A 118,116-nucleotide genomic window follows, 5' to 3' on the forward strand; every position below is an offset into this window, starting at 1 on the left:
GAGAAAAAAGAAAGATTGAGAGATCAAAATTTGTTATGTACTTTTTTCCTTCTACTTAATCTTCAACAGATTTTTATTGATACCTTATTTTTTACATATTTATGGGGTACATGTGATATTTTGTTGCATGTATAAAATGTAATGATCAATTCAGGTTATTTGGGTTATCCATCACCTTGAGTACTTATCATTTCTATATGTTGGGAACATTCAAGTTCTCTCTTCTATCTTCTTTGAAATATACACTACATTGTTGTTAACTATAGTCACCATACTCTGCTATTGAAATCAGAACTTATACTTTCAATCTAACTGTATGTTTGTACCCATTGACAAAACTCTTTTTAAAATCCCCACCTCTGTCTCACACACCCTTCGCAGCCTCTCTATCATTCTACTCTCTAGCTCCATGAGGTCAACATTTTTAGCTCTCACATAAGAGTGAGAACATAAGAGTATTTGTATTTCTGTGCCTGGCTTATTTCACTTAACCTCATGACCTCCAGTTCCATCCCTGTTGCTGCAAATGACAGGATTTAATTCTTTCTTATGGTCAAATAGTATTCCATGGTGTATATATACATTTTCTTTATCCATTCTTCCACTGATGGATACTTACATTGATTCCATTATCTTTGCTGTTATGAATTGTGCTGCAATAAACATGAGAATGCAGTTATCCCTTCAATGTATTGATTTCTTCTTCTTTGGATAAATACTCAGTAGTGAGATTGCTGGATCATATGGCCGTTCTATTTTTAGTTTTTTTGAGAAATCTTCATACTGTTTTCCATAATGGCTGTACTAATGTACTATACATTCCCACCAGCACTGTATGAGTTCCTTTTCTTCACATCCTCACCAGCATCTGCTATTTTTTGTCTTTTTATTAGTAGCCATTCAAACTGGGGTAAATGATCAGTGATGTTGAGTATTTTTTCATACAACCGTTGGCCATTTGCATATCTTCTTTTGAGAAGTGTTTGTTCATGTTTTTTGCCCATATTTTAATGAGATTATTTGTTTACTGTTGAGTTGTTTGAAATCCTTATATATTCTGGATATTAGTCCCTTGTCAACCAAATAGTTTGTAAATATTTTCTCCCATTCAACAGAGTGCAATAGCATTATGTGTGGGGGGAAAATTACATACCTTAATTAAAATATTTTAAAAAGACTTTATTGCTAAAAAATGCTAATGACCATCTGAGTCTTCAGTGAGTCATAATCTTTTTGCTGGTGGAGGGTCTTGCCTTGACGTGGATGGCTGCTGGCTGATCAGGGTGGTAGTTGCTAAAGGTTGGGGTGGCTGAGGTAATTTCTTCAAATAAGAGAGCAATGAAGTTTGCCATATCGATTGACTCTTCCTTGCATGAAAGACGTTTCTGTAGCATGCAATGTAGCTTGATAGGATTTTACCCACACAACTTCTTTCAAAATTGAAATCAATCCTCTCAAACCCTGCCACTGTGTTCTCAACTAAATTGATATAATATTCTAAATCCTTTGTTGTCATTTCAACAATGTCCACAGCATCTTCACCAGAAGTAGATTCTATCTCAAGAAACCACTTTCTTTGCTCATCCATAAGAAGCAAATCCTCATCTGTTCAAGTTTTGTCATGAGATTGCAGCAATTCAGTCACATCTTCGTGCTTCTCTTCTAATTCTAGTTCTCTTGATATTTTTACCACATCTTCACCTACTTCCTCCACTGAAGTCTTAAACCCCTCAAAGTCATCCATGAGGATTGGAATCAACTTCTTCCAAACTCCTATTAATGTTGATATTTTGACCACCTCCTATGAATCACAAATGTTCTTAATGGCATCTAGAATGGCAAATCCTTTCCAGAAAGTTTTGAATTCACTTTGCCCAGATCCATCAGAGAAATCACTCTGTATGGCAGCTACACCCTTATGAAATATATTTCTTAAATAATAAGGCTTGAAAGTCAAAATTACTCCTTGATCCATGGGCTGCAGAATGGATGTCGCATTAGTTGGCAAATCTCATTGTACTTCTCCATCAGAACTCTCGAGTAAACAGATGCATCATCAATGAGTAATATTTTGAAAGAAATATTTATATTTTTTGAGCAATAGTTCTCAACAGTGGGCTTAAAGTATTCAGTAAAGCAAGCATGCTATAAACAGATGGGATGTCATCCAGGCTTTTTTTGTTCCATTGATAGAGCACAGGCAGAGTAGATTTAGCATAATTCTTAAGGGCCCTAGGATTTTCAGAATGGTAAAGAACCATTGGCTTCAACTTAAAGTCACTAGTTGCATTAGCCCCTAACAAGAGAGTCAGCCTGTTGTTTGAAACTTTGAAATAAAGCATTGACTTCTCCCTAGCTGTGAGAGTCCTAGATGGCATCTTCTTCCAATATAAGGCTGTTTGCCTACATTAGAAATCTACTGTTTAGTGTCATCACCTTCATTTTAGCTAGACCTTCTGGATCTTCAGTGATCTTAGCTAGATCTTCTGGATAACTTGCTATAGCTTCTACAACAGCACTTGCTGCTTCACTTTGTATATTAATGTTATAAAGATGTCTTCTTTCCTTGAACCTCATGACCTAACCTCTGCTAGCTTCCAGCTTTATTTCTGCAGCTTTCTTACCCTTCTCAGCCTTCATAGAATGAAAGAGAGTTAGGACCTTCCTCTGGATTAGGCTTTGGCCTAAGGGAATGTTATAGCTGTTTGATCTTCTATCCAGACCACTAAAACTTTCCCTATGTCAGCTATGAGTCTGTTTTGCTTTCTAATCATTATCGTGGTCACTGGAGTAGCACTTTTATTTTCCCTTGAGAGCTTCTCCTTTGCATTCACTATTTGGCTAACTGGTGCAAGAGTCCTAGCTTTCAGTCTATCTCAGCTTTTGACGTGCCATTCTCACTTAGCTTAATCATTTCTAGGTTTTGGTTTAAAGTGAGAGGTATGCAACCCTTTCACTTGAACACTTAGAGGCCATTGTAGGGTTATTAACTGGCCTAATTTCAATATTAATTTGTCTCATGGAATAGGGAGGCCTAAGGAAAGGAAGAAAGATGGGGAAATGGTCAGTTAGTGAAGCAGTCAGAACACACACAATTTTTATTAAGTTCACGCCTTATATGTGCGTGGTTTGTAGCACCCCCAAACAATTGCAATAGTAAAATCAAATATCACAGGTTCCCATAAAAGAAGAAGAATAATGAACGAGTTTGAAATATTGCAAGAATTACCAAAATGTGATGCAGAGACGCAAAGTGAGCACATCGTGTTAGGAAAATTGTATTGTTAGACTTGCTTGATGCAGGGTTGCCACAAACGTTTAATTTGTTAAAAAAAAAAAAATCAATGAAGTGCAATAAAATGATGCCTATAAATGATACTTTGGCTGGTTTAAGATTCTTAGGTCACAATCCTCTCGTAGTTGTCTGGCAGTGCTATTACACTGCCCTTTAGCTTCCAGTGTTACAGCTGAGAAGTCGGATGCAAATCTCATTTTTTTTCCCTTCAAGAATAACTTGATTTTTCTCTTTGGGAGTTTATAAGTTTTATTTCCATCCCTTAAAGTCAAGAATTTTACTAGAATATGCCAAAATTGTATTTTTTTAAATCAATCCTGACTTGCACTTAGCAATTTAAGTTTACAGACTCAACATTTGTTTCAACCCAAGATATTTTTATCCTATTATTAGTTAGTGATATGTTGCCTCCATCTGTTCCTGTTTGTCTTTCTGGAACTCATGTTTTTTGCAGTTGGGTTTCCTGGAGCTATCCTTGATTTATTTATTTTCTTTCTCTCATAATGCCATCTTTTAATATTTTTCCTCTGAGTTTTGGAATATTTCTTCCACTTGATCTTCTACTATCCTATAGGCTCATCCTATCCCAAAATTCATTTATTACAAATTTTTAGTTCAAAAAAACCATGTTTTTAGTTTCAGGAAATATTTTGGGCATATTCTATTTTTGTGTTCAAGTTGTTATCTGTAAAGGGCTCATCCTGAGTGCTCATTCTCCCCTCTTTCTGAGGCCTCTCTATTCCTGCCTTCCTTAAGCTTTCCCAGTCCTAGGTGTGAAGATTCAGCTCTCCATCCAATTCAGCAACATCTCAGCTTATTCTGCTTTTCTGGTTGAACCCAATCATGTCTGCCAGATTCGTTCACTATAAAGTTCCCATTTCCACCTTGGTAATTAACAAGTATTTGTGCTAACATACTTGGTGACTAGTACATATCCTACACCTTTTCAAACTTCCAATCATTAGGTTTAGCATCCATTGATGATTTTTGCTTGATTTATTTCTATGATTTTTGCAAAATGGTGACTTTCTATTCTTTTTGCATTTTTACTGAAAGTTTTTCTTTCTATTTATTATCACTGGTATAAACTTAATATTTTTGTTTCATTTAATGAATTATAATTTACTAATACCATTATTTATTTTGATGTTCAAATTGTCCCAGATTTGGCCAGTGGGAGCCCTTTCAAGTTGGCTCCTGCATCTTAGATTCATCTTAGATCAAAAGCAACTTATGATATTTTCAACCCATATTGCAGACTGTTTGCATATGATTTAAAATAAAATTAATACATATCATATATTTAAAATTTTTGAGTTCATACTAATGCCTCTAATTCTATTCCAATGCTACAGGCTTCTTTCTTGCCTTCCCCAATCCATACTTGTGTCTTTCTTCTCCTAATGGGAGCCCTGGTTTCTAACAATATCAAATATTTCTCCTTTGCTCCTACAATACACACAAAAATGTATTGGACTTGCTGCATTCCTACCACTATGATAATTAAACCCACCAAGTAGGATTCAAGAGTCACTTATTCAATTTTTTTTTTTTTTTTTTTTTAAGAGACAGAGGGTCTCACTCTGTCACCCAGGCTGGAGTGCAGTGCCACCGTCATAACTTACTGCAGCCTCCAACTCCTGGGTTCAAGTGATTCTCTCACCTCAGCCTCCCAAGCAACTGGAACTACAGGCACATACCACCGTGGCGGACTAAATTTTTAATACTTTGTAGAGACGGGGTCTCACTATGTTGCCTGGGCTGGTCTCAAACTCTTGGCCCCAAGTGATCCTCCCACCTCGGACTCCCAAAATGCTGGGATTGCAGGTGTGAGCCACCACACCTGGCCCATTTGCTTATTTTTATTTCAGACTAAGAACTGTATTCAGAAGTTACTCAGATTAATCATTTTCTCCCTTCAGAATGGTTGTTATTTATTTTAAATATGGTTAAGTTCATTTGTGTCTGTTTGTATTAAATTTTAGGATTTTTCCCCCTAATTCTTAATTTTTTGAATATGTAAAACATTAACTTGGTAAAGTAAAATCTATATTAAAAGATGTAATTGGAGAAGTATCATTTCCTCCTATCTTTCATCTTGCTCTCACTCATTTTATGTACGTAAACAGTTTCATTAGTTTCCAGTTTATTCTTCCTGCGTCTCTTTATATAAAATAAGGAGATATATATTTTAATTATTTTCCCTTCTTTCTCATCTAAAAGGTAGCATACTATTTTATATATATATATATATATATATGCATACATATATATATATATATATATATATGCACACACACACTCTTTTGCAGCGGTCCCCAACCTTTTTGGCACCAGGGACTGGTTTTGTATAATTTTTCCCATGGACAGGGGCAGGTGGGATGGGGGATGGTTTCAGGTTGATTCAAATACATTACATTTATTGTGCAGTCAAACCTCTCTGCTAATGGTAATCGGTATTGCAGCTGCTCCCCAGCACTAGCATCACTGCCTCAGCTCCACTTCATATCATCAGGCATTAGATTCTCACAAGGAGCATGCAACTTACATCCCTCATGTGCATAATTTATAGTAGGGTTTGTACTCCTATGGGACTCTAATGCTGCCACTGACCTGACAGGAGGAAGAGCTTATGCGGTGATGTGAGCAATGGAGAGCAGCTGTAAATACAGATGAAGCTTCGCTCACTTGCTTTGCCACTCACCTCCTGCTGTGTTGCCCGGTTCCTAACAGGCCTCAGACCAGTACGGAGGGTCCACAGCCTGGGGATTGGGGACTGCAGCTCTTTCACACTTTGCTGTTTTTACTTAAAAATATATGCTGGAAATCACTCCATATCACTCATAGTGATTTTTCTCATTCTTTTTTTGTAAACAGCTGCATAATACTTCACTGTATGGATGTGCCATGGTTTAGTTTTTCAACTAATATTCTATCTGTGAGGACTTCAATGCTTTGTACTTACAAATAATGCTAAAATAAATAATCCTGCATGATTATATTTTATTAGAGGTGTTTTCTTCAGGATAAGTGCCTAGAAGTGGGATTGATGGGTCAAAGAGTAAATGAATACGCTGTTTTATTAAATAGTCCCCAGCAAGGGAGTTTGTATTCCCATCAACAATATAATGAGAATGACTGCTCACATCTCACTAAAAAATTTGTCAAACTGTTGAATATTTGCCAATCTGATATGTGAGAAATGGCTTGTAAGAGTAGTTTGGAGTTTCACTAATCATGAGTGAAGTTGGATATCTTTTTGGGTCATTTAAATAAAATTTTGGTGAATTGTTTGCTCATGTCTTTTATTCATTTTTTTCTATCTGATTTTTTTTTTATCATTTCTACCCCAATTTTTAAGAGTTTTTTGTAAATTAGTGATATCAGCCCTCTAAGACACATTGTAAATATTTTTCTTCCACTTTGATTTTGCTTATGGTGTTTTTTTTTCCATGAGGATTTTTTAAAGTATTTGAGTTTATCAATATTTGATTTTATTGTGTTTGGATATTTAGTTATAGTTAGAAACCCTTTCTCCAGACCCAGCTTACAGAGGAATTCTCCTGCATTTTTATTTATTTTCATTTTTTACATGTAGATCTCTCATCCATTTGTCATTCTTGTGTGTGGTGTAATGTTTGGTTCCAATTTTATCTTTTCCCAAACGGTTAATCCAGTTGTTCCAACATCATTTATTATAAAGCATGTCACTTCCAGTAAGTTGAGATTCCACTATAATTATATTGTAATTATATTTTGGGGCCTCTATTTGAACTTTCAATTACATTCCAAGTGTCTGTCAATTAATGTAACAGTATGACACTATTTTACTTAAGACTTTATCATGCATTTTTAAATCTACTAGAGCTTGTCCTCCCTATGGCTTTTTTATTTAGGATTTTCCTAACTATTCTTGCATGCTTGTTTTTTCTATATGAAATTTAGCATGTAACTCTAGAAAAAAACTTTTTGGTATTTTAATTCGAATTGCATTAAATTTATAAATTAATTTAGGGAGAACTAACATCAGTATAATATTGACTCTTCCTATTCAAATACAAGAAATGTGTTTCCACTGGTTCAAATATACTTTTGTATCTGTGAGAAGTATATTAAAATTTCCTCATAGGTTTTGCTCATTTCATGTTAATTCTTGATATTTTTTGTTTTGTTATTTTAAATGCGTTCTTCCTTGATGTCTTCTAATCAGTTATAGTTTGTATATATGAAGACTATTGATCTTTGTTAAATTTCATATCCTGCAACTCTACCAAGTTTTTTTTATTGTTTGAGGGTTTTTTTTTTATCATTGATTGTTTAGGGTTTTTCAGGTATATAATCATTTCATCTACAGATAGTTTTGTGTCTTTTCCAATTTTTATGTGTCTAATTGTTTTTCTATTTACATTGGCTAAAACCTTCAGAACAATATTAAATAGTAGAGGAGATAGTAGGTATCTTTACTTTGTTCTTGACCATAGTGGAAATGGCTATAGTGTTTTTCCATTTAGTAAAGCATTGACTACAGGAGTGAGATATATATATATATATATAATCATGTTTAGGCTGTGCCTATCAATTTCTATTTTGAGTATTTTTAAAAATCAGGAAAGATTATTGAAGTTTTTAAAAATCTTTTGTAGCATCTACAGTGATATGATTTTTCCTCTTAGATATATTAATAGAGAGAAAATTAACTCAATTTATAATGTATATATATTTAAAGCTATAGTTGGTTCAAAAAATTTAGAGTTATATTTGTCTTATACCTTTTACCAGGATGAGGTAACTTCCTTTGATGCCTTTGTCTTGAATTTTATTTTGTCTAAAGTTAGCATTTACCAATCCTGAAATATTGCTGTTAGCATGGGTATATATTTTCCATACAGTGTTCTTTTGTCATAATAAGACCAGTGGTTTGCCATGTAATACAGTGTTGTTTGGCACCTATGCAATTCTTCCTTGGTGGCAACACAAATGTGCTAGTTGGCTTTCTTCCAAGTATATGTGAACCATATTATGCTTCTGGGATCAAATCTATGGGAGAGCCAGATATTCGATTTTCATTCTACCTAGTATCTGCAAGTGTTAAAGTAAGATGGCTGTTTTCTCATTGTCTGTATTTGTGAGCTTTTGCTTCATATCAAACAACCAGAAACTCTTAAGTGCATATAACAGTATGCATTTATTTCCCTCACAGGTGTGCAAGGAGTCTAGAGTGGCTCTGTTTCAGGCTTTACTAACTGGTGTGGAGGTTTTTGAATGTTAGCAACTGGTACTGTTGCACAGTGAGTACCAGCTGAGAACAGGCACCTCTGCTCCCACCCCTTATATACCAGATATTTTAGTAAACTGATAAAATGTGTAGAAAAAGTTGGTGTCTTAGGAAAGATTTACTCCAGATGAGATGCAAAAAAAAAACTGCTGTCAAATTACATAGGGACAAGACACTTGTAAAAAGTTGGGGGGAAATCATTTTTAAAAATCTAGGAAAATGTTACTTGGTAAATTATGAGAATAGATTTACTAATATTAATCTGTTAAATGCAAAGTTAATTTAACCCAAATTGGTCGACACATTGTTGAATTTGATTTATTATGTTGTTTAGGATTTTTGCACTTATGTTTATGAATAAGAATGGCCTATCATTTTCCTGGCTTATATTGGTTTTGTTTTATTAAGGTTGTATTAGCCTTATAAAATGAATCAGGGGCACTACCTCTTTATCCTCTGGAAGAAAAAAGAAATGTGTGTGTGTGTGTGTGTGTGTGTGTGTGGTACATGTATATAAATATGTTTACACACACAATCACACCTAAAGGGAATTATTTGTTTCTTGGTTATTTGGTAGAAATTTCTGGTAAATTACATTGAGCCTGGTGTTTCAGTATTCATTTGCCTGAAAATGCCTCTTTTGTAACCAAGCATACAATTCTATGTTGTTTTATCACAGCAATATGAAGATATTCTATTATTTTCAGCTTTCCATTTGCTGTTGAGAAATCAGCTCTCAGTATAAATATGATTCCTTATGGATCATCTGGTTTTGGGTTTTGTTTATTTTTTTCTGTATGTCTAAAAAATTTTCTCTTCGTCTTTGGTGCCCTGAAGTTTTACTATGATATGTTTAGGTGAAGGCTTCTTTTTATTTCACCCGTTTGGGAATCATTGCTTCCTAATGTCAGGGTTGATTTTTTTTAGAGGTCTTATTCCAGTTCTTTGGCTCCTGGCTTGGAGGAGTCACAAGCCAGGCCGACAGAGTGATGATAGACACTTAACACTTCCACACAAGCAGCTTTTAGTGCAAGTTATTTTTGCACAGAAATAGAAAGCGAGAGGAAGTTTCCTGAGAGGAAATGGGTCTATCTCCATAAGTGGAGAAGACCCTGGGGTTTTACCACACTTTTGCTTTTATGTCTATGTCTTATGATATGCTGAATGGGGGGTGGAATATTCATTACTTTCTGGAAAAAGGGTGGAGAATTCTTAGAAATAAGGGCCCTCTGCAATTTTATCCTTATAAAGTAACTTCCAAGGATTTCCATGGTATTTGTAAACTGCCCTGGTGCTAGTAAGGGTGATTTTTATCATGTTAATGTATGTTAATGAGGAAAAGGTCACCTTTGGACATGAGCTCCTAGGTTCTGCACATGCTCCTGGCCAGGAAAAGTCCCTAACCTCAAGTTCCTGCCGTTGTGGGTTAGGTTCTAATGCTCATTTGCCTCCTCATTTTTGCCCTCCTCCTCTTTTCCTGTGGTTAAGGCTGCCCGCCTACACCTGTCCCTAACACTAAAACTTAACTTTTCATATCTTATCATAAATTTTAGAAAATTTTCAGCCATTGGATTTTCAGTGCATTAAATATTACATCTTACCCATTCTCCCTATTCTTTTCTTTCCTATTTTCCATCTTTTTGTCCTTTGCTACATTCTTTAGACCTATATTCCATTCCACTAATTATCTTTTCATTGTGTCTAATCTGATTAACCCACTGTGTTAATTTCTTATTGCTGCTATAACAAATTACCACAAATTTAATGGCTTAAAACACATGTTTACCATCTTACAGTTCTGTAATTCAGAATTTCTAAATTGGTCTCACTTGGCTAAAATCAAAATCAATAGTTGCATTCTTTTCTGAAGGCCCTACAGAAGAATCTGTTTCCATACCCTTTCCAGGTTTTAGGAACTATTTGCATTCCTTGGGTCATAGCCCACTTCCTCCATCTTCAAAGCCACCAATAGCAGGTGGAGTCCTTCTCACATTCATCACTCTGACACTGACTGTTTTGAGCTCCCTGTCCCGTCTTCAAGTACCCTTGTGATTGCGCTGGGCCCACCCAGATAATCTCCCTCTATTAATGTCAGCTGATTAGCAAACCTGATTCCATCTTCACTCTTAATTCTTCTTGTCATATAATATAACACATTCACAGATTCTGGGAGTTAGGACATAGACATCTTGGGGGACCATTGTTCTATCTACCCATCCACTGAGTTTTTAGTTTCAATGATTTGATATCTCACATCTAAAAGTTTATTTGGCTCTTAAGTTTTCATGGTCATTTATTATAATCTCTCATTCCTTGTTCATGTTTTCAATGCCCTCTTATTTCTACAGAGTTGTAAATATACTTCTTCCAATCTGCAGTCTTTAGGGTCTAATTCTGCTATTTGTTACTCCTGATCTTTCAAGGTAAGGATAATAATGGGGGAATGTACAACGTGCTTTGGGAAACATAAAAGAAAGGGCATTTGGCATATTCTTAAAGATCAAGAGACAATTTCTAGAAGTAATGATAATTAAAATAAGTTTTATAAGATGAGTTAATACTCTTAAGCAGGGTTTAGGTGTGTCAAGAGAAAACAGTGTAAACAAAGGCACAGAGCCCTGAAACAGTGGCTAGGAGCTGTTTGGTGTTATCAGAACAAATGAAAAAAGGGAGGTGAAAGGAAATGAGGCTGGAGAGATTGGTAGACTCTGAATTAGAGTAAAATGTATGTGATACTGTGAACCCTATTGATGAAGAGAGTTACTGAAACATTTCAGGGAAGAAATGATACAGTCAGATTTGGAGCCTTAAGTACATAACTCTACAAATTTTTGCTTTTTAAAATTTGCTTGTTTTGTTTTGCTTTATGCAATCTAACAAAGCCTTTGAGCTGTCAATTTAGTTCATTTACATTTATTGACTAATTACATACTGACTTTTTTCTACTATTTTACTTTATGTCACTTTTTTCTCCTTTCTTAATTTTCTGTTGTTGTTAAATTGGTATTTATATCTCCCCTCTGAAAAAAATGAAGAACCACTTCTTAGTCCCATCCCCAACCATATCCTCTAACTCTCAACATGAATAGTTTATGCAAGAAGACAATAGGGTACTATTTTTAAAGACTGAAGAAAAAGAACTTTGAAACAAATTTTATTTTTAGGCAAAAATCTACATAGTTAATCAAGAATAAGTTAGAGTATACTTTAAAATAACTGAAAGAGTGGAATTGGAATCCTCCTAATACAAAGAAATGATAAATGCCTGAGGTGATGGATACCACAGTTACCCTGATTTGATTAATTCACACTGTATGCCTGTATCAAAACATTTAACTATTATGTACCCATAATAACTTTAAAATAAAAAAGTTTTAAAAAGTCATCAAATGTGTATAAACAGTAATGATTCTCAGACATACTAAGTTCTTGAAGTGGGGTGAGGCACAGACATGTTCGCAAGGTAGTAAAGTTGTACAGGAGAGCATCTGCTGGTTTTATTACTATCATGTGAATAGTTCCACCAAATGTGTTTTAAAAATGAGTCTTTTTTTTTTTTTTTTTTTTTTTTGAGACAGAGTCTCACTCTGTTGTCTGGGCTAGAGTGCCGTGGCGTCAGCCTAGCTCACAGCAACCTCAAACTCCTGGGCTCAAGCAATCCTCCTGCTTCAGCCTCCCGAGTAGCTGGGACTACAGGCATGTGCCACCATGCCCGGCTAATTTTTTCTATATATTTTTAGTTGTCCAGCTAATTTCTTTCTATTTCTAGTAGAGATGGGATCTTGCTCTTGCTCAGGCTGGTCTCAAACTCCTGAGCTCAAACAATCCACCTGCCTCGGCCTCCCAGAGTGCTAGGATTACAGGCGTGAGCCACTGCACCCAGCCTAAAAGTGATCCTTTTTGTGGCAAAAATTCTGAGACTTTTAGAGATTTCACTATGATATGTTTAGGTGTGGGTTCTTACCTTTTCTATTTAGTACTCCCTGAATCTTATCACTCTCAAGTAGTTCCTTTTTCTTCAATTATGAGAAATTTGCATCCAATATTTCTTCAAATAATTTTTCATCTCCATTTTAATATTTTTATTCTAATGATAATGCCATTATCCAGATGTCATCAGATCTCCTATTCCCCATATATGTATTTTTCATTTTATTTCTTTTTTAAAAATTTATTTAAATTGACATATAGCACCCCATGTACTTACCATGTACAACATGATGTATATATACATTGTGAAATGGTTAAATCTAGCTAGTTAACACATGCATTACATCACATAGTTGTTATTTTTTTTTGTGGTGAGAACACTTAAAACCCACTCTTTTAGCATTTTTCAAGAATTCAATATGTCATTGTTAATGATAGTCACTTTGCTGTACATTAGATCTTTTGAACTTATTTCTTATATCGTAAACTGTAAATATCTATCCTTTGACCAACATCTCCCCAAATCCTCCATCCCTCTAACCCCACCCCCCCCGACAACTACCATTCTACTCTCTACTTCTACCTAAGTGAGTGATATCATGTGGTCTTTGTCTTTCTGTGCCTGGCTTATTTTATTTAACATAAAGTACCCTGGTTTCATGTATATTGTCACAAATGACAAGATTTCCTTCTTTTTGTGGCCAAATAGTATTCCATTATGTATAGATACCATGATTTCTTTATCCATTCATCCACAGATGGACACTTAGGTTGATACCCTATCTTCACTATCGTGAATAATGTCGCAATAGAGTACAGATGCCTTTTTGACATACTGATTACATTTTCTTTGGCTATAGATTCAGTAGTGGGATTGCTGGATCATATGGTAGTTCTGTTTTTAACTTTTTGAGGAACCTCCATACCGTTTTCCATAATGGCTGTGCTAGTTTACATTCTCAGCAACAGTGTGCGAGGGTTCCCTCTACTCCACATCCTCACCAACACTTGTTATTTTTTGTCTTTTGATGGTAGCCATTATAACTAAAGTGAGAGGACATCTTAGTGTGTTTTTTTTCTTGTATTTCTTTTTTTTTTTTTATTTCAAAACATTAAGGGGGTACAAATGTTTTTGTTACATGGATAGCTTTCATAATGCTTAAGTCAGGACTATTGGTGTTCTGATCACCCAAATAGCATTCATTGTACCAGTTAGGTAGGTTTTCAACCCTTCCTACCTCTCCCCTTCCCCTTGTTGATTTCCAGTGACTTTTACTTCTCTCTGTGCATAAGGGTGCCCATTGATTAGTTCCAAATTATTAGAGAGTATATGTGGTGTTTATTATTCTTGAGATACTTCACTTAAGATAATGGTTCCAGTTCCATCCAAATTGCTGCAAAGACATTAATTAATTTCTTTTTATGGCTGAGTATTACTCCATGGTATGTGTGTGTGTATGTACACATACACACACACATACATATACAACATTTCTGTTAATCCACTCATGAACTGATGGGCATTTAGGTTGATTCCAGATCTTTGCAATTGTGCATTGTGCTGCAATAAAAATTCAAGTGCAGGTGTCTTTTTAATAAAATGACTTTTTTTCCTTTGAGTAGATATCTAGTAGTGGGATTGCTGGATCTAATGGTAGGTCTATGTTAGTTTCTTGAGGAATCGCCATACTTTTTTCCACAGAGTTTGTACTAATTTGCAGTCCCGCCAACAGTGTATAAGCATTCCTTTCTCTCTGCATACACACCACAATCTATTGTTTTTTACTTTTTAATAATAGCCATTCTGAAAGGCGTAAGGTGGTATCTCACTGTATTTTAATTTGCATTTCCCTGATGATTAGTGATACTGAGCATTTTTACACGTTTTTTTTTCTTTTTTATTTCAGCATATTATGGGGATACAAATGTTTAGGTTATGTATGTAGCCTTTGCCCCACTCAAGTCAGAGCTTCAAGCACATCCATCCCCCAGACGGTGTGCATCACATCCATTACGCGTGTATGTGCTTATCTCCTCCTCCCTCCTCCCATCTGCCTGACACCTGATGAATGTTATTACTATATGTGCACTTAAGTGTTGATCAGTTAAAACCAATTTGATGATGAGTACATGTGGAGCTTGTTTTTCCATTCTTGGGATACTTCACTTAGTAGAATGGGTTCCAGCTCTATCTAGGATAATACAAGAAGTGCTAGATCACCATTGTTTTTTGTGGCTGAGTAGAACTCCATGGTATACATATACCACATTTTATTTATCCACTCATGTATTGATGGGCACTTGGGTTGTTTCCACATCTTTGCAATTGTGAATTGTGCTGCTATAAATGTTCAAGTGCAGATGTCTTTTTTTTTTATAGAATGCCTTTTGTTCTTTTGGGTAGATGCCCAGTAATGGGATTGCTGGATCAAATGGTAGTTCTACTTGTATCCCTTTGAGTTATCTCCATATTGCTTTCTACAGAGGTTGTACTAGTTTGAAGTCCCACCAGCAGTGTATTCCAATCTGTCCACAACCACGGCAGTATTTCTTGTTTTGGGACTTTGTGATAAAGGCCATTTTCACTGGAGATAAGTGATATCTCATTGTGGTTTTGATTTGCATTTCCCTGATGATTAAAGATGTTGAGCATTTTTTCATGTTTGTTAGCCATTAGTCTATCTTCTTTTGAAAAATTTCTGTTCATGTCCTTTGCCTACTTTTTGATAGTTTGATTTTTTCTTGCTGATTTTCCTGAGTTCTGTATAGATTCTAGTTATCAGCCCTTTATCGGATGTGCAACATGCGAACATTTTCTCCCATTCTATAGGTTGTCTGTTTGCTCTCGTGATAGTTTCCTTATCTGTGCAGAAGCTTTTTAATTTGATCAGGTCCCATTTATTTATTTTTTTGTTGATGTGATTGCCTTTGGGGTCTTCTTCATAAATTCTTTGCCTAGGCCAATGTCTAGAAGAGTTTTTCCAACATTTTCTTCTAGAATTCTGATAGTTTCACGCCTTAGATTTAAGTCTGTTATCCACCATGAGTTGATTTTTGTGAGAGGTGAAAGGTGCCAATCCTGTTTCAGTCTTCTCCATGTGGTTATCCAATTTTCCCAGCACCATTTATTAAATAAGGATTCTTTTCCCTGGTGTATGTGTTTGTCTGCTTTGTCAAAGATTAGATGGCTATATGAGGATGGTTTTCTATCTGAGTTCTCAGTTCTGTGCCATTGGTCTATGTCTCTGTTCTTGTGGCAGTACCATGCTGTTTTAGTTACTATAGCGTTGTGGTATAGCTTGAAGTCTGATAAACGGACACCTTCCCATTTGTTCTTTTGGCTTAAGGTTGTTTTTGCTATATGGGGTCTTCTCTGGTTCCATACGAAGCATACAATTATTTTTTCTAGATCTGTGAAAAATGATGTTGGTATTTTAATAGGGATTGCCTTGAATCTGTAGATCACTTTGGGTGGTATAGACATTTTAACAATGGTGCTTCTGCTGACCCATGAGCATGGTATGCTTTTCCACCTGTTTACAACCTCTGCTGTTTCCTTCCTCAGTGTTTCATAGTTCTCCCTGTAGAGGTCTTTTATCTCCTTAGTGAAATATATTCCCGGATAGTCTATTTTCTTTGCTGCTATTGTGAAAGCTACTGAGTCTTTGATTTGGTTCTCAGTTTGACTGTTGTTGGTGTATAGGAATGCCACTGATTTCTGTATGTTGATTTTGTAACCTGAGACTTTGCTGAACTTGTTTATCAATTCCAGTAGTGTCATGGCAGAATCTTGGGGGTTTTCTAGATGTAAGATCATATCATCAGTAAAGAGTGATAGTTTGACCTCTTCTGTCCCCATTTGGATGCCCTTGATTTCCTTCTTTTGTCAGATTGCCCTGGCTAGGACTTCCAGCACTATGTTGAAGAGAAGCAGTGATCGAGGGCAACCTTGTCTGGTTCCAGTTGTAAGCAGGAACGCTTTCAATTTTTCCCCATTCGGTATGATGTTGGCTGTGGGTTTCTCACATATGCCTTGTATCATTTTTAGGTAAGTCCCATCTCTGCCTGTTTTCTTAACAATTCTCATCATTAAAGGGTGCTGACTTTTGTCAAATGCTTTTTCTGCATCTACTGAGAGGATCATATGGTCTCTGTTTTTGCTTCTATTTATGTGGTGAATTACATTTATGGATTTGCGTATGTTGAACCATCCCTGCATCTCTGGGAGGAAGCCCACTTGATCGTGATGGATTATTTTTTTGGTAAGCACCTGAATTCAGTTTGCTAGTAGTTTTTTGAGAATTTTTGCATCTATATTCACAAGGGATATTGGTCTGTAGTTTTCTTTTTCTATTACGTCCTTTCTTGGTTTTGGCATCAGGGTGATGTTGGCCTCATAAAACATGTTTGGGAGGATTCCTTCTTCCTCGATGTTGGGAAACAATTTCTGCAGGATAGGCACCAGTTCTTCTTTGTACATCTGGTAAAATTCGGATGTGAAACCATCTGGTCTAGGACTTTTCTTTTGAGGAAGGTTTTTTTTTTTTTTTTTTTTTTTATTGCTGCTTCATTTTCAGTACTTAATATTGGTCTGTTCAGGAATTCTATTTTTTCGTGATTGAGCCTAGGGAGGCTGTGTGTTTCTAAGAGTTGGTCCATTTCTTCCACGCTTTCAAGTATATACGCAGAGAGATTTTTATGGTATTCATAGATGATATTTTGCACTCCTGTGGCATCAGTTGTAATTTCTCCTTCTTCATTCCTGATGGAGCTTATGAGTCCTTTCTGTTCTGCTTCTTGTCAATCTAGCAAGAGGCATGTCACTTTGGTTTATTTTTTCCAAGAACCAACTTTTTGTTTTATTAATCTTCCATATAGGTTTTTTTTTTTTTTTTTTTTAATTATCAACTTCATTTAGTTCTGCTCTGATCTTTACTATTTCTTTTCTTCTGTTGGTTTTGGGGTTGGTTTGCTCATCCTTTTCCAGTTCCTTGAGATGATTCATTCGATTGTTTATTTGTTATCTTTCTGTCTTTTGGATGTAGGCATTTACAGATATAAATTTTCCTCTCAGGACTGCTTTAGTGGTTTCCCACAGATTTTGACAACTTGTGTCTCCTTTATCATTTCGTTCAAAGAGTCCTTTGATTTCCATCTTGATTTCCTCCTTAATGCAATGATCATTCAGCAGAAGGTTGTTTAGTTTCCATGACTTTGTGTCGAGATGAGAGTTTCTGTTGGAGTTGATTTCTAATTTTCTTCCTCTGTGGTCTGAGAAGATGCATGGTATAACTTTTTTTTTTTTTTTTTTTTTTTGAGACATGCTTTGTGGCCTGAGATATGGTCAATCTTAGAGAATGTCCCATGAGCTGATGAGAAAAACGTATATTCAGTGGTTTGGGGGTAGAATGCTTTGTAAATGTCAGCCAGGCCCATTTGTTGTGGAGTTCTGTTTAAGTCTGTTGTTTCTTTGTTTATTTTCTGTTTGGAGGATCTGTCTTGTTCTGTCAGTGGGTTGTTGAAGTCTCTGGCTATTACTGTGTTGCCATTTATCATTTTGTCTAGAACAAGTGGGACTTGCTTTATGAATCCGGGTGCACCTGAGTTAGGTGCATAAATATTTAGAATTGTTATGTCTTCATGTTGAATTGTACCCTTCACCATTATACAGTGACCATCTTTGTCTTTCATTACTTTTGTTGATTTGAAGACTAAGTTATCTGAAATCAGAACTGCCACCCCAGCTTTCTTTTGGTATCTGTTTGCTTGAAATATTGTTTTCCATCCCCTCACCTTGAGTCTAAATGCATCCTTGTGGGTTACATGTGTTTCCTGAAGACAGAAAATACTTGGCTTATGTATATTTGTCCATTCGGTCAGCCAATTTCTCTTTTGTGGGCAGTTCAAGCCATTCACATTTATTGAGACAATTGATAAGCAGGGGCAGATTTCTGTTCATCCCATTGAGTTCAACTTTGTTGCCTTGCTTTCTCCCTTGAGCCATTTGTGGTGTCTGGCCTTTGACATTTAGCTTTTGGGTGATTTTTACATTGGTGAGTGTTTATTGTGCTGATCCATGTGTAACACTGTTTTGAGTACTTCCTGGAGGGCAGGTCTTGTCTAGATGAATTCCCTCAGTCTTTGCTTGTTTGAGAAGGTCTTTATTTCTCCTTTGTATATGAAACTTAGTTTTGCTGGGTATAAGATTGTAGGCTGGGCATTATTCTGTTTGAGAAGAGTGAGAATGGGGCCCCAGTCTCTTCTTGCTTGTAACATTTGACAGAGACATCTCTAAACACCTGGAGCCAAGAAAAAAAAGAACAAAGAAAAATGGAACTATTCTCCTAGTTGTTGCATATTGGCTCTGTGTTGAGTCACTCCTTTAACACTTAGCCAGGCCATTTGCAATTCTGCCTTAGCCTTCACTTCTTGCTTGCAGAGAACCTAAGGTCTGCCCGAAGTGAAAGCTTAGGGTCTTCTCAAGTCTTCTCTGAGCATGTGTCCAGCCTTGGGCACATCATGTCCTTCTAATTCCCTGCTGTGCACAGGAGTTTTCCCAGCCTTGACTGCCCCATGTATCTCCTTCCTCAGCCTCCTCCTTCCCAGGATTTCCCATCTCTGCTTTCCCTGACTTTTATCCCTCGCCACAAGTGGCTGCAGCTAGTATATTTGCTTTGAGATGCTTCTGACAAACAAAGGCTGGGGAAGCCACTTTTGTCAGGAGAAACAAAGGCCAGCCTATCTGTAATTCTGTGCTTTCACCTGTCCGAGTCACTGGACAGGTGAAAACACAAAATCACAATTAAACACACAATCACAATGAATTCAGTAATTATTAATTAATTCACAATTTTTTTTAATTTTTTGTTTATTTCAGCATATTACAGGCCTACAAATGTTTAGCTTACGTATATTGCCTTTGCCTCACCCGAGTCAGAGCTTCAAGTGTGTCCAACCCCCAGATGGTGTGCACTGCATCCATTAGCTGTGTATGTACCCATCCCCTCCTCCTTCCTCCCATCTGCCTGACACCCAATGAATGTTATTGCTATATGTGCTCTTAAGTGTTGATCGGTTAATATCAACTTAATGGTGAGTACATGTGGAGCTTGTTTTTCCATTCTTGGGATACTTCACTTAGTAGAATAGGTGCCAGCTCTATCCAGGATAACATAAGAGGTACTAGATCACTGTTGTTTTTCGTGGCTGAGTAGAACTCCATGGTATACACACACACACACACACACACACACTCACATGCACATACACCCCACATTTTATTAATCCACTCATGTACTGATGGGCACTTGGGTTGTTTCCACATCTTTGCAACTGTGAATTGTGCTGCTGTAAACTTTCTAGTGCAGGTGTCTTTTTTATAGACTGTCTTTTGTTCTTTTGGGTAGATGCCCAGTAATGGGATTGTTGGATCAAATGGTAGTTCTACTTGTAGTTCTTTGAGGTATCTCCATATTACTTTCCACAGAGGTTGTACTAGTTTGCAGTCCCACCAGCAGTATATGAGTGTTCCTATCTCTCTGCATTCATGCCAACATTTCTTGTTTTGGGACTTTGTGATAAAGGCCATTCTCACTGGAGATAGGTGATATCTCATTGTGGTTTTGATTTGCATTTCCCTGATGATTAGAGATGTTGAGCATTTTTCCATATGTTTGTTGGCCATTTGTCTGTCTTCATTTGAAAAGTTTCTGTTCATGTCCTTTGGCCACTTTTTGATAGGATTGTTTGATTTTTTTCTTGCTGATTTTCCTGAGTTCTATATAGATTCTAGTTATTGGCCCTTTATCGGATGTGTAACATGCTAATATTTTCTCCCACTCTATAGGTTACCCATTTGCTCTCATGATAGTTTCCTTGTCTGTGCAGAAGCTTGTCAATTTGATCAGGTCCCATTTATTTATTTTTGTTTTGTTGCTGTGATTGCCTCATTGTATTTTTCAGCTCTAAGATTTATGTTTAATTTTTAAATTTTAATCACTGTTAAATTTTTCTGATAATTTCTAAATTGATTCTCTGTATTGAAATTTTCTGAACTTCCTTAAAATAGCTATTTTGAATTCTTTGTAAGACACTTCATGCATCTTCATCTCTTTAGGCTGAGTCACTGGCAGTGTATTTTGTCCATTTAATGAGGTCATATTTTCCTGATTGTTCTTGGTCCTTGTCATGTGTTGATGTCTGCGTATTGAAGAAATAGGTACTTCCTCCAGTCCTTGCAGTCTAGCTTTGTTGAGGAACATCATTCAGTAGTAAGCTTGTCCAATATTCTGGGCAGATTTTCTGGTGTGATCCCTAAGACCATGATTGCTACAGTTATTGTAGTGCTGAGCTTCATCTTTGACCTTTCAAATGGAAAATCAGGCACCCTAAGTCTAGGTGCAGGACTACTGCGGTTGGCACAGTCCAGGCTGGAATTGCTGTTGGCAAGTTTCTCTCATGTGGCACCTCTGTTGGCTGGAATGCACAGCGGCTACCATGCTCTGAGCACTGGTCACTATGATCCCCACCACTGTCCTTTCTAATTGACCCAGGTGACCTGAGAGTACTCCACTACTTCCCATGGGAAAAGAGAGGAGTGACCCTTCTGCAAGTGGTCCCAGAATGGTGGGGATGCTGAATATCCACCTCCAATTCATTTTTCCCACTGTAGAAACTGGGTCCAGTATTCTGTGTGTGGTGCTGTGATAGCTTGGGAGACAGATGGCACAGTGAAAGAGAACCATTCCTCTTACCATTCAATCACAGATTTTTTTCAGTTCTCTAGTCCCAGGCGGTGTCTCACCCTCATTCCCAAGTTCTGGGGTAATTGGAGAACTACTATTTCACCATATTGTTGATGTTACTCTCCTCCATTTATCATTTCTATTTCTTTACTCTTCCACTTCTTTGAGAGAGTGCCTTATTCTGATTTCTTCAACTCTCTAATGCATCTTTCTGCTATATTTCACTATTTAATCCCTTCAGGTTTTTTTTTTTATCTGTTTTTCATATCGATTATTTCCATTTTGCTTTTTAAAAAATAATTGGTTTCATATTGCTAATATCTTCCCTTAGGCTTTTTAGTATATTTATTATACTTACTGTAAAGTTCTGGATTTTTCTTTTTTTATGTTGACTTTTTCTATTAAGGAAGTTTTAATTCTCAGGTGTCTTTTTAAAAACTATATCCCCCTGGGGCCATTTGACTACTCTGCCTGGTGATGTGCATTGGGAAGGAGTAGAGGTCCAGATCTTCACTCATGGTAAGCTTAAGAACAGAGACAGATTCACAGTCATTCTCCCTTTTAAAAATTTCCCTACCTGGAATTCCTTAGAGCTGAGCTTCACCTTTGACCTTTCAAGTGGAAAAAACAGTATTGGATGTGAGCACCCCCTAGATGGTCATCTACCAGTCCTAGGGATTTAAAGGGAAAGGGGTAGAGGAGCAGATGCCTAAGCCACCTTCTCATTCCCCGTCTGTTGGCCCCAAGAGGTGTTATCCTGCCCTGATTTTATCCCTACAAGCTCTTGCCTCCAATTTCTACAGGGAGATGGCAGGCAATAATGGATCCAGGGGAAAGTAGGGGGACGCATGATTAAAGCAACTCTTCTTGAATAGCCTCCCACAGCTTACTAGCTGCCAGCTACCCCAACACACCAGATCAAAATACTTTCAATCTCCCCAGGAATTTTTCATGTTTGTGTTGTTACTTCTTAGATTCCATACTTCTATTTTTAGTACCTCCAGGGTTGATTTTGGAAAAAGGCACCATATTCATTTGACATCTTGGCAGAACTAGAATGTCTTATTTTTCATCCAAATTGTTTGAAACATGCGGTCCATGGATGCAGAAAATAAGTCATGGGAAGGAATTGGTCTTTACCCTAAGAACAATGAGAAGCCATTGATGGTTTCAAGATGAGTGATGACATGATCAGTCTTTATTTTCAGAAGACTACTCTGGCCACTGTTTGGCAATCAGATTGAAAGAAAGCTAGAGTCAATACAAGGAAATATTTAGAAGGCTCTTATGGTTGTTTAGGTGAAATATAATGGTGGCCTAAACTAAGGTAATGGTATAGATGGAGAAAAGCAAACAAATTCAAGAGGTACTTGGGAAGTTATTTTGCTGGATTGTGATGATGGATTGAATTTATGGGGGATGAGAAAATATCAAAGATAACTCTTATATTGTGGGCTCATATAACTGAGTAGATATATTTATTTTCTTTGGGAGAATGGGAAGGGATCTATCAATTTGAGGCATATAAATTTGAGGTGCCTTTGAAATATCCAGAAGAGATTTCAAGTAGGCATTTGTGTATATAGACTTAGAGTTCAGAGGAGACATCTGAGCTACAAATACAAGATGAAGATTCACATATTTATAAATTAAATGGCCTTGAGAGTTCAGCATGTGAGAAGAGGGGACCTGGGAACGAGCTTTAAGGAACTCCAACATTGAATGGCTGGGTGTAGTGGACTGAATTATATCCCTCATGAACTGAAGCCCCAAACACTGTACCTCAGAATGTGACTGTATTTGGAGACAGGGGCTTTAAAGTGGTGATCAAGGTAAATGAAGTCCTTAGGGTAGGCCCTAATTCAATACTGGTGTTGTTATAAGAGGAAATTTGGACACACAGAGGGACATCAGGGGCATGCATGCAGAGGAAAGACCATAGGAAGAGGCAACCAGAGGGTGGCCAAGGAGAGAGGCCTCAGAGGAAACCAAACCTGCAGATACCTTGATCTTGGACTTTTAGCTTGCAGAACTGTGAGGAAATAAATTTCTGTTGTTTAAGCTATTCTTTTTTTTTGTTTGTTTTGTATGGCTGCCCCAACAAACTAATATACTGGGTAAAAAGAAGATTGTGGGGAAAAAACTATGTAAAGATGACAGAAGATAAGCTCCTGGAGATTATTTTGTCATAGAAGAATATCTTGTCACAGAAGCCAAGGTAAGAGTGTTTCAACAAGTGGGAAGTAGTCAATAGTACTGAACTCTGCTGAGAGGTAAAGATGAGAACTGAAAAATGTCCGGATTTAGTGAACTGGTCATTGATACCCTTAACATGGACTGTCTTGGTGGGGTGATAATATAGAAAGTTAAAATGGTGTGGCTTAAGGAGTGGGGGGTGAAGAAATGAAAACAGTTAATATGAACAACTCTTTTGAGGTTTCAGTGGGACAAGAGAAATCAGGTTTTTGTGTGCTTTTAATGGGAGAGAGTTGATCCAGGTATGGGACACTCTTCAAAGTAGAACTTCAGAGGATAAAGGAATGGCTGCTTAATTTCTGACTGGTGAAGGTCCTTAGTTTTTAAGCAATCTTTGCTTCCTAAAATGAAATCTCAATTCAACTTTGCCTTATAACTAGTTCATTTCCTGTCATGTGCTGGCATTTGGTTGGTTGGCTGTCTATTTTCAGTGTGGTTGTGAGTCTTCACCTTAGTGCCATTGGCATTTTAGTGAGAAGGTGAAGCTTCAAAGGGCAGTTGCTAGTCAGATACCATAAAAATAACAAGTTTGTTTCTGTATTCTTGTTTCATATTTAAATACTTAAGCCATCTAGAGTTTCTAAGATGGAAGTCTAATAGTTTTCCCAAATTGATAGCCAGTTATTCCCACACCATCTCAATAAATATGAGTGTCTATTAATTGCTTTCTATGATATGATTCTCAAAGACCTAATGTCTAGGCAAGGGTTAAACATACCAATGAGCATAATAGGAGGTGCAACAAATTAAATACCATAAACTCAATTGTCATTGGCAGCACTGAGAGATTACATTTTTGTGGGGACGTAGAAAGAGCCTTTTTCTGGATTCTTAAAGATTGGATTTAAAGGGGATGATGGGGGCTAGGGAAGGGGTTCATAGGAGTGAGGTAGTTCAGGGAGAGGCAACAGTATGAGTAAAGACCCAAGTGAGAGACTCCAGCAGCCTCTGGGAAATAAGACAGTAGATAATGGTGGAAGTAATGCTAGAGTGAATTTATATAGTCAGCCCTCCATATCTGTGGGTTCCACATCTGTAGCTTTAACCAACTGTGGATCAAACTATGTGGAAAAAGCTGCATCTGTATTCAACATGCATTGAATTTTTTATTCTTGTCATTATTTTCTAAACAATACAGTATAACAACTATTTACATAGCACTTATGTGGTATGAGGTACTGTAAGTAATTTAGAGATGATAAAGTATACAGGAGGATGTGTGTAGGCTGTACTCTGCCATTTTATATCAGGGACTTGAGCATCCCTGGACTTTGGTATCCATGAGAGGTCCTAGAAGCCATCCTCCATGGATACCAGGGGACAATTGTACTTCAGTGAGTTGATGGCAAAATGCAGAAAATGTATAGCCTAGAGAAATCCCAAGAGAACAAACTCTTGGGATAAATAGAGTAGGTTCTTTCATTCTTCCTTCCCAGAGCATGCTACCTCTTTGATGGGAAAAAATGAAGGGATTACAAAAGACAGGACAGATTTCTGGAGATATAGTAGGGTAATGTTCTTTTTTTTTTTTTTTTTTTTTTTTTTTTTTGAGTCTCACTCTGTTGCCCAGGGCTAGAGTGCCGTGGCGTCAGCCTAGCTCACAGCAACCTCAAATTCTTGGGCTCAAGTGATCCTCCTGCCTTAGCTTCCCGAGTAGCTGGGACTACAGGCATGCGCCACGATGCCCGGCTAATTTTTTCTATATATATTTTTAGTTGTCCAGTTAATTTCTTTCTATTTTTCAGTAGAGACTGAGTCTTGCTCTTGCTCAGGCTGGTCTCGAACTCCTGACCTTGAGCGATCCTCCCGTCTTGGCCTCCCAGAGTGCTAGGATTACACGCGTGAGCCACCGCGCCCGGCCAGGGTAATGTTCTTAACTCTAAGGAGTGAAGAGGTAGCAGGCAAAACAGAGGGTGCCACTGAGTGGTGACCCCATGGTTAAGGGAGAATCTGTTACATGGGCTTTCTGTTCTCCATGTGTGTTGTTTTTGCCCAGCTTACCAGGAGACAGAGGTTCTGGCCAGGGGCTCCATCCAGAGAAAAAGCCCATAAGGCTGAAGCATGATGGACAGTGGAAGAGTAGGGGGAAGCAGCCCCTCTGTCCCCCAAAAACAACTGTGCCCCTGAAAGGTCAGCTATGCTCCCTTTGGGAGTGAGTTCCCTGCCGTGATACTGCCCTTGGATGTTCAGAAACATCCCTAGTTAGGCCAATGCATTCTGCTCTCAGAAATGAGTACAGCTTTCCGGAAAGGTCTACAGCTTTTGCACAGTGCCCAATCAAGTTTTCTTTGCCTTTGAATTTTGGCTGCTTCTGAAAGGCATGTCAGCCTACCTGTGTGTTAGGTTAGGTTATTACATTCTCCTTTTCTGGAGTTCCAATTCTGCCTCTAGTTGTAGGGGAGACTTAAGATGCAAGTCCAAAGGTTAAAGTTATTATAATAACCTACACGTAAAGAGCTGGTGGGAAAAGTAGTTAAAAATCAATGCAAGAAGTTTTAGGAGAGAAAAAATAAGGAATCATAAATTTAGGGGTCTTAATAGATTTTCAGCATAGATGCTAAATTGTTGAACGGTGAGGGTTTCGGGGAGAAGTCAAATAGAACAGTAAAACACAGGTGCTAAGGCTACCACCTTCCTTGGGAGGTCATGGTTCTGGCTCTGAACCCAATAGCAGGGATCCCTGCATCAAGGGCCCAGAACCAAGGCTTCTCAAGAGGCCTCTGCAGCACTCTGGGTATTCAGGGCCTCAGAGCAGCACAAATGAGGCTGGTTGGGGATAGTCCCCCAAGACTAGGACTTCAATGCAAAAGTGTGAAAACCACAACTTACAAGTCGTCTCCCCACGACTCCATGTCTGGTGGTTCTCAGTCCCCTGCCCTCCCCAGTACCACTAATCATTTTGTGCCGGCGTTGGGCCAACTTCACAATTCCATCATTTCTTGCAGCTGAACTGGATTTGGTGAGTAGAGGAAAGGACATCCTCTGGTTTTTCTAAAGTCACATTTGACAGGTTGTCTAGGCCAATGTGTTTTCTTCCGGATCTCGATGCTGAGCTGTACAAAAAGGGCAAGAAGCACTTCACTTGCCTGGCTCAAGAATCTCACTTGCCAGTCTCTACCCCAAGGCCTGTCATTGGCTGAAGGTGCTTCCTTCTCCCAGAGCCACCCTGTTCTATTATCTTTCATATCTCCTTAATCCACACAGCCTTTGCCTCTGTAGAGAAATCAGTCTAGAGGGGAAGAAAACTAGATATAGGGGAAAGAAAGCAATGAAACTATTAAAGATAGAAAATTTATTATCATGCCAAAGCCAATAGACAAAGGGCTTTCCCAAATAAGTTGTGCTTCCCTGTATTACGGTACCAGACCACAATCTCAGGGGCACACCAAGTCCCGATTCCTTTTTGAAATACTCTATGACAGTAGCTCTGGGAAAATATCTTCTTAGCTGGTTGCTGAAGACTGGATCTGACCCTAGGCCAGTCATCAGGGCACCAGCCGTCTTGAGAAGGAAGACGAGGATGGCGAGGGAAGGACAGCAGCCTTGCTTCTAGGAAAGTAGTATCTGACAAGGACAGTCAAGGAAGACACAGTGCATCACTTTAAAACCAACTTTACCAAAACTACTGGTTCTCTAGTTATTATTGAAATAACTGTTCCAGAAGTAGTGTGCTTTAATTCCCTTTTACCATATCATAAATATTTCCAGTATTGTTAGTACTTAGCACTGCTATCATTGAGTACTAAAACTCTTTGGATACCGCTTGAACTGTGTCAGTATATAGAAGATGACTTCTCTATTAAGTTTGTACAATGATTTAAATATCTTGAAGACTATCGCTGAGTGAATTAATTCCAGTAAGTACCTAAGTAAAAAACAGAGTTTCTGTTATGATTATTATTGCACTTGAGGGTCAATTCAGCTGCTGCTTGTAATTTTGGGCTCAGTATAGAGTTCAAACAATGCTAACTTATACAGTAAGGAAGTCATTAGAATACTAGTCTAGTGAAAGGAAATCATGACTTAATGGTTGAAATGGATTTCACATTGACTTTTAAGCGTATATCAAAAGGTTCAGAGAGCCACGCTCCGGAGCTAGGGCAAGTGGAGGAGGCGCAGCAGCCGGTGGCCGAGCACTGCGTACGGAGCCAGTGCCGAGCAACTGCAAGTGGCCACAGAAGTCCCCCCGGGAGCCGGCAGCCGGTCGGGTGGGTGGCATCATGAAGGAGAAGGTGTTCACCAAGGAGCTGGACCAGTGGCTCGAGGAGCTGAATGAGTGCAAGCAGCTGTCCGAGTCCCAGGTCAAGAGCCTCTGCAAGAAGGCTAAAGAAGAATCCAACATGCAGGAGGGTCCATGTCCAGTCACTTTCTGTGGAGACGTGCACAGGCAATTTCATGATCTCATGGAACTGTTTAGAATTGGTGGCAAATCACCAGATACAAATTACTTGTTTATGGGAGATTATGTTGACAGAGGATATTATTCAGTTGAAACAGTTACACTGCTTATAGCTCTAAAGGTTCGGTACCCTGAACGCATCACCGTTCTTTGAGGGAATCATGAGAGCAGACAGATCACACAAGTTCATGGTTTCTATGAGTGTTTATGAAAATATGGAAATGCAAATGTTTGGAAATATTTTACAGATCTTTTTGACTATCTTCCTCTCACTGCCTTGGTGGATGGGCAGATCTTCTGTCTACATGGTGGCCTCTCTCTGTCCATAGATACACTGGATCACATCAGAGCACTCGATCGCCTACAAGAAGTTCCCCGTGAGGGTCCAATGTGTGACTTGCTGTGGTCAGATCCAGATGACCGTGGTGGTTGGGGTATCTCTCCTCGAGGAGCTGGTTACACCTTTGGGCAAGATATTTCTGAGACATTTAATCATACCAATGGCCTCACTTTGGTGTCTAGAGCTTACCAGTTGGTGATGGACGGATTTAACTGGTGCCATGACCGGAATGTAGTAACGATTTTCAGTGCTCCAAACTACTGTTATCGTTGCGGTAACCAAGGTGCGATCATGGAACTTGATACTCTAAAATACTCTTTCTTGCAGTTTGACCCAGCACCCCATAGAGGTGAGCCACACGTGACTCGTCATACTCCAGACTACTTCCTGTAAGAAAATTTAAACTTGTACAGTATTGCCATGAACCATATATTGACCTAAGGGAAATGGGAAGAGCAACAGTAACTCCAAAGTGTCAGAAAATAGTAAACATTCAAAAAACTTGTTTTCACACGGACCAAAAGCTGTGCCACATAAAAATACAAAGCCTCTTGTCATCAACAGCTGTGACCACTTTAGAATGAACCAGTTCATTGCCTGCTGAAGCAACACTGTTGGTCAAGAAACCAGTTTCTGGCATAGCGCTATTTGTAGTTACTTTTGCTTTCTCTGAGAGACTGCAGATAATAAGATGTAAACATTAACACCTTGTGAATACAATTTAACTTTCATTTAGCTATAGCTTTACTCAGCATAACTGTAGATAAGGATAGCAGCAATCATTGGAGCTTAATCAACCTTTTTTAAATAAGTACCAAGGCCTCCCCCTCTCCTTGTAAGTTTTGAAATTGTTTTATTTTCAGGGATACCGTTTAATTTAATTATATGATTTGTCTGCACTCAGTTTATTCCCTTCTCAAATCTCAGCCCCATGTTGTTCGTATTGTCAGAACCTGGTGAGTTGTTTTGAACAGAACTGTTTTTCCCCCTCCCATAAGATGATGTTACTGCACAAGAGCACTGCAGTGTTTTCCATAATAAACCTGTGAACTAAGAACTGAAAAAAAGGTTCAGAAATAAAATAGTTCACTTGTTTAATTATTTATTTTAGTTAACAGAGTGAAGTTCTCAGATTAGGCCTTGGTCCACAGATCTGAAGGATCTCTAGTGTAGTGATGTGGAAAAGATTCAATGTTACCAAATGGCAAATGTTCAATTAATTCTCCCCTTCATATCTTTTAATCTATCAGTTGGCATCCAGAAACACTTGGGTGTATTCATCTCCTCGGCTGTATATGTTGGACACATATGAGTTGTAAACACTTGTCTCATTGAAGGAAGGGCAGAGTGAAGAATGTGGCAGGGGAAGACTTGGCCTTGTATTAAACAGCGGTACCAGAAAATGCAACACATTTTCCCTCTGGAGTTGGGAGAACACATTATTAAGACCACAAAAGGATACACGTAAGTTGGGATGCCTCTTGCAGCCAAATGTTTCCGAATAAGTCGCTCCGTACCATACCAGTTAAAACCTTTCGTGGAGTGTCCAATGCGTGGAAGATGAACACTTGCTGTTAAAAAGAATAGATCATGATGTCTTTACTCATCAAAAACTGAGTATAAAATATACACAGGAGAAAATAACCGTCCCACTCAAAGCATACAATTACAATGTCAGAAATATTCTGGGGAGGGACTGTAATAACGAAAAATTAAATTATTCTCTTGAGCACAAGGACCCACAGGCTCTGGAAATAAGTATGTACAATGGAAATAGAATATGATTGGTGGAGTCAAAATAAGCAGAGATTCTCTACAAGCCATTCAATTCCGTAAACTCTGAGGCACACCAGGTTTGGAAACAAAACTTGACTTTTTTTGGCAGAGAACTGGCTGTTATTGTGGAGCTTCCTCACCTGTAAAACCATGATAAAAACACCAAGTGGATGGAGGAGGTCCATGGAGATAATGGATAAGGAGTGTTTGAAAGGAAAAAAGGCTATATGAATACACGATGATGTGGTTATCACTCCCGTGGTTTGCCTGTACCATGCACATTGAATGGGGCCTTGCCATTTCTCACCTCCCTGCAAAAGTCATACCAGGTACCTAGAAACAAAAATTTTTCTACTCCTGAGCACAGATGGAAGAGCTTACCTTTCCTTTTCTTTGCTGCTAAAAATATCTTCTTCAGGCCCTCTTCTAGAGCTGCCATCTTAATGCCAGACAGGACATTGGAGCGATCACGGTGCTGAGCCACAATCAAGGCCAACTAGGAAGAACAGCCATTAAATGACTCACGTGACAGGAGACACCACACTGTCAACTGACTGACCTGCCTGTGGAGGGGACTCAGCCCTTTACGAGTCACTCGGGCTTTGGCTCTATCCTTCTGGATGCGCTGCCTGAACAGCGATGCCCTACTAAATGTAGATGTCACGCCCCATCAAATTTCTCTTATTTTGTGGTAAATTTATACAGGCTTTTCTTCCTTTTTTTTTTTTTGGCTATGTTAAAATCAGAGTCTAAAACATTTGCTTTCTAAATGCTCTCAAGGGTAAAGAAGGAATTTTTCAGAATCATAGGCGGAGAAAGAATTTGAGGTTCTTGTATTCCAGGCCTCTAACTGATGCTCGAGTCAGCTCCACAATGCCCAGGGGGAGTCATTCCACCTCTGTGCAAACAATTCTCCCAGGAGGACAAAATGCCTGGCTTCCCCTGCCTCACCCTAACCTAAGTGGAACAGAGCCAGAGAGCGTCCAGGGAGCTTCCGGGACTACAGACATGGTGCTCTACTCACTGTAAACAATTTTCTAGAGTCACTGGACTCTAAGTTTCTTATGCACAAATACTGTCATTCTCCTTTTTTAGCATTCCAGAAACTACTGAAGGAATGACCAAACACACAGAAACCACTTTGTTATCAGCCGCATAGACCACCAACCTCAAGAGAAGGAACCTCTCTTTCAGCCTAGTTTCTTAATGTCTTCTTTTCTGAGTCAGTCAGATTTGGCTCAAAATCTGAATATAAATCCAGGCCTCGGAGAAAGCTGGGTAAGTGTGGCAAAGAAAACTCAACACAGGCATTTCAAATGACAGGCAAGTGGAGATACCTCAGAAGCAAAAGGATTTTGAGGTGGGCATAAGAAATATGGAGTGGTTCCTCTCCTTTGCTTATAGCTGACTAGAAAATACAATCTTTCATAGAAATTTTCATGTAATAAGTGACAAAGCCCTCACAGTTTTCAGTCCCATTTTCTCACTGATTCAGTAAACGTTTATGAAGGATATATGGGGTACTGAGGATGAAAAGATGAACAGGAGTCCCCGTACTTAAGAGGGGCTGCTGTTTAGGCCAGTGGAGGAAGAAGGCCAAGGACAGTGCTGCAGGGACTGGTGGATGGGAAGCCGTAGGCCAGGGGAGGGTGTGCCCAACCTGTTTGTCAGCAGCTGAACTGTGTCTCCCAAAATTCATGTGCTGAAGCCCCAACCCCAGTATCTCAAAATGTGACTGTATTTGGAGACAGGGTCTTTAAAGAGATGATGAAGTTAAACTGAGACTTTTAGGGTGGGGCCTAATCCAATGTGACTGATGTCCTTATAAGAAGAGGAAGTTTGGAGGCACAGACACCAGGCAGGCACGTGCACAGCGAGAAGACAGCCATCTGCAAGCCAAGGAGAGAGGCCTCAGGAGAGACCAAACCTGCTGACACCTTGATCTTGGACTTCCAGCGTCCAGAACTGTGAGGAAGTAAGTTCCTGCTTAAGCCGCCCAGTCTGTGGTAGCATGTTGGGGCAGCCCTAGCTAATGTGTACACTACTAGAAGGCCAGCGCGGGTAGGAGAGGCTTAAGAGAGATTGACGTGAACTGAATTTTAGTTCCGGTAAGAGATGTGGGTTTTTTTTTTTTTTTTTTACTTACCAAATCTTGTCCTTGTTTTCTTGACTCTTTATCATCAATAGGAAATAAAAGGACACCTCCTAAACTCAAGTCTGAGGTAAAATTTTAAAAAGCAACAGAAAGAACATTAAGTTCACTAAGGACTGAGACTACTGAAAGACTATTCTGAGTTCTCCTCATACCTCCCCTTTTCCAAATCCAATTAGGTTTCAAACCCCACCTTCCTTCAGAATCCTTCATATCTTTTCTCACTCTCCCGGCCTCAGTCGACACCTCAGCCAGATTCACTCCCAAACTTTCATCATCATCTAATTCAGTGCCCTCAAATGTTACGCAGGTATCCGGGGGAAGGAGCACTGAGCTTGAAACTACTCGGGGAGTCTGCTTGTCTTAAATCATTCAAATAAACATTGCATTCTACTCTACATCTCTTTGTGGATCTTCCTACCCCATCCAGATCAAATAACACTGATAGTTCAGGCAAATGTGCTAAATCTAGGGCTTTACATAACTCAGCATGAAAGTTGTCAGAATCATAATGGAATCACTTGTGTTGAAAACCCTGGCAAGCAGAGCTGGGGAAGGCCCTGAAGAGAGGGTTCTCACGCACAGTGCCTGATAACGGGGACATGTACCAGCAATCGCCTGTCTCACTTCAGACGGGCACCACCCTTGTTACTGATCCTTGTAGCCAAGAATTATTATCTTGAAAATTATGTAATCCTCCTCACTTTTCTTTTAAAAATCTTTGTCTTCCTGTACCTCCCTGAATACACACATAGTTTACTGTGGCACAAGCATTGCCATTTCAATGTCTGTTCCTGAAAAAATCATTTTCTTTGAAAGCCTCTCCATCTGTTATTTAGGTTGACATCAGTTTGAACTTTTTGTTCAAAGAAAAATGATGGATGTCCTGCACCCTCCAATCTTTTACGTCATCCTAAAATACTGGTTGTGCTGTGACATTCTTTTGATCAAATCTGCCAAATAACTAGCCATTACCCACTGGGTAAGGTCATGCTTAGAATGGCATCCCCTGGACAAGCCACATATAGTCAGTCTTCTACGATGTTGCCTAAGGCTCCTTTTGAAATCTAACTCTCCTTTATTCCTCGGCCTTAACCCTCTACGCTGCCTGCCTGGCCTACGTACCGCCCTCCAAACACATGAACTGGGTGCCTGCCTGGGTCCCTCAGTACCCACAGACTGGCAACAGTCGGTGCTGTGGTGATACCAAAAAGAGTGAGACCATCAGGGACCCTCTTGCCATTACCTCCACCAGTTCTTCTGACTCCTTATCTAGTGCTTTGTCAGCCCCACGACACTGTCTGAAGTGTCCTCTCCTGCCCCGTTCCATGCCTAACCCTTCCCTCCACGTTGCTGCTTACCTTTCATTTTCCCAGCCAGCTCATATATTTTTCTTGGCTCAGCTGATCGTGTTTCCAGAGCTGTGAATAAACCACCTCTGCCCCAGCGGCCAGAATCATCTGATGGAAGAAAGAGAAAATTTTCAAACATAGGAGGTAAAGTCCAATCCACAATTTAGAAAAACAAAGGGAAGGAAGAAAACATCTGATCTCCTGGGAATACCACAGGTTGGACTTCCCAAAAATGTTTAGGTTTTCTGGAAGATAAACCCGGCCATCATAACAGGAAAGCACCTCAAAAATTAGTGTTTTGAATGAGCAGAATCTCCGTGGTACATCTGTGATTCCTGGGAGATGAGAAGAAGGATGGCGAGGAGAGGGACTGTGACGCGGGCTGGGCGGAAGCACTGGCAACGCACCAGCACAGAATCCCCGTTTTACAGGTGAGGAAGAGGAAAGGTAACAGGACTCATTCGAGCTGGAACTGACGCTGCCCGTTAGTGCCTCATCTTTACAGTCATTCACTCATTCACACTAAACATCTGTCAGTTGCATTATGTGTCAGGCCTGTTTCAGGCACCAGGGTCATCACAGTGGACCAAAAAAACCCCTGCTTCCACGAAGCTTATTTCCTAATGCAATGAGCAGTCGAATAAACGAGTACGTATGGGCCAGGCGCGGTGGCTCATGCCTGTAATCCTAGCACTCTGGGAGGCCGAGGCGGGTGGATCGCTTGAGGTCAGGAGTTCGAGACCAGCCTGAGCAAGAGCAAGACCCCATCTCCACTAAAAATAGAAAGAAATTATCTGGCCAACTAAAAATACATATAGAAAAAATTAGCTGGGCATGGTGGTGCATGCCTGTAGTCCCAGCTACTCAGGAGGCTGAGGGAGTAGGATGGCTTGGGCCCAGGAGTTTGAGGTTGCCGTGAGCTAGGCTGACGCCACGGCACTCTAGCCCGGGCAACAGAGCAAGACTCTGTCTCAAAAAAAAAAAAAAAAAAAAAAAAGACTAAGGCAGGTATTATCCCATTTATTCGGATAAGGAGCTTGAAGCTCAGGGAGTCTGGGTAACTTGACCAGGCAAAATGGATTTGACTCTGGCGCCAAGAGTCAAATTCATGTCTCCTGATTCTAAACTTCATGCTTTTTGGCCCACCACGCAATACCGTGCTGGGACTGTCACGCCCTCGGTCAGGGTTCTGCCTCATCCTCCCCCATTCTTGGCACCATGAGAACTGGGGCACCCACCCCCACTGTACCACTTCTCGTACCTACGCAGTGCACAATGACAGCGTCCTCGACCCCCGTCTGAGGGTGGGTGACATCACCACTGACGTACTTGACCGAGGTTGAGTCTGGGTCTCCGTAAGCCAGCTCGGCAGAGCTCTCATCTTCCCCCTCCTCAAGGTCCTCTGGCTCGCTGTCCTCGGAGGGCAGGCAGAAGGACTGGTAATTGCTGGCCTCCCACCAGGCCATCCTGCAGCAGGCCAGAGAGAAAAGGAAACGAACCCGGCCTATCACAATTTCTCTTGGAACACATTTTGTACTGCCGTTAACAAACAATAACTGCCAAGTGGAAATGCGATTAGAAACTCACCCTGATTGAAGTGTTCTGCTTATTTATAAATGAACAAGTCTCACTGATTAGCCTAACTGCCTCCTGACTATAATACAATAATGAGCATCCACCGAAGGTTCCTGTTTTTAAGAACATGACTGAAAGGGATCGTTCGAGGAAACTACTCTTTGTCAGACAGCTACAAAAGAGCCTTAAACTTTTCTGGTTTCACAGAATGCATCTTCTCTGCCTTAAGGTACTCGGGGCTTTCCACTTACATAGAGTAAATATTAACGTTAAAGTTTAATCTTTAAAAAGTATTCTGTTAGCAAAAGGAACGATCACCCTTATAGAAATTTTCTGTATTTGTAAAGTGACGGTCAACTGTGGTCTCACTATATAACAGAGACTCCTTTACCAACTGTGACCCTTGGCTTGGTTAATGACATAGACGTACTTTTTCTTATGTTCGGCTTCTTCCTTCTCCCTCTTCTTCTCCTCTATTAGTCTCTTTCTCTTGGCAGCTGCTGCTTGTCTTTTCTTGCGTCTGTCCTCCAGCTCTTCTGGGCTCAGAATCCGCTTCCTTTTAGTAGACCCCTCCCCTAGGCCTGGGATAAGGACCTGCAGGAAGAACAAGATCCATCACCGGGAAGGGCAGGAGCTCCTGTTTCTCCTTAAGTTTCAGCATCCCTAAAGCGCACTCTGTACAGAAGCAACATGCTGCATATTCCATGCCCTGCGTGCTGGGAACTGGTGGCAATACACTACTGTTCATATCACACATCTCACGGGCATGGTGACCAGGAGAGCATGCTCAAAACTCAACCAAAGCACGGTTGACATGGTTGATACAATCATTTTGATTCATTTCATTGGGAATAAGGTACTTCAGAAAAGCACCTTTTTCTCCTTGACTAAAAGCATACCCTGCAGGATGCCATTTTAACTTTAACCATTTTTAATGGAAACCTTTCTGCAATGTATTGTATAAATCTTTTTAAAACAGAGTATTTCAACATCATGACTATCTTAATAACTAGCACATAGTAAGTGCCAAACACTGAACATTACAAACATTGTTTATGACTGCCGTCCCCTCTTAATGACACAGAGTCACAATTATCAACAGCAGGACATGGTACTATGGTATTTGGTATAACACAATGATCCCTTTAGGGGTGGCTTAGACAGGGCTGCTTTCACCTGCCTTAAATCATACAATACACTCTCCTTGTTAATGTTTTTTATGCCAACTTTTTACATAGTTTTTATATTATGATACAGTTAACTATACTAACATTTCTACAAACACTTACTTACTTATTTCTTAACAAATCATCCTAAGAGAGCCAAATGGTTCCAGCATCACTTTTTGTTTTCTTAGGATGACCGTTTGTAAGAATTTATTCTTTTACGTAAATTAATAGTTCTTACACTGCCTTTCTTTCGGAGTGACCGGCCCTCTTGACTAGTTTTCTCCAAAAGGGTTTTCTGAAGATTCACCAGTTCTTCAAATGATTTTCTGTCTTCCTTACTAGGCTCTTTAGAATAATCTTTACCTTCAAATAAGTACATATGGTTTTCTAGAAACATAAAACACAAAGAAATTCAGATACTAAAAATGTGGATTAATGCTATTCAAAGCACTAACTAGGGTGAACGAGAGAACAACTGCCTGTACTCTAAATGGGCTAAAAGCAGCTTGTGATGAATGCATTTCACTTCCCATCCCACTGACACTGAAGTGTTTAGGTTCTACGTGGGGGTTCCATATATTTACTTTGCAAAGTAGAAAGCATGGCTTGAAACCCTTCTGGTCTATCCCTAGATGGTCTGTGAGTCTCAGCTGGGACCTTCCACCCCACTATCTTGGATTGTTCATTGTTCATTCAGTACCAACTTTTCCTTAGCACAAATCTCAAGGACATTAAGATCACCTAATAAAATCTATAATTTTTTATTCCAAACACACTTTGAAGACTCAACTCTTATATTAAAAGGAACAAGGTGCAAATCTATGAGAAAATGAAGAACCACAAAAATAATCCCTGGGATTTACAACATCCTTTACAGTTCTCATGAAGCATATTCATGATCCTCACAACAATCCTGGTATAACTAGCCCCACTTATGGAAGAGGAAACCGAGGCTCAGACAAGGATTAAGGGACATCCCAATTCTCACTGGTAATACATAAAGGCAGGATTTTCTGACTCTAAGGTGAGGGTGCTCTTTCAAGTATATTAGTGTATCTATAGAAGGGTGGAGAGATATCAGGCTAGCAAATAATTATAATAATAACGATAAGGACAATAGTGTAATCCTGAATACCTTTTTATACTATCAGAGCACTTTCACATCTATTATCACATTTCATTTTTGCAACTGTGTAAAAGAGTCAAGTAGAAAGTAGCATGATTTTATAGATGAGGACACAAAGGCTCAATGAGGTTGGGTGATCTGCCATGATTATGAATCAAGTGATAAACAGAAGTCGTGACCAGATAAGACTAGCCACCACAGATAGGTAAGATAATGAAGTGAAGCATATTTAAGAGCACATGTTACCAAATAATGTATTTTCACATCATTATGAAATCAGCTATAAGTATGTTTTCCCTAGAGACTATGAAAGCAAAACATTTTCATTCTCAAGAGATCAATTGCTTCACACTTGTACCCAAATCTAACCAGCTGTAATTCTAATTGGCATTTGCTAATTAAATCAGCAGGGGGCTTTCAATGAGGCACTCTATCAACAAGTGGAAAAAAAATAAAGCGCTGAGAAGTGTCAAATATGATCAACACATGTAGCTTCATACTGCATGCAATTTTCAACTTCCAAACATGCTTTTTAAAAAAACCTGGCATTCAAGATAAAGCAACACTGTTTTTTTGTTTAATTTTCATGAGGCTGCTTTAATTACTAGCCTTTCATATTATTTTTAATCATGCTCCCCATCTTCATTCTACAGCCAAGAGGAGGTTAGAGACCATAGGCCTAGACTCTCAACTCTGTTCTATCAAGGGGAACCATCTACCAGAGAGCAAACCTACAGCCATTAACTAAAGAGAAAATTCCAAATTTTAATACAACTGGGGGCTTTTTTCCCGGCACTTGGACTGTCTGAAAAAGTATGATTTTTTTTTTTTTTAGTAGTTGGATTGACTGAGAAATTTATTAAATACCTTTCTGGAAAACTGTAATTTTTTTTGTTCTAGTAAACGTTAGGAAAATAAGTAAATGTTACGAAAATTAATCTAGGTATGTGCAGAAGTGGATGTAAGCTTTGCTATTTAATATAATCAATACATAACTTAAAAATGACCATAAGCATCTATTTCTTCTCTCACCTGAAACCACCAAATGACAGTAAAGGAATTTAAGAAAACATATATGAGAAACTGGTGGATGAAAAGTTCAGTAACCCTTTGGAAAATGGAAAGTGGCTGCAGGGATAGTAACAGACTAAGAGGAGCCATAGAAGCAAAACACAGGTGTCCGGCCAGGGGGTGATTATAAGACCAGAGACTCTCTCAATACTCCAGGAGCCTTGGATTTACAAGTACAGGGCACGGCAAGGTGGGGAACTGAGAGAAGACCTGCACACCAAGTAACTGGCAGGCCATGAGCCCTTCACTCACACTGTATTTTCAATTTGAGCAACTAGGTAATCCATCCACACCTCCCCAAAGGAAAACATTAGAGGAGCTGTCTCTGGAGAAAGTGAGTTGCCCAGCGAAAAAACTTCAACTTCAGCTACAGACATCAGGGAAGGCTCCCTCGATGTGAAAGCTGGCTCCCCAGCCAGTAACGCTGGGGTCAGGCCTGAGAGCCCATGCACCTGCGCCTGCCAGAGTTGCCGTCAGCTTGGTGGCGCTTCCCTAGCACCTGTGCTCAGACAGCCAGGGGACACCAGATGGTTCAGGAAAACTACCAACAAGAACAAGAGATCCCAAAAGGAATTTAAGAAGAAGAGGAACCATGGGTGACCATAGTTAATGACATAGTGTATTCTTGAGAGATGCTAGGAGAATGGATGTTAAGTGTTCTCACCACAAATAACCATGTGAGGCAATGTATATTTCATTAGCGAGATTTAACCATTCCACAATATGTATGTGCTTCAAGGCATCATGTTGTACACAACAAATACAATTTTATCTGTCAATTAAAAAAAATTAAGGGCTAGGCGTGGTTGGCTCAAGCCTGTAATCCTAGCACTTCAGGAGGCTGAGGCAGGAGAATTGCTTGAGGTCAGGAGTTTGAGACCAGCCTGAACAAGAGTAAGAACCCGTCTCTACAAAAAATAGAAAAATTAGCCAGGCATGGTGGCACACATCTATAGTCCCAGCTACTTAGGAGGCTGAGGCAGGAGGATCGCTTGAGCCCAAGAGTTTGAGGTTGCAGTGAACTATGATTATGCCACTGCGCCCTAGCCTGGGTAACAGAGACTCTGTCACCAAAAACCTAAATAATTTTTTTTTTTTTTTTAAAGAGGGAGGAGGAGGAGCAACTAAAGAAAAGAGGGATAATGTAGTGGGCAGAGGAACACATTTAAAAAAGATACAGTAAATATCCTGCCTGGAATACATTTTAAAAAGCTATAATAAACGTCCCCAGAGAGGATATTTTGTCCTTGAAATGAGAACAGGATACAATTAAAATAACAAGCAGGGAACAAGAAACAGTTCTTGAAGAATGTAAACAAATACTATTATAAAGAATTAAAAATAAAATAAGAGAAAAGTCAAACAGCAGTATCCTGTAAAATAATGCCAGCTGCCTAAATCCCAATTTCTCCACATATCCTATAAAAACCGTAAGACTCACAAGGACGACAAAAATCACCCCGAATCCATGCCTACTACAAAATTAGGAGTCAGAAAATACTATAAACTTCAATTTGCACATGAGTAGAGAGATGAATATCCCAAACCAGCTAAGGCAGCTCCAAAACTCACACTAGAGAGTCAGGCAGAACCTGTGCAGAAAGCAGCGAGGGCAGCAGGGTTCTAGCAGTGCCAGACAGATCAAAATTTTTACGCCCCAAAAGAGACTCACACCCCAAATGGGAAAACAATGAGGACAGGTCTTAGACTTGGCGATCAGAGCAGTGGCTACTCAGGAAGTGAAAGGAAGGGACTGGGAAACACATGCAGCCAGGAACTGGGAGGGTACTGCTCTTGGGGAGAGACAATTGAGAAGGGGGACACATCCCTTGACAGTTCTGTGGCAAAGGGAAAGACGGAAGCAAGTGATGGAAATTCCTATAGAAACAAAAGAGAATCACAAAACCAGAAATCATGCCAACCCCATTCCCCACCAAAAAAAGAAGGCACCATTTAGCAAAGAAACTGCCTTTTCTGTATCAGTGAAAGAAGGTACTCTTGGAATTAAGAAGCCTATTAAGATTCCTAAACCTCTCACCCCAGTCCATATGGAATCCCTGCTACAGCTGGTTCCGGAAAATAAAGTCATTTCAATATAAATTGAAATATTCAGAATAGAAAGGAACAAAAAGACAAATGTTGATCACAGTCAGAAAAAAAAATAAGTAGGCACACGACACAGTCCACACTGCTGATGAGCACACAGTAAATGCTCAATCAATGTTAGCTGTAATTTAAAAAACAAATCATTCTCTGCTGAGAGAAGAAGAATCACTGTGTGCAGAGCACCATACTTAGGCCAGTAGGCTTTCCTAATAAACAAAGGAGAAGATACTTACAACCAAGGGAAGAAAGGTACAAGTTCAAATCCTTGAGATTGATGCTACCACAATCATTACTATGATTTTGGGGCCGGGAGTGGTGGCTCACGCCTGTAATCCTAGCACTCTGGGAGGCCGAGGTGGGCGGATTGTTTGAGCTCAGGAGTTTGAGACCAGCCTGAGCAAGAGTGAGATCCCATCTCTACTAAAAATAGAAAGAAATTATATGGACAGCTAAAAATATATACAGAAAAATTAGCCGGGCATGGTGGCGCATGCCTGTAGTCCCAGCTACTCAGGAGACTGAGGCAGCAGGATTGCTTGAGCCCACGAGTTTGAGGTTGCTATGAGCTAGGCTGACGCCACGGCACTCTATCCCAGGCAACAGAGTGGGACTCTGTCTCAAAAAAAAAAAAAAATATGATTTTGGTTCAAAGTTCAGCTACAAGTAAATAGCCAGACAAATTTCCAGTTAGGCTGGGAAGAGTTCTTGGACCCAGCAATTCTTAATTAGTGGGCCCAAGATGACAGTAGGGCTGGGTAGGAAAAAGATATCCCAGGGAGCAGCATCCAGGCCTTTCCATGGGCTCAGCTCACCCGTGTTCCAGCTTCGGGTGGCTGTGCCATTTGCTCTGCTCTAACTCCCAACTCACTTCCTTCCTCTTGCTCTCTGCTCCCTCCTTCTGCTGCAGGCAAGGCATCCGAGATCCACTGGCCATCTTTCGTTTCCCCCAGGATGGACTCCAGGTCTATTTCATCCATGGTGCTCCCCTCAGAGGACAGTAGTTTATCCAAACCAAATTTGAGTATCTCACTCAACTTGAATGCAGAAAACAAAAAAAAGTCCAGTTAGTTCTCATGAAAACAAACATTAGGATACTGGAGATTTGCTAAGTGGCTTAACAGCACCAGGCATATTCCTTCCCTGATGGACAGATAGGCTTTCTTCTCTCCCCATCACAGATGACACCAACCAGGGCTGTTAAACAGTCGGATGATGGGTAAACAGAGAGGTGATGGTCAGAGCTGTTGACTTTGATAACTCTCCATAACAACAACGATAACAAATTCTATACGCCTCCATTTTTTTTTTGAAGAATAACCTTAATTTCCTGCATTTTCTATAGCACCTCTCACTGACTCTTTTTCACAGGCATTCCCAGCAACATGACAAGTCAGAGGCCCTGTTAGCTACTTTCCTGCCTCTCCACTGCCAACATCCTAGGAAGAGAAGGCCACACTGAGTACTTTACATCTACCATAAACTGACTCCTTTCCTTTGGCAATTTATTTTCCTGTCACAGTGCTCTATGGAAACCACCTTGGCAAAGACCAGCAACCACTCCTGATCACGAGGCCCAAATGAAGGCCATTTCTCCATCTGAATCTTCCTGGATGTGCCTCTAGTACTGCATTATCCTGCCTCTCTTCCTTTATCCCTCTCCAGGGTACCCTCAAGCCTATGCCCTATAGCTGCAGGAACCACCCAGAAAGTTTAGATGATTTTTCCTGGATTTCACTTGCTACTTCCAACTTTGTACCTACCTAAGCCCTAACTCCAAGATCCTGAACTAACTTGGAGTCACGCCTTGGGCCCTTGTTCACATCTTCCCCTTTCAGAATGGGTGAATTACCTCTAGATCATCTATTTTGTGAGTATCTTGGAAATCTTCAGGTATTCTGTAATAGCTTGGGAAAAAGTCAGCCCACCTATGCATGAACACACCTGGATACATTTATATCTAACCTTGGCATACATAACCAAGATGACTGGCTTTGGCAGCTGGTGCCAAAAATAGAAGAAAGCCAACTATTTATGATAAGAATTAGTCCATACTGGGACCCTCCCCTCAACCCTTGTGTATTTACACTTGCCTCCTGGCTTTCCCTAGTTACTGCTCACTTATTATGTGTCTTAGTCATTAGGGAAATACATGTGTTTTTATGAGGAGCAATATTTTGTAGTAATTAACAGCATGTGCTTGGAAGTTAGAGAATGCTTGGATTGGAGTCCTAAATCTGAATGACGTTGAACAAATTACTTAAGATGGGAATAAAGATAGTACCTATCTCATTCTGTTGTTATTCTTATTCACTGAAAACCGGAAAAGAGCACTAAGACAATACTTAGCACACAGTAAGCATTTAATAAATGTTCCCTATATCCATATCTGCCTTTCTCTGTTTCTACTGTGTTCTCGCTGCAGGAAAATAAACCTGCTTCCCTCTTGCAGGACTTTGGAACTCCATACTGCTTAGACTTACCAAACCAGAACTGTATCTTTTACTATTGATTTTTTGGCATTTAAAAAAAATCCCCTGTTTGAGACAAAGGCACTGGGTTATTACCTTTGCTTTTGGCAACCATAGTAACTCAGTCTGGACAGGGAAAAGATAAATCAGACATTAGAGCCAGAACGTAACTTTCCAACAACCGTGAGCTGGGCAACAAGCCCGACAGAGCCCCTCAAACAGCCAGCAGTCCACGTTCCCACTAGTATTTGGCCCCCTGGGACAGAGGTATGTCTACATGATTCCCAGCGGTGTGCCCAGCATCCCACAGCACAGGGATAACCCTGACTGAGCTCTCTCCACTAGAAGAGACTTACTGACATCTTACTGACAACTCTTCCTCCTCTGACGCCCAGAATGTGGGCTTTCTGAGGCTCTGTCATGTACCCTTTCACCATACCCAATGGTGAATTTGTCTCTCTCAAGGCTCTATGGGAACTATTCTATGAGAACTGTATTTAGGAGTATTACAGTATACTCCTACCTCTCTTCTCAAGCTTTTATCTTACCGTTTGTAATTGCCTCAAAACGTACAGCCTGCCCTGCCACTTAACCGTTATGGTTAAGTGCGTGCATCAGAGTCGCAACAAAAGAAAAAAACAGAAAAAGGAAAGAAACCACACTTACCAACCTAAGACCCTAAGATAAACAGAAACCAAACAAATAAAACCCAGCATTACTCTTTTTAGTTCTAGTCCCAAATAAATGAAATCTTGAGCCTTTCCTATAAGTCACTGACTTCCTAACAAAAATGCTGATACGTAAAGATAAGTATTGGCCTTTGTGGATATGATAACCATAGGAGAAAATTGCTCTTTATAACCCATGCTCAGCCTAATTATAAACTTGGTAACTCTGCTTGTATTAATAATACTGTGTAATTTTTTCCCTTTTAAATACTTGTTGTATTTTTCATTTGATAAACTAGCCCCCTTAAAGCCTAGTCTCTCTTACAAACTTCTGCAAATGAAATTTTTTCTGAGTCTTCCTCTAACAGTAATTTATGGTATATTGTACTTTTATTGCAAACCCTGTTGACTAAAGTCTAAATTATCTTTATCTTTCTAAAACTCTGCCCTGTCTCCTAACTTCCTAATTTCTATTCTCATATCCAGGCTTAAAACCACACAGGCATCTTTGGATTTTCTCTAACGCGCTACCTCTCAACAGCAGCCAACCCATCACGTCGCCTTTTGCACAAATGTTTCTACCACCAGACCCTCCTACTGCCACTGCCCTTGGCAGACATCTATCATTCTCTTCACGTGTGGATCTTCCTAGTATCTGAGGAGTTGGTCTCTCTGCATCCAGCCCCTCATTCCTGGGGCAGGACCAAAGGACCTGGGATATATTATTAATATAATATGGGTTCTAATTTTAACCCAAGGGCCACTATAGAATAACTTTAAGTCCTCTTCCAAAAGAGAGCTCTCTCTAAACCCTTCCAAGCCAGCATTTGACTCCCATCCAATAGTCCCTTCTTCAAGCAAATTAACTCTAGTCCTTTCATCCGTTTTTTCTATGGCATAATTTGGAATTCCTGATCTCATTTGCTCTCCCTTTGAGTATGAAGTAAATAATAGAAGCCACTGATCAAAGGGTCTGGAATTAAGAAGGAGGTACAGAATTACTGATTATGCTAAGTTCTTTATTTTAACTGATTCTCTTAACAGCCCTTAGAAGTAACTAGTGCTATTCTCATTTTTAGAAAAATAAAGAGAGTATATCAAAGAGGTTAAGATGTCTGTTCAAACCCACACAGCCAATACATGAGGAGGCGTGGATCTGAATTCAATTTAGATGGCCCAGAGCCCATCCTCCCTAGTCCATGTTCTCCTGCCTTTATGGATCATCCTCATTCTTGCACACAATAGCTACTGAGGCAAGTGTGAGTTAGGCCAGGGAACAAAGATGTAGGTGGGGAAAGCGGGTGGTTAATTCCAGTTCTTTTCATTTACATTCTCCTCCAAAGAGAGCACTGACATATTCTAAAGTGAGGAACAATATTATTATACCTGGAGGTCAGCATCGGCTGAAGGTCTCTGGGCTCCCAGAGTAAAATGGCCTCCTTCTATGATCACGTTGGTGAGTTGCAGTTTGGAGGCTGCTCTCCTATAGACTATTTCTTCCACGGTGTCCCGGCCAATCAGCCGAATAACCTTGACAGACCTGTACACCAGTGAAATGAGAGCAGTGTGCTGTAAGAGTCTGCAAAGCTGGGCAAAAGCATGCAAGGTAAGTACACCTAAAAGGAAACAAAGCCAAATACCATATTCAAGGTACAATTAAAAGGATATTGTTTAATTTGGACCTGAGCATTTCTTAGAAAGAACTGGACTCAAATTCTCTCTGAACCTTTCCAAAGGAGTTAAGGATAATGAGGCGATCATAACTAGGATTCCTTATCTGTGGCCAAAAGAAAGCTCTGGTAGAACTAAATTATCCTCAGGTCAAAGAGTAGCACCTATCTTTTTAGTTTAGCTCCATAGCCTCATAACCCCATTTTTTAACTGAGTCAGATCCTAACTCAAGAAGGATGAGTTAATTTCTAATGGTTCCTTCTTATTATTTCACTATGTAATTTTGCTCTTTAAAAGTAAGTCTGGGCTGGGTGTGGTGGCTCACGCCTGTAATCCTAGCACTCTGGGAGGCCTAGGAGAGTGGATCATTTGAGCTTAGGAGTTCGAGACCAGCCTGAGCAAAAGCGAGAACCCGTCTCTACTAAAAAAATAGAAATTAGCTGGGCAACTAAAAATATATAGGAAAAATTAGTTGGACATGGTGGTGCATGCCTGTAGTCCCAGCTACTCAGGAGGCTGAGGCAGGAGGATCACTTGAGCCCAGGAGTTTGAGGTTGCTGTGAGCTGGGCTGATGCCATGGCATTCTAGCCCGGGCAACAAAGTGAGACTCTGTCTTAAAAAAAAAAAAAAAGTAAGTCTGGCCAGGCATAGTGGCTCACACTTGTAATCCTAGCACTTTGGGAGGACAAGGCAGGAGGATTGCTTGAGGCCAGGAGTTTGAGACTAGCCTGAGCAAGAGCAAGACCCAATGTCTACAAAAAATAGAAAAATTAGCTAGGCATGGTGGTGGACACCTATAGTCCCAGCTACTTGGGAGGCTGAGGCAGGAGACTCACTTGAGCCCAGGAGTTTAAGGTTGCTGTGAGATAGGCTGATGCCACTGCATTCTAGCCCAGGATACAGAGCAAGACCTTGTCTCAAAAAAGAAAAAATAAAAAACAAAAAGTAAGTCTGGACTGATAATGTGACCCACCCAATACTACTCCTAGGAGTCAACAGCACAGACAGGACTAAAACCTGGTGGTCTCTCAACTCCCAGTTTGGGACTGTCACCAGGACTACATTCTTCACCTTCCTCCCAACCCACAACCACTGCCGAGCAAGCCAAAGAAGTGGAAAAATGCTGATGCCTACATCACTCACTTGTTCTGGCCAATTCGGTGAGCCCTGGCAGCTGCTTGCAAGTCATTCTGAGGATTAAAATCACTGTCGACAAAAATCACAGTATCTGCTGCCGTTAAGTTCATGCCAACTCCACCTGGAACAAAGCAGAAAGGAATGTGATTGGAAGCACATGAGGAGTAGAAAATAAAGACACAAGGCTAGAGTGGGTCAGATCAATAAACTGAAATAGTCAAAACTGGCTTCACCCTTCCAACGAACACCCAACTCCAGAACTTTGCAGTGGTTGGAAGTGCTACCTGACCTTATATTGCCTGACTTGGGAAAATGTAATTATGGAATGTAATAGAACGAGGGGAACAGGGGTAAGTGGCAAAAGTGGATAATCAAGTTAGTGCTGTGAAGGCATTTTAAATCTCTTCTGCTTAAAAACCTTGATCAGAATAGTCTGTGGAAAAAATCCACATGTTCTTTCAGAAAACAGCTTTCAATATTAGAGAGGTCTGCTGCGGACACTGTTAAGAAAAGAGTGTTTACATCAACTGCAAGTTACAACTGGGCAGTAAGATCCCTGATACAAGTTGCTGAGAAGAGGGGATGACATCACACTCCTAAGCAGAGCAGGAAACCACCCCTCCAATTGGAGAAAACTTTCATGAGTCTTTTCTGTACTTGTTTCCTCATTAATCAAAAGAGGAAGTAACGAAACCAAAGGCGAGACAAGAACACTTCACGGAACAACTTTCTGGTCTTTCCTCAGTGCTGCAGGAAAAGGGCTGAGGAGGTATGCTGGGTCCCAGGAATTAATTAAGAGAACCATGACAGTAAATTGCAGGCTTCTCTTTGATTAATGTGAAAACAAGTACAAAACAGACTCCCCCTGGCCAGAGTCGTCAGAGCTTGTTGCTGAAACAAGCAAGCCTGAAAGGGCTTCTTCCAAGAGCCTGAGTTAAGGACAGACTTTTGAGAGGGACTACTGACTCTAAGCTGGATCTCAAGACAAGTCAGGCAGGAATATCCTAATTAAAGCCTGCATGTAAAATTAAAGTCAGTACAAAGAGATAATAACAACTGATTACTGAGAGGTGCTAAATTATACCTAATAATAATAATGATAGCTACACTTATGCTGTGCGTACTACTTGCCAGGCATTATTCTAAGCACTTTACATGTATCAACTCCTTTAACCCTCACCAACAACCCTGAGTAGTTACTATGATTAGGCCCACTTTACAGATGTTAAAATGGAAGCACAGAGAGGTTAAGGGACTTATCTGAGGTTGCACAGCTAGAAGATGAGAGAGCCAGGATTCCTTCCCATATGGTCTGGGTCCAGAGTCTGTGCTTTTATCCACTATACTATAATAACTCCCAGGCACTTATTTCATTTAAAAATGTGCTCCATAAAAATTATCTTCTTATTGAATTAATGTCTGAGTTCAGCTCTTGCTCACTGAAGGGTGATATTTTTATATATACGCTATATCCATATTTGTTTGGGACATACTCATGAGCTAACACTGCCATCTGGTGGCAATTTAAATAAATGAAAATGCTGCAAAACTGCAGCCAGTTTTGCAAATTTGCGTGATAGCAAATACGACAGTGTACGGAAAGGGCTGATATCCAGGACTGTTTCTCCTCCTCAAAGAGCTACTCTGAGTCCTTCAAGGAGATTAACTGAAAAGCAGAGTTGTCCTTCTTTCTAATTTTAGACATTTCAAACATGCTGCTGCTCTCTGAATACGAAGATTGGCGAAATCACTGAAGCATAAATGGAACTATTTTCCCAACACTGATGGTGTATTTGCCCCGATCCTTCCAGTTTCTCCTAAGAATACCCCAGAGATGACTGATCACATGAGTAAATGGCTGAGACTCACGGTGCGGTCTCTGATCTTGGGAAGTGAGGCCAAATGAATCTGATTATATCTTGTATTATTAATTTTATTAAGGAGATACAACATACACAGGTGAAATAATCTCCTTATAAAGGACTATATCTCATACTTCTTTTATATATCCTTTTAGTACTAGGCACTTATAAAACTTTTTAAATAAGACTGAACTCTCTTTTTATAAAAATATTGATCCGTCTTTACTGTAGAGGACATACATCCCTTTCGTGTTCCTACATGTATTGTTCCTGCATGTACTCATCAATTCACACGCCACCGCCATCAAGATTTAGGTCTATTAAAAATAAGATAATGAAACTAAGATTCTATGTGTTCAAAACTAATTTAAGGCCTGCTTGCTCTAGTTCATGTGTATAACTTCACCTCCAAGAACTGATTTCAAATTAATCATCTATGAAAGCACTCTGTAACTGGTAAAGCACTACAAATTTGATATGTAATATTTATGATTTAAGTCATATGCAGACAATGTCATAAATAATTCTAAAAAGCTGGCAGTTTCAATATAATCACATTTTTTAAACAACAAGATTTTTGCTAAGCTTTGACAACACTATTCCAGAGGTATTTAGGGAGGAAGGGCAAATAGCAGACTGTTATTTTATTTCCCAAATTCATGGTTAGGAAGGAGAACTGCCTCCATTGAATATAAATAAAACTTTCCACAAAATCACAGAGATCATTCAGGACACTTCCAAGTCAGTGGTCAAAGCAGATTAGAATTACCTTCCAAACAATACCAGCCTTACTTCTTTGATGAGATGACAGTTTGGACAGGTTAAAGAGAAAAAAGCACCATGCTAGAAGTTCAGCACTTTGACAAACTGTGCCAACTACCTCAATTCCTCTGGTTTTGCACTCCTCAGTAATAACTTCCCCTTTCAGAGAATTAAGGAAAAATGTACTAACAGCAGGGATTTGTAAAAGTACTCCATCGCCCCTTGTGTGTCTGCTTTAGTCAATGCCTACGTGGCCTACCTGCCCTGGTACTTAGAAGGAAAATGAAAATGGGCTGCTGTCCAAAGTTCTTAATGGCCAAGTGTCTCTCTTCTCCTCTCACGGAACCATCCACACGCTCATAGCTGTAGCCTTTACACAGAGGAAGAAAACAGAGAAATCGTAATCCTTTTCAAGTGCTCTCTGGGGAACAAAAAATTAAGGCCGCCCAAAACCAAAGGCCAATGTTGTCCCCATCCATATACAGCCATGGCCCTACTTGAAGCAAATCCCATGGGAAAAATTTAAATGTAGGGGGACAATTTATCATTTCATAAAATAACTCACCATAACATACTCCTCTGGGGTTTTCAAATACATGCAGTTGATGTCTTTGGCATTTATGGAGTTAAGACTCAATTTTAACTATTCCCAACCAGTCCCAAACGTCCACACTGTGTGGTAGTTTCTAATCTTGCTGAGACACGATCTCTATCTGTGCAAGCAGTAAGACAAGCACTCAGAGCAGGTCAGCGAGCCTGCTTGATGGCACAGATCTGCCTTTTGGGGAAGCGTCAGGGTTTTCTGCCTGGCACCAGACGCCCATGTCAGGAAGCGGAGCTGTAAGCTCAGGCCGTGTCTGTGCATCTGGGACTCCCCAGTGTGCCAATGGCATTTCTGCCAGTGTCCCCTGGACCAGGTGTACTGTCATACTTAGGGGGCATCAAGTGGCTCTGAGAGACCCACCCTGGACTAATTTTTTAAATTGTAAGGTCTAGAGCTGATACTTTTACACCACTGGGCTCACGATCAACCAATGTTACAGCCTTTTCCCATCATCCCACATCAATCTTATTATATATTAAACAGGGTTCCCAAGTAACCTAACCTACATTCTCTATTGTCTATATAGAAAAAAACTGATCTTATCTTTCCTCTGGTTTATTTGTGGGATCTCTTTTAATATTCATCTTATTTACTGATCCTCAGTAAGTGCTCAATCATTGAGGTCAATGTTATGAGACACCGAGAGCTCTGGTCACCAAAACTCTGTTTATCATACATTTTCAAAAACACTCAACATTTCCACAACATATGCTCCAGTGCTCATAATTTTAAATCACAGAAGTGACGGGAATGTGGGTGTTCTGCCCACGTGCCTCTCCCTACTCTCAATCCTTGCCTTCACACCCCGCTCTCCACTCTCCGCATTTTAAGTCTAAAAAAGCCTTAAGTAATGTAGTGGCCAAGGGTGTCACCTCTGTAATCCATATAGTCTTGGAGAATATCCAACATCTGAGTCATTTGGGAGAAAAGTAAAACCCGGTGGCCCCTGGCAAGGAAGAAAAAAAAGGAAAAACTGCCAATTCTAGTATTTAAGGTGAGTTTCCCTCAGAAAAAACTTACCAAAGAATACAAGTTTATAAATAAATGAACTACTGAAGTAGAAACATAAATGTCCTATAATTTACAGAGACTTCTTCAGAAACCACCCTAAATGCCTTATATAAGAATATACCTCCCCATGTAGCTATATCCTTCAAAGCAGTTGTTCTCAAACTAGAGTGGAGATATTCCCAGGGGCATGTGTCAATGCACTCAGGGTATAAGAAGCCCTAGAATAACCAATGTGCCTCTTTCTGGAGTGTCCATTTGCTCAATGGAAAGAAATACAAGCCTTCATTTTAACAGCAAAATAAGATCTGTTAAGAGTAAAATGTAAAAATTCAAACACACAAACCCCACAGAAACTGGAGACCCTGAGGAGCTTGTGGTCAGCCACATATAGCTATTGTCTATGTGAGGGTGTAAAGTCACTATCTTCTTATCTATGGTTATATTGCTTCAAAAGTCTGAGAAGTCTCACTTTAGGGAAGCAAGGGGCAGGTGACATCTCATCTCCCACGATATATGACAAACTGATGTATAGGAAGAATAGAGAGGCAAGGAGGAGGCAAAATGATGGATTAAGTCAAGAACAAAGTCAAGCCTATAGCCTCTTGTTACCAGCCATTATTTTAAATTTGCACAAAGAAGCACAACACTGTCAAAACAGTATTTTTATTATGAAAACTAATTTAATAGGAGCTTGCAACAAGTGTAGGAGAAACAATTATGGAGAACTCTTTAAAACTCTAGTCCCAAATGGGTGGAAAAAGCATTGAATGTGACGTTGAGGACCTCAATTCTAATCTCATCTCTGTCATTTGCTGGCTTTGTCACCCTTGAAGTCAAATAACCTTTCTGAATCTATGAAATGAAAAAGTTGGGCAGACAATATTCATGGGTCCTTTTCCAATTCTAACACACGTATGGTAGATATATCAGAGCCAATAAAAACATAGTAAGACATGCAATTATTTAACTTGCACAATCCTAAGGTTCGGCAATTTTGCCAAATCTGAAGTTTTGGGTTAGTTCAGGTCATATCTGGGGCAGTCATCCCAAAAGGACAACCCTGAAATCCTTCGGAGTCTGGGCTTTTCCTAGACTCCTCCTTCCCTCTGGTGCCTTGGAGGATCAAGTAGAAGCTGGACACAGGTCCGCCGGACACTAATTAAGCCTGGTCTTCTAATGCCCAACTCGTGTAAAGAATCCCTCAAGATCCCCTTGAGTTCAAATCAAACCCCATGGGTTAACAAAAAGAAAGTTTACTGAGTCCTTATTATGTGCTAATTCAATACAAGGTTCCAGCAGGCAATTATTAAAGAAATGTTCAATGTTGTTGCTGTCCTTGTGGAGCCAAACAATACAGTTGGAATGATACAGTTAACATATACCCGTTAACCAGACTGCAGATTAAGGTGGTGCATTGCCAAGTGCTAGATTAGGATCTTCCTGCTGTAGGAATTCAGGAAAGGAAAGAATGATTGGAAAGGGGGAGAGGTGGGAGGGGTGGAGGTGGATGGGAGTGTAGTGACAGGGAAGGTAGAACCTAAATCAAGGTCTTGAAAAAAGAAAAGCTGGAATCAGCCTCAACAAATCAGTGAGCCCCTCATTATTCAGGCCTTAAGAGTCATTATCTCAGAGCAGAAAATGTGAACCTGTCACCTACCTGGAATACAGGAATGCCAGCAGCTTATCCAGTAGGTGAAGTTTCCCACTAGCCTCAATCAGGTGCTCTCCAACTTCAAAAGGCTCTGGCTCCACACCTGGAAAACAAAGAACCCACTGCCAGTAACGTGCCTTCCTTCAGGGCAGACTTCCTGAGTAAAGAAGCCAATAGCTAGGCTGTAGCAAGACAGGCTAAGCTCCTTTTAACTGAGAGTGGGCCCAAGCCTCATCTCTCTTTGAGGCATTTCATAATCAGTTGTTTGCATGATGATCTCAGTGCTGCTTAATGCCAATCACAGAGCCTGCAGCACCCAACAAGCCTAAGGAACATTTATCTGAATAATAAACCCACTCTTGAGGAAACTGAGACACCAGAAGATGCTAAACATCAAGGAGACCCAAAATTGGAATCTTGGGACTCTCACTCTAGAAGTGAATCAAGAAATAGGCTTCCGTGTATAAACTAGTGATTCTCAAGGTATGGGGTGGCAGCCAGAATAACCCGGAGGGCTTCTTTCAACACCTCCAACCCCTTAAAAAAATTCAGATATGCACCTAATTGAGAATCTATGAAATTTTTGAACAGTTCCTAACAGTTCTTGGTAAAGACTCCCTTAAAATTACTGCAACAAACCCTCGGCTTTGATCCTATCTATCCTAGAGCCTCCATGGGCACAGAGGTCTTGGAGCTGCTCCAAGAGCTACCAATCAGAGTGAATCAAAAAGGCCCCAGTGTGAATAAAAATGAAAACACTACACATCAGAATTTGTAGGATGCAGCCAAAGCAGTGCTGAGAGGGAAATTTACAGAAGCCTGTAAGATGAAGGGGAAACAGGAAAGGAGACTAAGAAGAACAGATGTAAGATAGGTGGAGAAGAGAGAGTGCTATCCCAGAAGCCAAGGGAGGAAAGCATTTCAAAAAGAAGTGCTCGAGCGTGCCAAAGGCTTCTGAGGGCAACTGAAACGTGAGCTGACAAGGAACCATCAGCTGGGCAACATGGAGATCACCAGTGACCTTGGAATAGTGGTGATGGAAGGCTGACCAAGTGGGTTCAAGACAATGGAAATCTAATCATGAAGAAATGATCAGATAAATCTAGACTATGACACATTCCATAAAACCACTGGCCTTGATTCCTCATGTCAGGAAAGATAAAAAAAAAAAAAAAAAAAAAAGGCATGTGTGCACACACAAAAAAATCTGAAGAATGTTTCTACATTATAGGAGAGTAAAGAGACATGACAAATGCAGTGCAGGACCTATGACTGGATCTTGGAAAAGAAGAAAAGATAGAGAAAAGAAAAGGAAGGAAAGGAGAGGAAAGGAGAAAGGAAAAGAAAAACATACCCGTAAGGGATGTTATGGGAACTGAAGAAATCTGAATATGAACAATATATAACACCAATACAAAGAAACTGAGAATAAACAAAGACACAGTAAATATAGGCAATTTTAAGAATTTTGCTATAATTTTGGCCTCAGAAATGTTAACAAAAAATAATGTGGGGGGAAAAAAGGGCACTGCCTTACCATCAAACAAATATGGGTGATCCACACACTTTCGTAGCTGGGACAAGATATTCTGAAGTTTAACTTTCTTTGCCATCTCATTTGCAAATACATCTGAAATTTACAAAAAGAGAGAGAGAGAGATGGACACTATTGAACCAAAAAAAAGCCTCCGTTTCCATAAATAACATTACTTGTCTCCATAATATATCCTTCAAACAGGTATCAACCTCCCAAATTTCACCTGATTGCATTGAGAATTAACAGCACATCCATATGAAATTTTCTTAACCACCATTTTGTTTTAAAAAAGAAGCCTTAACTATAAAGTGAACTCAGGAATACTTTGTTATTCTTTTGCAAAATTCTAAATCTCCTTCTTTAACTGTTTTTGTGCAGTCAAGGGCCAACAACATGCAAATTGAGAGATTATTCCACTCCTATTTCTCCCTTGCCATTCTCAATTCCTCCCAGTGAATTTATTCAATAAAAAAAGTTTTGTAATCTGTTAAATAGTCCCCTCTTAATCTGTGGGGGATACGTTCCAAGACCTCCAGCAGATGCCTGAACCGTTAGTGCCAAACCCTAAATATACTGTTTCTTTCCTGTACATACATAACTATGATAAAGTTTAATTTGTAAATTAGGCACAGTAAGAGATTAACAATACTAATAAAATAGAACAATTATAACAATATAACTTCGCAAAAGATTCATTCTTAGCAACCTCAGCATACGAATTTTTTTCTTTCCTTATTGAGTCAAGATCTTTCAACTTTTCCCTTAAAGGAAGCACTTTATGGCTTCTCTTTGGCTTTATTCAAAATGCCAGCATCATGATTCTTGTGCTTTGGGGCCATTATTAAGTAAAATAAGGGTTAAGAGAACAGAAGCCCTAAGATACTGATACCACAACAGTCGATCTCATAACAGAGCCAGGTACTAAGTGACTAAGGCAGGCAGCCTTGACAGCGTGGAGACGCTGGACAAAGGGAGGAGTCATAGCCTAGGTGGGACGGCATGAGATTTCACTATGCTACTCAGAATGGTGCATGCAATTTAAAACTCATGAATTGTTTACTTCTGGAATTTTCCATTGATGTTTCCAGATGCAGTTCACCGTAGGTAACTGAAACCGTGGAAAGCGAAACTGTGGCGAAGGGGGACTCCTGTATCTGATAGGGTGGAAGGATGAAAGGCATGACTGGGACACCTAGAAGTGTTTGCTCAATTACAGGCAATAAGGAAAACTGGGAGGGGGGAAAAAAAAAAAGGAACTTTCACAACTGTAACAACCAATTCTGTGTTACATTTAAGGTACTATCACAGTCTCACTGTAGCTGACCTGAATTATCCATAACACAAAATTCTGAATTTTTGGTATACAAAGTGAGTATGATTACTCGGCCAGGTGTGGTGGCTCACGCCTGTAATCCTAGCTTTCTGGGAGGCTGAGACGGGAGGATCACTGCAGCTCAGGGGTTCGACACCAGCCTGAGCACAGTGAGACCCTGTCTCTATCCCTAGAAACAAGAAACAAAAAAAATATACAAAACCACAAAACCCAGCCCGGTGCTGTGGCGTGCGCCTGTAGTCCCAGGTACAGGGAGGGAGGCTGAGGCAGAAGGATCATCTGCTCACAGCCCAGGACCTGGAGCCTGCAGTGACCCACAAAGTGACTATGATTACAAAATATTTCCCTGCATAAAAATCACATCCTCATTTAGTTTCTAAATGGGTAAGTGCTCCTCTGATTACCTAGGTCTTTCATCAAAATGGCCTTGTAGCATTTTTTCTGCAATGCTGACATGCCGTGGTATATCACTACTTCTGTCTTCTTGGGAAGCTCCGTAGCTACCTCAGCCTTCACTCGCCTCAGCAGAAATGGCTGCAAGAGTCTGTGCAACTCACTGGCTGTATAAGAAAACAATACAAGAGGTGTGGGACAAATGTAGAACCAAGGCATTGAACTACTACAGAACGTACAGCAATTTATTTTTGTTTCTCATTTTCATGTTAATCCTGCTTTCTAGGCCAGTATGGTAATTTTTCATAGTCTTTCTTCCGTCACTGGGATCTTCTTCCCAACTCCTTCTGGAATCATTACTGGCTCTTAACCCAAGAACTAATAACATAACACTCAAAGAACTTGATTCTTACTAATAATGTCATTTGCACAAAACTCTTTTGTTTTCACAGTATTTTTGCATTTAATCTTACTGATCAGCACAACAGTTTAGAAATGTAGGGCAAGTAATACTGTTCCCATTTTTATAGCTGAGTTAAGTGATGAGGCTCAGGGAAATTAAGTAACTTATTCAAACTCACACAGCTGGGATGGATGTGAATTTCTCCAACATTCAGATTTGGTTCTTTTGACTTTGAACCCTGTGCCCCTTCCCCAGGTGTCTTCAAAATGTCAAAATAAAGGGAGCCCCACGTGTCCTGAATTTCAGAAACCATCCTAAATTAGAATTATACTAAATGTAAGGTTGCCATATACAGCAAATAAAAATACAGGTGCCCAGTTAAATTTGAATTTCATATAGAAAATGAATAACTTGAATACAAGTATGTCCCATGTAACTTTTAACTATGTGTCCCGTATTTTATCTGGGAACCCTAAACATGAGAGCAATCAGAGCAGGTTGCCCAGGTTAATCTTCAGCCCGTGGTATGAGGATTTTGCTATGAGAAGCCCCTTGAACTCACACTTACCCAGCACATAAATACTGACTAGTTGGCATGTTTTGAAAAATCATCCCAGGATTAATATCAGAGGGATAGACAGATAATTCTACAAGGCAGAGGGGCAAAGGTATGAAAGGAAGAAGACTATAACTATTGGCTATATGAATGAGAAAGGTTTCCCTCCTTCACTTCCACCTCCCATCCATCCCAGACTTTTGGTTTTGGAGCAGTGTCGAAAGAAACACAAGTGTTGCAGAACGCTGAACAGTAGTTTGGGACTGCAGCACCCACATACTTTTCCGTCTCAAGAAGTGGCATGTAAAGCTAACAAAGCCTTTATAGAAATTACAAGTTGGGGGAAAAAAGTCTGCAAATCAGAAAGCACTCTCTACTTCTTCCAAAAATAAACCAAATAAGCTCTCTTGCAGAATCACATAACAAATGAGAGAGTCATGAATAGCAGACAATTGGAAACAGCACAAGAGAGCTAATATCTACCTTATATTTTGTGGCTCTTTAACTCCCTGGAAAGTATCCTCTGGTTATCAATTCTCTTTTTTTCTACCTATAATCACAGTTCCCGTGCCAAGACCCCTTGGGGATGATTTGTAGGAAAGGAACTTGCCTGACTCAGACTCTTTCTCAATATCTTGGTAACGCTGAACAAAATCTTCCACCTGTTCCTTGGGAAAAAGATCAGGCTCCACAAAACTGAGGAGGGCGTAGAGTTCTTGGAGGCTATTCTGGATGGGAGTTCCGGTCAACAGGAGACTGAAGACTACTGAGAACTCAAATATATAAACAAATAAAATTAAAAACCCATAACATTGGAAAGCAAGGCTGAGTTACCCATCATTACCTTTACCCACACAAAGAGAAGCATGATTTAATGGAATGACCAATGACCAAAAGGACATGACACCAGAATGCTCAGGCTAAAGTGTACTAGCTGTTTCATGTAGGGAATAAATACCTCTTCAGTTTCAACTATGAGAAGGGGAAAATAATCCTGTGAAGAAGATTAGACTGTTATTAGGACGTAAGTAATAACATTTTGTGAACGCTAAAGTACTACACAAGTACTCAGCGTAGTTACTGTTCATCTATGTGGGGATTCAAACTATGTATTATCACCTCCATAGGGACCAAACTTCAATTATCATCACAGAAATGAATATATGTAGGCTCATGAACGAACAAGCCTTTATCGGGTCAATAATAAAAAGGAGGAGCCACATTCCACTGGCTCCTCAGAAAAAAAGGCAAGTCTAGGCTATCCTGCTATTTCTCATCTGCTTTGCCAGAACGATGCAAGAGATCAAGAGAAGGGAATGAAAGACAAAGACAGGAGAGACAGGCAGTAATATTCTGTAGCACAAACTTGTTCTCTTCATGACTCCATATGAATTGTCAAATATTTTAAACAGATAAATTGGGGGAGGGGTACAATACGTCCAATATATTACTATCTACTATTGCATACAGAAGCACAGTAAGATTATTTTTTAAAGAAACTGCCCCTTTGAATATGATCAAAAGAGAAATGAAACATTTCCAAAAATGCAATATATTTTATTGGAATAGGGCCTTATTCATTTGATAACCAGATTTTAGTAAACATTATCTCCTACATAAAAGATGAAGAAGGAAAAGTTAGGCCATATTAAGTGCCACTTCTGTCACCCACAAAATGTTCATGGAGCCCTGCAGAAATCTGACAGAAAAAAAAGGTTTCAATTTAATTGACTCTATACAGGCCTAAACTAATAATTTTTTTTAAAGGGAGTTAGGAGGGGAAGGAGGGATGAACAGGTGGAGCACAGAGGATTTTTAGGGTAGTGAAACTACTCTGGATGATATTGTAATGGTGGATAAATATCATTATATACTTGTCCAATCCCACAGAATGTACAGCACCAAGGGTGAACCCTACTGTAAACTATGACTTTGGGTGATACTGATGTGTCAATGTAGATTGATCAGTTGTAACAAATGTACCACTCTGGTGCAGGACGTTGATGGCAGGGAAAGCTGTATATTTGTGGGGGCAGGAATATATAAGAAATCTCTGCATTTTCTGCTCAATTTTGCTGTGAACCTAAAACTGCTCTAAAAATAAAGCCTATTAAAGAAAGGGGAGGGTATATAAAAACTATCCTGTGAGTTTACCTCTGAAAGAGTTTTATGCAGCAGGGAGCTTTGGTTTTTCAACCTGTGAGCTTCGTCCACAACAAGCACACTCCAAGGGAATCTGTGAGAAAAAATTCAAGCTTTCAGTTTCGTGTAACTTAAACACGAATGTCACAATCAAACGTCTTACTACAAAACTGTGACTGTTGTTAAAAACAGTAACAGTAAGCCCATTGTATTAGAAATGCCACCAAATTCCCTTCCTATTTGAGAAGCTACCACATACATAAGACAATATCTGGATAAGGCAGTTCGGTTAAGGGAATTTTTCCTTCTAAGATGGGAAAATCCATGCAGAAAGGGAGGAGCCAGAGAGAGAAAGGAAAAGGAAACATTTATGACCTCCTACTGTGTGCCAGTCTCTGACCTTGGGCTTTACATGTTATTTAGTCCAAAAGAATATGGCAAGTAAACATAATTGTGCTCATTTTACCAATGAGAAGATTGAAGCTCAGAAAGGTAGGTGACTTGGTCAAAGTCACAAAAGCTGACGTTCAAACACCGAAGAAAAATCAAGAGACAGTGATGTCACAGTAGCTAAAGAAGTGTGACTTTTACATGGGGAAGTGGTAAATAGAATCTAATGTTACAGAAATGCCCAGGAAAATACATCCTGGATTTGTTAATATGACAGTCATTGGTGGCTGTTGCCAGAGCATGTTTTGTAGTGTAGTAGGATACTGAGGGTCCAAAAAGTGCCAGGAAGTCCAAGGAGATGGCTGGGTGACACAAGCAGAGAACACATTTAAGGATTACAAGGATTAAGGGTCCAGATGGAGTTGGACAATGGCCATGAGATAAAGTGTCCACAGTACAGAGCGTAGCTCTATTTGAATTAGCCTTAAATAGATAGGTCCTATTTCCTTGTGAAAAACTAGACACAGGTTTTTATATATATAGGCATCCAATAAATGTATGTTCGATGAAAGAGGATACAGGGAGGTGGATTTGGGTTCACCAAAAGGAAGTAGAGCAAATCACTCATCAAAGGACATTCTAAAGGATGCTCCCTGAAGAGCAGGAGGTGGAGGGAATTCCAAAACTGAATGGAGAGTCTGATGAAGTAACTTCTAATCCTCTTCTAATCTAATCTTTTGAGCCAAAGAGTTTTGTCTATTGTCCAAAAAATTTCAAATTTTTCATATTAACATGTATAGTCCTAACTCCATAATTAATCTCTTCAGGGCAGAGATTATATTACACTTCCCTGCTATTCTCAGAGTGTGCAATATTGTAAAATGCAATATAACCTTACCAAATATACTGAAAGAATACATCAATATTTTGGGATTCACACTACAAGACAACATTATAAATGCCCCTCTGGTACATAGGTTCTTAAATCCACCTGGAAATGCATTCAAAATAGATTACCTGAGATAGATTGTATTTCTGCTGAATAATATGAAAACTCCAGTGCACCTAGATACTTTGAGAAGCTCCCTTAAAAGGAGGTTCTACAGCACAGAGTGCTGGGTTTAACTGTCTGCTTTGCCATTTATCAGCAATATGCCTTGCATGGGTACCTAATCTCATACTTTCTCCATATTTAAAATGGATGATAATACCTGCCTACTAGAGTTTTCATGAAGATTAAATGGGATAATGTATGTAAAGTACCGAACAACATTTATGTCCCAATTTTATTATCTTCTGAGACTTCCCATTTATTGCCATGTATTATGAATATCTGTACACTTCTTATCCCTGTACTGGAGTTTATGTCCTCTTAGGCTGGCTCTATGATTTACTTTTCTAGTATTGCTCATAACTCTCAGAACAGTGCTTTCCAGTGAGACCTTCAACAAATATTAAGCTGGACATTAATATTATAATAAAAAGAAAAAGGGAAAGCATATCTTCTTCCTAAGAAAAGATTATGTGCTCACTTAAATATTAGACAGAAGTCATAAAATCTATGATCTAGCTTTTAGTATTTCAAAATAAGATGAAAATAGAAATCCAACTCGCAAAAACACAGATGAAAAATAACATTTAAAATATTGATAAAGTGCTTTGAAAACAAAAATTTCTGAATATTAAATATGGAGAAGCCCCACCTAACCATGTCATAACTATACAGGTTATAGAAAATGAAATGCTGTCAACATGTCTTTCTTTCTTACTTACCTAAAATCTAGCTTTTGTTTAATTTACATTATAACCGTTATCTTGACCTGACCATATACCGCAACATATCATTCCTATTAGGTGGCACTAAGAGTTAAATCTAAGTTTCCTACACTTCATGCACCAATATGAGGACTAAAAGTTAACTAATTAGAAGTATAATTAAAACTCCCTTTTTAAAGCTAACTCTATAGCACCGATTGCTACTTTAGGTTATTTCCAGGAAAAGGCTCAAATGAATCACGTCTTATATTAAAATCTCCAAACAGCAGTCCTGAAAAGTGTCTACTCAAGTTGCAATATAAAGAATCTAATATCTGTTAACCACACTATTTATATTTAATCTCATTTATTTCTTATAATAGGAATCCAAGGTAAGAAACAACTATTCCTATTTTACAGATGAAGATGCTGAAGTTCACAGAGATTAAATAACTAACCCAAGGACACACAGCTAGAATGTAGGACTTCTGCCATGCTGCCTATCCATAAATAAGGCTCACAGAAGACATATCAGACACACCAGAAAAGAGACAAAGTACTAAAATGTGAGGCAAAAACATGACTTTCATGATGCATTCAACATAGTTTCTGAAGTAGTACAACCTACTCACGATTTTAGAAAAGATGCATCTTTCAAGCAAATCTGAAAAATTAAGGAAGACAAGTTATAAAGGCCGGTATTGATAAACTCTGATAGTAATACCTAGTTTTTTTTTTTTGTGAGCACTCTTAAACTACAGGATTTATCTAAGTCTTAATTGTTCACTAAGTAAAAAAAGTCCAAAGCATAATTTCTAAGTCTAATGAACAAAGACAAGAGAGGCATGATTAAGTAGAAGGTATTACTTACAGTGACCCAGATAGTCTTAGCATGAAGAACAAGGAAGGATTTAAAATGAGACTGGAACTAAGTATCCTTCATTCCTATTCTCCAGTAAGAAACATGATGCCTCGATCCACAAAACCCTTTTCCCTGCCTCTGCCAGACTGTTGTCAACCAAGAGGCAGCTCAACTGCCACCTCCCTGGGAAGCCTTCCTCCCTGATCCACCAGGAAAAAGAGAGAGAGAAATATCTAACTAATGTGAAGCACAGTGATCTTCACTTCTTTTGGTCACATCCTCTCTTTGAGAATCTGATGAAGGCAGACTCTCTTCCCAGAAAAATATGTGCTCTCAAAAAAAAAAATTAAATATAATTTCACCGGATTCTACAACTTCAAAGGTCCCACCCAGGTCAAGAGTTCTTGCCATAGGGAAACAAATGGATACCTCATAGGTAGTCAGCAGCACATGAAAATGTGACTCTTGTTTCAGATCTTGCTGAACGTGAGTTCTTTCCTCCTTGTCGCCTGCATATGTCACACAGGAAAGACCTGGAGCAAATCTGAGTCCAGGAAAAGAGGCAGATGAACACAAATGCTAGAGCCATGGGACAGGGTATGCATATTGGGAAAATTACATTTCAGGGAAGGATTGCAACGTGCAGACCTCATGAGCTCCGGCAACCAGAAGGAGTCCCAGGGCTTTGCATTTTATTTAAAGTTAACACACTGACTGCCACACTAGAAAAAGAAAATTTTTTCCTTGGGGCCATAGTGTTTTATTACAAAAATAGAATAAAAATTTCGAAAACAAAATAATCCTTTCTAATTTAATGAAAAATTTGTCATTTTTAATTGTTTTCAGTGCATGAGTTATATGCAACTTGAAAAACAGTTCTCACGGCTCCCAAGGTAAAGAGACATGTGAGTTACATATGCTTCATGAGGCCCCAGGCTCAAAACTAGTGTGAGTTAAATACAACTCACATGGCCCTTAAATGTGTTAAACCTCAAGGCAAGTTCCTAGTAAATAGGTAAAAGAGTCAGCTCTAAAAAGGTCTTGTGCTGACTCTAAAAATAAAATTATTTTTTCCATGTTAGTTACTTCCTATGTCACCAAGAAAAAGATGGTTTCTCCTTTAGATCATCAAAATTTACTAAAAATGAGTGCTGACCTTAATCTAAATTGCTAAATAGTAATAATAACATTCATTGGACCCTCCCCCATCATATCCTGAGGGTCTACCTATAATGCATCACTTTACAGTTTTCTGGAATAAACTCATTGAATATGACAATGTGTTGTTTTTGTCATATTTTACATAACATCCAAGAAAAAAAAATCTTCACCAATGTAAACAACACAATTTCAGTTAGATTCACTTTGTACCTCTCCATCTCTTCTTTCCAGTTGCTCAAAACAGACAAAGGACAAAGAATCAGAAATGGTCCTTCATCATTTAATCTTCCTGCCAAGTAAATGAAGAGAGCAATAGCCTGGAACATAGAAAAAGAAAGCAGTTTTGATTACATTTCCTCATAAGAAACAACCGCAAAGTTCCCACAACCCTGTAGGGAATACAAACTCTTATGTAAGACTTGTTTTACAAAGAAATAATGTCCAATCACCCACACATTAGGCAAGTAATCCATTCCTAGAGCGAAATCATGTAAGCCTCAATATACTTGCCACAGAAATTTATAGTACTCAATTACTTTGAGTTAACAAGCAATGAAGTTCAATATTTAGGTAACTGAACCTCTACTGCAAAGAAAAAAGGAAAGAAAACAGAAATCAATGAAAATGATGCAACTGATGGACAAGATCAGGAATACTCTGAAAATACAAAGCAAGAAGAGCCAAGACTGTAAAAATGACGAACCACATGGAGGCTCTCTGCTGCTTGCCATGCTCTCCTGAGGATATTTTCCTTTCTTCCTAAATTCCTCTCTCCTTTCCCTACTGTTTTCCTTCATCCCATGTATATCTACAGAGCATCCTCTATTTGCTAGCACTGTTCTAAGCTCCAGTTATATAACAGTGAACAAAACAGACGAAACTGCTAGCTGTCCTGGAGCACACTTTCTAACGGGGAAAACAGACAATAAACAATCCTCCTAAACTTAAGTAAGGCTATAAAATGAAAAATCTTTGTAAAGGCAGATGCGCATATTGCAGGAGATTCCAGCACACACTTCTGACTTGAAAGTTGCTGTGACACACAGAGAAAATAACACTCTTTTTTCAAACAAAATGTGTTAGGAGCCTCCATCTCCAAATGGTGAGTTATTTCTGAGATAAATCTATTCTAAGGATACAACTGAAAATCCTAAAAAAGCTATATGCCCAAAGATGTTCACATCAAGATTAATTTAAATTGAACAAAAAAGGGGGGAAATCACCATTTATCATAAGTAAATTATGATAAATTCTCTTGATGGAATATTATGCAGCCAGTTGATAAGAATGATTGAGAAGAATATAATAAAATGGAAAATAACATTGATGGTGTCAGATTGACAAAAATATAAAATACAAACTATATGTGCACTATAATTTCAAACATGCAAAACATAACATTTCTACTAATGTTTGTGGTTAGAACACTGTGACTATAGGGTGGTGGTTAATTTTTATGATGAAAATTGTTTTCTTTTTAAATTATCTATGGCTTCCCAGTCCAAACCACGCCCAGAGCGATCCTTTAATAAATGACTTATTAGATTAAAATCATTCTGTTTAGTTTTCCCTGAGGATGCAATATAGAGAAAGTTTTTCTTTTATTACCATAAACCAGATATGTATACAAAACAGACTGGAGCCACTAGTGAATTCTAAACATTTAAAAAAGAAATGACACCAATCTACATAAAGTCTTCCAGAAAAGTGAAGAGGAAGGAACACTTCTCAATTCATTCTACAAGGCCAGCTCTACCCTAATACTAAAACCAGACAAAGACATTACAAGAAAAAGAAATTATAGACTGGTTTCTTTCATGAACATAGATGCAAAAATTCCAAACAAAATTTTAGCAAAACAAAAATTTTGCTAAAATTTGTTCAGCAAAGGTGATATATTTTTAGGGAGCTTAAAGTACAGCTATGCAAACAGCCTGGGGAAAGAATAAGTAGAATTTGCTGGCTCTGAATGAAGTCAGTAGGGCAACTCCAATGACCAGGGCAAAGGAGCACCCTTTCCTAGTGCAAGAGCCAGTGAGCCTAGATCCCAGAGGCATCTGCAAAACTGATCTTTGTTCTAGCCCCATAGGTCTCAGATCAGGAATCTAATTATACTAGGACCAGATTTATTTGCCTGAGAAAACTGAGGGTGGTAAATGAGGTTACCTGGGGATACTCTACTCTGAGGTCACAATGTATTCTGAATAATTCTGAGATAGGCAGAATACACATGGCTTAAATAGTTTCCAACAGATAGTCAGACTAGCTTACGTGCAGAACTGCTGCAGCTTAATGTTTTTGGATACAAGGTTAGCCTTGGAAGTTGAGCTTCCAAAAGGACTAATGAGACCCTTGCTCATTCTGTGTGTTCACTGACAAAATCTTTTTGGGATTGGGAAACATATCTCCATGGTTTCTGATCAAGCTGCCTCTGCTGTGTGTCCTTACTGTACTGACCTTCTTTGATATCCTGTAGATACATGAACCTTGTGTGACTAACCCAAGGGGTGTGTGTCACTGGCCTTTGCATCAATCCAAGCCCACCACTGACATCTGTCAGCCCAGGACAGTGCTGGTGATCATCCTGCCAGAAGCATCAATCTCATTACACCACCTACTTGCAAACGTCCAAGGAGGCCACGTCTGATTCCCCAGGTCTCAAGACTTTATCCCACTTCCTTTTAAGGCCATTAGATGGCCAAGTCATCTTGGAAAACATAGGGTACTTTCTCTAGCACAGAAGTAGCTGCACCCCCACGGAGAAAGGGCCATTAATATTAGCAGTGATCCAGTTACCTACATAAAGTATTGCTAAGGAGGTTAGTCAGTTTGATCCCCGAGCAGGTATACTTGCTTTACATACAGAAAAACTCTGTGTCCAGGCCCATTAATTGCAATTCTAACTCAGGCATGTCTTTTCATAGACATATGTCAAAGGCCAGATGAGATAAGGGTAGCGACACAATTCAAAACTATCTTCACAACTAGAAAAATTAACTCCAAGGTTGCAATCTGTTAATAAAAGTTTCAGGTATTTCACCTCCTAGTATAAAATACATATTGTAGCTAGCAGCTAAGATGGGAATGCGTTGTAAGGAGGCATTTCTGTGCAGGTGAACCACGGCTGTCCCACAGTAACATACCTGGCAGGTCTTCCCCAGGCCCATCTCATCTCCCAGGATGCAGCCATTTTGACGATGGAAGCGCTGGGCTAGCCAGTTGACTCCCTCCAGTTGATAAGAGCGTAGATGAATCCCTAGAAATAAAAAAATACAGCAAATCTGAGGAGTTGACATTTCAGCACATACACAGGTAACGTTCTAAGACTTTGAATGAAGAACATGGCCCAAATTCCCATAACTCCAAACCTTATTGGTCTCATCTCTTGCTGGGAAGTTATGGATATGTAAACACCTGCTGACTTCCAAACTACTTTTTGAGCAGACTTAGTCAACATTATATTCAAAGCCCTAAAGCAGCCTATCATTGTTACCTGATCCACTAGACAGATGAGAAAGTCATCCTGGGATTTGGCCTCTATACTGCCCATATCTCACAATGTCTATTCTGGGAAATGAGGCATTACTGATGGAACTTAACAACAAACAAAAACACATGGACTGTATATGTGTCTGTCTGCTTAATTGCACCCGTTTAAATTTGCTATTGGTGCTAAAGGAAAAAACTGAGACAGGACTACATTAAATAAGGCTTCAACAGAGGAGTGTTAAGAATGGAAATGATGCTTCAGAAAGGGTGCTCAACAGTGTACAAGGATGGCAGAAAATGCCTGAAATCCACATGGAGCTTCTGCTGGCTCTTTTTTCTCTTTCCCTTGGGGAAAAAAATCCAATTTCAGAGAATAGCCATATCTTGGGAACATGGAAGACCTTAACCACACTTTACGTAAGAACTATTAGCAAAAATATAACTGTGATTTAATTCATGATTTTAAAATATATATATATAATAATTGTAGAACATTACAAAATGAACAATAGCTATTTTTCTTAGGCACTTACTAAATATCAGGGAAAGTACTAAACACTTTACGTAAATTCCAATATCTCACTTAATTCTTATAACAATCCTATGCAGCAGGTACTATTCCTATTTTATAGATTAGAAACTTCAGATAGTCAAAGAAGATTGACATGTGAAATCTGGAGACTCCTATTTCCAGAAACACGGAGTACATGTTTTATTCCTCCTGACAGCCCCTGGAGGTGATAGTAACACAAACATAAGGAGACTCTGACAGGTGTAGTGAAGAAGCAGACTGGCTAGGAACCTTGAGACCTGAGGAATGACATAGTAGTAAGTTCCCTGGGATTTCTTTTCAAGAAATCAGCAAACTAGAAACACCAATTGGTGTAGACCAAACAAACAAAAAAACAAACAACACCCAACAAAAGCCTGCTCCTGCTGGAAAATGGCAGTCTAGCAAGACAGAAAACTTTCAGACAATAACTGCTCTATTCTAGCTGCCAAACACCATAGAAAAAAAATCTGTGGCCCACCCACACCAGCAAAGTGGGGAGCACAGATTTTTACGCACAGGTATAAGGAGTTGCCCCAACACCCCAACCAGGTTGCTATAAGAGAAGGCCAAGTAGGGAGCTGGAATTTTTATCCCCACCCACCAGTTATGAGGCCCTCCCCCTCCACTCTTGCCTTCCCCTGCAGTATCAGAGGAGATCACACAGGGAGCCAAAACTCCCACCCTCACCCAGCAGGAAAGAGGAGCCCCTTCCCAACCCCCAGATTTCCAATCACCCCACATAGGCTGAGTGGGTGAGCCTAGATTTCTAGCTCAAAAATGTCCAAGTTCCAATTAAAAATCATTTATCACACCAAGAACTGGGAAGATTTCAAATTGAATGAAAAAAGATACTCAATAATATCAATGTCAGCATCCCAGCTGTGATAATAATATCATAGTTTTGCAAGATATTAGCACTGGGGGAAACTGGGTAAAGGTTACATGGGATCTGTGTCTTATTTCTTACAACTATATGTGAATTTATAATTACCATAAAATAAAAAGTTTAATTTTTAAAAATGACATGATATTATATCCATAAAGATAACAGTACTAAACACCTAGGAGTCAAATGCAAAAAAAAGAAATTACCCTAGGTAGTTTTGTCAGAAAGGGGTTTAATATAGAAAATTAGATCACCATAAAATTGTTGAAAGGGCTGGAGTAGTAGCCTCTGGGCTAAACTTCCAGGTACAACTGCCAGATGAGCACCACAGAACTGGCCCACCAAGGACGACGCATCTACCTCCATGACCAGGAAGCCAAGAACCAACCAGGAGGCCACTGTACCAACTGTCAGCTCCAGAAACCTAACATCTCAGCCACAGTCCATGCCAACAAAATGAATGCTCTATACCCTACCCAAGACCCATGAGACAGTAGCCAAGAGGGAAGCAGAAAACTGAAATCCCTCCCAAACTGTCTGTGCCCTTTCCCTCACTTTCCCCTTCCTAATCCCCCACAGTCATCTGCACAACAGAACTACGGGAGAGTCTGGCAAATGTAGTCTTTTGTTTTCTAACCTCCAAGATGTGGATTCTCTTGCCCATCTCTGAGGCAGATAACAAGTAGTAGAAAAGCAAGAATAGGCCTGCATATTCTAGAAACAAAAAGGTCCTAAAGTACCTTCATGATTCAGAGATGAATATCCAAAAGTCCATCAATACTAGCAACCAAATAAACATTAAACAATAAAGGACTTTAACTTCTCAAATTAGAAAATGACAGTGTTGTTCAGAGTAGGAAATACAAATTTTGCACACTTTTTTTTATTCTTAAGGAATTAAAAAGCCATAGCTATAATAAATAATTGGTTACAAGCAATAATTATAAGTATTAGCATTACTTACAATAGCAAAAAAAGAAAGAACCTAAATAAATACCTAAGTGTAGGGCCTCGCTAACCTATGCTACATTCCTATACTGAAATGCCCTGTAACCATTAAGAATGATGTTGAAGAATACTAAATGATAAGAGGAAAATTATGATTTCCAAAAAGTATGCATATGAAACCCCATTTTTGTACTTCCCCACCCCTCACCAGAAGAAAAAGGAAATTACACACTCATGCAGACCAAAGATTGGCAGGACGGACGACATGTTAACAGTAATAGGATTATGGAGATTAAAATTTCTTTTCTCTACGCATAGGCTCTTCTCTAAATGTATTACTTCTGTAATCAAAAGAAAAAAATTAGTTAAGAACTTTTTTTAACCGGCTCAAAAAGCATAGTTTCTAGAATATTAATTTATTCTGGCAAATAGAAATAGGAATTACAAGTTATAATATTCAGTAGTTATACCTTTGACTATGACTATTTTCTATTTTTCCTTCTTTCCCTCCAAGAGCAATTTATCCAAGTTTCCACATTTGCCTATACACTTCTGCACTTACTCTGTCCCATCCACTCCAATTTGCAACCTCCTGTCTACTCATTTTTAAGTGAAACACCTGTGCATATGCCTGCTGCTCCTGGAGTATTACCTACAGCTGAGTACCAAAGTACACATATTTCCGAGCCCTCTCTCACACAAGTTCTCAAAGAACCGTTCCCAGCAGCACTTGCAAGGAAATAAGCAAACACATAAACGTATACACTTTAGTCAAGATATGTCAAATATAAAAAGGCCGGTCCATAAACTCTTGCTTAAACTGGATACACATTCTTACAGACTCACGGATTCAAGAAGAGAGGGGTCTTTCTCGTTCACGTCTGTATCCTCCCCATTCATCTTCTTTAGTTTCATAACGAACCTCACAGTTTTCGTGGTATCGGGCACACAGCATTAGTTCAATAAACACTTGCTTATACTTTTAAAAGCACTGTCACTCACTAGTCTAGAACTCCAGGTGGGCAGGGCCCATATTTGTTTTGCTCCTCTCTGTGGCCAGCGCCTAAGAGTACGCTCTCAGAATTCAATAAATAATGACTGAACGATCCCCTATATAATTGATCATTACTGATGCACGACTCTGTCACACAGCCAAGGCCCGCACTACGCTCCTCACGTATTATATAAATGAGGAGAACGAGGCTGGGGAGGTTTTGCGGCGAGCCGGCCGGCCCAGACGCCGAAGACCGCGGGGGAATGCAAGCCTCGAGCCCCGAAGACCCTCGGGAAGGGCTAGTGGAAATAAACGGGCAGTTACGTGCAGTGGCGAGCCGATAAACTTTGCTTGGCCGCGTACTTCAAAATACAGCATTGGCGGAAAGCTAATCAGTGGCGAATTATCAAATACCTGCACGTGCACAGTAAACTGAGAAGAAAACTGAAGTTGGGAGATGAGTTCTGATAGTTTTATGGAAGCAACCAACAACCACCGCCCAGACCAGGACCCAAACACACCGGAACAGCAACTTTTGCCACCGGGGCGCCAGGACGCCCAGCGTGCCTTGGGAGGCCTGCACTTTTACCAAGTTTCCCCTCCCGGGGCCAGGCCCGGCTTCCGGCCCGCAACCCCAGTCATTCCGCGTCCGCCGGCCCGCGCCGCGCTGGCGAGAGCCCCGGCCACGCCGCCTTGGGCGTGGGCTCCTCTGCGCCCACTCTCCCTCAGCGGGAAGGGACGGCCCCGGCCGCTGCAGGCAAGCAACCCACGGGTGGTCCACCCGCTGCACCCCGGCCCAGGTGAGGCCCGCCCCAGCGAGTTGGCCGGCCTGGGCGCAAGTTCGCCCGGAGCCCACGCACCTGTCAACCCCCACTGCCGCAAGTCCTGCTCCTGCACCCGTGCCCGCGCCGCCTCGGGTCTCCCTTCAGTCTTCAGGGCCAGTAAGAAGCTGGGCACGTCGCCCCGGCGGGCCGCTTCCCCCGCGCGCTCCATCCCGCCCGGAGAGGCCCCGCCCACACGGCCGCGCGCTTTTCCTTCGCGACGCTCGAGGGCGGGCCCGTGACGCACCGGGCCGACCTGCGGGCGCAGCGGCCGCCAGGGGGTGCGTCCTGCGCGGGGTCCGGCGCCGGTGCTCGCAGTTGCCCTAGTGGCTCATTCCGGACCGCCTGCAGCGCAGGGCGCTGGGCGGGCAGCCCCGGCCTCGCCAGTGTGCTTCTGATTGTGCTTAGGCGCCTGTAAGGCCACTGGTTGCCTGAAATGTTTTTCAGGAAAAAAGGCGGCATGGGTTCATTCATTTATTGCCTAATCAACTTTGACTGTCTTGTGTCAGACACCCTGCTGGGCTCTGGGAAAGATAGAATTCAGTAAGACTTCTCTTCCCTACCTGGCAGGGATTCACAGCAAGATTGTAAAGGGGAGCATGCTTAGTTTGGTTTACACTAGTGATAAATTGATTTAGACCCTGTAGTCCCCTATCAGTTGCAGGCCAAAGTTAGGTACCTCTGAATGGTAGTAAATTAAAATCACGAAAGTCATTGCTGCAGTGAATATCTCAAGTGAATTGTGGGGAGCAGATGGAAGCAATGTGTTAAGTTAGGGCTCACCATGACTCAACATCGGCTTTGAGTGGATTTATGTATACCACTAGTCTAAATATGATAACAACAAAATAGCTGCATTTTTGATGTAGTTCTAGGTGCTGCCCTAAGGGCTTTACATATATTTTCTCATTTAACTCTTACAATCCTATAAGTAGGTACTATAATTGTCTCCCTGCCCGGGGGTGGGGGGAGGGGTGCAGGCCAGATGAGGATATTGCTACTTGGAATGGTAACTGGCAAAACTGGAACAGGAACTATATTATTGTCTGGGTAATGTCCTCAGAATTCTATTCTCATTGAAGTTAACCTTGATGATTCCCCCTTCAAAACTCACGTTAAAATTGCACCCCCATCCCCATCCTCAACTTCCCCTGAAATAAATTTTGTGTCTGGAGTCATTCCATAAGTACTGATTGAGCCGCCTACTATGTGCTGAACACTCTTTATGGTGCTATGTGGATCTTATATTTTAAAAGGAGGAGACAGTCAACAAAGGAATAAAAATCAGGTAGCATCAATGCTGAAACGAAAGTAAAAGAGTCATGGAATGGGGCTGCAGTGATTTTTTTTTTTTTTTTTTACAGCAGCTTTCCTACTTTGGCGTTTTCTCAAAACCTTAAGATAAATTTGTATTCTTTGGTGGGTTTTCTAGAGGGATTTCTGTCCTATGTGGCTGCTCACGAGTGGCATGTGCATCCTGGTCTCCACGTTTGACTTACTTCCTCCCCTCCAGACTACTGGTAAACTTGCCTGCTGAAACAGCAATATCAACCACCTACCACATTAACAAAAGGCTGTTTATTATTTTAACTTAAAGCACATTTGTTTTAACAGAATACCAGGGATAGAGTCCTACTTAATAAGCTAAGTAGACTGTTGGTATATGGAGTCTGGCAGCTAAAATACAGCTAAGAAAGGCAAATGAGAGACTCCAGTTCTGCTAGTGAAGTTTTACTCTGGATGCTGAATAAAAACAGTCTGTCAAGGGGGCAGGGTGGAAGTAGAAGGCCAGTTTGGAGACTATTGCAATAGTCTGGCTGATAGTGACATCATCATGGTGCCAGAATGGTGACAGTGGAGTGGTGAATAGTGGTCAGATACTAGATATATTGAAAAGATGGTGCCTATGAGATTCACTGATTGAGCATCTGGAGAAATGGAAGAGCAGATGATGATTTCAGGGATTTGGCCTGAGCAACTGGTAGAATGGAGTTGCCATATGGAGGGAGAACAATTGAGAATAAGGACATTTGGGGAACGTCAAGTGTTCATTTTTGAAGAAAAAAAGAACTCATTTTTGGACAGAGTAACATAAAATAGTTATTAGATATCCAAGAGAAATTTTGATTAGGTAATTGGATAGTCTAGTCTAGAGTTCAGGGGAGAGGTTGGAACTGAATATGTAAATACAGAAGTCACATTTTTAAGATGGAACTGAAGCCTTGGTAGTGGATGAGACTACCTATGGGATGACTTAGGAACTATAAAGATGGGAACTATAAAGAGACTAAGCCTTGGGGAACTAATATTTAGAAGTCAAGATGAAGAAGAATCAGCAGAAGAGACTAAGAAGAGCAGCCAAAGAGATAGTATGAAGACTAAGAGCATGGGATCTCTGAGCCAAGTGAAGAACAGTTTCAAGAAGAAGGGAGTGAGTGTGTCAAATGCAGCTGAGAGGTGGAGTAAAGATAGCGTAGAGAAATAATCATTGGATTGGGCAATGTGATGGTCATTGGTAATCTTGATAAGAATAATTTCTGTGTATTGGAGAAGTGAACAGCCTGATTGGAGTTGATTAAAAAGAGAATGGGAGGAAAGAAAGTGGATACAGGTTATCTCACACCTCTTTCAAAGAGTTTTGCTGTAAAAGGGAGCAAAAAACTGGAATAGCAACTGAAAGGGGATACGGAATCAAGGGAGGATTGTTTTATTTTAAGATGGTGATATTAGAGCATGTTGAGTGCTGAGGGGAATGAGCTAGTAAAGGGAAAAACTAATGATACAGGAATGATATCTTTGAGTGAGAGGAGGTGGGATCTAATGCACAGGCAGAGGGATTGGCATAGACAGTTCATCCAGAACAAGTAGAAGACCTAGGACATAGATTTGGTGAGAGCACATGGAAGATCTCTCCTGATTGTTTCTATTGCCCAAGTGAAACAAGAAGCAATGTCATCAGATGAGCTTGAAGAGGGGGATGGGAGTTTTGGAGGTCTGAGAAGGGAAAGGTGTGAAATATTTGTCTAGAGTAGAGTATGGATTGATTGGAGACATATGCTAGGTAGCATTGCCAAGCAGTAGCAAGGGCCACTTGGGGTCTATAATCATGAGACCAATCAGCATGGTGCATGTTGTGTGCAGGTGGGGGGAAGAGTAAGAGAATTGGATTTCAGCAGGGTTGGATTTTTGTCAGGTGAGTACAAAAGAGTGATTTTACTGGTCATATCCCTCATGTCTACAATAGAGGACAATAAGAAAGATAAGTTCCCTATACTTCTGGTACTTAGATTCTAGTGATGGAGATTTACAGAAAAAGGGAGGACAAATAAGTTATCAAGCAGTGTAGTGCTAATAAGATGGTAAAACAGGGTGATGAGATTGAGAGTGGGACAAGGAGCAGCTCTGGATAGAATGGGTTGAAGTTGTGTCACTAAAAAGATGACATTTGAGCTAAGAGCTGAATCATGAGGAGCCAGCTTTGTGAAATTGGAGGAAGAGTGTTCAAGGCAGAGAGACCAAAAGTGCAAACACTGAGGCAGGATTAGCAAGTGAGTAATAGGCTCTAAAAATTAGGCTGGGCACAGTAGCTCACGTCTGTAATCCTGGCAAGTTTGGGAGGCCAAAGTGGGAAGATCACTGGAGCTCAGAAGGTGTAAACCATCCTGAGCAAGAGTGAGACCCTGTCTCTACTAAAAATAGAAAAAATTAGTCAGGCGTGGTGATGCATGCTTGTAGTCCCAGCCACTCAGGAGGCTGAAGCAGGATGATCCTTTGAACCCAGGAGTTTGAGGTTGCAAAGAGCTATGATGATGCCACTGCATTCTACCCTGGGCAAGTGAGATGCTGTCTCAAAAAAAAAAAAAAAAAATTAGTCGGGGAACACTTGAAGGGACTTGGCCATTGAATGGATATATGGCTGAGGGAGAGAGAAAAGTTGAGGTTGACTTGCAGGGTTTTCAGCCTTGGATAACTGGATTGATGTTGATGCCACCACTGAGATGGAGAAGATGGGAAGTCAAAGCTGGTGTGCAGAAGGAAAGATGAATTCACTTTTAGGATATGTTGGATTTGTACCTAGAACAGTGGCACATACTATGTACATAGTATGTATTGTTGGATGTTTGAATAAGGTACTTGTGGAGCCATTCTAAAATCTAGGATCTATGATTGTTATAACTTTGAAGTACAGAGAGGACATTTCAGAGATGCGCACAGAAAGTTTAGGAAACTTATCCAGTGTTTTCTGGCGAGTCAACGTTAACTTCAGAATAAAGTCTAGCTGCAATTCTTATTTCATTAATTGGTAAGGTTATACAATCATTATGTTCATATTAATTCTTTGTTTTATTCCTCCTCAGAAAGGTTACATCCTTTGGCAACAGCAACTCCATAAGATTAAATGATAACCAATTCACGCCACTGGCAAACCTTAGCCTTGTACAAACCTTACCAGAATAAGCGTGATCAAGCAAATATTAGGGAACAAGTTGTGCTTACTGTCCATTATGTCCTTGTTCTGTTAGGTAACCTCAGGGCACCAACTGGCAGCATCGAATAATGAGTCATATGGGGAGCTTGTGTAAAAGCTGTGACTATAGGTGAACATTTGTCCAGCTTTCTCCTTGAGTACGTGAACTTGGACCTTTGAGCTTAAGTTAGGATTGGGTCATTGCCTATGAGTGGAAAAATCACTGCACTGGCATGAAAGAGACTTGGGTTTCCTTTTTCCCAGGAAAGAAAAAACTATATTTTGACTTCTGATGTAATTATACATCTTTGGCATCAAATAACATGTCATAAATTTAGAACTCAGAAAGCCAGGGAAAACATGCCAAAGAGTATAAGTATAGTGATAGAGTAACTCTGCTTTGCAGGACTCTTGCCCAATCACTTCAGAGAGTTGCCATTCTCCTTTAATACCAAAAGTAAGGTCATAAAACTGGAATAATATCAAGGAAATCTTTGCGGGAATACTTTAAAGGTTTTGCAAAATTTTCCCACAGGTACTTTGTTTGACAGGACAATGTTTGTTTTCCTTTTCAACTGAATGACTTTTGACTGTCATGCTTTGCTATCAGATTTGTCCCGTGCAATTTACTGTTTATGTTCTCCAGCCAACAGTATAAGATTTATGCAATCCATCTAGCTAGCCTCTGAAAGCCTTTGAGTCTGTCAACCCTGGAAATTTAACTTTCATAACATTCTCTCCACACGAGAGAATAAAAAAACCCAAATGAAGCCAAAATGTTTCTCATGATTCAGTCTATGCTGAAATACGTTTAGACAATGTGATCTCGCTACAAGAGGCTACAATTCTAAGAACTCTTTGTGACCTCTTCCTTCCTGGTTGACAAGAACCCAAAACCATTTTATGCCCTAACCCCACAAAGCCTGAGTTTTAGGTTTGAAAAATGAGCATACCCTGTTGCACACATATCTTTATCCCTGAGGCACAGTTGTAACTTTGATCAAGGGAGTTCCCCACCTCCATTCCCCCAAACTGCTCAAACAATGGCATGTATCATTAGTCTTCCTAATCAGAGGGTTTTGGCCCATGAGGCATAGTAATTTATAATGAGGATAATAGTAGCTATCCTACATTGCTGTTGTAAAAATTATATGAAGTAATTTTTTATAAGAAACTAAATACAAATTTCAATGTGATGGACCAAAAACTTCAGTTGGGAGTGATTTGGGGATCACCCAGTTATCAACATCTCACCAGTGGAGACTCAAGAAATTAGGAGTTACCATTCATTGTTGAGGTTCCATGGTGCTCTCATTTGCTTGGGGTCTCCATGAGCATAGTGTTTTTCCTATATGCATGGCCTAAAGATTTGGGTCCTGAAGGTAAACAAATGTACACACACAGAGACACACATACATACACACAAAGTGTGGGATATCTACTCAATGGTGGGGTCATGGATAGTCAGCTTTAGCAGAAGTGTGACTGTTCCTGACTATCCACTTTCTCCCCTATGAGATGAATGTACATCTGTGCCCTTAGTCATGTGACTTCCAGTGCCTCCCAATAGGCAGAGCCCATGTTATTTGCTTTGGTCCATGGAATGGGAGTGGATGTGAGGTATTCTAGTATATGAGTTGAAGCTTTAAATGTGCTTACTTAGATCGTTCCCACCCTCTGCCATAAAAACTAAACAAACCAAACAAGGGCTGTGCTGGTTAAAATCTTTCCTAATCTTTATTATTTTTTTTTTATTTTTTTTTATTTCATCTTATTGTTATGAGGGATACAGAATTGCAGGTTACATACATTGCCCATGTACCGCCTTTCCCCCCAAGTCAGAGCTCCAGGCGTGTCTGTTCCCCAGGTAGTGCGCGTTGCACCCATCATGTAGGTATATATCCCTCCCTTCCCCACCCCTAATCTTTAAATTAGTCAGAAAACTAGTTGTGGAGCCCACAGTCTGACTCTGGCACCCAAGCTATACCCCAAATACTTGCTGCAATAAATATTTTTGTTTATGCACATGTGCAACTATTTCTGTAGGAAATTCAACAAAGAAGTGAGTAAAAGTAACTTACAGTATTTATTGTATACAGTATTTATTTTTGATAAATACTGATAAATTGTTCACCATGAAGGCTTAATCAATTTCTTTTCCACCCACAGTGTATAAGCATGCCCATTTCCATCACTTCTCTAGTTCTTTTGTTTTGACCTTTTCATTCTGTTTTCTAATCTGATGAATAAAACTGTCTTAGTCCATTTGTGTTGCTATAAAGGAATACCTGAGGCTGGATAATTTATAAAGAAAAGAGGTTTATTTGTCTCATGGTTCTGCAGGCTGTACAAGAAGCATGATGACAGCATCTGCTTCTGGTGAGGGCTTCAAACTGCTTCTACTCATGGCAGAAGGTGAAGGGGAGCCTTTGTGTAGAGATCACATGGTGAGAGAGGAAGCAAGAGAGAGAGGAGGGAGGTGCCAGGCTCTTTTTAACAACCAGCCCTCAAGAGAGTTGAAGGAGAACTCACTCATTACAAGGAGGACAGCACCAAGCTATTTATGAGTGATTTGCCCACATGACCCAAACACCTCCCACCAGCCTCCACCTCCAGCATTGGGGATTAAATTTCTACATGAGGTATGGGGGACAAACATCCAAACTGTAGCAAAAACAAATATCTTATTGTCTAAAATTTCTTTGATTACATATCTGATGGGATATCTTTTTATAAACTGGCCACTTTTATTTCTTCTGTTTTCAATGGCTTGCTTATTTTTCTATTATATTGTCTTTTTTCTTACAGTTGTGTGGGAGCTCCTCACACATTTTGGATTTTAATTCTTTGTCGAATATGTTGCAAATATTTTCTCCTGATTATAGCTTTTCTTTATACCTTGTTTAGTATTATTTATGTACAAAAGTTTTGAATTTCCATGTGTGAACTTTTCCTTTACAGTTCTTGGATTTTTGTTTTTTAATTATAAAGACCTTTCTTATTTCTCAGATTATACTAATATTTTCCTGTATTTTCACCTAGTATTCTCTAATTTTGTTTTTTACATGTTTCTCTGGAATTTGTTTTTCTATACAGTGTGAAGTCAGGACGTAACTTTAGCTTCATCCCCCAAATAGATAATAAACATCATTTATTGATAATTTATCCTTTCCTCCAATGATTTGAAATAGCAGTTTTATTGCAAACTAAATTCCTTTATATACATAAGTCTGTTGTTGACTGTTCTGCTGATCTATTTTTTCTTTTCCCAAACACCATACTGCTTCAATCATTACAATGTTATCGTTTGTTTTGAGATTTTGTTTTAATTTTTGTTTTTCTTTTAAGTTTTTAAACATGTTTTATTTTCCAGTTTTCAATATAAATTTGAGAATCACCTTGTCAAGGTTGACAAAAAATCCAGCTGGAATTTTGATTGAATTACCATGACATTACCAATTAACGTTGGGAGACTGGAAGACTTGACCATCTTTACAACATTAAAATTCCATAGTGGGGAATACCATATTTATTCAAGTCATATTCTATGTATTTGTCAGGCTTTATGATTTTCTTCATATAGATTTTGCATATTTCTTTTTGGTTTATCTTAGAAAGCTTTTAGTTTTTCTTGCTATTATTAATGTGCTTCTTTATTCTGTTACTTTTTCTGATTGGTATATAGGAAAGCCATTGCCATTGATTTGTGTATGTTGATCATATAATCTGCCTCTTTATTGAACTTTTTAGCATTAATCGTTATTCAGCTGATTCTTTTGGATTTTTAAAATGTATTAATGCCTACAAAATAGTGACAGTTTTATTATTCTTTTCTACTTAAAAAAATGTTACTACATTGGCCCAGACCTTTAGTATATGGTTGAAAAAGGTAAAAATAAATGTATTTTTAGAGTGAGGATAGACCAACTATGACAGATACAATCATAGATAACCATTAAAAGATGCTGGTATGTATGGGGCCACAGATGATAAAAACCATCTTATTTTATGTCACTACTAATTACAAAATACTGCACTATATGGACAGACCTTCAGTTTGAGCCATGATGACTCTGATCTCTTTTTATCTTGACTTATTACTTTTAAATGTACATACAGCAAAGAAGTCACTCTTCTTTTTTTTACAGTCTATGAGTTTTAATAATGCATAGATTCTTATAATCACCAGCACAAACAGGATAAAGAATATTTCTACTATAACTCTTCTAAGCCAGTCTCTCAACCCAGCCCTAAATCTGGAAACCAGTAATCTGTTCTTCATCACTATAGTTTGGTATTTTCCAGAATTTTATATAAATGGAAATACATGGTATGTAAGCTTTTGAGATTAGCTTCTTTCACTAACATAATGCATTTCAGATTCATGCATGATGTTAGGAGTATCAATAGTTCGTTGCTTTTCATTGCTGTGTAGTATTTCATTGTATGGGTGAAGTTTGCTTATTCATTCATCTGTTGATGGATATTTGGATTGTTTTCAGCTTCGGGTGGTTGTGAATAATAACTGCTCTGAACCTTTATAAAAGTTTTTGTGTGCACATATGTTTTCATTTCTCTAGACTAAATCCTAGAAGTGAGATTTCTAGGTCATATGGTATTTGTTTAACTTTGTAAAAAACTATCAAAATTTTCAGAGTGATAATTCCATTTTGCATTTTAACCATCAATGTATGAGAGTTCTGGTTGCTCTGGATCCTTTTTAGTACTTGGTATTGTCGGTACATTTTATTTTAGTATCCTATTTGGCTTTAATTTGCATTTTTCTAATGAATACTGAATTTGAGCATCATTTCATGTGGGATTTCTTTTGCCATCCATATATCTTCTTTGATGAAGTGTCTACTCAAATCTTTTGTGCACTTTTTTTATTGGATCCTCCCTCCAAGTTTTAAGAGTTTTTTGTATAGTCTAGATATAAGTTCTTTGTCAAATATATGACTAGCCAAAATTTTCTCCCAGTCCATAGCTTATCTTTTTATTCTTTTAACAATACATCTTGAAGAGCAGAAGTTTTTTAATTTTATCAAAGTCGAGTTTATCAATTTATTCTTTTATGGATCATGGTTTTAGTTTCATAACCATGAAATTTTTGCCTAACTCAAGGTCATGAAGATTTCCTCCTATATTTTCTTCTGAAAGTTTTATAGTTTTATATTTTATATTTAGGTCTATTATCCACTTGAGTTAATTTTCTATATGATGTGAAGTATAGGGCAACGTTCTTTTTTTTGCTTTTGGATGTCTATTTTTTCCAGAATCATTTGTTGCAAAGACTGTCCTTTCTCCTTCATACCTTCATTGAAAATAAATGACTGAATTTGTGAAGGTCTATTTCTGGAGTGTCCATTCTGTTCCACTGATCTGTTTGTCTATCTTTTCACCAATACCACAGTCTTTTTTACTATGGATTTATGAGATGTCTTTAAAACAGGTAGTGTAACTCTTCTAATTTTGTTTTTCAAAATTGTTTTAAATACTTTAGTTTCTTTGCATTTCTATAAGAATTTTAGAATTAACTTGTCTATCTCTATAAAGAATTATTCTAGGATTTTAATTAGTATTGCATTAAATCTTCATACTCACATGAGGAAAATTGCCATCTTAACTGTATTGAATTATCCAACCCATGAAAAGGGTATGTCTCACCATTTATTTAGGTCTTCCCTGATTTCTTTCATCTGTATTTTGTAGTTTTCAGAATATAGATCCTATATATCCTGTTATAATTATACCTAGTGTTCCATTTATTGGGAATTATTATGAATGGTATTGTTTTAAAATTTTGGATTCCAATTGTTTGTTGGTAGTGTATAGAAATATAAGTTGTTTTTTGTATATCGACCTTGCTAAATGACTTATTAATTCTAGTTTGGTGGTGTTTGTTGTAGATTTCTTGGAACTTTCTACATGGATAAATATGCTGTCTGCAAATAAGGACAGTTTTATTTCTTCCTTTCCAATCTAAAAAGAGTGCCCTAGTGTCAGCCTAGCTCACAGCAACCTCAAACTCCTGGGCTCAAGCGATCCTCCTGCCTCAGCCTCCCGAGTAGCTGGGACTACAGGCATGTGCCACCATGCCCGGCTAATTTTTTTCTATGAATTTTTAGTTGTCCAGCTAATTTCTTTGTATTTTTTAGTAGAGACGGGGGTCTCGCTCCTGCTCAGGCTGGTCTCGAACTCCTGACCTGGAGCAATCCGCCCGCCTCGGCCTCCTAGAGTGCTAGGATTACCGGCGTGGGCCACCACGCCCGGCCTCCTTTTCTTTCTTTTTCTTATTTTATTACACTGGCTAAGACTAATACATTTATGTCTATAACCAAACTGTAATTAAGTTTTAGGTAGGGTATGATGTAAAAATCAAGTTTTCTTTTTCCCCGTCCGAGAGGTTGGGGAGAGGGCTAAGGTGGGAGGAGGAGGTGGGAGAGGGAGCAGGATCACCTGTTTTAACAGATCTCCTGAAAGGTAAGTGCTCCCCGACTTAAGCATTTGGAGCAAGACTGGGAGTCCCCGAGTTTCCCTTCACTAGCAAGAGTTTGTCACTTTAAGGTAAAAACCAGGAAGTTAAAAATAGATGCGGAGAGGCGGGGAGGGACGGAGACAGAAGACCACTGTTTCCAGAGAGAGTATTTGAGGGCGCGGGTCACTGCAAGTGAAAAACAGGGAGTTGTGGGATTAATTTTTCTGCCCCACGGGCTGCAGCGCACGTTTGTTCCCATAGAGGGAGAGAGAATGGGAGTGGGCGGGGTGTTGGCTCAAAGGACGGGGCGGGACAGCTTCTCCCCACTGGCAGTGGCTGTTGTTTGTGCACCGTTGGTTTCTATTTATTTGAAAATAGCCAGGTGTCAGAGAGGCCTGCAGATCGCAGCTGAAGGATCGGCGGGTGATTCAGGAAAGGCGAGGAGACCCGGTACACACAGCAGAGGGCTCTCCGCTCTGGGTCTTGCGGGCGCAGGGCTCCCCTATCCCACGCAGAGCGGTTCCCTGTGGCTCAGAGCACAGCCCACCTGTCTTCTCCGAAGGCATTTCTTGTCACAGCATTTGTTTGAATGCCATGGCCCAGGTCTTTCTTGAAAAGTGTTGACTGATGTGTGCTTTCTGTCTTTTGTCATCCTTTCTTTAGAACAAGTGACATTTACACAGCCAGGTAGGTGAGGATCTCTGGAGACCATGACCAACAAAAGAATTGCTGTGATTGGGGCAGGAGCGAGCGGGCTCTCTTCCATCAAGTGCTGCCTGGAAGAAGGCTTGGAACCTGTCTGCTTCGAAAGGACTGATGACATCGGAGGGCTCTGGAGGTTCCAGGTACATCTCCTCATCCCTCAGTACTTGAAGCCCTCCCTGCATCTAGGTGCATGAAATATTTTATCTCGTGTCCAGGAATATGATGGGCTTGACAGTGATTAAACCTGATAAAATTCAGCCTGCTGACCTCTTCTCAGCAGCTAACACTTCAGGTTTTATGCAGGTTCCTCTTGCCCTAGGCTGGCAGCAAAATGGGTTGGTTGGTTGCTGATGGTCTGTATTAACAGGTAAATGAACTAGAATTATCTGCTCGCAACTCTTTCCAGGACTCCCCCTTTTCAATCTTCCCTAACCTTGGTGTTATTACTGCTCTTTAAATTCTGGCTCACTTCAGATAATTCTCTGACAGTCCTAGTCCTTGAATAGAATATAAAATCTGGCTGCCTTAATTGCTTTGATCTTTCCCTTCCCTTGAGAAGTCCAAAGTCCTGTCTTCGGGATAGGGCAAAGTGCACCTGCAACTTGCATATACTGTTTTAAATTTGAATTGTTTTAATATGCACATCCAGTCCTGCCACTTGTCAGTAACTTACTTAAATGATAGTTATGCTTATTAAATTTCAAAGAATATCAGCCACCTTTATTGATCTCCAAACAGACATGCATTGGGTTTGTTTTTAAACTTTCTTAACCAGTGAATAGTAGTGAGGTGCCCCAGATGTGTTTCACATTTCATATCTCATAAAAACCAACACAATTTTGACCAGCTACCTAAATGTGCCTTTATAGCATTCCTTAGTTGAACAGAAGAAAGTCCTTTTGTATCTTGGCTTTGTTTTAGGAACTAACTCTCTCTGGCAATAGTCCTTATTCAGATCTAGAGTGGATCCCCTTAGCAGACCCATATGCCACTACCATCATGAGTATTGGGCATGGGCTAAAAAGCCTGTTAATTAGTTTTTAGTAATTGACAAAAAAATTCTACTCTGGAAATCCAGCCACGATATAGTGTAGAGGTTAAGAGCACAGTCTTGGGTTCAAATCCTGTTTCTGTCATGTACTAGCAGTATGACCTTGTGCAAATCATTAAGCCTCTCTGGTACCTCTGTTTCTTCATCTTTAAGAAGGGGATAATAATAGTACCCACTTTGTAGAGTTATTGTAGGGATTAAGGAAATGTATAATTATTTCAGTCATTTATAACAGTGCCAGGTGCACAGTGCTACATGTCAGTCATTACTCAGTAGGCCTAGGCTGGGACCCACACACGTGGTGTCTTTGCTAAGCATCCTAGCCAGGTGTGGCAATTAATGAATAGGCATGAAATGAATGAGGCTGGGAGAAGTTTGGGAAGATGTTTATCATCCCGCCTGATTATCAGGTTTCTGTTTTTTGCCTCCAAAGTGGTTTAAATTTATTCTCCGCTAAAGACTTAACTTGGAGTTTTTTCCTAATTATCCTTTTGGCAAAATTCCAACACTTTATAAACTGCTTCTTTGAAAATAAATAAACTATGTTTCATCATAACACTGACTTCTGTTAAGACAGACCACACCTGTGTGATTCATCATTATATTTCTAGAGCCAGCATGTATTTTCCTGTCTATATTTTTTAAAGCTCCCCAGATGATTCTAATATGCAGACAAGGTTGAGAACAACAGTTCAAAGAGCTCCTGTCCCATGGGATTCTGAGAGTCTGACAAGCGGACAGAAGACCCAAACTGTCCTGATTCTTCCATTGAAGGGAGTCATTTTCTCCTTTCCTCTGTCCTTATTACTGTCTCCAATCCCTTCTGCTCTGATGACTCCACCTTATGTCCCTGCTTTCTCTCTCTTCTTATATGTACTTCCTACTCAAATATGTGAGCCTTGTGCCTAGACAGAAAATATAATTGGTACAAAATTTGTAGAGGGCAGATTTGTTCATCGATGGTAGGAAATGGTAAAATCTAGGAGCTTCTTTTTCTACTCACAGACCCAATATTGCTCTGTGCCCACTCTCTTTTGTAAAGTAGTGGGTTGGCACAATGATAAACCCTAGTTACAATCTAATCGGGTGGTTGGAAGAGGCTTGAAGTTTTTTGCTGACATAAGATAATACTTTGTTGTGATTACTGACTTCAAAAAGAAGAGAAAGATATGAATATTATCAAAGACATAAGATCTGTGATTCATTTCATTCAGTGACCCCAACAGAACTGCTGTAGAAAGCATGGCTCTTACTCTTTGTACCAACCTTGGAACCTTTGGAAGATAGGAACAGACTTGTATTTTTCAGCACCTAATACGGTATTTTATTACAGAGGGACTTTAGAAATATCTGTTGAATGAATGAAAGAATGAAGGACATAAAATTCAGAAGTTAGGAATGTGCCTTCCTTCTCCTCCCACCCCCTGTGCAAACATCTTAATTCCAAAATGATCTTGCCATTCATTAATTTATCTTAATTTTTTTTAAAAATGTGTTTACATACAAATAATGTTTAAATAAACTTTTAATTTTAGAGCAGTTTTATTTTATTTTTTTATTTTTTTTTGAGACAGAGTCTCGCTTTGTTGCCCGGGCTAGAGTGAGTGCTGTAGCGTCAGCCTAGCTCACAGCAACCTCAAACTCCTGGGCTTAAACGATCCTACTGCCTCAGCCTCCCGAGTAGCTAGGACTACAGGCATGCGCCACCATGCCCAGCTAATTTTTTCTATATATATTTTTTAGTTGGCCAGATAATTTCTTTCTATTTTTAGTAGAGATGGGGGTCTCGCTCTTGCTCAGGCTGGTCTCGAACTCCTGAGCTCAAACAATCCACCCGCCTCGGCCTCCCAGAGTGCTAGGATTACAGGCGTGAGCCACCGCGCCCAGCCTAGAGCAGTTTTAGATTTATAAAATTTATTAGGAAAATAGTATGAACAGTTCTGATATACCCCATGTCCAATTCCCCAATTAGTAACATCTTACATTAACATGATACAATTTTTATAATTAATGAATCAATACTGACACATTATTATTAATTGAAGTCCATACTTTATTCAGATATACTCAGTTTTTCCTAATGGCCTTGTTCTGTTTCAGGATTCCATCTAGGATACCACATAGGCTCCTCTTGACTGTAACAATTTCTTAGACTTTCCTTATTTTTGTTGCCCTTGACAGTTTTCAGGATTACTGGTCAGGTATTTTGTAGAATATCACTCAATTGAGATTTGTCTGATGTTCTTCTCAAGTGCCATTCAAGACATCAAGGGTACATGCTATCAATATTGATGTTAACCTGGTAGTAATATGTGCAATGGTTAAAGTTGTGAAAGAGTCTAGAATGTTCAGGAACAATTTGACGACTTAGAAACTTGAGATTCATTAAGGAGAACACTAAATGAGAATTAAAAGGTAGATGGGGCTAGATTGTAAAATATGCTAAGTTTCAAAACCACAAATTTTGTTTTCCATGTAGAATCAGTACAAGCCATTAAGCAGTGTTTTTAGCAAGATACTATGGAGTGGTGTGAAAGATAAATTCTGCATCATGTTAAGATATTATAATTTACTGTTAGGTCTGGTGGAGGGTAAACAGGTGGCAAGGAAGTAGCTAAGGGTGGAGAGCAGGAACCGAATTGTAGGTAGGAACCAAACTGCCACTAGGAACTATTCCCTGGTGGGAACATACATAGTGGAAAGTTCCTAGTAACTTTTAACTGACCTAGAGCTCATTACTATCTAATTAGCATAACATGGGTAGAGTTCATGAAGAATTCTCCTGAAGACATATGCTAGAAAGGAAAACTGTTACATAACCAACCTGTTATGTAACATGTCATGTGACCAGTTATATAACCCTCAACCTGTCAATCACCCTAAAGGTAGGAAAAGGCAACCAATCCTGATAGCTGAAAGGCGCGACAAATTAGTGAGCACAGCCTGTACTCAAGACTTCAGGATCTTTCTCCACTCATGGAGACTGGCACATTCTACTCTCTCTGGAATGTATTTTCACTTTGTGTAGCTTCCTTCCTTACTTTCATTGTTTCTTTTATGTGATAAACTGTATGAATTTTCTCTGTGTTTGTGATCACCCTGTCATCAGCTCCTCTCTCAGTACCAGTACTCATTCTTGACACTGGGAACCAGGGGACATCCACACAGACGAACCTAACATTACTAAAATATATACCTATTTGGTGGACATTTAAAGTTGTTTCTAATTAACTGTATTTTAAATAACATTAAAATGTATATCTTTATGCATTTAACTTTTATATTATTTTGTGATTTTTCTTAGAACAAATTTTGTGAATGAGATAGATATATCTTATTCAACTCTTTGAGATCAATTTTGATGTTTCATTAATTTGTTATACATTATGTGAAGTTTAATTCTTATTCTATACATGCATTTCTTAATATAATTTGGTACACATCTATTAAACATTCACTGAGTGCTTATTTATAATTGTAGATGTTGTAGGGAAAACCATGAATACAATTCAAGGGGCTTAACAATCTAGTTGAGGAGATAAGGAATATGCTAACAGCTGTCCCCAGCCTTTTTGACACCAGGGACTGTTTTCATGGAAGACAATTTTTCCATGGATGGGGGAGAGCAGGGGTGGTGGGTGGGTAGGCAGAGCTCAGGTGGTGATGCCAGCGATGGGGAGCAGCTGTAGATACAGATGAAGTTTGGCTGGCTAGCCCATGAAAAAAATTTCATGGAAGTAATTTTTCCATAGACAGGGGTGGGCAGCGGAGCTCTGAGGTCTACTCCCTAACAGGCCAGACTGGTAGTGGGGGTTGGGGACCACAGTGCTATGAGACATTATGGAGGTCTTTGAATCCTAAGCTGAGAAATAGGAAATATGTTCTATAGAAAGCAAGGCAACATCTAAAATTTTAACTGGGGCAGAGATATAGTCCCAGTCATACCTTAGAAAGAACACTTTGGTTGAAGTAGGTAGAATAGATTATAAGAAGAGAGTTGAAAGGATATTCATGAAAATGTTATTAGCAGTCAAAAGAAATGAGATACTGGATTATGGGGCAGAGAAATGGGAATGATCAATTTAGGATTCCTTGAGTGAATAATTCTTCAATAAAAATGGGAGGATAACAGTCTTAAATGTAGACAACACCAAAAAATACTCCCTTTTGTGGGCACTTAATATTTTGTAATACCCAATATTCCAACATCTGTTCAGTTCTGGAATAAAAAGGGAGGAGGATATCCAAACTGATTAAAGCAACTTTCCATAATCAAAACTATTTTTGAAAATCTAATAACTTGAAAACTTGTCATTTGTGACAGAATAATAGGCTGGGTAGAGATTGTATTATTTTGTGTGATCACTGCAGTAACAACCCCACGAGGTAGTTACTAGGAAGTTTTTGAGGAAGCAAAGCAGTTTGTTGTATGAGGAAGAACACTGAGTTGGGAATTAATGTCATCTAAAGCAATGCCGCTCAGATTTAAATGTGCATCTGAATCACTTGAGGATTTTGCTAAAGTGCGGGTTCTGATTTGGTGGGTCTAGGGCCTGAGATTCTGCGTTTCTAACAATCTCCTGAGTGATGCCCTTGATGCTGGTCTACAGACCACATTTTGGTAACAAGGATCTAGAGCAGTGGTTCTCAAATTTTAGTGTATTTTATTGGGCATTTAGCTCATTTCCTTTTTATATTATGAATAATGCTGGCATTAGCATCCTTTAACATAAATCTTTGTCAGCAATGCTGAGTATTTCTTTAAAAGACCAGGTAAGTTTCAAGGGCTTTCAAGACATTGCTCTCCACAAAACATTGTACTAACTTATACTCTCTCCAGTACATGTTCCCATTTTACCTCATTTTTACTCTTTTAAAAAGACAATCACTTAATGTTAGTAACTCTGTTCACATATTTAGAACTTCGGCTTGGATAGCTAGAATTTATGGGGACTGGCTGCACAATTTTCTATCCCAGACATTGTCTTCATGTGGCCAGGTTGGGCTTCTTCACACTATGGTGGTCTCACAGTAGTTGGATTTCTTACATGACTTTTGGCTTCTACCAAAGTGAGCTTTCTAAGATATCCAAGCAGAAAATACAAGGCTATGTATGACTTAGTCTTAAAAGTCATTCAGTGTCATTTCAACTATATGTTGTGGGTCAAAAGCAAGTCATAAAGATACCTCAGATTCAAGGGGAAGAGATTACACAAGGACTATACTAGAAGATGTGGAGGGGAGTGTGTGTGTGTGATTTGCATTCATTAGCATTTCTTTCTGAAAACTTTTTCAAATGTTTATTGGATCTTATTAAATCATGAAGAGAATTCTCAAGTTGCTATGAATGCTTTTTATTTATTGCAGGAAAATCCTGAGGAAGAAAAGGCCAGTATTTACAAATCAGTGATCATCAATACTTCTAAGGAGATGATGTGCTTCAGCGACTATCCCATCCCAGATCACTACCCTAACTTCATGCACAACTCCCAAGTCCTGGAGTATTTCAGGCTGTATGCCAAAGAATTTGACCTTCTAAAGTACATTCGATTTAAGGTAGAGAACTTTGAATGTATCTTTATATTTAAAGTTGTTTGTCAAGTAAATGAGCGATATGGTTTCATTAACCAATATTTACTTCTAAAGATTGGCTTGATATGCACATGTATTTATTTTACTTACGCAAAGACTCCACTCTTTTTCCTCTCCGTACCTGAAAAATATTAATGAGAAGGTCTCTCTTTTATATTATTTGGCTGCAGATACAGGAAGCCACCTGCCAGAGTGTTTTCATTACCTTCATTTCATACTATTTGATTACAATAAAACAGATGAAGGGAAATGCTTTCCCAGTTATAGAAGGGAACTGATAGGTATGAGAACTGTAAAACCTGGCTCCAGCCTCCTGGCATGGTGGCTCATACCTGTAATCCTAGCACTCTGGGTGGCCAAGACGGAGGTTCACTTGAGGTCAGGGGTTTGAGACCAGCCTGAATAAGAGCGAGACCATGTCTCTACTAAAAATAGAAAAAATTAGCTGGGCATGGTGGCACGCGCCTGTAGTCCCAGCTACTTGGGAGGCTGCAGCAGGAGGATTGCTTGAGCCCAGGAGTTTGAGGTTGCTGTGAGCTAGGCTGATGCCATGGGCACTAAAAAAACCTGGTTTCACAACTTTTCTACTACTGCCCCTTTCTATTTCCTGCAATACTTTCCAGTTCATTATTTTTTGTAATCACCACAACAACCCAGTGTAGTAGTTATTGGGAAGTTGTTGAGGAGACAAAGAAGTTAACTCTGATGCAGGGGGAAGAACACTGAATGGGGGAACAAAAACCTGAATTCTGGTCTTTGCTCTACCACTGATTAACTTGTGATGTTAGACAAGTAAGTTCTTGAACTTCAATTTGTCTTAACTTCCTTATTTGTAAAACAAGATGATTGTACAGGGCACTTCAGTGGTTCCTTCCTGCTGTAAAGTCTTCATGATTTTTCTATAATATCTAAACATGACCATAAAAGAACAGATGTTTCTGACAGCTGGCAAAAGCCCCAATCGTCTGCCTTCTGATCATTCTGCTAAGTCATGTCTTTTTCTGTTTAACAATCATAAAATTGTAACATCAAGTGACAACTTCCAAAGTAAGACATTTACAGCCCAGTGGAGTTTCTCTTCTCTTCATTTATTTAAACACTGATTGAACAAGTTTGTTACCATGTTGAACAGTGAAGACACAGACAAAAAAAACACAAAAAAACCCCAAAAAACCCAGTAACTTAAAAGTCTATTTAAAGAGACAGAAAAAATGAAGAAAATTTTTATTATAAAGATAATTAATAAAAATAGAGAATTACTGGGTAGCAAATGCTATAGAGATCTATACATTGCAGCTCAGAGGAGAGATGTTATCATTGTTTTTTTCAGACCATTGTGTGCAGTGTGAAGAAGCGGCCTGATTTCTCTACTTCAGGCCAATGGGAGGTGGTCACTGAGTCTGCAGGGAGAAAGGAAATGGATGTCTTCGATGGAGTCATGGTTTGCACTGGCCATCACACCACTGCTCACCTACCCTTAGAAAGCTTCCCTGGTAAGTAACCTACAAGGAAGGAAGACCGTTGACCCATGCCTGTGACCTGACCCCTGAGGAATTAGAGGATTGTGGTCTGAGTGATTCCTACTTTGGGATGAAATAAGGCTTATCCTAATTCTGTATGTTCCCCTGAAAAATGTTGGGGTAACTTATATTATTGCCATCTGGGGAGGTAGAGATAATGCCAATTTTGGAGATTAGAGGAAAATTAGAGGTCTATCATTTAGTTACACAATGACTTTAGTTTTTTTAACAATCAAAATAAAGAATGTGGAATTCTTGATGAGCATTAGGTTGAATGAGGAATTTTTCAGCAATCAAGCAAACAAACTGTTGCTCCATAGATTAATATTGCTATATAGATTTTGCCCCACAGAAATATTGCTACATAGAGATATTGCTACATAGACAAATGATCTCAGGAGTTTTGCAAGGCTTTGCCCTGAAGGAATATGTGAACGTGTTAGTTCTCATATGAAAAGCTACCTCCCCTTACGAGACATCTCACAGATCAGTGGCAGCTGCTTTCCAAGGTGACACTGCAGTCTCAAACTTGTGGTTTTGGCCTTTGTCTGACAAAGCAGGTTTGCATGGAGCCACAGGATGAGAGCTGATCAAAGAGTGCTCTCAGGACAGACAGACACCTACCACGGACAGACAGATACCTACCAGCTAAAAGCAATTAGCCTATAGGACAGTTCCTGCTTGACTCCTGACTACCTGTCTCAATCCACAATAACTGATAAAGAAATATCTAGCCACTGTATCTCTGTTTATCCTTGCTGCTAAAGTGATAGCTTTATCTTAGAACTCTGAAGTTTGTCTTAGAAAGATTTTGTAACTGTTTGCTCACATAGATAGAGTTAATTAAAGGATCTCTAGAAGCTTTTTGGGAGACTTTGAACCTCAAACGAACCTAAAACAAACCTGTTATTATGTAAATCTGTTACCCCTGGCAACCGATCACTGTACCTATAAATACTGATGTGAAACTTTACTCGTGGCCTCACAGTTCACAGAATGCTGTGGGGTCTCCCGAGTCCCCCACCTATAAAGTCTATTCCTTATAAAGCTGTACTTTCGTGTCTGTGTATTCTTTTATTTTTATATTCTATTATTTTCTATTATATCTTTATCCTTTGCCACGACCCCTACCTACGAGACCCGATTTTTTGCTGGGAGCGTAGCTAACTCCCTGCACAAACAGAAATATTAAGTTTCTAAGAAAGAAATGAAAGCTTCAAGAATTTAATTTCAGCCTTTGGCCTGGATTTTCAGTTTGAAAAGAAATGCACCCTATGTATACTCTAGAGTACAAAAATATATATACTCTAATTGAAATGAGAGTAGGTATTTAAAGGGATGAAAAGACAAATGAGAAGGGAGGTTTTCTGAGGAAGTTTTGATTTGTGAGTCTACAAATCCAAAATATAAATGGATCCCGAGTTAAGCAAACTACTTACAATAACAAAATCACAAGGTCTTACCCTGAGGCTATGGGAAAGGAAAATGGGCAAAAATACTCAGAAAGACAAGAAAGTAGCCAAGTAAAGGGAGAATATATGCTTGACCTTTAAATTCTGCAAACAGACAGAGTGATCTGACAAATGATATTCATCATGTAAACCATCACCCAATAATTATTTTCCCTTCTCTTGTAGGAATTAACAAGTTCAAAGGACAGTACCTGCACAGTCGAGACTACAAGAACCCAGAGGGATTCGCTGGAAAGAGAGTCATCGTCATTGGCATCGGGAATTCTGGAGGGGATCTGGCCGTGGAGATTAGCCCCATGGCCAAGCAGGTTGGAATCAGTATATCCTTTTGCTTCACTCTAGCTTCACTCTCAGCAAGGAAGCTGCAGGTGGACCCAAGAGAGAGCATGGACACCTGCACATAGGCCATCAGTACCAGTGGCAGGTGTAGGGCTTGGTTTCATTGCCTCAGTTGGCCACATGATTGATGCAGATGGAGGAGTACAGGTTACCAGTTAGAGTTCTGTCATTCACTTGGCCTCACACTAGGGAATTAGGTCATAGCCACAGACTGTGCTCGTATTTCCCAGTCAGCCACCATCTCAGAGTGTGCCATTGGCTTTGATAAATACCAAGTAATTGTTGGGAGAGCTTGTTAGAATGCAGCATTCAGGGCGTGGATCTTCTGTTGGCCAGCAGAAGTCCATGTTCTTCTGTAAAGGAAAGCTCACTGTGATCATTAAAAACTTTTCACTCACAGGACAGTGGGTGGATTTTCCTTTTCATTCCCCAAATGGTAAGAAAAAGCAATCTCATCTTTCCAGAGACAATGGGGGTATTAGTATAAAGAGCGTCCACAGTATAGCACGTGCAAGCAGCTCACCCCAGCCTTTGCACGGTTATGCAACCCAGAATGACATTCATTCTAAACTAATCGCTATAAGATATAATAATAGAAAGCAACTTTCTAAAGAAGAAAAAAAGCAATTTCTATCTCCTTGGTTTTCTGTTTTGTTTGTTTTGGTTTTTGTATCATAGATTTTTGAACTGGGAAGAAAGTGTCTTCACTTTGAATTCCTGTAAAAAGATGTCATTATTGTATTTTGTTATTTATGTCTATTGAATCATAACTCTATTAGCAATAGATAAATGTCTGGTTGTTATTCGGTAACTATAATTAAGCTTTGCTTCTCCACAAATATGCCTTAAATTCTTATTTTTTTTAAATAGAAGCTTAATGCCACAACTTTGTTAAATGACCCTTCTTCAGCAACTTTGTTCCAATAACACTTTGCAGTACTATCCTCGTCTGTAACCACAAAAGCGATTTCATGTTACTCCAGAAATTAATTCAACAAACATTTATCAGGAAATAATTATGTAAACAAGAAAGGGTAAAAATGTGCGTTGGTCCTATGATAGAAGAATGTGCAAGGTATGCAGTAGGGACCCATGGCAAGAACATCTTTGGCTTTAAATGGTCAGTTCTAAGGGAACTGGGCCTTACTTGCCTTGGGGAATTGTAGAGTGCCAACAAACAAAGCATTCTGGGTGGGTGGAGACAGAGTAGCTATGTATGGGAGAAAGCCTGAGAAAATGCATAGCAAAATTATATGTGCACAGCAGAGGCAATACCATCACACCACAAATGCAAGCTGAAAAAACTCAGTTACTGGGTTCTAACTTTTTGCTTAAATTGCATTAATGAGAATTTGTTTATAAATCAAAATTTTTAGATGGACCTATAAATTTCAGTGTATCAAGGAGGTTTTGATATAATTCTTGTGGTATAATGCTTTTGTAAAGAGAAAATATCCCTTTCTTTCAAGATTAATTTCATATAAAATTACATTGATTAAACAATTTTCCTTACTTTTTTTCTTATACCTCCATTTTTTCCTTATAAATGTGTTATTTGCTTAAAACCAGGTATATATGGAAAAATGAAATAAAAATTATGACAGCCATCAAGTATTTATCAAGTATCTACTATATATCACACCTTTTACAAAAACACTTAAATTCTCACAATAGCCTTGTGATGTATGTAGTATCGTCATTATTTTATAAATAGGAAACCTTTTAATTAAGGCTCTGAGCATTTTCATTGCTCATGAAAAGTTATATACCCTGCACACAAAACCATTCAATTCCTAAGACCTTGTATGCTCTTTCAACTATGACATGTAAAAGTAAATAATTGTCATAGCATTCACAGTCAGCATAGGTAAGAATATATTTGTCCAGCAAAGGATTATCCCTCAGTAGACAGATTGTCTTTTTACATGAGACCGTAGATAAAAGACCATGAAGCAATGTTACTTATGTATCTTACCTTCTCCAGAGAGTTTTATAATGTAGAAAAAGTGATACTTTTGCCAAGTAATTGAATATTAAACCTTTATCAACTCTGAACATGGACTTTAACCAGAGAGGACACAGAAACTTTGACCAGCTTCCTGTTGTTCTACTAACAATCTTGATTTTTTTCCATTAAATTAAATAATCAATAAAATGTTTCTTAAGATCAGGCTTTGGAGTCAGTCAGACCTGGGTTGGAAATTCAGCTCTGCCGCCTACTAGTTGTATAATCTCAGGCACATTATTCATCTTCTCCATTCCTCTTGCCCATGGAATGCAGATAATGATACCTTCCTCAAGATGTTATATGAAAATATAGGTAAAGGACCTAACACAATGACTTACAGGTCGCAAATCTCAATAAATGGAAGTGATGATATTGTGTTGGGGAGACTATAAGATGTGTAGGTGATGCCTCCCACCCTTAAGAAAACACGTTTGAAGAGACAGAAATTAAGAGTGTATAAAGTTTAATATCAACGTAAATGATAAATATCAGAGATTTTTTGTAACAATGCAAACAAAGTCAATGGCAAAAAGACTGAGGGTTTTGGATTAAATAATCTCCAGTTGCTTTCAGCTTTACCATTCCATGATTTTTAATGAGTTCTATTGGTGATAAGTACTAGAGAAGTTCAGAAAATGGAGAAAAAATTATCAGCCTGAATGGTCAGTGGTGTCTACAAGGAGGAGGCAGGCTTCATATAGATTTTAAAAATGAATATGCTTTGGAGAATTAAGAGGAGAAAGGGCTTTTCAAGCAGGCATAATGGCATGAAACAGAAATATAGTGGTGGATCAGAGTAAGACATATTCTTGGACAGTAAATATACTGATTTAATTTTAAGCTTTGTGTATGGGAAGAAAGATGGCAGGAAACAAACAACAAACAAAACACTGTGCAGGGATTAAAAAGCCAGACTAATGAGTTTGAATTTAATCTTGAAGAAAATGGGGATGCTTTTGAAGGTTTATGAGCCAGAGTGACAAAAGCAAACCATTTCTCCCATGCCCCAGGTTTTTCTCAGCACCAGGAGAGGGGCCTGGATCCTGCATCGTGTAGGGGACCACGGATATCCTTTTGATGTGATGGCCTTTTCTCGACTTAAATATTTTCTGACAAAGATACTTAATGAATCATTTATAAACAGCTATTTGGAAAAAAAGCTGAACAAAAGATTTGACCATGAAATGTTCGGCCTGAAGCCTAAACACAGGTATGTCCCCGAATGGGAGTGGGGTGGTAATGGCCCAGTTACAAGAAAAAGGACGGTTCACACAGGCTAATAATAGAGCTACCTCTACCAAGACATTAAGAAAACCCACAGAATCTGAGATCAGATTTCTGCCTTGTCCCCCACAGAAGTTCAAGACCCACTGGCCTGTAGGTTTTCAGAGTATAATTCTCATTGGCATTACCATTTCCTCATTTCCCCAGGTATCGACCCTTTTTACTGATGCCCAACAACAGCAGCAGAATGGTAGTGAGGGCAGCGCATCATTCGTTCATTCATCCAGCAAACACTGAGTACCCATTATGAGCCAGGCATCATACTGGGCATGAAATACAGATAGAAAAGACATAATAGTAATTGATACAAATAATAAAACCATACCTTTTTGAAGATTTTCTGTAAGACATAAATGAGTTTTATGCATCATCTCACTCAATCCTCACAACAGCCCTATCAGTTGGTACTATTTTTATCTCCATTTTACAGATATAAAAATTGAGACTTAGAGAAACAAAGTAATGTGCCCAACACAGTAATAAATGGCAGACTCAAGAAATGGTACATACCTTAAATACTCTAATGAGAAGGAAGAGAACAGTGTGTAATGAAGAAATACACAGAGTGCTATGAGGGTATAAAGGATGAGGTCCGAGGGAAAGCATTTCTAAAAGCTGACTTAACATTTTTTTCCCTCCAACTTTTTATTTTTGAAAATGTTCAGATTTACAGAAAAGTTGTAAAATAGTAAGTACAATGAATCATATACCCTTCACCTGGACTCACCTATTATTAACATTTGCTATATTTGCTTTCTCTTACTCCTTCCTGAAGATAGATACATCCACATATGTATAGAATACTACATACATAAGTGCATATTTTTTTCTGAACTATTTGAGAGTAAGCTGCAGTCATTAAGATACTTTACATTAAATACTTCAGGATATATTGTCTAAGAAAAAGGGCATTCTCATACATAACCATAATATAATTATCACACTTGGGAAATTTAACATTGATAAAATATATTAGCTAATATATTGGCATATTCAACTTTCGCTAGTTATCCCAGTAATATTTTTTATAGCCTTTTTCTTCTTTTTTTAAAGCCGGGGTCCTGTCAGGTATCAGTTACACCATTGCATTTAGTTGTTATGTCTCTTTTCTCCTAGTGTGAAATAATTCTCCACTCTTTTTTTTGTCAACATAACTTTTTTTTTTTTAAGGATCCAAGGCATCATTTTATAGGGTCTCTAAATTTGGACTTGCATAGTTGTTTTTCCTTTATTATATTCAGGTTAAATATTTTTGGCACATATACTACATAGGTGATGTAGATCTTCTCGGATGGATCACAACAGGAGCCACATGGTATCAGTTTATCCCATAGTAATGATGCTAAATTTGATCACTTGGATAAGGTGGTATCTACCGAGTTTCTCCAGTATAAAGATTTTTTTTCCCTTTGAAGTTAATCAGTGGGTTAATATTTGGAGACTGTGTTTGCCAAAAGCCTCTTACCTAATTATCTTAGCATGTATATCATTGGTGGCTACAAAATAAATAAATTGAGGCTTTAAGGAATAATAAGAGATAGTCAAACAAATAGGGTAGGAGGTAGCATTCTAATTATAAGTACAAAGTCTTGGAATAGCAAAAAGTATACTATGCTCTGGGACCTGCATGTAGTCTGGTATGGCTGGACTATATAGCAAGCTTGGATGAGGGAGTGAATACATCTCCATGTTCATCAGACGTGAAAACCTTTGTATGCTCTTCTAAACAAAGAATCTGGAATGAAGACAGTCTCAAAGCCATTCAAAGTGAGTGACATAATAAGTATATTTTAGAATGACCCATTCTGAAAATGATGAATAGGGATGGGACAGGGGGCCCTAAAGACAACTGTAATTGTCCAGGTGAGATAGGGAGTAGATAAACTATTCTGGGGACCTCAGGGAAGAAAGAGAAAAGGCTTGGTGACCAGAAGCTTTGACTCACAGTTTTGTGCCATGGGCAACTGTATGGATGGTGGTACTTTTAGTGAAAAGTAGTAAGTTTGGAGAGAAAGATGAAATCGTGAGGTTAGAATGCAGAACAGAATCTACCCAAAGGTTAAAGTCAAAGCATAACTAAATGCAACAAACCAGTAATAGTTGTTTAAACATATAATACTCCTGAGGCTAGGCCAACTCTGTCTGAAGATGATGGGCTGAGGAATCAGAGTTAATTTAGGATTCAGGAATTAAGACCTCTTTTTAGAAAGATCCAAGACACTGGAAACCGGCTTTATTTATTTATTTGTACCCTTATCCTATGCTGTCTCTAGAAAACACAGAGACAGGCCCAAAAGTATCCCAAGGGAGTTCATTGAAAACTACTTTAATATAAATTCTAAAATCCTAGTTTGTGTAACACTGGGCAAGTCACTTAACTTTTCTAGGCCTCAGTTTCCTCATCTATAAAACCTGGATAACGATCCTTGTCCTGCTCCCTTTGTAGAGTTTTGTGGCAGTCAGATAAGTTAATGCATATAAAAGCAACTTATAAACTGTAAATTGCTATACATGTGTAATTTATTACACAGTTTGGATAATGATAGTCTAAGTCTAGCTCTTGGGCCTTTGAAACTGGAAATGAAACTGAACAGAATATTGATAGTTTAGTTCTTCCAGTCTTCTTGATATGTGGATAGAAACTATTGGCCTGTGGCCTTATTATATCCCAGGACATTACTGTTACTTGAGAAACCATATAGTCACTCCTCAAATAAGACTCTTCTTTCATCATTTGTCCAACATCCTCCCTTTCAATGCCATCTGGGGTTCAACTTCAGCTCTGAGATCTTGATCTGTGCCAAACTGGAGTAAATTAGACCTTTCCCAAATTTCATGGATAGACTGAGGGGGAGACCATTGGCATATTGTTTATCTCCACCAAAGGAGAATTTTATTTACATGATACTGATTTCTCTCTCTCTCATTTCTCCTTCTCTTGGTCTTTATCACCACTCACAGAGCTCTGAGTCAGCATCCAACAGTAAATGATGACCTGCCAAATCGTATAATTTCTGGCTTGGTGAAAGTGAAAGGAAATGTGACGGAATTCACAGAGACAGCTGCCATATTTGAGGATGGCTCCCGGGAGGATGACATTGATGCTGTTATCTTTGCCACAGGCTATAGCTTTGCCTTTCCTTTTCTTGAAGATTCTGTCAAAGTGGTCAAAAACAAGATATCCCTGTATAAAAAGGTCTTCCCTCCTAACCTGGAAAGGCCAACTCTTGCAATCATAGGCTTGATTCAGCCCTTGGGAGCCATTATGCCCATTTCAGAGCTCCAAGGACGCTGGGCCACTCAAGTATTTAAAGGTAAGTGACCATGCAAATTGACTACTTCATTACTTGATGGTAAGTTTAATTCTGTTTGTGTACTTGCTTTTAAATATATGGCTGGAGACTGTATGATTATAACAGTGCTTAGCACAAAGTTAGTACTGGTAAATTTACTTTCGAATAAATTGAAAGTAGTAATTTATAACCATGGACATACACCAGAATCACTTGGGAAATTTTTCCAAGCTAGGCATGCTTTGACCCCATTCCTTTAAGTCTGGGTTGGGACAGGCTTAAGATCATTAAGAAAAATATTCCCCAGTGATTCCAAAGTACATTCCGGATTAGAATTCACTCATCTAGGTTTTAGACAACTGCCATATATTTTGAAGTAAAAGAAATTTGTCTTCTTTCATTATAAAGTCAAATATAGAAATAGTATAACTTGATTTCAGCCAAAAATTAAGAACACCTGGTTGGAGACTAGTTCATAATGTAGAATATTCAATCTCTTAAATCCTTACTTTTTCCCCATATCTCCCCTCTTTCAGTTTTGGCTAGGAGTACATGAAGAAAACACTGGGGGGGCCTGGGATAGTAGTCTCAATATGAGTCAACAGAATGACATGGCTTCTCAAAAGCATAATCAAATATAGCATCATTAAAAAATTATAATGTCCTAGAATATTACAATTGTTCTTCTCTAAACTGGTCAGACTATACCCAAAGACATATTTTTAAAATGAAGCTGGAGTGAATTAAATAAGGATAGAGATAATAATGGTTTAAGGGATTTGAAAACATGTCATCTGGAGCACAACTGAAGGAGCTGGAAACGGTTAGCCTGCAGAAGACAAGATTCACGGGATGGCCCATGGAAGAAAGATTAGATTTACTCAGTATAGCTTCAAATGGTCAAACCAGAACCGAGGAGTGAAATCTTGAAGGTTGCACGATATCAGGTTAACATTAAGAAAAAACCCAAAAAGTTTTTTCCTATCAGCCAGTGCCATTTCAAGATGGAATGGGCTGCCTCTGAAACTGTGAGGAATCCAAGCAGAATAGGAAAAGGATGCCAAGTGACTGAATGGCCATTTGGCCAGGGATGTATGGAGTAGATGCGAGCCTCAGAATAGAGAGAAACCAGATAACTTTTAAGATTCCTTCTAAAGAAGAAATTCATTGATTCTATCATTGTTATAATAAAATTTGCTATCCTTACTAATATTTCATTAGAACTATTCAGAGTTCCTGTTGGAAGTACAGCTCTCTCTTCTCTAGCAAAAATCTTGATAATAGCAGAGAAGAAAAGAAGCAACGGTATTAGAGTTGATAGATCAAAAACCTTTCCAAATTTCCCCAAATTTCTATCATTTCTCAATTCCTTCCAGTCCTATCCAGTAAATGATGTACTACTTGAGAGCATTAGACAAGCAATATAATGCAAACAACCCATCAGGTTGGATTACTTCTGGTCATAGTAAATGGATCTTTTAATTGGGTCAATTAAGTAAGGGGAGAAAGGTTCATTAAAACAGGCCGCAGCATCTTAATATACTTTAAGTGACTGAGATTCTTTTCCGGGACCAAGTGAACTGTTGAAAGGAATAGGGAAAATGAGTATTTACAAGAGGCCACATTGTGGCTGTGGGATTAGGGGATTTTAGGGAAAATATGCAAAAAGCCCAGTTTTCTGTGCTAGCAGAAGCCTAGTACCAATTTCTCCAGCTTTCTTCTAACAATTGCAAGGAAGAAATCTTCAGAAGAATCCCTATAACCTTATGAAACTTCCAACAGGAACCCTGAGCTTATTCCATCCATGGCTCACCTGTCCACCTACCAAATCCTTGCCTTCTCTTCCCTCCATTCTACCTTTACTGTGACAGTTTTAAACCCTTATGACCAGCTGGTTTCTCCCATTCTTTCATGTCTGTCCAACAAAGCCTGTCCCCTTCCCTAGCCTGTCCCTCCCCTACTAAGCCTCATTTCCTTTTTCCTCTGTTCTATGTATTCACTGTTCTCTTGTCAAGAAAATATTCTACCCTTTTGTAGAACACTGAACTCACTTCTTGCCTTGACTGAAACCTAGCTTCTTTTTCCTATGCTTCTTTGGCAGCCCTCGCAAGTGTTCTACTTTCATTTGGCAACTTTCTTTCTCCCATATTAAGTCATGCCGATCCTCTGCATCACAGGAAAGCATGTCGTAGCACACCATCCCCAATGTTGTTACTTCACAAATTGGGCACAAACTGAAATTTCAGGCCCATCTTTCACTAATCTTTCCCATACATCCTACAGTCTTCTAGATGCACTGGAAAATGTAAGCAGCAAACACGGTAGGTGCCCGAGTCCTGTGCCTTTGCTTCTGTTGTCCTTTCTTCTTGGTGTACCCTCCCTTTACCTTATATTTGTATAAAAAAAAGCCTGTGCACATTTCCTCCCTCCCTTAGTAGTATAATATATTGAAAACTCTAGGAATCATGTTAATTTGCCTTTGTATTCCAAGCCTAGACCAGTGCCTAGCACGTAGGAGGTATCTAATCCATGTCTGTTCAAATGAACACCAGTTTAGCCTTGACATAAACGAAGTTCTAATTGCTGAAGTAGAAACTTCTCATCTGAGGATCTCAGCTTACGAACTGCCTCATTTCCAGTCATGTTAAATCCTGGCTAGGGGGCCGGGCGCGGTGGCTCACGCCTGTAATCCTAGCACTCTGGGAGGCCGAGGCGGGTGGATTGCTCAAGGTCAGGAGTTCGAGACCAGCCTGAGCGAGACCCCGTCTCTACTAAAAATAGAAAGACATTATATGGACAACTAAAAATCTATATAGAAAAAATTAGCCGGGCATAGTGGCGCATGCCTGTAGTCCCAGCTACTCGGGAGGCTGAGGCAGTAGGATCGCTTAAGCCGAGGAGTCTGAGGTTGCTGTGAGCTAAGCTGACGCCACGGCACTCACTCTAGCCTGGGCAACAAAGTGAGACTCTGTCTCAACAAAAAAAAAAAAAAATCCTGGCTAGATTGGAAGAGCAGAGTGGCAGCCATATCTCTTTTCACCTTTACACTGAAACATGCAGGGGTGAGTGTGGATTACACGAAGACAACCTGCCTTAGGCCAAAGCAGTAGACCAAAAGCACTGCTCCCACAGAACTGTAATTCAGGCTCTCTTCCTTCCCACCTTGTCTTGGGCCCCTTGAAAAATCTCTGAATTTCAGTTCCTCACTGGTCTTCACAACATTGTTCGGCTAACATTTACTGACTTCTTACTATGGACCAGGCCCCTCTGCTAGGTGCTAGAGATGCATGCATGACCAAACAGAAAAGCCCTATCTTTATGGAACTGAGAGTCAAGCAAGGAAGACAGACAAGTAAATAGACATTTAATGTGATCATTTACTCAGCAGATATTGTCATATCTTACTTACACAGGGGCTCCAGTAGCAAGGCAGAGGAGCTGCCATGGGAGCAATGGGCAATAAGTACCCAGTTCTCTCTACAACTACATAAGATTTTACTAAAAAGACAAGGAAATCCCAATCGTAGAAAGGAAAAAAATCACTAATATTATATTTATGCAAAGTTAGAGAAAAATGACAGAACGAATAGAGTTCTGGGAACTGCAAGTAGTTCAGAATGCTTGAAAATAAAGTGTTACAGGAATGAAGGAAAATGAAACTGGAGACATTCAGAGAGGCAATATTAAGAAAATCCCTGGGTGCCATGAAAGAAGTCTGTATTTATTGTATGCGATAGAGAACCACTGAAGGATTTTAACTGGGAGAAGAGTTAAATCAGATTTGCAATTTAGAAGATGTATTAGAGGGGAGTGGAATGGGAAGGAGGTCAGTTAAGAGCCTGTGGTAAAAGTCCAAGTACGATATCACGACAGCTTTAACACATCAACTGCCACACTAGAAAAAAAAGTTTTTTCCCTGGGGTGATGGTGTTTTATTAAAACAAAATGATCCTTTCTAATTTGTTATTTTTATTGTTTTCTGTGCGTGAGTTATGTGCAATGTAATCCACATTTTTAGAATTAAATTGCCAATATTAACAATAAGAACATCAGCAAGTAAGATTTACATGAAGCAACTGCAGGGTTTTACTCCACAAGGGCCCGGGCTCAAAACTAGAGTGAGTTAAATACAATTTACATGGCAGTTAATGTGTTAAACCAAGGTAACAACAATCTAAAGGAATAGGAGGCAAATCTAAATGAAACTCCACAAGGATTTGGTGACAGAATGCATGTTGGGGATGAGACAGAGAAAAGAATGTGCTCAGGTGCTCCAGACATTAATTTAAATTGGGAATATATGCAAGATATGAAGGAAGGAGATGAGAAATATGGTAAAAAAAAAAAAGTGTCTAAACAAGCAAACACTGCAAGAACAGAATTTATGGATTAAGAGAGAACTGTACCACAGGATATTACATCACTCTCTTTCTCTCTCTCTCCCTCTCCCCTCCTCACCCCATCTGTAGGGTGTTGTTGTTTTCTTTTTGTAAATGAATTGGCTGCCTCTTATAGCCAAGAAATAGACGTCCTCCACCATAATGTTCCTAGCCAATAGAAGCAAAACTTATGGTTGTGCTATGAGAAGTAATTTGGAAGTCAACTCTCAAAATGTGTTTCTTGAGCATCCAGGAGACCTGTGATTAATCTCAAATGAAGCGTTTCAGTGTTTCCTCATTGATTAATGAAGATGAGTAATAATTCTCATGGCTAAAATGAGAAAACATATGGAAGAACACAGAAGGCTATTTCAGAGTATTGGATTTTCTGAGTCCCATATTCTAGGAGGGACACTCCAGGATATTTACTAGAGTGTGCTGTGCCCAGAGAAGGGCAACCACAATGGCAGAGAATGTGAAACCTGTTCTATGGGTAATTTGTGCCATTTAGCCTGATAATGAGAAGAATGAAGGAGTTATGATAGTTGTGTTCCAAAGTTTCAAAGGCCGTGTTAAGATTAAACTCTGTGGCTCCAGAAGGCAGAGCTAGGTCCAGTGGTGCAAGTTGCATAGAGGCAGATTTGGGGGTCAATAAAAAGAAGAATGTCCCAGCAACTAGAGCAGCCAAATGATTATATCACCTCCTCAGAAGGTAATGCATCCCCAACACCAGAGATGCTTAAGGAGGGATGAGATAACCTTTTGGTCAGAGTGTTTGTAGAGAGAAGGCTTGTATTAGGTGGGATATATTCCCTTCCTGAAATTCTATATTGCAGAATTTTATGGAGTGGATTAGATGTGGCTAAAATTTTCTACATGGCAGAGTGCCTAGATGTCTGGGCACAAAACTGCTTAGAGTTGTTTATATTGACTTCAATACTACTACCTTTGTCTAGCCCTGTCCTTGGTGTAAAATTCTTCCTACTGGAACTGTTTGTGCATCAGTGAGCTTAAATTTGTCTGTCAAGATTGGGTATCGTGAGTTACCCTTGGCTTTACGCCCTACTCTTTCCAAATAAAACAGTTTAGAGGTAAGGCTTATCTTCCATAGGACTTTAGGCATAAAACATAATTGAGAGTTTATTTTTACTTCCTTCTCTCTCTGTGGTATAAAGCCACTTTGTTATCAAGAGCAAAGTGCAGGTGTGTTTCCCCACTCCCCAGCCCTTTCACTTTGTACCTCATTTTCCATATACTTTTAAGGTCAGCTATCATTTTCTCATGTCCCTCTTCCATTTTCCAATTGAAAGACTATGTTAGGAGGAGGCAGGTATTGGTTGAAAGGCAGAGTAAGAGAAATATCTTCCAAAGACAAAGCGGAACAGAATAAGCTACAAATGTTACTACTATTATGTTGTTGTGGTGATAGGATAAGGTGATCAAGTGAATTGTAACCCACTTGAGTACGGAAAACCATCCTGTATTTCTTTGAATTCTCCATAGCATAATCATTGTTAATAGGACTACTGTTCCTACCGAGGTAATTTTACACTTAAAATTTTGATTTTTCTCTTTAGGGTTAAAGACATTGCCCTCACAAAGTGAAATGATGGCAGAAATATCTAAAGCTCAAGAGAAAATTGAAAAAAGGTAAAAAATTCTCTCAGGAAGATAGACATATAGCTACTTTTTCTACCCATTTCTTAATAAGAGCAATATTGTACTACCCTTACCTTCCTCATATTGGTTTCAGGATTTAGATTATATTTTGGGAAAAAGGGGATAATGGTTTGTAACAGTAGAATGGAAAAATAGCACCAGTAGTTTCAATATGAATGGGAAAGGAGAGAAAAGCTTTAAAAAAGTGTTTAAAATCCTATGTTTAGGCCCTACAAGGAAAGTTGAGTAGGAAAAGCACATGGCAGGCATATTATTTTTATGAGGATTACTGTAGTGCTAGCAGAGCTTCCAGAGGAAGGAAGAGTAACAGTGAATTAAGGAGAGGTAGAGATGGTCAAGTTACAAATCTATAGGTAGATTTATAATCTGCAGTGGTCACTTTGCTGGCTGTCATCATGTGACAGCAAACTCAGGTCACAGGAGCTCATGGTGTACGTAGTACACATGATTTGGGAAGATGGTAACATCAGCCAGCTGCTTAGTGCTTTGGTGAAAACAGTAATTTAGCAGTCTGAATTTCAGAACTTGAGCTCAATCACTGGGTGTTTTTTATTTGGACAAAGTTGAAGTTGATGTTAAGTTCCTAAATTTCTATGGAAAAGTTAGAGGTACAATCATTCCAGACCTAAAGAAGTAGTTTTCTTCAATTGATTATACTAGCATAATTCTCCCCTATCTGGGAAGAGGAGAAAGTAAGTTTTTATTTAACCCCATGACCCTTTACAGGTATTCTCCTATTTTCCTACTTCCTGTCACTGCCAAACTTCTGCAGTAAATTTTCTACATTCTGTGCTTGAAATTCTCACCCTTTCGTGCATTGTAACTTCCATCGTTACTCCTGAAACTGCTCTCTTGAAGGTCATCCGTGACCAACTTCATTTTCCTTCCTCTACTTTTCTTCCACTATTGAGTTTGGCGCTTTTAAACATTTCTTCCTTCTTGTAGTGCTTTCTTTTCTTTTCTGGCACTAAACCATCTTATTTCAACTTTCCTTCTCTCTTTCCTTTGACTCATTTTTGCCTAACCACCTTCTGACTGTGAGTGGTCCCCGAGGATATAATTTAACCTTTATTGAGGGCAGACTATGTGTACACATTAAGTGTTTTATATGCATGAGCTTACTCAATCCTCATAATAGCCCTAAAGGCAGGAACTAGTGAATCTCTTTTGTGAAACCTTCATGAGTACTATAGCTCTTGACCTACTGCTATAGAATAAATAAATGCATGCCTACAATCCCTTGAGCCAATGTAACCTCCATAAGGGAAAGCTCTCAAATTCTTCCTGTCTTATCTTCTCTTTTAAATCTGGTCCCCTTTCAACAAATTTCACTTAACATCTATCAGCTCGCCTGGAATTCCACCTCACCAGTTCTACCTCAAATTTATTTTCTATCAGTTTTTCCTGTCCTTGTTCTTGGATTCCTCAATCTCAATCAGCCTGATTTGGTTTTTTTCTTATTTCCTTTCTGTCCTACTGTTCTTTATTTTCATTACAGAAAGTAAAAATCCCACTCCTTCCACACATATATCACTGTTAACCACATTTCCCCTATAAAAAGTCCTTTTGACTATTCAAAGCTGAACTTGGTATCATCATTCCATCTGGCTCCATTTGGAGGGTCACTTCCTCTTGTGGGATAAGTCATCCTCCCTCATCCTTTCAGGATTCCAAATTAACATTGGCCCTGGGAAGTCCTGTTCTCTGGACTCTTCTACAATGCCCTCAGAAAATAATTGAGGATCCCAAATAATTGGGAATTTTTGTGGTAGGTTCTCCCTTGCTCACAATATCAGAGTCTTTTGTATCTGGATCTGCTATAACTACTCCTCATCTTATCTATATCTTCCACATCCTTTAAGAACCTAACTATGATAGCTCTCTTTTTACTATCCCCTCTCTACATTTCTATTAGCAGTCTAAAACCACATCATTTACTAAGGATCTTATGTTCTTCTCTGTTTCATGTATATCTGTTTCATCTCCTTTAGTATATTAAAAGATCCTTAAGGACAGTGACAAATATCTTTCTTTTCTATTTTCCACAGCTCCTAGCCCAATATTGAGCCAATAGCAGGCATTCAGAAAGCATTGATTGATTGATTGAATTGTTGATATGCCATGGCTTCTGTCTTCTCTATTTCAGGTATGTGGAGAGCCAACGCCACACCATTCAGGGAGATTATATAGATACCATGGAAGAGCTTGCTGATTTGGTGGGGGTCAGGCCCAACTTGCTATCTCTGGCCTTCACTGACCCCAAGTTGGCATTATACTTATTACGGGGACCCTGTACTCCAATCCAGTATCGTCTACAGGGCCCTGGAAAGTGGGAGGGGGCTCGAAAAGCTGTCCTCACTACAGATGATCGTATCAGGAAGCCTATGATGACAAGAATAGTTGAAAGGAGTAATTCCACCACCTTAACAATGACAATGGGCAAGTTTATGCTGGCTGCTATTTTCTTTGCTATAATCATGGCTTATTTTTAGCTGTCACATTCTCATTGCCCCATTTCTCACTGGGAAGCTTGATCTAGAGATGCCTTCAGAACCTAACAAATTGTATGACTCTCACCTTCATACTGTCTAGAAATCTATTTTTATGTCTCTTTTAAAAGCATTTATCCTCTTTCCTATGTTTCCTACAGTGAAATCCCAGTTTTTCATTTATATTGATTCATCTCCCTCTCATGATTCATAGCTTTTTCCTTCCAATAATCCCTAGACTGTGAGCTCAGGTAGTGTTTTAGTCATCTTTGTATGTCCTTAGCAGAGTTCTTGACATGTGATGGGTGCTTAATAAATGTTTTTGTTTATCAAATACTATAGTGGGGAGTGTAAATCAGCCTCTGTATAAGAAATGGCTTATTCCATGTAACTCGTTTTCTGATGGGATTTAGTTTTCTATTAAAAGCTCAATTTTTGTTTGTTTTTAATATGATAACTAAATGTACGTTTCCTGAGAGATAAGAAAATAATGGTCTTATAATAGTTGTACGTATCTAAGATAAGACATATAGATACTTCACACATTTTGTTTCACTTGCTATTCACTAGTATACCTGATACCTGGCCATTTTTACTCCTTTTCCCTAAGCAACATGTTTTTATTCTCTCAATAAAGAAACTACCTTCAACTTTCCAGGCTCATAGTTCATTTTAATAATCCAGCATCTGCCAATAGATTCAACTTGGTTGAGAAGTTTGGGATTTTTAAATTAGCTGTCTTATCTTTTTTCTATCTCTTAGTTCCCATAATAGGATCCAACAGGACTTTATCTTAGGAAATACACTGACTGCTGTACTGTAGTCTACAAATGTGATTTGATTCATCTGCCTCTACTCTAGCTTTCTCCCCTTCCCCACTCCCTTACATGGAGTCTAAGTAATAAGTATTCGAAAAGATCACTTGTGTGCTAAATTAGAAATGATATTAACTAAATGTAGGGGCATTCTGCTTATACCAGTTTTTCTTATGTCAGACAGCGTAGTTCTGAAAAACAGAGCAACTGAAATGGAAAGCAGGGGCTTAGGTTTACATCCCAGTGCTGCTGCCGATTCTGTTTTCTCTTCTGTAGAAGTTTTTGCTATTTTTGTTTCATGGAGAAATTAACTAAGTGTCAGCAGTCAGGCATACTGAACTCCACGAAGAAAGGTATGAAAGTACCTGGTGTAGGTTCATAAGTAGCTATTGTACAATATGTTTGTAAATTTCTGGATTGCTGCCTATTACTTAACAATAGCATAATTTTGAACAGCTGAAAGAACACTAGAAATTATTATCTTTCCTAATACAAATACACATAAGAGAACCAGAAATATGAGAACTACAACTTCTTCCTAATCACATAACTATTTGGACAATTGCCTGCCATTTTGCCTATTTACCTGTGGAATGTCGTTTGAGAATTAGAGAATTGAGAATTGGTATTGCTTCTGAGGTCTTTTTCCTTCCTCAATCCTTGTGACACTGGGAATTTATCATTTATTAAAATAAACCTGATTTTTTTTTTTTTTTTTTTTTTTTTTGAGACAGAGTCTCACTCTGTTGCCCAGGCTAGAGTGAGTGCCGTGGCGTCAGCCTAGCTCACAGCAACCTCAAACTCCTGGGCTTAAGCGATCCTCCTGTCTCAGCCTCCCGAGTAGCTGGGACTACAGGCATGCACCACCATGCCCAGCTAATTTTTTCTATATATATTTTTAGCTGTCCATATAATTTCTTTCTATTTTTAGTAGAGATGGGGTCTCGCTCTTGCTCAGGCTGGTCTCGAACTCCTGAGCTCAAACGATCCGCCCACCTCGGCCTCCCAGAGTGCTAGGATTACAGGCGTGAGCCACCGCGCCCGGCCAAACCTGATATTTTTTTAATCTGCAGATTACTCTTTAAAAGTAAATTGAAGGTCTCTTGCTTCTTTTTAATTTCCTTCTTTAAACATAGAAAATTGCCTCTCTTTCAGTATGTAAATTTGTTGAATTAACAGTCCTTTGATAATATAATTCCTAGTTATCAATCTTAGTTTCCTCTTTAAATAAAAAGTGTTTAATTCTAAATTCATTAACACCTTCATTCTATTTATAATATGTAAGGTTACCAAAAAATCATTGGTTAATTTCTAAACCAAACTAAAAGATGTGATTAGAAAATTGAACTCAAAACAACTCAAGATACAAAGCCCTCATTACTGATGAAAGTCTACTAATATCATTGGTTTACCATATCTCGCTCTTATAATTATATTAAAAGGTTATAGCATCTTCCAAATTATATTGAATGTGATTACAAAAAATATATTCTTATAGCGCCAGAGAGTAAGGAAGTGCTCAAAAAGCAAACTGAATGTCGTATGTCAAAGGGACACAGGAGCCATCTCAATCAAAGTGGTCCCAATGGCCAAAGCTGGAATAATTTGAGCAATAAAATAAACAACCTAGTATTGGATTATAACATAAAATATAAAAAATACCATGAGTCTATACTGATATAAATGATTGAATAAATTAATAAATGGGGTGGAACAGACAAATCTATCATGCAGAAGAATTCCAAATATTTTATGTATTCTGCCCTCGAGAAGATGGAGCATAATATCCTACTTCTTAATCATGGGCTATATAGAGTGACTTCCTTCCAAAGAATATCGTAGGGAAAAGGGGAAAAAATCACTTTGCAGTGGAGAAATCCGGTAACACTACCTTACGTAGGTAATCAAGATTAACATCAACAGTGATAAGTCATGTTCACGGTATGCACCCTTGATATGATGTGATGAGAAAGTCACTTTACCTGTGTGATATTCCTCCTAAAGACCATAACCCAGTCTAACCATGAGAAAAACATCAGACAAACCAAAGTTGAAGAATATTCTACAAAATACCTGACTACTCAAAACTGCCAAGGTCATCAAAAACAAGGGAAGTCTGGGAAATTGTCACAGTATGGAGGAGCCTAAGGAGACATGACATCTAAATGTAATAAAGTGTCCTGGATTGGATCCTGGAACAGAAAAAAGAGGAGGGACTTTAGATAAAAATTAAGGGAATATTAATAAAATATGCATCTTGGTTAATAATGTATCAATATTGGTTTATTAGCTGTGACAAATATACCACAGTAACGTAAAATGGTAACAATAAAGGAAATTGAGTGTGGGGTATACAGGGACTCTGAACTATCTTTGCAAGTTTTCTTTTATCTAAACCTATTCTAAAATTAAACATTAATACAAAGAAGAAGAAGAAGAAGAAACACAGGGTGATTTGGGTTCAGGATTTGACCCAGAGCTATAGTTTCAAGGAATTTTCTCAGAGGAGGAAGAATATTAGGTAGTACCAGTCATTTAAATCCCTATTTTTTCCCATGATTATTATACAAATTAAGTTATTCTAATAGAGCATAATGTAACTTAATACAGAAATTTTGTTTCCTTTGCTGAATAAATATAGACTATAGTTGTAGAGGGTGGGAAATGGTGATATAAGGGGAAAAGACACAACTTCTTAAAGTCATTTAATTCTTTCTTGTAGCTGAGTGCATTATGCCAATAGTCCCTACTAGCAAAATTTATGGTATATCAGTGACAGGTACATGCATAAGTAAGGTAAATTTACTTAATACTGGGTCTGTGCCCTGTTACTTCTGTTAATAGTAATATAGTACATAAACATCCTCCAGACTGCCTGCTTGGAATTTCCCAAAGTGCCATGTTTTCCATGCTTCTATACACATTTTTTAAAGGTGAAAAGTTCTTTTAATATCCAGTTTTGGATTCAAGAGATTGTAATAGTTAATTTCCCCTTCAAATTAATGGAAAGAACATTAGTTCAGATCATGCTAAAAATCTAGCATTTTAAAATGTTTTCTACATTCCAGAAGTGAATGTATCCACTCAGGTTTTCTCTGGGCTCTTTCCAGATCCCAAATACTCAAAACAACTTGAGTTAAAGAGGAGAAGGTGTAGAAAGTAAGACATTATAAAGATTGCCCCTGTGGCAGCATAATCCCTGGATGTTGTGGCAATGTTTAAACGAATGGAATTTGCTATCCCCTTGACATGACATATAATTGCTTGCTTCTCAAATTCTTCTTAAAAGAAAAATTTCCATGCTCTACTGGGAAAGAATTTAAGAGCAACTAATAAATGTCCTATATTAAAAAAAAAAAAGGGCAAATGAGAGCACCTTAAGAATTTCAGGCCGGTGGCTCACGCCTGTAATCCTAGCACTCTGGGAGGCCAAGGCGGGTGGATCGCTCAAGGTCAGGAGTTTAAGACCAGCCTGAGCAAGAGCGAGATCCCGTCTCTACTAAAAATAGAAAGAAATTATCTGGCCAACTAAAATATATATAGAAAAAATTAGCTGGTCATGGTGGCGCATGCCTGTAGTCCCAGCTACTCGGGAGGCTGAGGCGGTAGGATCACTTAAGCCCAGGAATTTGAGGTTGCTGTGAGCTAGGCTGATGCCACGGCACTCACTCTAGCCAGGACAACAAAGCGAGACTTTGTCTCAAAAACAAAAAAACAAAAAAAAAAAAAAAAAATTTCACAGGTTTCTCCAATCACAAGACTGAAGACAATGTGACACTGTACTTTTCTGTCAAATGGCAATCTATGGCAAAATGGGAGCCATGAAGGTGAGGGGACATGTTTTAGATTGTAAGATTATACTTAATAGAACGCAGGGAGCAGTTGGTAAATTGAGACCAATGCTGGATTATTAATAGCAGGTCCACCTTTGGGTTATCATTTTTAAGTTTCATCCGTGAGATTGTGATCCTTTGTGAGATGAGATCGAGAGATAGTATAGTCAGAGTTTCTCAGGTGGTAAATCTAATGCCACTCCAAGGAACAGCCATCCCCTTTACTGGAATGGAGCTACACTGTTGTTACTCACCGTGCAGAGCTCAGTGAGGAATACACAGACTTACAGGGGTCAACGGAGGTGAGAGCAAGAGGAATAGCAGGTACCCTGTGTTCCTAATGCCTGGCCTATCCTACCACTTTCCTAGGAATAGGATTCAGTAATGTGTGGGGACATTGTTATAAACATAGGCGAATGAAACAGTGGCTTCCCCATTCAGGTTTATGGTAACCCTGTCCTTTGGGATCTGCCTGCCAGTGGAACCTTTTTTTCTTTTTTTTTTTGAGACAGAGTCTCACTCTGTTGCCCAGGCTAGAGTGCCGTGGCATTAGCCTAGCTCACAGCAACCTCAAACTCCTGGGCTCAAGCAATCCTACTGCCTCAGCCTCCCGAGTAGCTGGGACTACAGGCATGCGCCTCCATGCCCGGCTAATTTTTTCTATATATGTTTTTAGTTGTCCAGCTAATTTCTATTTTTTCAGTAGAGACGGGGTCTCACTCTTGCTCAGGCTGGTCTCGAACTCCTGAGCTCAAACGATCCGCCCACCTCGCCAGTGGAACCTTTTAAGATAGAAGTGGGCCCAAGCTGAGTTCCACATGCTGGGTGAGCCAGATGACTTCTGTGCCCTGGTCACTTTCTTCAGTGAGGAAGATAGGGGTCTGCCAGGTTTTTAAAATCATGCTTCATCCTGAAGCACATGATCATTTCGCCCTCATGTTGTGGAGTAACTTTGATGAAAATGCCCACTTTGTTGGCCTTTGTGAAGGCTATAAAGTCAAGATCATCCTGAAAGTCTTAGGGTTCTGCCAACTCATTGTACTCTGAGGCTAAGTCCTTGCCAGTGAAAACAAGATCCTTGTGAGGCACCACCACCTGAGCAGTGCTCTTGATGCTAGTAGGGTCTCCCTAATCACACCCCAACAGAGTCACATGGGTGAGGGTCTCCACTGGAGAGGACCTGGGTTCTCGTTCCTCTAGCAAAGGTTGGGAATTGACATGATTCTCACTTCTGGAATACAACTGACAGCAACTGGTTGGGTTTTGAATTTGATAGATGTTGGATTAAATTCTGGCTTCTTCAAATTATGTTCACATTTGCAGCAACGCAGGGACCATTTGATCAGAAGATGTTTGTGGCAAGGATAGAGCTGTGAAGCACAGACTGGTTGGAAATCAGGCTGTAAGAGATGCTGCTGAACGGTGTTCACCTCTGTTAAATTTACTGGTCTTGTATAATAGTCTTCAGGTAGAGGTTCCACTTCATCTACAGCCTGAGCAGGCTCAATCTTTATCTCTTTCTGGTCCTCTCCTTCTTTAAGGTAAAGTCTGGCAAGGGTACTGATGGATGTACCAGCTCATGGTTGCTGAAGCCTGGTTCCAAGATCATATTTGTCTGAAAAAGCCAGAGGCATATACTTTCTGCACCATGCCAGTTTCTTACAATCCTGCTCAACTTTCTCTTTCTGAGCAAGCTGCTGGTAATATTCAATCAATTTGTTCATCTGTTGCATGTGAGGTTCCTGCCAACCCCCACTAGAAACAGATTTGTCTGCCATGCCCACATTTCTGGACATCTAGTGACAAAATCCATACGACAGGTAATAGGCTTTCTTCATGGTGGTCTTGACTGGGTCATCTGGAAGCTGTGTCAAGATATTTGTTGCCTGGATGGAGAGAGTGTGCTTGTAGCCAGGACAGTCAAAGCAGTTGGCACATCTATTCTTTTTTAGTTTGGCTTTAGCCGATGGCGTATCTTCTGAGCAATTTGGACAATGAGAGCCCACCTCGTGAGACACACATTCCAGCTGCAACTCACTACAATAGCAGCAGCAGTAGAGCTACGAGAGTGGGGCCCAAACCCTTTCTCCCTGGACTAGATGGAGAACCCTCTCTGACTGCAGGAAGGACGCCATCTTGGAGAGGGAGGACCCATGCTTCTACACACATTTTTGTGCAGTAATCTCCTCTTGAAAAATTCTCCACTTGCCCACCTGGCTAACACCTATATATTATCCTGAAGATGTGGTTCACCTGTTATCTCTTCCAGGAATATCTTCCTGGTCCCCAATATGAAATAGGTGACCTTCCTTTGTGTTCTCATTATACCTAGTATATTCCTCAATTATGTTTGATGAATATCCTCATGACACTACATAATAACAATTGGTTCTCTCACCTGTTTCCTCCTTAAGCTAGTAGACTCCTTGGATGAAGATACTTTGTAATTAATCTGTATGTTCTTAGTGCCCAATGTAGTGCCTGGAACATAATAAGACCTCATTAAATTAAGGATTAATTAATTTAATGAATAAATTCAACATGAAAGGTAAACATGATTTTTAAAGGATTACATCAACTAGTGAATACTACTTTTATAAAAAGTGATTAAGATCAAAAGGTGCTTAACATTTTGAAATGTCTCTGGGAACAAGCACGTTCTTCCAAAAAATATTCTGAGTCATTGATCTCAGTCAGTATGTTACCTCTAATGTTCGGTTGTGGCTTGAAACACAAGCCGTATGTTCCATCTATAACTAATTTCCTCAAACACAGGACTTAAAAAGTGAGGATCTTAACACAGAAAGAAGGTGACATATATGTCTTCCTTGATCCTCGTGCTGCCCTGATCCTCATTGCTGTTTCTCCTTGCTTTCTCAAATTCCCCAGGTCCTGTGAAGCACTCCCAATCTCTCCAAATTGAAGGTATTTACAGACTTGCTCATTCCTCCTCATTTAGTGAAGATGTTAGCACCAAGCTCTCTGCCTCTCTATATATTGATAACTACTCCTGAAGCTGATGTTAACATCTATGTGAGTAACACTTTCATCAATCTAACGTATCAGTTAGGATTAGGTTCCACTACATATAACCAAAAAACTCCAAACAATGGCTTAAACAAGATTAAATATTTTCATCTTATATTAAAAAGTCTGGAGGTAAATAGCCCTGAGATGATGTATCAGCTCCCCGGCTCCTCTTTCTGTTCCACTATCCTCAGCACGTGGCTTCTACCTTATGGTCCAAGGTGGCTGCTGGGCTCTAGCCACTATATGAACATTCTACACAGAAGGAAGGAAAAATGTAAAAAGAAAACGGCACGCCCATTTTCTTTTAAGGAAATTTAACAGAAGTTCCATATAACATTTAACTTAGGTCTCATTGGAAGAACTTAATCACATACATGTAGCAGCTACCAGGGAGGCTGGGAAATGTGTCTTTATACAGACAGGCAATGTGCCCAGATACAAATCAAGGTTCTGTTATTAAGGAGGAAGAGAGGATGAATGTTGAAGTAGACCTCTAACACTCTCTTTCACCTGGCCTTTCAATTCTGTGGCCTTTGTACTACAATGACTTTATGATCTACTTCACCTTATCTACCTACACCCATGGTCATCTTTAAGGCATTGTCATTATTAAATTGCAATACCACTAAAATATCAATTTCAAGCATTCCCCATCTCCAAAACTATCTCTTAGGTTTTCAGTTCATTCACTCTGGTACTCCAACTCCAGCAGTTCTTTGACTCCACTGGGCCTTTCATCAACCTGCTCTGTCTTCACTGCCCAGCCCACCTGGTTTAAAACCCATGGTCCAATGTTATAATCACACACTACCACGCAGTCTCAACTCCTCTGTTGCCCTCCTGTGTACTTGTTTAGCTAAACTTCACCTTTGGTTTTGTGCCTGCACCAAAACAGCTACACATGGTAAGAGAAATATAACACTGTGGTGACTTGCCTTGTCTTAAATTCATAATCTCTAAACATAAATGGGCCTTCTATGTTACCTGCCAGTCACACTTCATTTTTCTAGTTAATTCTCTGTCCCACTCTTCTAGCTGATTATTTCATACCTCCCACCCATGCAAACCTCAAATACTTTGCCCCCTTTCCTCACAGTCAGCAAATTACCTTGCTTGTTTTTTTCTCTAAGAAAATAGAAGCAATCAGAAGATTTTCACATCTCTCCACTCAGTGCCCAGGGTTTTTAGTGGGGGCTAGTCACATAGGCACCCTCTGCTTAGCACATATCAAAATTCCAGACTCCCAGAAGGAAAGCAGGTCTCAACATAAACTGCATTGTGTGTACAAAGACTTTAGACACCGTGAGCCACTCTTATGGTTAGGATGGTAAGAACCTCCTCTCACATCTAAGTTCCCAGACACCATCCATGGCCAAACCTGCAAGCTGGCCTTTCTATGGATAAGCAGTCACAGGCCTAGAGTTACACTCTACCTGCTTGTGAGGGCAGTATCTTCATAAATTATTTGGAATTCTTCTGTATGAGAGATTTGTTCTGCTACATCCTGGTTGGTTTTGGTTGTTTATTTTATTTCTGAGGTATGGCAAGCATTTTTATGGTTCTGAGAGTCAGCTAATTCCTTTCTGCACAATTCCTTTTATCAGGGATCTCCAGTACTGGTCTTGACTCTTGCTTGCTTAGCCCAGTGTTTCTCAAAATGTGTTCCTTGAACCAGAAGCAGCAGCAGCATCTAGCACTTGATTGAAATGCGCAGGCCCCACCCCAGACTGACTGAATCAGAAACTCTGGGCACATAGCCCAGCTGTCTATATTTGGCCCTCCAAGTCACTTTGATGCATGGTAAAGTTCGAGAACCATTGATTTAGCCAAAAGGAGAGGCAGAACTGTACCTGCTCTGTCTGGCCTCCCACTGATTCTGAGGCCTTCATTGTTCTCCACTATCTGCCAGTACTAAGAGCTTCTGATTTGTGAAAACTGTGTGGCCAGGGGTGAGGAGTGGTATGGAGGTGGGGTGTGTTCAAACTAGCATCTTCCTTTCTTTGAGGATTTTCAATAAACTTATTTAAAGCTCTTTTTCAGAGTCTTTTTTCTCCATTTTCTTGGGTGCAAATTTCTCTCATTAGAAGAGTCTTCTGACTATAGAACTGGACTTCATGTATTTTGTTGTTTATTGTTTTACTTCAGTAATTTTTCAAGCTTTTTATTTTGAAATGATTTCAGTCTTTCAGAAAAGTTGCAAAAATAGTAGAGTTCCTGTATGCCCTTTATGCATGCTGCCTGAAGATAACATTTCACATAACATTATAACAATTATCAAAACCAGGAAATGAATATTGATACAATACTATTAACTAAACCACAGACCTTATTCAAATTTCACCACTGTTTCCACTAATTTACTTTTTCCATTCCAGGATCGAATTCAGGATCCCATATTGCATTTAGCTGTTATGTCTACTTAGTCTCCTCTAATTTTTGTCAGTTCCTCGGTCTTTTGTTGTCTCTCAGGACCTTGGCACTTCTCAAAAAACTAAGTTCCATATTTTATTTTCACTTATTCAATTTAAACCTAACGCTCTTTTTCTGTCATAGGACCCCACTGAGGATCCCACACTACATTTAATCACTAGGCTCCTCTAGACTGTGATAGTTTCTCAGACTTTCCTTGTTTATGATGACGTTGGCAGTCCTGAGGAGTACTGGCTAAGTATTTTGTAGAATATCCCTTAGTTTGTGATTGTCTGATATTTTTTCTCATGATTAGGCTGCGGCCGTAGGTTTTAGGGAGGAAGGACACAGAGATAAAGTGCTATTCTTATTATATTGTATCAAGGGTATGTGCTATTAATGACTTATCACTAATGATGTTAGCCTTGATTGCCTGGCTGACGTAGTTTGTCAGGTTTCTCCACTGTAAAGTTATTCTTTTTTCCCCTTTCCATACTGTATGCTTTGAAAGGAAGTAACTATACTCAGCTCACATTTAAGGGGTGGATAATTATGTTCCATCTCCTTGACAGCAAACTGTCTATATAAATTTTTGGAATTCTTCAGTATGAGAGTTATCACCCATTTATTTGTTTATTTAATCATTT

At 39.3% G+C, this 118,116-nt stretch overlaps 2 protein-coding genes and 2 pseudogenes across 10 annotated transcripts; 2 read left to right on the forward strand and 2 right to left on the reverse strand.

Moving 5' to 3' along the window:
• Nucleotides 1–26,808: 26,808 nt before the first annotated feature.
• Nucleotides 26,809–70,796, reverse strand: CHD1L (chromodomain helicase DNA binding protein 1 like). 7 transcript variants are annotated; one of them, XM_069480736.1, is made up of 23 exons: nucleotides 70,664–70,796; nucleotides 66,077–66,189; nucleotides 63,144–63,250; nucleotides 62,202–62,316; nucleotides 61,543–61,574; nucleotides 58,778–58,859; nucleotides 57,234–57,396; nucleotides 55,676–55,831; nucleotides 53,939–54,031; nucleotides 52,408–52,504; nucleotides 50,612–50,685; nucleotides 49,395–49,505; nucleotides 46,518–46,632; nucleotides 45,089–45,242; nucleotides 41,435–41,600; nucleotides 36,502–36,650; nucleotides 35,525–35,688; nucleotides 34,781–34,986; nucleotides 33,529–33,627; nucleotides 32,162–32,232; nucleotides 30,397–30,511; nucleotides 29,702–29,810; nucleotides 26,809–27,064 (listed from the first exon to the last, which is right to left on the reverse strand). In XM_069480736.1, exons 1-23 carry the CDS (start codon nucleotides 70,794–70,796, stop codon nucleotides 26,986–26,988), a joined length of 2,703 nt encoding a protein of 900 aa, XP_069336837.1. In that variant the 3' UTR covers nucleotides 26,809–26,985. The 7 variants fall into 7 exon arrangements, with proteins under 7 accessions (XP_069336837.1, XP_069336838.1, XP_069336839.1 ...); XM_069480737.1 differs by having other exon boundaries at nucleotides 57,234–57,404; nucleotides 58,777–58,859; XM_069480738.1 differs by lacking the exon at nucleotides 70,664–70,796 and having other exon boundaries at nucleotides 55,676–55,827; nucleotides 57,230–57,396; nucleotides 66,077–66,175.
• On the forward strand, nucleotides 27,623–29,071 carry LOC138390070 (serine/threonine-protein phosphatase 2A catalytic subunit alpha isoform pseudogene; annotated as a pseudogene).
• An 11,139-nt stretch (nucleotides 70,797–81,935) lies between the features above and the next one.
• On the forward strand, nucleotides 81,936–110,550 carry FMO5 (flavin containing dimethylaniline monoxygenase 5). 3 transcript variants are annotated; one of them, XM_069480744.1, is made up of 9 exons: nucleotides 81,936–82,020; nucleotides 82,234–82,415; nucleotides 88,694–88,882; nucleotides 90,249–90,411; nucleotides 92,076–92,218; nucleotides 95,268–95,467; nucleotides 98,503–98,855; nucleotides 104,791–104,863; nucleotides 110,214–110,550. In XM_069480744.1, exons 2-9 carry the CDS (start codon nucleotides 82,281–82,283, stop codon nucleotides 110,272–110,274), a joined length of 1,317 nt encoding a protein of 438 aa, XP_069336845.1. In that variant the 5' UTR covers nucleotides 81,936–82,020; nucleotides 82,234–82,280; the 3' UTR covers nucleotides 110,275–110,550. The 3 variants fall into 3 exon arrangements, with proteins under 3 accessions (XP_069336845.1, XP_069336844.1, XP_069336846.1); XM_069480743.1 differs by lacking the exon at nucleotides 110,214–110,550 and adding an exon at nucleotides 107,040–108,183; XM_069480745.1 differs by lacking the exons at nucleotides 98,503–98,855; nucleotides 110,214–110,550 and adding an exon at nucleotides 107,040–108,183 and having other exon boundaries at nucleotides 81,940–82,415.
• Nucleotides 110,551–112,815: 2,265 nt separating this feature from the next.
• LOC138390378 (dynactin subunit 4 pseudogene) lies at nucleotides 112,816–114,165 on the reverse strand (annotated as a pseudogene).
• Nucleotides 114,166–118,116: the final 3,951 nt, after the last annotated feature.

This window comes from Eulemur rufifrons, chromosome 8 (genome assembly GCF_041146395.1).
Source record: "Eulemur rufifrons isolate Redbay chromosome 8, OSU_ERuf_1, whole genome shotgun sequence".
In the NCBI taxonomy this organism is placed as follows: domain Eukaryota; kingdom Metazoa; phylum Chordata; class Mammalia; order Primates; family Lemuridae; genus Eulemur; species Eulemur rufifrons.

Excerpts from the sequence above, each read along its gene's own strand:
- CHD1L (XM_069480737.1), bottom strand. The coding sequence starts at position 70,796 with ATGGAGCGCGCGGGGGAAGCGGCCCGCCGGGGCGACGTGCCCAGCTTC. Across the intron at positions 50,686-52,407 it reads CTGGCATTCCTGTATTCCAG|GGGCCACCGGGTTTTACTTT; the intron begins GTAGGTGACAGG and ends CTTCCTTGCCAG. Across the intron at positions 33,628-34,780 it reads TGTCATTGTGCACTGCGTAG|ATGATTCTGGCCGCTGGGGC; the intron begins GTACGAGAAGTG and ends TTCTTCCATCAG.
- FMO5 (XM_069480743.1), top strand. The coding sequence starts at position 82,281 with ATGACCAACAAAAGAATTGCTGTGATTGGGGCAGGAGCGAGCGGGCTC. Across the intron at positions 82,416-88,693 it reads GAGGGCTCTGGAGGTTCCAG|GAAAATCCTGAGGAAGAAAA; the intron begins GTACATCTCCTC and ends TATTTATTGCAG. Across the intron at positions 104,864-107,039 it reads CAAGAGAAAATTGAAAAAAG|GTATGTGGAGAGCCAACGCC; the intron begins GTAAAAAATTCT and ends TCTCTATTTCAG.